Source organism: Panthera onca, chromosome B1, assembly GCF_046562875.1.
Source record: "Panthera onca isolate mPanOnc1 chromosome B1, mPanOnc1 haplotype 2, whole genome shotgun sequence".
Classification (NCBI taxonomy): domain Eukaryota; kingdom Metazoa; phylum Chordata; class Mammalia; order Carnivora; family Felidae; genus Panthera; species Panthera onca.
In genome coordinates, this window is record NC_138342.1 from 43,588,882 (window position 1) to 43,733,060 (window position 144,179).

The following is a 144,179-nucleotide window of genomic DNA, read 5'->3' on the forward strand; positions in this document are numbered from 1 at the left end:
CTTTTAGCAGATCCTGAGTAAGTGCCTTCCTCTCCTCCTTGATAAAACAGAGCTCGGACTAACACCGAGCAGAGACTCCATAAATGTTCCTTTTCCTTCCGGCAGGCCACAATTGCTTCTCTTCCCAGCTTCACCCCAAACCTAAGAAAGTCAATACTCAATTAACTCTTAGCCATGATGAAACGCTCTGATCTTAAAGAGGGATAAGGATGTCATACCTGCCCTGTTTTTCCTTTCAAGTTGCTTTTGGCTTCTCAAAGAGCTTGACCCTGATCCCAGAGAGAGGGGGGGCGGAACATGGTGGAAAGCAGCAAACCAAGCGCCCCCAGATCAGAGGTGACCACCTGGCTCCCCAGGGGAATGCAGTAGGGCTCCACTAGAAAAGTCATGATCGGAATGTGCCCTCCTCAGTCCCATGTCCTCACCTCCACCCTGGGTAGGGCCTGGTGTAGGAGCACCTAACTGACCTGCTGGACTGAGAGCTAACGATGTCCACTACTGTGCCCTGCACGGCCTGAGGACACAGGTGGTGTCACTCCCTCCCCATTCTCAGCACACGCTGGACAGGCATTATGGGGTGAGGGTTGGGAGAGGGGGGTGGGACACTTGGTGGCCACCACGGGTTGGATTCGTGGGAAGACAGACTTTGAGATTTGAGTGCAGGAAGTCCATTGGGCAGGGGTCTTAGGATCAACACCTGTGGGGGTGTGATGGGGGCAGGAAGCAGGACTAGGAGGAGGTGGACTGTGATTGCAGATGCAGCAAAGGCCTCAGCCTACCCACTGGGGGACTCACGGTTGACTCAAGGTAGGAACTTTCATACCTTTTTTTTTTTTTTAAGTTTATTTATTTTTGACAGACAGAGAGAGAGAGAATGAGTGTGAGCCTGGGAGGGGCAGAGAGAGAGGGAGACACAGAATCCGAAGCAGGCTCCAGGCTCCAAGCTGTGAGCACGGAGCCCGACGCGGGGCTCGAACTCACGAACCGCGAGATCGTGACCTGAGCCGAAGTCGGACACTCAACCGACTGAGCCACCCCAGGGGCCCCCGAAGCTTTCATTACTTTACATCCTTGTAAATGGGTTGTCTGGGAAGGGGCACGACATTGGCCTAGGTGGCTCTCTCTCCGGCCAAGGAAGAGATATTGGTAGTCACCAACCGGTCCAGCAGCTGGGAGGACAGATCCAAATCCTGCAGTGGGGACCCAGGGAGTGTATCACGGCATCCGCTACAGCAGCTAACCCTCTTGTCTTAATGAGTGAAGACCAGAGAGGAAACAGATGATGAGTCCTCGTGGGGCGTGTAGCTCGCAGGCTAAGAGACTGACAGCTGGTGCTCCCAAGAAAGTCAGCCTGACTTCCAATCTGACTTCTTCGTGTCCGGTGATTTGGAGACGTCACTTAACCTTGCTGTGTCTCAGCTCCCTCATGTCTCAGTTGAGGGTCATGCTATCGATCCCTGAGAATTGTCGCAAGGATTGAACGGAGAGTAAATGCAGAATTCTTAGCACATCTGATGGGTCCCCTACCTGTTAGATGTTGTGGTGAATACTATTCTCACGATCTCATCCCTACATCATCCCTTTGACACAAACCCAAAGGTGTAAGGCGTGAGCTGGAAAAGAGAGGGAAGGATCCTATAATAATTCTCATCACGACTTAACATACATGTCAGGAAAGCCAGCATGGGGCAGGGATTGAGGGGGTAGAGGGTAGGAGGAGGGGCGTTAAAGGCAGACACCTGCAGGCTTGCTGCTTAAGCGAGCAGCACTAAACCAGCTGTTTGACGTTGCAGGGCCATTGTGAGAACTAAAAGACGGAGTGTCAGGAAGCTGCTGGCCACCATAGGCATGTTATGCTTTTGCGATTCTCATCCTTAAACTGTCATGTCCACAGAGGCAACACTGAGGGAAGAAGCCGTTGATTCAGACCTTACAGGTTTCCCAGGATGTGTAAAACACCGGGGAACGTACAAGTTGAATTCCTAAAGTTGGCTACACGCTGTTTCAACTGTTAGGAGGTTAGCCTATACTAGCCTGGATTCCCAGGATTAAGCGTTGCATCATTTACAGTTGTAACAGGATGGTCAGAGGGGCTGGTGGTGTTTTCTTTGGTCTGACGTGGGATTGGCTGGAGAAGAGAGCTTTGGGACCAAGGACTCCGGAGATCGGCTAAAGGAAGTGGTGTTCTTTGAGAATCGTGGGCCTCCCTGCAAGGTAACACAAGGTATGGTAAGGTAGGCTGCACTCTTTATGCATTTACAACCTTTTCTTCATTCTTTCTTTCACCGGAGAAGTTAAAAACTTGAGGAATTTCAAACATCTCAACCCTAATAAATCTGCCATATTCTCTTGCATCAGATACTCCCCAATTTTCCTTTTTTAAAAATTTCTTTAAGTTTATTTATTTTTGAGAGAGAGAGAGAGAGAGAGAGAGAGAGAAAGCATGAGCATGAGCATGAGTGGGGGAGGGGGAGGGGCCAAGAGAACGGGAGATACAGCATCCCAAACAGGCTCCCCACTGTCAGCACAGAGCCCAGTGCGGGGCTCGAACTCATGAACTGTGACATTATGACCTGAGCCAAGATCAAGAGTTGGACGCTTCACAGACTGAGCCACCCAAGCATCCCAGACACTCCCCCGTTTTCCTTCTCCCCAGCTGACACTTGTGCTGGGAGGGGTTGCAGACGACGGGAATGGTCAGGATGAAGTGGGGTTTGGAGGCAGAGAGAGTGGGTTTAGGAGAACATTCCCCACGCCGAGGGCCTGGGCTCCAGGCTCCAAGCCATCCTCCCCTTCCTCGTATCAAGTTGGAAAAAAAAAACCACCAGATATTTACTTTGATTTATCTTTCAATTGTGATTGATTTTCAAGCCCACCTTGCTGGGAATACCGGGCCAGGCTGGCTTGACTGAGTTCTTACCACATGGAGTAAAAAAATAAGCCATGGGAATCCCAAGTCCCAGAGTGAGCCAGTCTGATGGACTTACTTAAACTTTCTCCAAGGCGAATTCCCCATTCCTTTTGTTTGGTTAAGAGTCACAGTGAAGTTTCTTCTGCAATTATGGTGTCAGATATTTTTTAAACAAGTAAGCAATAAAACAAACATAAAATATCTTGAGAAGAGAGATAATCAGGCTGTTTGTATCTTTCAGAATCCCAAGAACTCCTAATGACCCAAGTTTTTGGCTTCAAGGGAGATATTTAGACAGGATCATGCCCTTGATTTTTATCTTTGTGGACTTAAAGGCGGGGCAACTCAGTTCACAGAGATGTCATTGCTAGGCCAGAATGGACCATCCATTTCCTGCACCAGCTTTTCATATCAGAAAGCATAGTTGACTTTAAGCTTTTTTTATTTCTCAGAAGAAAATAAGAATAGGCCAACAGAGAGAGTCTTGGGACTTAAGGGGAACCCCCTTAAACCAAATGTATCTGAAATCTGTGTCCTTCTGTGTCCAATGACACTATCTTAGGGCACTCAACCATGATCTCTAACAGAGACTACTACTTATAATGGCCTCCTAATTGATCTCCCTGTGTCAGTGTTTGCCCAACTTCTGTGAGTTTTTTGCACACACAATAGCCATGGTGATTTTCAAAAAGTGTAAATCAGATCATGTCACTCCCCCAGCCAAAACTGTAGAGTAATTTCCCTTGCACTTAGAGCAAACTCGAAGTTCTTATTGAAGATACATGGCCCTGCTTTTTCCTCCAGGTTCAACCCCCTATCTGCTAGCCTCACTAGACTTCAGTTCTTTGAGTAAGCTCTTTCAGGCCGCAGGACCTTTGCACATGCCGTTTTCGCTATTTAGAAATCTTCACCCTACCCTCTCCTTTCAAGTGACTTTCTCTTCTCATTCTTCAGACCTCACCTTAAATGTTACTTCCTCAGGCAGAACTTCCCTGACTGTCTTCTCTAAACAAGGCTTCTCACTCTGGTCATTGGTCTCTATTTTATCATAGCATTTATCACGATTTGTCATTATTTTTACTTATTGTTACTAATTATTTTTCTTTTTTCCGATTTATTTTCTGCTTCTGACACTTGTCCACAGATGGCTAAAGTCATGTTTCTCTCGTTCACCATTGCACCCTTTCTGTCCAGCAAGGCACTTGGCACAAAGTAGGGACCCCACGGATACCTGTTGAATGAAGAGATACTTTATACTGATAGGGGGTTTTAAACGTGGCTGCATTTTCCATGAAGTAGTTTGCTTTTAGAGTTTTAATCTTATTGAACTCTATATGACATGCTAAAGTCTCTGATAAAAATCACCTAATTCTAAATCCCATTGCGACTGTCTCCATCATTCCATTTCTCATGTTTCGTTGTCTTGTCCTTTATGAGTTCCATGAAGATGAATGTATGCTAGAATGTAAGCTTCCTTTTGTCTGTTTTGTTCACTGCTTGTATGGTTAACAGTGTTTGGCACGTAGTAGGCATTATATACGTACAGCTGTTACTTAAGAGCCATCCAGGCTGCAATCTATAAGCTGATTTAGCATTAAGACCATAAATCCACAGAGCAATGGTTCTTGTAATAGAGAATTTGCAAAGTGGCAATATATTAGCTAGAGGTGTCTTAGAGAAGCATATTCTTTGACTCGGATAGTATTTTAAATCCTTTTAAGCCAGTTGCCTATGTTTTGAAACTGAGATTTCATATCAATATCCCAACGTCAACTTTTCTGGAAAAACCAGATGATCTAGCCACACAGGGGCTTTTTTGCCACATGGCATAGTGGGCAGAAGCTGCATAGCAGCTGCCTCTTATGGAGGTACACATCCCCTCTGTCTGCTTTTTCTACCAGTTTGTGTTGATGCAAGGATCCTGCCCCATTACCATTACCCTGAAAATAATAGTGGGGGGTTTTCAAAGTAGGTAAATACAGGGTTTCATCAGAAAGCCCACCGGAAACAAAGCACCAACTTAAGGAATATTTGTGCAAGATCACGATGGAGTTAGGCCTGATTAGTCCTTCAGAGATTTGTTCAAAGCTCTCTGTAAGTAGTGTAGTAGGTAGTGGCTGGCATAGAAATGATTTGCCCTTGAGATCTTCTGTGTTGTTAAATTCTGGGCATGGAGTAAGAAGCTAAACTGGTTTCTTTATCTTAGGACCCAGCTAACTCAGTTCATAGAAATTATTCAAGGACGTCATGCCTCCAACCTGCATAGAAAGGAGGAAATGACTATAGGCATTATTTAAATCTGTTACTGGGCCACAGGCGTTGAAAACTGGCCAGCAGCTGGTGCCTGGAGAAGATAAGTCAAAGTGCATATTTTATCAATTGATGATGAGTTAGCAGCAGCAGAGTACTGACATCATCAGATCCTCACCAATGAAATCTGAGCGTTTATCTGGGCATTTGGAAACAAGCAAAGCCCCCATACAATACGAGCAACTGTTTGAACTCGCTATAAAGAGGCTCAAGTTACATTTCATCAGGAAACACTCGGGCTGTGCTGGCAATAAGGGTCAAAACAGCAAATGATTTTTTTGAGACCTAGAAAGGAGCAATTGGCCGAAGTCAATCTGGGCTGATTTTCCAAGTGATAATTAAGTTAATTATAAGCATTTTGTCTTTGGAATTTAATTTTTTGCCTCTATTCCCTTATCATTTTGGTCACTCTGGGGAAAAAAAAAAAAATAGGCCTGGTGAGGGCAAAAACATTCAAGTACCATGGAGTTTGATTTAGTCTAGCAATTAGATAGATTTTTACAAGTGCTACTAATTGTCCCTTAAAATAAACTGGAATGCTATGAAAATGGATGTTGCAGTCTAAAATTACTCATCTATTTTGAAATCTAATTCACAGCTTCCACTCAAATGTTTACAGATTATGGTTTTAAAAAAAAGAACTATTAAAATTATAAAATGTGTACGTATAATTTATGAGGAATCTATCATTTATGATTTAATTAAGTAGTTCATCACAGCTGTTCAGGTTCACGCTGGATTAAAAATATCTTGCACCCAGAAGTACTATTGAAAACCGAAAGTTTTACCACAACCCAACTAGCTTTTCTTTTTCTTCCTAAAAGTATAAGACACAAGAATCTAGGAAATTGGAAAAGAACGCTTTTTAAAATATGCAAGAGGGGTGCCTGGGTGGCTCAGTTGGTTAAGCATTTGACTTCGGCTCAGGTCATGATCTCACAGATCGTGAGTTCACGCCCCGCGTCGGGCTCTGTGCTGACAGCTTGGAGCCTGGGGGCTGCTTCGGATTCTGTGTCTCCCTCGCTCTCTGCCCCTCCCCCACTCATGCTCTGTCTCTGTCTTTCTCAAAAATAAATAAACGTTAAAACATGGAAGAAACGAGTGTGTAGTCATTCATTGAAAGAGTCACGCTGCTCCAGGCTCAAGGGCTACAGGCTTGGAATGGGATTAATCTGGAATTCCTGGTCTGGTTCACAGTTGACTCCCCTCCTAGTGTGGCCAAGCTTTAGACTCCTTGAAAATCACCAATGGACCTTAGTAAAGATATGCACGTCCCCAGAGCTTCTGATCACTCAGTTCTAGGAACCTGCAAATCTATCATTCTGAAGATTCCCTGGGTCTATCTGATGGTCGGCCACATTAGGGAAGGGCTGGTCTAGTTCCAGAGGATTTGAGAGACAATAGAGGGGCCTGAAATGGATCAGTCATCCTGTTGTCTTTCAAACTGAGTGAATTCTGAACCATGTTCTGAACCAGGCAAGAACCCTCCAGGCTGATTTGATCCTTACACTGCAATTGTCTCAGATTGAAGTGACTGATCAGAGGTGAATGATGTAGGGGGATTGACAATCAGGGGGCTGGGATTCTAGTCATCCTTTCGCTCCCAACCAGCCGCGTGAAATTTCTCTCTCTTGTAGCATTACCGTCCGTAAAATGAGGGAGGTGGGCTCAATGGTCTCTAAGACGAGGATTGCCATCCGGGGGCCACAGGCCACATCTAGCCTGCAGACTGATTTTACTCTGACCTACGTGATGTTTGAAAATAAGTTTCAGTTAGTTTCCCAATAGGGAGATTTCCCGCCAAATCTAGATTTTCAGCTTCTCTTGGAAAATTGGAAAATCTGGGCATCAAGGGGTCCCTTCATTCTTACCCAGCAGCTGTCACTGGGAAAAGTAGGGTTTGTTCCTTAATTTTTTTTTTTTTCCATTTATTTTTCAGAGACAGAGAGAGCACAAGTGGGGAGGGGCAGAGAGAAAAGAAGACAGAATCCCAAGCAGGCTCCAGGCTCTGAGCAGTCAGCACAGAGCCCAACGCGGGGCGTGAACTCACAAACTGTGAGATCGTGACCTGAGCCGAAGTCGGACGCTTAAGCTTAACCGACAGAGCCACCCAGACGCCCCACGGTTTGTTCCTTTTAAAAGGGCCACCAGGGGCGCCTGGGTGGCTTGGTCGGTTAAGCGTCCAACTTCGGCTCAGGTCATGATCTCACGGTCTGTGAGTTCGAGCCCCGCGTCGGGCTCTGTGCTGACCGCTCAGAGCCCGGAGCCTGTTTCAGATTCTGTGTCTCCCTCTCTCTCTGCCCCTCCCCTGTTCATGCTCTGTCTCAAAAATAAATAAATGTTTAAAAAAATAAATAAATAAAAAAAATAAAAGGGCCACCAGCTCTTGTATTCCTACAGTAGTCATGTTTCCTACTGACCAGCCTGCTCCTAGATCGATGTTTCTGCCTGACACCCAGTGATGGTCTCACAGGTGGCTCTTGCAAAGGTCATTTGCCACACTACCACCCTTTGATTCTCTAGGTTACGTCGTAGGGGTGGATCCTTTATCCAGGCCTGTGCCTGCCTGACACCTCAGCAGCCGCTCACTCCCCCCTAATTTTTGAGTCAGGAAAGCAATTTCTGCTATTCCAGTTTTGGGGCCCAGGGAGTCTTTAAGGAAGGAGCAAGGGAGTAGGAGCCTTGAAGGAATGTGGTGACTGCTTCTCCAGAAAGGAGCCGAAGAACTAAAATTTCTGTGTTTACAAATTCCTAAGTACAATATACCCAAGTGGGCCTTAATTTAGGCCAAATGTTTGTATCACTGGTTATGGGCAGTTCCAGCAAGAGTAAAGACATTGCTAAATTGCCAGGTTTTTGCAAATTGTAATGAAAATTGTATGGCACTGAGTCCAAAATCCTTGTATCAATATAATAATTACTGGAAGACTGGAATTACTGAAAGGAAGTGGCTTTTCTGGGAAAACACAAGTGGGAAAAATTCTTTTAGGTTTCACAGAAGCATCTTCAGCCTAAAGGTGGGCAGCTGGGATTGCGGGTCTCAGCAGAGGCCTTTGAACGGAAATAAACGTGATTATGGATTACTCAGATCTCACGGTTATCGGAGGGTCTGCCCTATTTGCTATGTGGTTTTCCCACCGCTTCTACCTGAATCCTTTCAAAATACACCAAATGTGAACAATGGCCAGTGTAGGGGCTCCTGGGTGGCTCAGGTAAGCATCTGGCTCTTGGTTTCAGTTCAGGTCAACATCTCATGGTTGGTGAGTTCAAGCCCCTGTGCTGACACAGCCTGCTTGGGATCCTTCCTGTTTCTCCCTCTCTGCCCTTCCCTCACTCGTTTCTCTCTCTCTCTCTCTCTCTCTCTCTCTCAATAAATAAGTACCCTTTTTTTTTTTAATTTTTTTTTTAACGTTTATTTATTTTTGAGACAGAGAGAGACACAGCATGAACGGGGGAGGGGCAGAGAGAGAGGGAGACACAGAATCGGAAGCAAGCTCCAGGCTCTGAGCCATCAGCCCAGAGCCCGACGCGGGGCTCGAACTCGCGGACCGCGAGATCGTGACCTGAGCTGAAGTTGGACGCTTAACCGACTGAGCCACCAGACACCCCAAATAAGTACCCTTTTAAGAAAAAGAAAAAAAAAAAAAAAGAGTGGCCGGTGTAGATCTCATTCTCAGCTTGCCAAGGCAAATTAGTGCCAAAAGCATACTGTCTATGGTCACTTGACTCAATTCACATTATGCACATGATTCTAGGTTACAAGGGATGAATCCCACTTAAACCGGGAAGCCGTTGTATGTTACAGGTAGCTGTGCAAGTGAGAAAAATTCCTATTGGCTGTTTTAGAGGACTCTATTGCTGGGAAAAGAGCAACAGGGAGGAGGGCAGCATTTAGGTTCCGCCTCAGAGGATGGGTTGAGTTGGGTGGTGAAGGGACAAGGAGCATTTAGGCAAAGGGCCTGTCAATAGGAACACGTGTCTGGGGAACCCCGGGGGGTCTGCTACCACCGGAGGGGAAACTTCCTGAATGATGAGATAAAAAGACGTGAGAACTGGCCGGAAATAAGGCTAGAAAGCTATAAGGCAGTCAGATCGAGAAGGGCATGCTGAAGCCTTGCATCATGATTTTTAGGTAATGGTGAAATGGTGAAAGCTTTCTGAGATGGGCATGGGAGGGATCACATGATCCCTTTTATTTTAGAAAAAAATAACTCTCTGCAGTGTGCAGCATGAATTGGAGGGGTTGGGGTTTGGGCCAGGGAGAGTCACAGTTATTTCGAGGGTGCTGAGTTGGGCTTGTTTCTATCTTCTGCCTTCAATCTAAACGAGAAAACGTATTAATTTACACATGTTCAGTGCTGTGGCTTAATGTCAATTGAACGTTGTGTTTGCGTGAAAGCCCTAGCGAACTGAATTATTTTGTTCAAGGATACACGCATTATTTTGTTCCACTACACTCTTTCATGAAAAAGTAGTGTACGTGGAAAACAGAACTACAGTTCAGTTATTGAAAGTTATCCCTTCTTCTTTATGACTTTTCTAGGGTCTTTACCGCTGCCTCCTCTTTCCCCCTTCGCTGTGTTCTACTCAGTTTTGTGGTTTCTCTGGGGTAGAACAGCAAAGCCTGGGCACTGAAGCAGGGAGGGTCATGTTTCACATACAGTTTGGGTGTCTGAATGGCCCTCAGTGTCCCTGTTCTCGTTCGCTACAGAGAGGGGAGAGCATCAGAAGGTGTATGGGATGGAAACTATCAAATCAAACGAGGTAGTGAGCCAATAAACAAGAAGTCAGATTATGACAAGAAGGAGGAATGAAAAAGAAGCATAGCCTGCTGAGAAGGGGAAAAACATAACACACATACTAATATTTCTAATACGTTTTATATTGGTCTATTATGTATGGAACCTGTTTCGGCCTCATGGAAAATGGATGATTTTCGGTGGAGTCCACCAAGGACAGGCCTTTGGGGGTTTTGAAGAGAAAAGGGAGCCCTCCCGTATAAAATACAATTACAACCGTGTGAAATACCTTATTGCTGGGTCTGGTATTATTACCCTGCACTAGTAGAGACATACTTTAATGTTCAATTCTCGTAAAATATGGAAAATGACAGCTGATAAGGACTATAAGGCCGTTTCATGAATTTCACATAACTTGGGACACATTCTGCCCACTGATATGCATGGCTGAAGAAAAATCCCATGGAATGAGGAAAGGCTGAATTTAATATTTCCGGGTTTTTTTTTTAAGTTTATTTATTTATTTTGAGAGAGAGAGAGAGCACATGGGAGGGGCAGAGAGAGAGAGAGAGAGAGAGGGAGAGAGAGAATCCCAAGCAGGCTCTGCACTGTCAGCACAGAGCCCTACATGGGGGCTCAAACCCACAAACTGTGAGATCACGACCTGAGCTGAAATCAAGCATCAGATGCTCAACCGACTGAGCCCCCCCCCGCCCCCCCGCACCCTTGAATTTAATATTTCATTACTTTGCCAGCCTTTCTATTATTTTAGAGAACTATTCGCTTTCTTAATGTTTTTATTAACTAGCGTTATTACTAACGATAACTCATTATCTTAATAAAAAATAATACAATGTCAGAATGTTTCAGTCGAAAGATGGTAAAGAGAGTAAGTACACTCACAGAGTTCACATTTTGGGCCAAGAGAAGAGTTGGAGCTTCGGTGTTCCTAAGGAGCGTCAGTGATGGATCTGTTATGCAATCGTAAAATCCACAGGGAATCCGACATTTTCTGCTTCTTTCCCACCAATATACAGTGTCAAGGTGAGGTCCTCCAGAGTCGGACAGGCCTGGGCTGAACAGTCGCCCTGCTGCTTACAGAGCTGCGTGGCTAGAAAGAGCTACCTAGCCTGCCCGTGCCTCAGTTTCCCCATCTGTAAAATGGAGACTGTACTGTCCTAGGGCCGTTTTTGAATGTTACATGAGATAACTCATCTAAAGCAGTTTATGAACAGTTTATTAACCTTAGCCCTGTTGACATTTTGAGCTGGATAACTCTTTGTCATGGGAAGGTAGTCCTGTGCAGCGCGAGATGTTTAGCAGCATTCCTGACCTCCATCCACCAACTGCCCATATCACTTCTCTTGCCCCACCCCCCCCTCGGTTGTGACAGTGAATATCTCCAGGCATTGCCAAATGTTCCCTGTTGGGCAGAACCACCCTCACCCCTCAACCAGTGATCTTGGTAAAGTACTTGACGCATAGCAAGGGCTCAAAAGACATTCTCTATTATTATTATTATCATTTTGTATTGCTTTTAAGGAGCAGCAACTTCGGCTTACAACATCTCTTTGTTTCTTTGGGCTCCGTGACAATGTGCAGAAAAACGGCCAAATGCAAGGAGTCGGAAAGGATGGGCTACAAACTAATCAGCTCCTGACAGTTTTGTTAAATGCAGTGATTTCTTTTTTTTCTTTCTCTTTTTCTTTTTTTTTTTTTCTGCTACTAAGGAGAAGAAGGTGACGGAACCCTCGGATCCTCCCTGATATTTTCCAGATTTTATCAGATGCTTGAGTAAAGAGAACGCCGTCACTTTACCGAGGCCTGCCGTATGAGAAAAGGGAAAAAGATAATATGGTTAAGTCACTAGCATGCTATTATATGAGTTGAGCTCTGGTGCTGTCCCCGAAAGTAATTTCCATATATTTCTTCACCTCTCGCCTTCCAGCGTCGCTATTACTTAACCCACTGACCCAGATAGCTGCTTATTAACATTTAATACATGTTGAAGTGTTAGTGGGCTTTGAACAAAACATGAAGAAGTTTCTGACTTGCTTTTAGCTCTTTGCCCTTGAACCATTACATGAGTAATTCTTTAAAGCTCTGCTCTGCCATTGCTATAACGGTGGCATGGATTTTCTCTGAGATACAAATGAACAATTTATGAAAGTTTATCCCCCGGATGCATGCAAGCTTTCGTCCGTTCAACGAATGTTGATGAGCCCCCCATGTGCCGACCACCGTGCGCGAGGGAGGGAGGGCTCACAAACAGATGTGGTGGTTGTGTTCTTGTTCTTTATGGTGGTGAAGGCAGGGAGCAGAATGCTGGGAGACACAGGCAGGTATTCACAGAGAGTGAGAAGTGTGGGGACACAGACGTGTCACCAATGAAAGCACGTGGTGGGGCCCCGAACTTAGTCTTTAGGGGTTAGAAATGTGGCCTCCATTTAAAAACATATGAAAAGGGGCGCCTGGGTGCCTCAGTTGGTTAAGTGTCCGACTTTGGCTCGGGTCATGATCTCGTGGTTCACGGGTTCGAGCCCTGCGTCGGGCTCTGTGCTGACAGCTCAGAGCCTGGAGCCTGCTTCCGAGGCTGTCTCTCCCTCTCTCTCTGACCCTCCCCCCATTCATGCTCTGTCTCTCTCTGTCTCAAATATAAAATGAACGTTAAAAACATATGAAAAGAAAATTATCCCCACTATCCTTTCCTCCTAAATGAAGTCACACCAGTGAGAAAAAGACAAAATTCAGTCAAGGCGGGAAAACTGGAAGTTTGTGACATCTGAAGGGTGCAGCCCTGATCTATGCAAAATGCAAAAATATTTGAGAATAGGAATGTTTACCCTGACATAATAAATATTTATTAGTTCGTAAATTCATTCCAGAAGTTACTTGACGTAGCTAAATGTGGCCAAAAAACCCCCACCTTCTTTCATTTTTATTTTTTTTTAATTTCATTTTTTTGTGTTTATTTTTGAGAGAGAGAGAGAGAGAGAGCATGGGCAGGGAAGGGGCAGAGCAAGAGGGGGACAGAGGATCTGAAGCGGGCTCTGTGCGGACAGCCGCAAGCCGGTGGTGGGTCTGGAACTCACCAACCGTGAGCTCATGACCTGAGCCAAAGTCACATGCTTAACGGACTGAGCCCCTTGTTTCATGTTTAACTTATAAAAGTAATACATGAGCGTACTTGGAGAAAAGTTCCAGCGGCACGGAAAGAAAAGGGACGAGGGAGTGAACTCACCCACTTACCCTCTCTCTTTCCCAAATCCACCCCCCTTGCCAAAGACACTTGATGGTTTGGTGTGCATCCTTGAAGAGATAACAGTTACACGTATTATAAACCACGTGAAACCGCTGGTTTTACGGGTCACAATGGTCAAATGTGCACCACCTTTGTATATTTCCACCTAATATTTGATGTGCTTTGCGGATCCCACACACATCATTCCGAGACTCCCTCTTTAACCCCAGATCTTTCCTCTCCACGTGCGCACGTGGAGATCACTTTTCCTTTTTTGGCACGTAACCTTTCTAAAAGCGTTAAGAAAATAATCTCGAGAAGATAAATTAAGGCCCCAGAAAAGTGGAGAGGCTGACGATGGGAGAGCTGCTGGAAAAATTACTCATCCTATGCTGTCGGGAAAAGAAACTGGTCACTTCAGGTCAGCCTGCCCAGAAGGCTCGATTCTTTCCAAGGGGGGCTGTGTACGTGGTGGCAAACAGAAGCTCCCTCGCGACCGCCCCCCCCCCCACCCCCCCAGGGTCCATTGCACTGTGCTGCCTGACTCCTGCTGCTTCAATTTACCTCTCAGCCACCCAGCCTCTCCGACAGCCCTGTGCTGGGCTCCAGGCTGTCTGGGAGAAGCCGCTGGCTGGCTCCAAGACCCAGAGGCCACGGGCTGCAACTCACGCTAAGTTTCTGTGTTAACAATAAATGTTAACTTAGTTTCTGATGACTGCTGGAGTCTTCGGGTAGTACCTGATCCGCCCAGATTGTTGTTTAGTATAATTTTTCATAATTGCTATTTTTCATAATAATGGCCTCGGAGGGCAATTTGAAAAGCGGGGAGCGGGGTTGGATTTACGGTCAGAAAACTTGCCTTTGTAAATGTCTGCTCCGTTGTTTATGAAAACCGAGGCACTGACTAAATCACTTCTCCTCACTGGACCACAATTCGTTTTAATAGCTATAAAATTAAGATTATAAAGAATATCTTACCGTTTGTTGGGTGTTCACTGTGTCCTGGGCACTGCTTCTAGCACTTTCCATATATTAACTCATGCAATTGTCATCGCAGCCCTGGGGGGTGACCCCATTCTTACTCCATTTTATAGGCGAGGAAACTGAGGTGCAGACGTTAAATGACTTCCCCAAAGTCACCCAGCCAGGGAGGAAGATGAATGGAAGCAAGAGGCACCGTGCTTGAAGGTTAAAGAGGAATGAATGGTTTGGGCATCTCTGTGTGGCCACCAGGGCAAGAAGTTGGTGACTTTTTTTCCTTCCACTATTGCCTCCAAATCAGAGAATCTGTAAACATTTTGGAGCTGGAGCGGGACCTCAGAAATTGTCGAGGGCATGGGGTGCCTGGGTGGCTCAGTCAGTTAAGCGTCCGACTCTTGATTTTGGCTCAGGTCACGATCTCACAGTTCATGAGTTCGAGCCCCCGTGTCAGGCTCTGCATTGACAGCACGGAGCCTGCTTGGGATTCTCTCTCCCCCTCTCTCTGTCCCTACCCTGCTCACGCTTTCTCTCTCTCTCGGTCTCAAAATAAAGAAATAAAAACTTAAAAAAAAATTTTTTTTTAATTGTCAAGGGCAAACTTTTCCTTTCAAGAGAGGAAGACATAGGCCCAGAGCATTTAAGGGAGTTGGGCAAAGTTTGAGCTAATGAGCACGAGGGGGCATAGATTTTGCCTACTACCCTCAGTCATTCCCATGGTTTTCCCATTGGATTAAATATTGCAAGCAAGTTTTAAAAACCGTTTGTTGTGGATAAGGTTATACGTCAACAATAATGGAGGGGAACTCCTTGTCCCACATTCCAGCTTCAACAACAATCAACCACTCGGCCGATCTAGCTTTTTCTATGTTCCTGCCCACTCCTTGCTTTCCAACCCCCTCTGGATAATTTTGAAGGGACTTAGAGGTATCATACTCAGTATAAATCTAAACTGTAAGGGCTCTCTTTTTAATATCAGCACAATACTATCGTCACATCTCAAAAATAACAATATTGCTTAATATCATCAAATAGCTTGGCAGTGTTTAAATTGCTCCCTTTACCACACACTTTGTTTTTATAGTTGGTTTGCAGCAAGCAAGCTTTGAACTTTTTTTCTTTTAAGGTTTATTTACTTTGAGAGAGAGAGAGCAGGGTAGGGGCAGAGAGAGAGGGAGAGAGAGGAATTCCAGGCAGGCTCTGTGCTGTCCAAGTAGGGCTTGAACTCACAAACCAGGAGACCATGACCTGAGCCAAAATGGAGAGGCAGATGCTCAACCTGACTGAGCCACCGAGGCACCCCAAGCTTTGAACTTGTTAGCAAGTGTGAGACACTGTGGGGGACACAGGGATGGTTTAAAAAATGCCCACCCTTGGGTTCTGAATAGTCAGGAATGAATCTGAAAACCTATTAAGGGGGAACCAATGTGCACTGGGGTGCCAGAGAAAGCAGTACAGGATCGGCTGCCTGGGCCTAAGCCCACCTTCACCACCTCTTCACCAGGTAAGGCACATGGCCTATCGATGCCCACCTCTCCTTACCTGTTAGATGGGGCTGATAATAGACCGACCTCAAAGCGCTGTTTGGAGAAGAAACGCAACTGTACAGGCAAATACTTACGTCAGCACATGAGACATCATAATTATGCACTAAACACTAGATATTATTATGATATCCCACCATGGTTACGACGCACTAGGTCTTAAAGGCACTTTGTAGTAGCAGGGTGGATAGTTTGGCTATTATGCCATGAATAATAATACATAATAATAATTATTGTGGATGATGATGGTGATGGTGATGATGATGATTTTGGCCAGGATTTATTTTTTTAATGTGCAAGTCAATTAAAATTAATTGACTTTAACTGTCAATTACAAGTAATGTTCGAGTGTTTTTGCACTCATACTCCCTCTCCTCTCTCTCTCTCTCTCTCTCTCTCTCTCTCTCTCTTCGATCTCTCTCTGTTCACACCTTCCTCCAAGTTGAGGTCATAAGGTCCATCCCCGAAGCCACATCTCCAAGGCGTTTCTTCCCTAAAGGGCCTAAGGTATACAAAAGATCTGATTCCTAACTGGGATGGGGTAGCAGCAAAGAGGGTGCCATAATCCCCGTCGTCAGGATAACCATTCATCCTGGATTGCTTGGTTTGTGCCTGTTGTCCCCTTGCACTCCCCAAACCGGCTCAGTTCGGATGATAAATTATACGATCACCCCACCTATACCTAAAGCAGAACATCAGGCGTGTTTTACAGAACATATGGTTTGAAGTCAACCTGCTCCTATTCACATCCTTGCTCTCCGCCCCCGCCCCTGCCCAGTGCACCTGCCATCCCCACCCTGCCCTGCGTGCGTGCCCTGGTCTCTGCTGTCACCTTAACCCCTGGAGGCCTGTGGACAAGCTATGACCAGAGCAACTTTGTCCTATCACTGGGAATGGTTTGTGCTACAGTTTGGGGCCATGCTTCTGTTGCTATCCTTTCAATTATGGAAATAGTTTCTATCAACCAAGAATGAGGGGTGGGTCCCTATGAGGTCATTTAGTTGCAAATTTTAGGAGTCCCAAGCAGATTGAGAAAATTCTGTTTCCCCCTCCCTTACCAATCAAGAGAATTGATTCATATGTACTGTGTGTCAAGCACTTTTTTTACTCCTTGTATTTACTAAACCATTTAATGCTTTTAATCTTCATTTACTTTTATTTTTTATTTTCTTATTTATTTATTTTTTTTTTTTTTGAGGAAGGGAGAGAGAGTGCGAGCACGGGAGGGGCAGAGAGGGAGGGAGAGAAAGAATCCCAAGCAGGTGCTGTCAGCACAGAGCCCAAGCCGGGGCTCAAATTCAGAAACGTGTGAGATCATGACCTGAGCTGAAATCAAGAGTCTGATGCTTAACTGACTGAGCAATGCAGGCGCCCCTAATACTTTTAATCTTTCTCTTTAAAACGAATTTTTTTAATGTTTATTTATCCTAATACTTTTAATCTTAAAGCAAGTTTTTCTTACTCTGCAACTGGACTTCTTTATCAGATCCTTTGGAAAATGTAGAAAAGGTGAAAAGGTCATGGTACTCAGTATGAGGGTAAGGCAGATTTGGATTTCCACATTTATGACAACCATAATAAGGTGTTTTTTAAAGTTGAATTTCTTGGAACCAGAACAAATCCCGATAAAATAAAAACCATAGGAAAAAGCACCCAGGTGCATAATTTGTCAGTAATTCCACTTTGGAGACACGCAGTGTCTGCTGTGTGCACCGTGGCTTTGCGTGGGGCAAGCCCTTCGGCGAGCTCCACAGTGGAATTGTCGCACGGTTCCTTAAAGAATGTGTTATTGAGTGGAGAGGCTGTGGCAAGGTTACAAATGATCCTGTTACAAAGCGATGAAAGATATATGACTTAAGAGTTGTCTGAACCGTGGGCTGGGGGGATTTATGGAATACAGACAGGACTCTGAAGTTTAGAAATACTCCTAATTCTGGGAAGTAGCATGGATTTAGATAAGAGGTCCTACCGTGTTGTTTTTCTGTTTCTTTATTTTTGTACAGTGGCCCAGGCCTAGGAAGTTCTCAGCAGTGGTTGTTGATAATTACAGTAAAGTAATCTTGTGGTGTCGTATTTTAAGTACTATATGTAGAGTCATATAAGTTATACACATACGTGTAATACATGTACATATAATATATATGTATATATATATATACATGTATATATATACAAATATAATATATATTATACATTCTGTATATGAATATATATATATACTTGTATATATAGTACGTATAAGGTACTAGGTGCTATATAAATATATATACAGAAAACCTTGGATCGTGACTAACTTGTTCTGTGAGCGTTCTGCAAGACCGGCAAACATTTCTAGTATTAATTTTAACTTGATAAACGAGTGATGTCTTGAAATACCAGTAGTACGAGATCCTGAACGTCGCATGATCATAACTGAGCCTATGGTTCTTCTTCCTCTCCCTCTCCCTCCCTCCCTCTCTCTCTCTGTGGGATTGTGGGTGATCATCTCCTATGCACAGATGCTCGGTAGAAATCAGTGATGTTTCAGAACATTGGAAGGTGACTGCGACTGGCACTAGAGTATTTTTTGTCACTTCAGAGCACCTGTGGACAGTCCTTTACTTTTCCATACAAGAGTAAGCTTAGGAATGTTCTACTTCCTTCTGGGTCATTGGATAGGTTCCTTGTTAAAGTTGCGCGAAAAGAAAAAGATTCCATTGAGCCAACAGATAGGAGTGATTCCGTTAGTGATAGTGGAAGTCGTCCTACCCAATAACCCTCCTCTCTCTTGTCTCCCTCACATCAGCCACCAAAGGTTTCAAAGGTAAGTGCAGGTTAATTTATTTTTCTTTATATTTAGTATTTTCTTGATTATTTTGTATTATATTATAGTATTGTAATCATTTTTATATGAATATGTTTGGGTTGGGGAACGAATCATCTGAGTTACCATGATTTCTTATGGGGAAATTTGCTTTGATATACAAGTGCTTTGGATTACAAGCATGTTTCCGGAACGAATTATGCTTGCAAACCAAGGTTTCACTGTGTGTGTGTGTGTGTGTGTGTGTGTGTGTGTGTGTGTATACACGCATATATATATAAATATATATGTGTGTATACATATATATACATATGTGTGTGTGTTTGTGTACACACATATGTATAAATATATATATATATATACATATAATATATATATATGTGTATATATATATATATGTATATATATATATATACATACACACACCTCCTTGGCTTTAAATTGTTTCCACTTCCCCTTTCTAATCATCCTCCCCTGCCAGCTGAATCTTCAATATCTTTCCCTTCTGGTGCTTTCATCTCAGCCTAGGAACAGCTCCAGGCCCCCAGTCTCCCCTCAGTCTCTCACCCCATCCCCTCCTTTCTTATAACATTTCATTTCTATTTTTTTAGGTTAACTTATTTTGAGAGAGAGCGCGCAGGCTTGCACTCACTCGTGGGGGTAAGAGAGGGAGAGAATCCCAAGCAGACTCCCTGCTGTCAGTGCAAAGCCGGATGGGGGCTCAAACTCAGGAACCTTGAGATCATGACCTGAGCCAAAACCAGGAGTCCGATGCTTAACCAACTGAGATACCCAAGCACCCCACCATTACATCCGCCTCTTTATTTATATTTATTTATTTATTTATTTATTTATTTATTTATTTATTTTAATGTTTATTTATTTTTGAGAGGGAAAGACAGAGACTGTGAGCAGGGGAGGGGCAGAGAAAGAGGGAGACACAGGATCCCAGGCAGGCTCCAGGCCCTGAGCTGTCAGCACAGAGCCTGACACGGGGCTTGAACTCACGATCCTCAGGGTTGATGTGGGGCCGAGCTCACAAACCTGGAGATCGTGACCTGACCCAAAGTCGGATGCTCACCACTGAGCCACCCAGGCGCCCCTGCACCTCTTTACTTTAAATGAATTGTTACATTCACTGCAGCCTGGATTCTGGCCCCACAAACTCCGTGTGTCTGTGAGTGTATGTGTGAGTGAGTGTGAGAGTATGTATTTAGTCACCAAAGACCTCTAGGTTAACCAGAAAAGTGAGTTATCACAGTGATTAAGCACAGGGACTATGGACTCAGCCGACCACGGATTCAAATCCTGGTGCAAGTTATCTAACTTCCTTGTGCCTTGGTTTCCTCAACTGTATAGTGGGAAGGTCTTGTCTGGAAGAGTTACCGGGAAGATTAAGTGATTTAGTGTATACAAAGAATTCAGAATTGGCTAGGCATTGTCAGTTCCTATTATGGTTACAAATGCCACTGGAGACTTTTCTGTCCTTATCTTATTTGACCTCCCAAAGGGACAGATTACCCCCGAATGCTCCTACTTTCTTGAAAATCTCCTTTTGCCACTGCCCTCTCTGTTCTGGCCTTTCCGACCCCTGCTTATCAAGTTCCTTTGTGGAATCCTCTTTTTCTGCCTGTCTCTTAAATGTGGGTGGTTCCCCAGGGGCTGACCTCAGCCCTCCGCTTTCCTGGTGGGGTGCACCGTCTAGGGGGGCCTCATCTAGTCCTTGGCTGCAGCCACCTCCCTACAGCCTGGTCCCGTCTGAGCTCCAGGCCTGCCTCTCTAGGTTTCAGGAAGTCCGCAAGCACCTTGAACCCGACAGGCTCAACCACCAGACCTTCACCTGCCATTCAAACCTGCTTCCAGGAAGCACACTATAGTTGACAAGGGAAACTGTGCTCACTTTCCTCAGCACTCTGATGGGGTCTCTTACTTTCCTTCACCCTTGTCCGTGTCCCCTCTCACATTCTCCCTTCCACAAATTTGATTCAGCTCACTTTATCGCGACTCTTCAGAGTTCAGAGGATGAAGTTCACGTTTCTCGTTTCCCGGCATGGATGGGTCTTTATCTCTTAAACAAGCTGTGCTGGGCCACGTGACTTGGGGTTCTTCAGATTCCGGGTGCTCTTTCACGCCTCCGGCCCCTTTCACACTTGTGCTTTCTACTGTTGGAAACTTCTCCCCTCTCTGCTTTGTCTTCCTCTCCTTCTGATGCCTCAGAATCCAAGTGCTACCTGGGCGCCTGGGTGGCTCAGTTGGTTCAGCCACGGACTCTTGATTTCAGGTCATGATCTCACGGCTGATGGCTTCAAGCCCCACATCAGGCTCTGCATTGACGTGCGGAGCCTGCTTGGGATTCTCTGTCTTCCTCTGTCTCTGCCCCTCCCCCACTCATGTGCGCGTGCCCTCTCTCCGTCTCAAAAATGAACAAACATTTAAACATTAAAAAAAAAGGGATCTAAGAGCTACCTCTTTGGGGGAGCCTCACTCTACGACATGAGGTAGATGCTCATCTGTGTTCAAACATCACTCTGTGCATACCTCCCTTAGAGTACGAATAACGGTTAATCTTTGACCCCTTTACAGTGCGTGTCCCTCCTTTCTCTCCAAGTCCCATGAGGGCCACATCTGTGTCTTCTCTAACTTTGCATTCCTAGTGCCTCTGTAGCACATCTTGCACCCTGAGGGTGTTCAATAAGTACTCAATGAAAGCTGAGCCAACAACATATATTATTTTCTTTAGGTTTCATAAACTACGGGGTGGTTACTGTTAGAATAGAGTTGACCAATGAGGATCATATGTTCATTTCTTCCATTTTATGGACAAAAGACTTTTAAATAGTTACTGGAAAAGCAAGGACTATTAAGTAGCAACCTCAAAAAGGATTATACCCCATGGGTAGCAATTCCACATCTAGGAGTCCCTCCGAAATAGTCAGAGGCAGAAAAGCTTTATTTACCAAGATGCTCATTGCCAAGTAATCTATTTGTGATAGAAACAAAAATGGAAAAAAGAGACATAATGAAACACCCAGAATTGTGGTAGATAATACAATTAAAATTATACTGCCATTATACACTGTTTCCAAAGAATTTTTAATCATCTGGGACAATGCTTATGGTATGATTAGTAAAAAAGATGGATAGAAAACTAACAAACATTGTAAAATCTTAAATTGCATAAAGGAAAAACATTTTATAAAGAACAGAGAAAAAAGACTTAAAGGAAACATACCAAAATGAACTCTTCAGTAATTATATATCGGGTGATTTTTGTTTTTTATGGTCTTTTGTATTTCCTAAATTTTCTTTTAAAAAAAATTTTTTTTAACTAATTTTTTTTAATGTTTATTTATTTTTGAGACAGAGAGAGACAGAGCATGAATGGTGGAGGGTCAGAGAGAGAGGGAGACACAGAATCTGAAGCAGGCTCCAGGCTGTGAGCTGTCAGCACAGAGCCTGACATGGGGCTCGAACTCACGGACCGTGAGATCATGACCTGAGCCGAAGTCTGACGCTTAACTGACTGAGCCACCCAGGCGCCCCTTAAAAAAAAATTTTTAATGTTTACTTATTTTTGAGAGACAGAGACAGAGCATGAGAAGGGGAGGGGCAGAGAGAGAGAGAAGGAGACACAGAATCCGCAGCAGGCTCCAGGCTCTGAGCCGTCAGCTCAGAGCCCGACGCAGGGCTCGAACCCACAAACCATGAGATCATGACCTGAGCCGGATGCTCAACCGACTGAGCCACTCAGGCACCACCGGTATTTCCTAAATTTTCTAGGATAGACATCTTTACTTTTACAATCAGAAATATAAAAATTTTCAAGTTAGAGATTTTGACTGTGTGACTATAATAAACATCTTTTGTTCTATTTGTGCAGTGTTAGTACTTTTTCCCATGAGAATAGCTCAGTTTTTCTTTGGGGATACATCCTTCTTCATTCTTAGACCTCATAATGTGGATGAAATCCACTTCCAACCCCTGGCTCCAGGGATGGGCATGCGATCCAGACCTGGCCCATCATCATATTCTATTGGTCAGGCCTCAGCAACTGGTTCCAGATCGGCATGTGACTTAAATCGGGGCAGACCTTTCATAGGAGGGTTTCATGGGGGCAGAGAAGCTCTGCTCACACTGGAAATAATAAGCTGTAGGTCTGAGTGCACGGAAAGTACTGCTGAAGGATGGATATGGAGGAAAATGCATGTGTATGCACACACACGCACATACTCCACACCACCTTCAAGTTGATGACTCTGAATTCTTGACTCTAGCAAAGTCTAAGATGCTATTGTCACTGGACTTTGCAGTTATAAGAACCATTAAGGTTTAGGTTTCTTTGTTTTTTGCTTAGGTCAGTTCGAGTTGGGTTTCTACAGGTTGCAATCCAGAGTCCTCACTAATACAGTTATGAAAACAATAAAATATGTAAAGTATAATTTATAAGAGGCTCCAGGGCTGTCACAAAAAAAGAGTACAGAATCGGTCCTATGTATCCTACCTGACAATGTAAAACGTTTCCATTGCTGTGTTTCTACTGGACATGATCTAAGAAATACAGTTTATTCCCATAGCACATCACTTAGAGCACCTTCTACGTGCCTCCTTTTAGTACATAGCTGCCATGAGGTATTACTAAAAATAGCTAGTAACCCTGGAGGCACAGGGATGGAGGCTCTTTACTATGCCCGACATTAAGCCTTTAGTTGCTGGATCTGAGGAGATTTGGGGGTATCTCAAGAAAGGAACTGGAATGAAGGGGCACTTAGGTGTTTAGGGGAGTGGCTTTTTTTCCAATCAGTACAGAAGGATTTCAATATTCTCTCAACCAGCATGGCCAACTTGACGTGTATTGGTTGAACACAAATCCTGTTAGTAAATATTAGAATATCTTTTTGGGTATCTGCTTACCCTCTCAGACTGTGAATCCGCCTAGGCAAGGACTTCGTCTTTATGATTTTTGTAGGTCTTGTGCCTACCAAGGTGCTCAGCAGATATTTATTTGTTGGATGGTAAACATGACTGACAGTCCAGCATTATGGAATTCTCTATTCTGCCTTTTTTTTTTTTTTTAAGAAGTTTCCTGCCTAGAATTAAATTGCAATATGGTCTCTTTTCACCCACTCTCCTGAAGACTTGTTATCCTCTCCAATATCAGTTGATTGAAGAAGAAAATTGTAAATTTTCTCCCAGGCATAATGTTGATATTTTAACTCACAGTGACTTTTTTTTCTTACTACAAAATGGATTTTAGAAATAAATCAAGATCCCAGAAACTTATGATTGCTCTGAGTGGTAGCTTTTATCTCTGTCATCCTAAGAAAAAGACATGGTCAGTCTGATGGCCCAGAGCACAGAGACCTTTGAATTTCAGTTTTCCCACAGCTATATGACTTGACACATTTCCTAGGACATTTGGGTGGGGGTTCCCACTTGACCATAAGGATTGTGGCAGTGCCCATATCTGTCTATTAGCAATGGTACTCCCAGTCCCTAGAGTAGATACTTAAATGCTTGTTGAATGAATACATAAATTTAAGGAGAGGCAATCATACGTATTGATCTAAGTGACTGGCTTTAAAAATAATTTAAAAAACTAACTCAGGTCCTAATAGGTCAATGTTAAACAGGGGAGCTTTCAATATTAAATAAAGCGGAGTGTCGGAGCTGATTAATTATAAATTTTGAATGCAATTTTAGAGAAGAGTCGAGGTGTATCTATATTATTCCACTGCTTTTTCTGATGGGCTCCTCCTATTTATTTTCCACTCTTAAGCTCTCTGGTAAAGTGTTTTAGTGGTTTATTAGAATGCATAGGGAAAGGTCATCATACCTGGAGTCAGTCTTAAAATGACTGGCTCTCCCCTCTATTTGCTGTGCTATCTTGGGCCACTTTTAAAACTCAAATAATACACATTAGGCTCTACCTACCGCACAAAGCTGCTGTTGTGAGCATGAAATAATATTCAGAGTAAGGAATAACTATAAAACCCTATACAGATACTGTTGTTACCTTGGATAAAGCACTTCCCAGGGAGTGGAACCTGTTTTAAGAGAATAATTTTCCTATAATTTTGCTCCTGGTACAGGCTAGGGCAGCTAAGAGGACGGCCGAGACCCTACCGCCTCCCCCCCCCCCCCCCCCCCCCCCCCCCGTAACTGTTCCCTGATACAGGGGAAGAGAAACCTTACAGGGGGTGGGGGTGGGTACGTTCCCAGAGGGCTTAGCACAAGGATTCTGGCGCAAATGGGTTTTTAAAAAACTCGAGCTCCCAGAGCAAACTTCACTAGGCTCTCTTCCCCACTCGAATGCCAAGCCCGGTTCTCCAGGAAAGTCTCAGCAGGAGCTTCCTTGGCGGAGACCACGCCGACCAATAGAAACCAATTGTGTTATTACGGTTAAGAGCAGGTGGAGAAACTGAGCATAAAGAATTACCTACAGTCCGGCTCAGCATTTTACCATGGTGCCAGGCGCCTCTCTTGGGCCACTCGATTAACAGAAATGGAGAATGTGGGGGCCTAATTCGTAATCCCCGCGCCCCAATTCCGGTGGGTTTCCGCACCACCTCCGCCACCAGCGGCGTCCCTTCTCTTCCCTCGGGAGCGTGCTCGAGGGCCTTGCGTTGGACCTTTATTGTCTGGGGAGCACCTGCCAGGTGGCGGGCTCGTGCCCTAATGTGCACTGGGTGCCGGGCTTCACAAAGCGCTCGGGCAGCACCTCCCTCGTCCGGGAACCGCCTCTGATCGCCAGACCACATCACAGGGGAGCAGGAGAGGTGGAGAGATGAAGGGGCTCCGGGGTCAGGAACTGGCGGCGAGGGCCAGCGTGCCCTCCTCCTCCCCGCCGGCTCAGCCCCCGGGGATTAGCACGTCGAAAGAGCAGAAGCCAGACGCCGCCAGGAGGGAGCGAGACCCAGGAGGGAGGGAAGGAGGGGAGGCAAGGAGGGGCGCGGAGAAGGGGCGTGGCCGGCGCGCAGGGGGAGGGCGCTGGGAGGAGGGGCCGCTGCTCCGCGCTCGCGGCTCTGGGGGCTCGGCTTTGCCGCGCTCCGTGCACTTGGGCGAGAGCAGGAACGTGGAACGGACCTCCGATCCCAGCGCAGCCACCGCGATGAGAGGCGCTCGCGGCGCCTGGGATTTTCTCTGCGTCCTGCTCCTCCTGCTCCGCGTCCAGACAGGTGGGAGAGCGCCGCGGACAGTGGGGCCGCGCCCCCCCCACCCCCCGCCCCGGAGCAGCCTGTGCCCCCCAGGGCTCGAACCCGCAGGGGTTCGTCAGCAGAGGTGGCTGACGGCCCTCCGGTGCCCTTGTTTTTCAGCCTCCGGGAAGATTCGAGGCGTCCCCGGGACTCTCCTGCGCCCTGCCTCGCTCACCTGTGCAAGGAGCCCCTGCCGCTGGTGGCGGGGGCGCTGAGCTGGGGGGTCTTCCGGGAAGGAGGGCAGCTAGGGGGCTCAAGAGTGGGTGAGGTGCGGCCGCAGGCTGCGTTCGAGTTCGGGGTTGCTTTTGTGCCGGGGGTGCGCGGGGGCACAGGCGGGCGGGTCCCGGGTCCGCACCCAGCGCGTTATCTCCGCGGTGCGAGGCGCGGCCACTGCTTCCTTTTGTTAAAAGTTGCGCGTGTGTGACCGGTGCACTGGAGGAGCAGCCCGCAGGTTCTCTGCCGCGCCGAGGGCAAAGTTGGAGAGCCTTTTCTTTGCTCTGTGGCTGCCGCTTTCCAAACCGCGGGCGCTCTTTGTGCCCCAGAGCTGGGGACCGACCCGCTGCCGCCTCTGCTCGCTGTGTCCTCGGGCCCTCCCGTTAGGCATTTTGCCTGGGAAGCGCACTGTGTGCGGCTCTGGAGCCGGACCCCGCGAACCTAGAGGTGGCGGCTACGGGGACAACTTGGGCTGGGCGTGTGGAAAGCAGCCGCTAGGTTGCAGACTTTTTGCTTTTGTAAATCCCATGCCAAAGGCTCGCCCCTTTCCGCCGCGGTGCCGTTTCTTTCCTGCCACGCGCCTCCGAGCGGCTGGTGACCGCGTTTGCCGCCTGCACCGAGAGGAGGCAGGGACCTTGCGCTGGAACGCTCAGGTCTTCGACCTGATCTCCTCCCGGGTCTGGCCAGAATGCCCAGACAGGCTGGCCGGCCTCTGCAAGCCTCTGGAATAGGTGTCTGCGACCCGTAATTGCGGGTCCCCGTTTTCTTTGGGAATTTTGAGATCTGCAACACCCCTTCCCACGTGATAGCTACACTACTTAAGGGCCGCCTGGGGCGGGGGTGGGAGATGGAGTGGAACTTTCTGCAAAATCTTACTTGGATCCTAAAGCTGTAGTGAAAATCCGGTTTTATCTGCGCGGGAACTTAGGTCTGAAGGTGGAGGAGGAGGATTTGCAGGCTCCTGAAAGCCCTCCGATTCCTGCCCCTTCTTCCCTTTTTTTTTTTTCTGGGTGTCGCTAGTGCGCGAGCGAGTGCAGATCGCCCAGGTAACCCCTGAAACCCTGCTCTCTCCCAGGTCATTTTTTAAAGACCTTCAAGGCTTACCTCGCTGATGCAGTGGGCAGAAAGTGAGTCTGAACTGGGATTCACGGGCTACAAAAGGAAGCATCGCTTTGTACTATTGTGGTACTATATTAACTACCGGTCAGTTTCCCATGAAGTCTCAAGGTGTAGCCTCTTCATTCACGGGCTTGAACGGCATTGTGAGGGCTTTCCGGTGGAGGAAGAGAAGCCTTGCATCTGGACCCGGGAGGGGGGGGGGCGGGAGAGAGATTATAAGTGAGTGCCCAGATTCCGTGGCGGATTTGACCGCTCTAAGCTCAAATGACACATTTGGTCCTGACGTCTTTGTGCCTTGGCATTTTTAATTTCAGTTATGCGTGCGGACCCGAATAGGGCACTAGAAAGACAAGGGCAGAATAGTTTCCCCGTTTTTAAAATTAAAAGAATCAGTTGCTTCCTTCCTCCTCCTAATTATCCGGCTTCCTCGAACAGATTTTTGGCAAAGGGAATTTAAAGGTCTGGCTCCTGGGGGGCAGTATGGTATAGTGACAAAGCCTAGTGCTGCCCTTCTGGTTCTCCTTTTCCAGCCATTTATTAGCTGTGTGCCCTTGGCAGGTCGTTTCAATTCTGGAGATCCCAATTTCCTCAAGAGGACAGTGAAGCATCTGCATCAGGAACGACCCTTTGGGTCCCACATTCTCCTCTTCCAGTGTTCTGAGTGTAGACTCCAATTTTTCTGAATTCCTTCCCCGATTCCTTTCTGTCTCCCTGAAATTCCTCTGCCTTTTCTGGTCACAGGGACCACGGGGGTAGTAGCCTACTGGTCCCCTGCCCCCGCTGAAGCGGGGAGGTGTGGTTTATCCTGAGTCTTCTTCAATCCACATGTGTGCCTGGTTTCCCTTTGAATTCAATCAAGGAGGTGCGGGCTCTGTAGGACCCCCCATCACTGCTCCCCTCAGTGTTTACAACACCTGTGCCCAGCAAGATAAGCCTGTAAGGAATAGTGAATCATACTTTCCCCTTGTTCCTGCAGGTGTGAGGCCAGAGTCAGAGCCAGAAGCTGGACACAGGACATTTTGGATGTGATCCTGTTGGGAATAACATGATGGTCTTGGAAAGGGATCCCAGAAAAGTCACATCCCCATTCTCGTCTTTCCCACTCATCCACACATTTTTTTCTTATGACTTGATAAATTATGTATGCTGTGTTATTACAACACATTTTTCTGACATGCCTTAACTTTCCCTTTATGTGTCTGTTGTACATAGTTGTTCTTTATTCAAAACTGGGCCAGGCCCATGCTGGGGCCTTTGCATGGTGTTTCTAGTCCTCTCAACAAGCCCTAGAGGTAGTGCTGTTACAATTCCTACCATTTCATAGCCGGAGAAACTGGCTGAGGATGAGTCAGTTACCCAAATAGTCAGTGGTAAAGCCTGAGATTAGCCCCATATGCCCAACTGTATACCATTCACATGCCTTAACAGAATCAGTTGTGAGATTCATTGGAAACTATTTGATGAGCACATATTATATGCCAGGTATCATTGGAGATTCTGGGAATACAGGATGGTCAAGGTCATTACCTTCCAAATGTTGGTAGAAAAAGACCTAGAATTGCCTTTCTTAGGATGTGTGGGTGAAAGTGTTCTCAATTTGAGGGAAGTATTCACCAGGAAGGGGAGTCATTAAATGTAGCTTGTGTGGGGGGTATGCAGGCACTCAACCCTGGGCATGAGGGCTGTATGTGTTAGATGTGCCATTCCAGAAGCCCTCAGAAATGAAGATAAACTGTCTCTAAAACGATGGTGGAAAAGTCAGTTGAGATATTTTGCCATCCACCTTTCCAAAAAATAAAAATGGCCTTCGCATCATATACTTGGGGCATGCTCTGTGAAAGCGAAAACTCCCAGGAATGAGTTAACGCCACTGGTCATTCACCCCGGATGGGCACCATGAGATAGAAGGGCAGTTTACCCCTTAGAGATTTACCACCCAGACAGATCGTCAGAAATGGGCCAAGTGTTTTTGTGGGCTCCCTTGTAGAGCATTTGCGTACAGGTGTTGTTTTGATGATGGGTTTTGCTGCTGTTGTTGACAGCTGCTAGAAGCTGCTCTTAGGATTTTGACTCATTTCCTCAAGTCTCCCCCAGCTGATTAAAGAAGGACACCAGGAAATGAGCTGCGGTGCCCTGAGCGGAATTCTTGGAGCTGGCCTTGCAGGATGGGAACCCCTGAAAGGCTGTGGTCAAGGCTACAGCAGCATGATCCAGAATGAATTTAGTTTAACAGTTGACAGACTGCGATGTGGGAAGTGCTTTATTTTGCCGCATTCCTGTGTGTTAGCTTTCAAAACAAGGGATTGAAAGACATTTGAAGGGACCTTAAAGACGCAAAATTTCATATGCAGTTTCTGTAACCTGAATAGAGAGCTTCTGGGGCTGCAAATCCAGAGTGAGGAGGGCCTACTGGGGAGTTAGCAGAGGTACAAGTGTGAATCCAGGGCAAAGCCAGTGTAAATCTTTGTTGAAAGTGAAGGGACCGAGTAAGCCTGGCCTGTAGTACCTCTGGTTTTGGACATTTTGGACATGAAACAGCCCATCTTTTGACCTCAGATTCTGAATACGTAAGAGCTTACAAGCTGATAATCCATGAACCTGTTTGGTACCCCCCCACCCCCAAGTGATGCTTTATTAAGGAAACATCAAGGCAATACTTAAGAATCTGGAGAATTTATGTCAAGAACTCGATTTCTCTGTTCTCTTGAACTGAGGGACTGGTCCTCTTTAGGAGGCGCTAGGCAATACCACTCTCTACTGCCCTTAGACATTTAGGCATTTAGCCTTAGGCCCTGGTGAGTGCAGATGGGACCATGCTGGTACCTAGCCGACAGAGCACAGGCCTGGGGAATGAAGACAGCCTTGTGTTAGTCTGCTGGCCCCATGGCTGACACATTTGGGACCTTGGAGCCAGTCAGCTGCCCTGCTGAACTTACTTTTTCATCCTCATTTCAGCTGTGTGACTTTGGCAAATTACTTAACTTCTCTGTGCTGGTATACGTGCTTCTACATAATACATTTTTAGGATCGTGCTGCCTGGCACACTTTTAGTACAAACATAATACATGTCAGTCATAATTATTATCTATAAAATAGGAATTATTGTTATTCCAGAAATGGAAATAATGCCTACTCTAATATGATTGTCCTAAAGATTAGGAAGAGATTCTTGTACAGATGCTTGGCACAGGGTCTGGGATGGGACGGCACCTAATAAACGAGTAACCTCTGTGACTATGTAGAATTTGCCGGTTTCTCTCTGTAATCTTTGCAAGTAGGTACCAGTAAGTACTAACGTGACAGCTTTTAATGTGAAGTAAACTTTAATTTTTGAGTTTTATATGGCTTTTGACCTAACAATCGGAATCACTACTCAGGGACTGAACAGATCTTGGCCTTTTTTTTTTTTTTCTCCTTTCTCCCAGAAAGACAAACAACCCAGAGGATTTCTCCAATGAAAGCATTCACATCTGCTGATTTTTCCATTCACCTTATGCTTTAGCCTTAACATTTTGCTTACGACACACTGTTAGGTATCTCCAGTGCATATCTTTCTGACAGCTAGGTTTTTGACACTTGCAAACTTGAAGCTAAATTGTTAGCCAGCACAGGTGGCATCAGAGTTAAGAGCTCGGGGTTCGAAAGGGACAACCTGGGTTTTTACGCATTTGGCCCCTTGCTGGCCGTGTGATCTGGGAAGAGACTCTTCACTTCTCCATAAGCTTCAGTTCTTTTTATGTGACTCAGAGATGATGGCATGGGCTCCCGAAGAGAGTGAGTGAGGTCACCCACATAACATGCCTAGTATGGTGTCCTTGATGGGGACAGCACAGGGACTTCACTATTAGGCTGATTTTATTGTTCCTCTTGCAGGTTTGTCTCTCAGGAAAAAAAAAAATTGGATATAGTTTAAAACCAGATTATGTAGAGGAGTTTTTATGGTATAAAGATGAAATGTATACATTTAATGTCTAGTTTTTGTTTGTTTTTTTAAGTCCACCATTAGTAAGCAATGCCTACTTGCCTCCCTGGTTCTTTGTTTTGCCTTGTTCTTAGCCTGTTTCGGTGGATACAGATTAGATTTCTGGACGCAAGCTTAGGAGGGGAAAGCTCTGTAAAATGGCCATTTTCTCAAGGTGAGTAAGTAAGGGTAGCTCACATAGGGTCCATGAACCCTGTGTGATGCAGCATTGAAAGCACCTGAAGAGTGAGCGGCTTTTCTGTGACTGCCTTCCCTAAGAGTGAGGGACCCTGCTGAACTTGGCTGTTGCCCCAGGCCGGACACACAGTGGTGCTCCTGGGTTTAATATCTCCCTTTCTCTAGCACTTATAGGGTGCGTTGAACATAAGAAATGCTCAATAAACATGTCAGACTCCGTTTAACAAAGATCTATGATTCCCTAGGCCTTGGTCCTTGCAGGGACTGTAGGTGTGGGCTAGAGGTGGGGGAGGGATGGAGTAAGAGCACAGCGTCGGACCAGAATCGCATTTGGTGTCCAAAGAAGTGCAAAGTGCTCAGGCAGGATTTCAAAAGAGAGACGTTTATGTCTTGGTGGGCAGATGATAGCGATCAGCGATCTTTCAAAGTGTCCATGTGGGAGATAATATTTGAGATTCATTTCTGCGCGTTAGAGGGTAGAGTGTCTGTAGGTGAGGCTTCGATTGGGAAAATGGGGGATGTGGAAATAGGGGATAAGACATTAAGATCTCATTTGAGGATTGTCAGTCCTTGCACTTGGTGTGATGGTTGCCGGGGGGAGGGGATAGGGAGGGGAAGAGGCTGGAAAGGTGGCCTCTTTGATTCGCCACAAGGAGCACTGTAGGGAGGGGATATTTAATGCTGCGTTTGGTCCGGATTCTGAAAAGAGCTTAGAGGTCAGGGCCAAGGTGGATCTGAGCCAGTAGTGGCTCTCTGGGCTTTGCTTACTAGGCCAGGACCGCTTGCTCCACCTTGCCGTCCAGTCCCCAACCTGCTCTGAAAACTTGGGCCACCTTGCCTGTAGGTAATGAAGACTGAAGGAGGTGTGTGTGTGTGTTTACCCTTTCGTAAAAGACACACATTAATATTTACTATCTGGATCATTTTTAGGTGTCCAGTTCAGCCGCGTTAAGTACATTCACATTGTTGTGGAACCCCATCCCCAGACCACTTTCCATCCTGCAAAACTGAAACTCTGCGCCCATGAAACACCAGCTCCCTGTTATCCCCTCCCCCAGCCCCTGGCAGCCATCATTCTATCTTCTGTATCTGTGAATTTGACTACGCTAGGGAATCATTCGGTATTTGTCTTTGTGACTGGCTGATTTCACTTAACATAATGTCGTCAAGGTTCATCCATGTTGTAACATATGTCAGAATTTCCTTCCTTCTTAAGGAGGGAAATGTATGTATATGTGTATGTATGTATGCATATGCATATGCACATGTATAAGTTTCTGCCATATTTTGTTTCTCCATTCATCCACCAATGGACACTGGGTTGCTTCTGCCTTCTGGCTGTTCTGAATAATGCTGATATGAACACGGGTGTACAAATACCTCAAGGAGAGTTTCTCAGGGGCCTCTTCCAGGATGGTTTGTGTCATGGCTAGGCTTTGTGCTGATGGGGAGGGGAGCTGGATAGAGGGACAGTCAGACTCTTTAGATGGCCTCTGGGTGTTAGGGTGCGTGCTCTGGAAAGAAGGGAAAATACTTAACGAGACACGAAGAAGATAAAGGTAGCCGACTGAATTCACTTGGCAAATTTATAGGCATCTTGGGTGTGTCAGACGTTGATGAGGTTGAGGCGAAGGGGAGCGGGAGTTATTATAGGCGTGGGTGACTGGGAGAACTGGTGGGACCATGGAATTGATGGAAATAAAGTCAGAGGAGGAGCATCCCGTTTGCGGGGAGGAATATGTTGGACACTGTTGTGTTTGTCTATTGACTATTTACAGGCTGCATGAACTTGAAACTCCATTTCCCAGACATGATGGTAGATACAAATGAGATTCTTCTTGGGCGGTCAGGTCCATGTGAGAGCAAAACTAAACCCCAAAAATCAACAGAACTTAGCTGTGTAATATCAATGGTGGGATATGGGGATTATGAAGAATTGTGCGTTGTGTATCAGCCATATGATAAAAGTAAATTTTCGTGAAAAGAAATACATAGCAGGAGGATAAGTCTGTCTTCATTCTTTGGGTTACACCTTTATCAAAAAGTTTATTTTTGAGAGAGAAACAATTGCACAAGCGACAGATAGGGGGAGAGAGAGAGAATCCCAAGCAGGCTTTCCACCTTCAGCATGGAGCCAGATACGGGGCTAGAACCCACGAACCATGAGGTCATGACGTAAGCTGAAATCAAGTGTAAGATGCTTAACCGACTGAGCCACCCAGGTGCCCCGGCATTAAGCCATTTTTAAAGGATGTTTATTGGTTTTCTCAGAGAACAGAATGGACATTTTGGGCTTAGAAGAGGACACAGAGTTGATTAAAGCTTTGGGAAATTGGCCCTTTGAAGGCAACTTAAAGAAATTGGATTTATTAGGCCAGAGAAGATAAGGTGAAGAAGTTTTAGTGAATGACAGTCTTCAAATATTTGTAATATGTGAGTGAAGAATGGCACAATGAAAATAGTTTAAATTGCCCCAGAAGGAAATTGGGGTTTTTTTTTTTGTTTTTTTTTTTTAGGGAAAATTCTTTGATTGAGGTTTGGAAAATACTTTATTGCATTACCAGAGCTAGTCATAGGGTCTTGGCTGCAAATATGAGGAAAGCCAAATAATTGTCATTTTGAAATGGTCAGGCCCTGCTTACCTCAGCTGGTTTGAGGACCCCTTTCCGGGCCTGCCTGGAATCTTTTCTGAATAAAATAGCCGTTTTTCCTGCTTCACTGCTTTGGCTTTGCGTTGAGTCTTCCCTAAATTCTGGTTCGACTCGAACATGATCCACCACTCTTCACCAGTTTTGGCTATGCCGAAAATAGCCAATAAAGAGCTCGCAGCTTCAAAGCGGGTTGTTGATCTGTTGGGGGTTGGGGGTATCTAGCCACAGATGGATCGTGCGGCGAGGTAACTTTAGCCGAGCGCCAAAGTAAGAGGAACGAAAGGAAGTTCGAGGTCTAGAGAAACTGGAATCGATCATAATTAACCCTCACCTAAGAAAATTGCTATTTGATCTCCCAACTGACGGATACTTTTGAGAGAAAGCCAGTGGTGCTGCGTGTAGGCGGAGAGATCTGTAAGGACGAGGGGAGTCCTTCTCCCTTGATTACTTGGGGGTGGATTGTTGGCTCTGTGGTTTACCCACCAGCCGGACTTCCCTTCCCACCTGTCCTTTCCCTTTGGTCATTTCATGGTCATGGCTCGATGTACGTATCAGGTCAGCCCGCCGTCCGGTAGGGGAAGGCGGTAGAAATGAAATTGCAGTTCAGCAGCTTCCCGTTGATCACACCATTTCACTTGTCATGCCGAAATATGTGATGATGTCTGAGATGTGATCCCTGTGTTTAAGGAGCCTAGGAGCTGTGGGAAGATAAGGGCTGGGGTGGGTGCTAATGTAATACGATTTGTAATAAGATTTAAAGAACAGCCCTGGTCCGGAAGCCAGGATGCATATTCATTACCACTGGATTAGAGGAAGAGGCATCACTTCTGGGGGAGAGTGGCTGATTCAGAGGAAGATCTGGGGCCTGAGTTAAATCTTGGTTAAGGAACTGGTTAAAGTATGAATCCAAAAGGAAAGGGTTATAGTTAGCCAGAAGACTCCCATGGAAAGAATCCGCTGGAAGGTGAGATAGGGTAATTTCTTAGGATTTTTATTCTTCAGCAATTGCCGTATTTCCTATAATGCCATATGCGATGAGATTTTTGTTAAGTGTAATCTGGTCAAGCAGTTACTTATTCAGAGACATTAACTTTCCAAAATGGAAAAGTACAGACCTCACTTCTGCATGTATTACACATACTATATGTACAATGCAAATCCAGAGGAGGTCCACGGATATGTACTTTGAGTTGCTTTCAAGTCCGGGGCTGATTACCCTCCCTCCCCTGCCTGCCTCATCACCGCCAGCGAGATTACAGATTTTGTAGGCTCAAATTCCTATAGTGGCCATAGATGATTTTTGGTTCCTTGCTTATTAGCAGATTTTAAACGTCGAGTAAGATGATAATCCAGGCTTGTAGCCGTCTGCATAAATTCATTTGTTTAAAAAAAAAAAATCCACAACAATAACAAGCAAAACCCCCAAGCCTTGATAAGGGTCCTGGATGGTTTAGGACATGTTGAGATTCTGCCCTGGGTTCTACAGCCCTGCTTTATAGGGTAATTAGAAGGTAATTAGGGACACTGGTTACTGCCCTTCCCAAAGCAATGAGCAGTTGGGGTGGGGGGAAGGTGGCTGTTTGTGGGAGGAAAAGTCAATCACTTAAGGAAAAGGTATATATGGGGCGCCTGGGTGGCTCAGTCGGTTGAGTGTCCGACTTGGGCTCAGGTCATGATCTCACGGTCTGTGAGTTCGAGCCCCGCATCGGGCTCTGTGCTGACAGCTCAGAGCCTGGAGCCTGCTTCGGATTCTGTGTCTCCCTCTCTCTCTCCCCCTCCCCTGCTCATGCTCCGTCTCTCTCTGTCTCAAAAATAAATAAAAACATTAAAAAAATTTTTTTAAATAATTTTTTTTTTTTTTTTTTTTTTATTTATTTTTGGGACAGAGAGAGACAGAGCATGAACGGGGGAGGGGCAGAGAGAGAGGGAGACACAGAATCGGAAACAGGCTCCAGGCTCCGAGCCATCAGCCCAGAGCCTGACGCGGGGCTTGAACTCACGGACTGCGAGATCGTGACCTGGCTGAAGTCGGACGCTTAACCGACTGTGCCACCCAGGCGCCCCAAAAAAATTTTTTTAAAAAGGAAAAGGTATATACAATGGCACCTGCCAGGGAATGTCTTGTTCCTAACCAAGTGGAAAAAAATAATGGGAAAAACTAAAAGAGAAACCCTTACTCCTTTTCTTGTTATCTTAAAGTTCTTGAGTGAGGCAAAACACCTAGCTTCCTTTGGGTTTACCCCAGGTGACTCAGGTTATTTCAAAGGGTGTTAAAAAATTCTTCAAAAACAATCCCAGGCTGTCAGTAATTTAAATAGAATGACCTATGCAGGTTGGTCAGTAAGCAGAATTGCTTAGCAAGACTCAGACAAAAGAGGGATTATCACAAAGAACTTTGGAAATTATTTGGTATTGTCTTTTTATTGGAAGGAAGTATTTATGGAAAGGAATCTAATATAGATTTGGCTTCTGGGGGAAACACTGGCGATTTTGGAAGTGCGAAGGGGAGTGGAGGGGAGGGGCATTGGCTCTCTGTTACTCTACTTGGCTAGTGCATGTTTAAAAGAAAACAAGACCGTGTTTAAAAAAATTGAGAATTATTCTACTTGGAAAGACTGTGGGTACTTTTAAAGTGACTCGGGATTTTAGTTTGTAAAATATTTTAAATGCATTTCCATTCTGACTTTCCCAGATTTCTTTTTTAATGGGTGATGTTGAGTCAGTGTACCTTGGGAAGATCTTCATTTTAAGAAAGGGCCTGGTAAGACCACACGGACTGGCCTTTAGGCTTCTTGTCATTGTTAAATTAAACCCGGATTCTTTTTTTTTTTTAATTTTTTTTTTTAACGTTTGTTTATTTTTGAGACAGAGAGAGACACAGCATGAACGGGGGAGGGGCAGAGAGAGAGGGAGACGCAGAATCTGAAGCAGGCTCCAGGCTCTGAGCCATCAGCCCAGAGCCCGACGTGGGGCTCGAACTCGCGGACCGCGAGATCGTGACCTGAGCTGAAGTCGGACGCTTAACTGACTGAGCCACCCAGGCGCCCCTAAACCCGGATTCTTAATCCAAAAATATGTCGCTGGAACAGCCACTTGAAAATGGTTGATTGGGAGGTCGAGATGTTTTTTCTACTTAATGATAATATTGTCAGGATATTTACTGCAGGGAAATAGTAGACACATTCCCAGTTCAACCAAAATGCATCACTTTCATTAAAAAAAAAAAAAAAGAACCCCCCCTTCTGCTTTTTGAAATAAACTAGCATATGTAGAAGGGTTTATGAATTTTTTAGTAGATCTGAATGTGTAGCCTAATTTACATTTCTGCATTTTCAAGGGATATTATTTAAAATGATCACCTTAGTTTCAGAATGACTGCCTCCTGAAGAGAGGAGGGTATAACCGTGAACACACAGAGCAAAAATCCTTGTCGTGTTGGGGCTCCTGTTCCAGAGAATTCTTTTTGGTCTCCTGAGCCCAGGCCCACAAAGAACCCAGAAAGAAAAGTCTAGGGGTCTCTCATAGAAAGCTTAATTTAGATTTATTTAGATTTATTTAGATTTATTAATTTAGATTTCTTTCGGTTCCGCATTTTGGTCAATGAAGGAAGGAAGCAGAGACAGGTAAGGTTTCTCAGAGGGTCTGGGGGACTAAGTTCATGGGGAAGGAGGGACTGACTCAGGGAGAGCTTTTTATGGTATTAGTCCCTTGAGTCCCATCTGCCACAGGTCCTGCCTTCCGAAGGGCTGAGCTCTCACTTCTGTCCTAGCTTTTCTTAGCTGGAACAGAACAGTCTCCATAACTTCAGAGCCACTTGAGCAGTTCCTGGAAGGACTCACCGAAGGGGGCTGAACAAAGCATGTGAACACAGACAGGTGTCTTCACTTTCAGGACATCGTGGAGCCTTTCCTGTGCCAAAGTGCGTTGTCAGTCTGCAGGCTTGGAACCGTTTTTCTCAGAATGTACCAGAATGCTTTTTCACAGCTGAGAGAGATGCTTCAGGGGTCCAGGCTGAGTGCTCCTCAGTGTGTCTCCGGGGATTAGAGGCTCTTCACCTCCTTTTAAAAAAAATTTTTTTTAACGTTTATTTATTTTTGAGACAGAGAGAGACAGAGCATGAACGGGGGAGGGTCAGAGAGAGGGAGACACAGAATCTGAAACAGGCTCCGGGCTCTGAGCTGTCAGCACAGAGCCCGAAGCGGGGCTCGAACTCACGGACCGCAAGATCATGACCTGAGCCGAAGTCGGCCGCTTAACCGACTGAGCCGCCCAGGCGCCCCTCACCTCCTTTTTAAATTCTTTCATCGTTTTCTTGTTCAAATCTGGCTGCCTTTGGGTTTAATAATAAGTACGATCCACGGATGGCACTTTGGGTCTGACTCAGTGCCTTTCAGCCACTGACAGGTGTTCTGTGAGTCATGTCCCACTCTCCTGTTCCTGTAGGTGGCCTGGGTGAGGGGACAGCACGCTGGCTTCATCTGATTTTTTTGCATCTTAGCCTGAGAGTGGCCTTTCAGAGATCCATGGTATGATAAGCTCTCCGGTTTCAAATCAAGCACTGTCCCGGTGAGGTTTGACCCTGGTGAATTACTGAGGACCGTAAAGTTCTTCTGTCCATTCTTGGGCATCTGGTAGGACTCTTGTTGCCTTTGGCATTGTTAGTGTTGATCCTCAGGAAGGACTCCAGGATACAGTCTGCCTAGCGATGGAAAGTGGTACTCCCTTGAGTTATAAGGGCAAGAAGGCATCCCTACTGACTACAGCTTCGGTAGAAGCCCATAAGGATTCCTCAGGTGCTTGGTAGGATGTCACCTAACAATTTTGATGAAACACCCCTGCTTCAGGAATACAAGCGTGGGTACTTAAGTAATTAGGAGATCAGTTGCTGTAATATGCTTGCTCTAGGGTGACAAGACTAGTGTTTGCGAGCCAGAGAATTCTTCTTACCCAGTGTAGTTATCATTGGTTAGTACTGACTGTTCTGGGTGAGAATTTCAGGGCCTAGTTTATTTATTTATTATTTTTTTAATGTTTATTTATTTTTGAGACAGATATTATTATTTTTTAGCGTTTATTTATTTTTGAGACAGAGAGAGAGCATGAACAGGGGAGGGGGCAGAGAGAGAGGGAGACACAGAATCTGAAACAGGCTCCAGGCTCTGAGCTGTCAGCGCAGAGCCCGATGTGGGGCTCGAACTCACAGACCATGAGATCATGGCCTGAGCCGAAGTCGGACACTTAACCAACCAAGCCACCCAGGCACTCCTTCAGGGCCTAGTTTATTTATTTATTTTTTTTTTTTAATTTTTTTTAACGTTTATTTATTTTTGAGACAGAGAGAGACAGAGCATGAACGGGGGAGGGTCAGAGAGAGAGGGAGACACAGAATCTGAAACAGGCTCCAGGCTCTGAGCACTCAGCACAGAGCCTGACGCGGGGCTCGAACTCACGGACTGCGAGATCGTGACCTGAGCCGAAGTCGGACGCTCAACCGACTGAGCCACCCAGGCGCCCCGGGCCTAGTTTAAATAGACCCTGTTTAAGTTTGCGATCAGTTAACTAGAGAAGGGTTTAAAAAAAAAAAAAAAAAGCAGGGGGCCTATGACTTAGATGAATTCCTTGGATTGTTTGAAAACCCAGTGGTAGCCATTTTAAGATGGAACAATCCAACCTCACATTAACTTTAAAATAAGTATATATATGGGGCACCTGGGTGGCTCAGTCAGTTGGGCAGCCACCTTGGGCTCAGGTCATGATCTTGTGGTTAGTGAGTTCGAGCCCCACATCAGGCTCTGTGCTGACAGCTCAGAGCCTGGAGCCTGCTTCGGATTCTGTGTCTCGCTCTCTCTCTCTCTGCTCCTCCCCTGCTTGCACTCTGTCTCTCTCTCTCTCTCTAAAAAATAAATACACATTAAAAAAAATAAAAAATATATATATAAACAAATTATGGGGACATATGAGACATAGCTAATAGTGTAATGAACTTTCATATGCCTATCATCCAGCTTCAACAGCTGGATCAACAACTAGTCTTTTTGCTTTATCTCTGTCCATCTCATCCTGCCGTTATTTTGAAGCATATCTCAGGCCTTACGGAATTTCGCCTACAAATGTTTTCAGCATGTAGTTCTAAGGTACAAAGATTCCCTTGCCCTAAACGTAATGGTAATGCCAGTGTCACAGCCTTCCAAGTCAGTATAATTCCACGATGTTGTTGATGATCCAGCATTCACATTTCCCCTACTGAAATATAATACATATAAAGATCTATGCAAATAACGTCAACATTTGATAGAATCCAAACAAGATTCACATATTGCAGTTGGTTGATGTGGCCTTTCAGTGATTTCTTATTTATTATAGATCCTAGTCCCCCATTTTTGTTGAAGAAACGGAGTGCTTGCCCTATGCGATTTTTCACAGTCTCTCATGTGGTCAACATGCTGTCTGTTCCCTGTATTTCCTGTAAATTTATGATTTAGAGGTTTGATCATATTCATATCGAACCCACAAATCGTGAGATCATGACCTGAGCCGAAGTTGGATGCTTAACCAACTGAACCACCCAGGCACCCCTGTACTGATACCTTTCATATAATACCCTTGTTTTGCTCTTTCGGGTATGGGGTGGGGTGGAGGTTATTCTCTCTTGGTTTCCTGCTGTGAGTAACATTTAAATTATCTAGAAGCCTGTTCTTTCCTCTCCCTTTTCTCCCCCTAGCTTGGCATCTGAAGTAATATTCTTTCACCCCGGTTACTATCTGTACAATCAGCAAGCATATGCTACTTTTCAGATAGTCCTCCCTCCCCTAATTTTGCTGACAGCTGTACTGCAATTGCTTTATCATAATACATGGCAATCCTACCTTCTATTTCCTTTGTTACCACTCTTTGTTCTACTGGTAAATGTATGTTTGATCCTGGCCACTGGTCCTTATGTCCTGTCTTCCCTGGCACTTTGGTTTTCTGAAGCTCATCTTTCACTAGATGCCTCAGGAAGCACTCCTGGGAAGTATTTCCTGAATTCTATGTTCATAACAGCTTGTCTGTCGCTTTTATACTTCAGAGTCAGGTTGGCTGATATAAAATCCTTGGCTCATCTTTCTTTGCTCAAGTATCTTTAATATTTTACGGTAGCGTCTTTTGCCATAAAGTGTTGTCAAAGTCTGCTGACAATCTGATTTTCTTTCGCTCGTGTTTCACTTGGTATGTTTGCCGAGATATCCAAAGGAGTGTATTTTACTTTTGTTCTTTGAAGCCCAGAAGTATTTTACAGTGTTGGGTGCTTTGCATTGATTTTTCTAGGGACACGGTGCACCACTTAAATACGTACTTACCCAAGGAAGTTTTCTTGGGGCAAAGCTTTTGCTATTTATTCTACACTTTTCCGTTGGCTTTAGGAACCCCCATTATGTGTATGTTAGATCTTCTTTGCCTGTCTTCTATGTTAATCACTTTCTCCTAAATCCTTTTAGTGTCTTCATGATTCATGTAAATGTAAGAATTTCGTTCCTCTCCATATTCTGGTTAAGGCAGTATTCATTTTATTTGTTCTTGTGCTTTTTTTTTCTTTTAAATTTACCCTTCATTTCTGATTTTCTTTTCTTTTACTTCTAATTCTTTTCTTAGTTCTTTACCTCCAGTTTCAAATCTTCCATTTTCTCCAATCAAGTAACTTTGGGGTTTTAAAAATCCTGGTTTGTATGGTTCTTTATAGCTTCTTTGATTTCATGTATGTCAGCTTAGTTTGAAACTACTGGGTTATAGTTTTCATCTGTTCTCTTTCCTTCTGGCATGATTTTTATTGCCTATACTAGGGATGTCATTCTGTGCCTTGTTGTGTCTTTAACTATTTGGAATTCCACTGTGGTTCTTTTCTGTTGTTCACCATGAGTTTTCCTGTATTTCCTGTAGCATTTCTGGCTTCACAATTCTAGAGTACCACTTACGCTGTTTTCAAAGAGTGGTCTACTTTTCTAAAGTCTAAGGTCTTACAATTTTGGTCCCCATTCCCACCTGCCCACCCCAACCTTTGCCCCTGTTTTGCTCATCTTAGATTCATCCCCAGCAGTTTCTCCTCTCTATGAAGCTTTCTCCTTTCTTGTTAATTCATAAGAATCAGATGTCCCCCACCCCAGAACATTCCAGGACATCAGACACTACGTGGGTCACAATTCCCTCTGCACTTACTGGTGAAATTGGAACTCGCAAAGCCCTTTGCCAGTTTGTGTGGGTGTTCTCAGAATGGCTCTCTGAACATTCTAGTGAGCATCTAATGGCAATTTTTGAAGCTGTTGGTTGGTTGTCCTCACCTTCACATACACAGGGAATACCTTGTCTCCTGGTTTTGTTGTTGACGCTGTCCCTAGGTTTCTGGTTCTGCTCTGTTTGTCTGTTTTTATGGTTAGTATGGGTGTGGGTGGGGGAGATTCAGTAATTATGCCGCTGTCACTGCAGCACCTTTGCCAGAATCTCCGTAGACTTTTTTTTTTAAGTTTATTTATTTTTAGAGAGAGAGGGATAGTACAAGCAGGGGAGGAGCAGAAAGAGAGAGGGTGAGAGAGAGAATTCCAAGCAGGCTCTGTGCTGTCAGCAAGGAGCCTGATGCAGGGCTCGAACTCACAGACCGTGAAATTGTGACCTGAGCTGAAACCCAGAGTCAGATGCTTAACTGATTGAGCCCCCCAGGCGCCCCTCTCCGTAGACTTTTTTTTTTTTAACATTTATTTATTTTTGAGACAGAGAGAGACAGAGTATGAACGGGGGAGGGTCAGAGAGAGAGGGAGACACAGAATCTGAAACAGGCTCCAGGCTCTGAGCGGTCAGCACAGAGTCCGATGCGGGGCTCGAACTCACGGACCGTGAGATCATGACCTGAGCCAAAGTTGGACGCTTAACCGACTGAGCCACCCAGGCGCCCCTTCCGTAGACTTTTTAACATGAGATTTGGTAACCTTTCCGTCTACCAAACTGGGACCAAAGTAGCAAAGCCTTGAAACATTACATCATCGGTAGTTGACTTTATAAATCATTTTCTTCCAAAATAAGTTACCAAAAATGTGTTGCAGAGAGAAAAGTTAGTGGTTGTAACTATCCGAAAGACTGGAACTGAACGTTTTATGGTCTACCTAGCATTTGCTTTCTAAGCTTATTGTTTATGACAAAATGTAATGGTTGAAGTTATCAGACTACCAGGAAGCTCGTATCTGAGCTATTGTTTCTGAGGAAAATGTATAAAAAGTGACAGACTCTGCCATTGTTTGCTGTAATATCCCTTGAGTTCTAAAGGAGATCATGCTATTTTATGGTTTTAAGAGCATTAGACCACATTTAAACTTTTAATATCGGCTAATAAAGATAAAATCATTAGTTAATTAGGTGCATTTTTCACTGTCGGCTTTTTTCCCCCCATGAAAAATTTGCATATCTCTAATTATAGTCATTTGGAAAAAATGCTACCAGGACTTGACATAATATTAATTCAGATTTCCAGAAATACTAAATATCCTTCCTCCAATGTGAGTTTCCTTCAATTGGCTATTGATTTAAATGATATGCTAAAAGGTGATGATTTCAGAATTGGCCTCTCCCTCCACCCACCTTTTTAAAGGAGTCATTATTCTAAAGTCATATAAGGAAGAAGTAAAACTTTCTCAGTGGGCGTATTGGAAACTTAAAAAAAAAAATTCTGGAAAACAGGGGTGCCTGGGTTGGCTCAGTTGGTTAAGCGTCCAGCTCTTGGTTTCAGCTCAGGTCATGATCTCATGGTTTTTGAGTTTGAGCCCCACATCAGGCTCCATGCTGACAGTGTGGAGCTTGCTTGGGATTCCCTCTCCCTCTCTCTCTGCCCTTCCCCTGCTCACTCTGTCTGTCTCTCTCAAGATAAATAAACCTAAAACATTTTTTTTTAATTCTGGAAAACAAAGTAAAGTCGTTTTCAGACATTTCCTCTAATTTTCTACAAAAAAGATTGAGAGGAAATCATTTTGAAAACAGAGCTGGTCAGTACGAATTTTTTGCAAAAGGATCGCAGGCCTAATGTATTGTTCTAAGTGAATGTCACCCAAGAAAAATTAAGGGAAAAGTGAACATTCATTAAGCAAATTGACCAGCAAGTGTTCTGATGAATGTCGCAACAAATTTGAATACACTAATTTTGTCCATTACTGTGCTTTTAGACCAATGTGATTGTTTTGGTCTAATTATTTTTTATTTTGTTTATTCAAATGTAGAATGGCTGCAGAATTTTGCAGCGGTTTTCCGATTAGCAGTTTAGCAAATTGGTGGATGGTGTGTGAGCTCCTCACCAAGCGATGTCTGTTCGGCGATAGGGCTGAGTGCAAGAACACTGATCGTCTTGGGGGAAGCCTGCACTGCTGTTTGCTCTGCTTTCCACCCCCCTGCAAATGGGAGCTCAGAGGCCTGCACTGGATTAGCCTGGGCTGTGGGCTTGGGCTCTGGGCCCTCAGATGGAGTGCACCAGATTGAGGTCTGATGTGCTGCAGAAGTTGTATTTGCCACCCAGTGTCACTATTCTGGAGTCCCGTAGCTGTGACTGGTGAATTCTGCAACATTTCCCACTTCTAAAGCTTGGGGATTCGAGAAATCTGTGCCCGAGCGGCTGCCAAAGCTTGTCAGGGGGACCCAGCGCGAGGCCGATTTCTAGGTGTAAAAGCCAGGCAGATTTGCTCACTCAAGAAAATCTGTTTTTGTAGGTTTGCTTTGACTTCCAAGATACAAATACTGGTAAAATTTCTTTTCTTTTCTTTCTTTGTTTTTTTTTTTTTTTTTCTTTTCTTTCTTTCTTTCTTTTTTTTTTTTCCCTCTGCTGCATGAGTGCTATGAGTTTCTTCTGGTAGCTGACCATCTTGTGGGGTTGGGGAGTAACTGCTTCTGTAAGTGTGGTCCCGGACCACAGCAGGGGCATCACATGGGACTTCTCAGAAAGGCAGACTCCCCGCCCTGCCCCAGACCTGCTGAAAGGGGAAACTCAGAGCAGGGCCCCGCGGCCCATTTTCACAGCTTTCTAGGTGACGCTGGTAGAAGCTGAGGTTTGCACACCAGTGGTCTAGTTCTCGGGCTTTGTCACAGCGTCAGGCAGTGATAATTGAAAAGTTAAAGCTCGTGTGGCCCCTTGAATGTCAGACCAGGGTGCAATTCTCCCTTCTCTTTCTGTGGCGCTTAAAAAGACAGATATGAATTTCGGTTAGTCCAGACAGGAAAACAGACAATTGCAGTGCCGTGGGCTGGGGCCTCAGTAGAGACTGCAAGGGGCCTCAGTAGAGACTGCAAGGGGCCTTTAGAGCATGTGCATGTGCTGGGGGAAGGAACGGGAAGGCCCCTTTAGAGGTGGTATTTAACATTTTTTTTTTTAAGTTTATTTATTTTAGATAGAGCATGAGTGAGCGAACACACGGGGCAGGGGCAGAGAGAGAAGGGGACAGAGGATCTGAAGCGGCCTCTGAGTTGTCAGCACAGAGCCCGAAGCAGGGCTCGAACTCACGAACCGAATGGGGAGATCATGACCTGAGCCCCTCAGACACTAACTGACTGAGACACCCAGGCGCCCCTAGAGGTAGTGTTTGAAAAGTACTTACTCTTCTCTGATTAACTCAGGTAGATCCCACTCAGGGCATCCAGTGTCTCCTTTGGATCTCTGTTTTGCACACAGTGCCTCATGCTTCACCGTAGTGCTTTCTTCACTCCTTACAGGTGTCCTGCTCCTTCGAGCTGTGGCTTCTGCAGGAGCCGCCCCTCTGCCCACTGCCAGGGGACCATGTTGCTCCCTGGTCTAGTGCACTTCAGGTCGCAACCGGCTTGTTTCCTTTGCAATCCTTTTCAACCCCCCAGGGTGGGTCAGGTCAGCCCCCACAGTACAGTGCGCTTCGTCATATTCATCACATTGTAATTATACAATTGTATAATTATTGGTTCATTGCTCATCGGTGGAGCTAAATATAAATGCCATGAGGGGGAAAGACCTTGCTTATTCCCTGCTGCCCAAGGTCCCAGAAGTAGCAAGCATTTAGTAAATATTTTTAGGCGAATGAATGAATGAATGAATGCATGCATGCATGCATGAATAGTGGTGGTGGGGGGGGGCGTCCCCTTTTTATCCCTGGGTCATGGGGCTGGTTAATGTATGCAGTTGGAGAGAGGTGTCACCAGAAAGTTTTATTCACGGGAGCAGTTGCCATCACCATCAAATCCTAGTGCCAGAAGGGCCAGTCCCTTGCACGGTGGCAGCAGAATCTCATAAGCTGATTCTCATTTGGGGGGTCTAGTTTTGGGGACACCCAAGAGAAGAGGTTCTTGAGAGTTATTATCCAGGCATATGGAAAAGGAGAGAAGTCCTCTGCTCTTGGACACATTCATAATACATGTGCCAGAAACCAGCAGCTGGAGTGGTCAAGGTGGCATCTGAGACGTTTTCAGGGAAATGGCTGTTGTCCCCACTCCCCTCAGAGTGTCCAAGAGGGGCTGCCTGCTTTGCTTACAGGATCTGATGCTGGGGCACTGTGTGTCTCCCACCCACTTCCAAATCCATGTAATAGAACAACAGAGGTGCCCTCCTTTGCCTTATTATTTTTTTTTTAATTTTTAATGTTTATTTTTGAGAGAGAGACAGGGTGCAAGAGAGAGAGAGAGACAGAGGGAGACACAGAATCTGAAGCAGGCTCCAGCACAGAGCCTGACGCAGGGTTCAAACCCATGAACCACGAGATCATGACCTGAGCTGAAGTCGGACGCTCAACCGACAGAGCCACCCAGTCATCCTTTGCCTTATTTTAGCCTGTTTGTCTTGACCTGGATAAAGTAGAGTTTTTCATTTCTGTTCCAGAAGGAGAAAGCATGGCATTTACTTCCCAGAGGCAACAGCTTCAAGGTGGGGACATGTGTCTCAAATAAGACACTAAGTGAGCTGTCCTGATGCTGTATAGGATTGCCAATAGCATGCACGTGTTTATAAAACTACAGATATTGAGAATGAGGGCTCAGGGTTTTGTGAAGACACAGTTTTCAAGACGTAGCGGGTAAAGGTGCTGACATGCTTATGGGAATCTTTTAATAGAACTGATCTGTTGCCTATTTATAAATTAGTTGATTGCTGTGGTTTTTTTTTTTCTTTCTTTCCTTTTTTTACATTTGAGACACAACATACCCTCTCATACTTATTGTAAACCCCTTTTAGATTAAGTGAGTGTAATAAACGCAATGTATTTTGGAACAAAAGTCATAAACACAAATGCCCGCTCAAATAGCTACAATCAGAAGAGCTATGATCTGTGGAGCTGGCCAGGACCACGGATGGCGCACATGGCTGTAATTTTATGTTTTGGTGCCTGTGTCCTTTGTTTATCAGATGCCATTTTCCCTCATAACTGCAGTCCATCCATATCCCCCCCCCCCCCCCCCCCACCGCCCCACGCGCTTTCCTGCCCATCCTGGAGGGATGGATCCCAGCGTGGCTCTAATGCTTTCTTGGGTACTCCCTTATCCTCCTTCGCTGCTATCATGCACAGTAATTGTAGCGGTAGTAGCAGCAAGACCATTCACTGCAGCAAGGTACATGCAGGATTTGGAGGTGAAAGAAGAATCCTGAAATATTGTACCCCCTGCTAGAGATGTGAAAACCGAGGCTTGGAAAGGTCAAGTAACCTCCCCCAAGTCTCACATAGCTTGGATTGCGATCCGTGGTTCTCTGCCTCCGAAACGAACACCTTTTTTCATTCCTGTTGCTTGACTTGCTCACCCAGGCTCAGAGAAGCACCACCATTTCCAGGCTCTGAGCTTGCTTCTAGACTTTAAAATATTGCTAAATAAAGTTACAGAAGTTGCAAGACTGGTACAAAGAGCCCCTGGATACCCTTTACCTAGACTCTTTGATTTGTTAACATTTCGACACTTTTATGTTGTGTATATACATACTATTGTTTCAGAACCGTTTGAGAGTAAGTTGCTACTATGCACCCCTTCCCCTCCCCTTCTTCCCCCCTCCCTCCCCCGCCAAACTCATCTGAAGGAGACCCTGCCTCCTGTATTTTATGAGAGCACAGAGGCCACCTAGAATGAATTCCTTCTTCTGCCCTCCACCCAAGTGTGATCTTTTCCCCTTTCCTCTAGGGTGGGACGCTGGGCCAGAGAGGGACACTCTGGGCTTTTGCCCTCAACCTTAGTCTGAGCTCTTCAAATTCAACTCAGACCCTACAACTCCTCTGCCTTCCCGGAAATTGATTCTCTCTAGCACCTTAAAAAAAAAAAAAAAAAAAAAAAAGGAATCTCTTCTTGGCAAGGTAACACAAAGGCAAATAAAAGGGAGCTTTCTGAATGTTTCTACCTATTCTGTAAAAGGAGGAGAGAGGGGATTCCCCCTCTGCTTGTTATCCAAAGCTGCAGCTAATTCAAGTCTGTTTGCAAGACAGTTATCAATGCTGGTAACCTTTTTTTTCTGGTAACTGCCTCAGATAAAATTCCCTTTTTTAAAAAATTAATACTTTTGTTTTTACTTCCTTTGGTATAAACCAGCTCTGTGGCTATAAAGTGACATTTTGAAAGTGGAAACAGAAGGAGAAAAGGTTCTGTCTGCTCTGTGTATGGGATGGATGGGAAGGTACAATTTCCCTTATCTGATAGATCCATTAAAAGCAGGATTTACAGGGACACCTGGGTGGCTCAGTCGGTTAAGCATCTGACTTCGGCTCAGGTCATGATCTCACGGCTTGTGAGTTCGAGCCCCACGTCCAGCTCTGTGTTGACAGCTCAGAGCCTGGAGCCTACTTCAGATTCTGTGTCTCCCTCTCCCTCTCCCTCTGCCCCTCCCTCACTCACACTCTGTCTCTGTCTCTCTCTCTCAAGAATAAATAAACATAATTTTTTTTAAAAAAAACAGGATTTAAAATTTATTCACTAGTCAAATGTATTGATTTACCCATTATGGTGAAAATTAGCCTAAATGTCTACTTAAGCCAAGCATAATGCCTAGCATTTTTTAGAACTAGAAAATCCGAGCGGTCTTTCAAAAAAGACCTTTGAAGACAAGGTTTCAAAGATGCCTTAGGAAAACAACCCACATGTCAGGATGAATGGATATATACAGACGGCCTGTGTGCATACAATGGAATATTACTCAGTTTTCAAAAGGAGATTTTGACACAGGCTACAACACGGAAGGAAGAGCCTTGGAGACATTCTGCTGATATAAACATAAAAGGACCGATATTTTATGGTTCCACATATATGAGGTTTCTAGAATAGCCCATTCATGAAGACAGAGAGTAGAATGGTGGTCGCCAGGGGCTATGGGGCAAGTGGCGGTGGAAGGGGCAGTATCCGTTCAGTGAGTACAAAGTTTCAATGATAAAAAAAAGTTCTGGAGGTGCCTCGTGGTGGCGTTTGCACAACATTGTAATGCCAATCAAGTGTAAAATGAAAAATGGTTAAAATGGTAGATTTTATGTCCTGGATGTTTTGTCTCCATGAAAACCAAGTTGAAATGCCCCAGTTGGTGTAGATTTGTGTGTATATATAAATACGGACAAGCTGGCCCCTCACTTACTGGCATTTTATTTGAGGTCATTAGAATTAGATGCTGTGGAAGTAGGACTAGCGCTTATGGTTGGCATGTATTATTATTAAAGTTTTCATGTGCTGCGAGCCCAACCTCATTTCCCCTCCTAAACCTGGGAGTTGGCATTTTGAGGAATTCTTAGTTCCCAGGAGGAGGAAATGGGATGGTGGTTAGTTAGCATGGGTGCATCCTCGGTCCTTACCGGCAGGCACTGCCACAGCCGCGCAGGGCAAACACTAATGTGAGGGTAGCTGATGCCCGACAGGTCCTTCTGCAAAGTCTTGCAAGGATCCCGCCTCTGTCTCTGGAGCATGCGCCTGAAGGTGAGCCACACATGGCACTCTGCCTTGGTGCTTGGCAGGACTTGGGGTAACACCGGCCTCTGGCTAGTATGGCTGACCTTCCCCAAGCTCTTTTTGCTCTTTTCACTTTGTTCCCAATCCTTCTTTAAGTTAAGGAAGTTAAAGTTGAAAGAAGTCAAGAGCTCCTCCTCCCCCACCCCAAACTTCACAGACGGTGAGGGTCTCCTGGTGGTTATTGTATTCAAATCCTTAATGCTTCTTATCAGGTTCAGATGTCAGCAAGTGCTTTCCAGAACTCAGAAACACGGAAATCTATGTATTTACAACAGGAGCTGTACTGGGCTGCTGGGGAAAACCCCCTGGAAATGAGAAAGTTCCTCTTTTCTGTTGCAGGGATGGATCCTAATATATTGTGCTTGTCAAATCCAGACCTTATCTGATTCCCCAAAGACCGACCTCATAATGGCGGAGAAGGGTTTCCTCTCCCTGTGTGTCTTTGTCTGAGATCAAAAGAGGAAGTCCTGCTTCCTCAAACATTGGGTTGTATTTTTCTTCGGGACGAGTGAGTAGGAAATCTATTAAGTAGTCCCATGACAGTTTCTGCTGCTGGTGAGGCATGCAAATCTAGAAGGAATCTTGCAAAATAATCAGCTGAGAAGGGTCCTTTCAGTGTTGAGTGATACTCACCTCTCCACACCTCTGTTCACATTATAAGAAGTTAAGAGCCAGGGATCAGATTCCACATTTAGGCCCTTATTCTGTGTTCACACATGAGTTTTATTTATTTATTTATTTATTTATTTTATATTAAATATAATTTATTGTCAGAGTGGTTTCCATACAACACCCAGTGCTCATCCCAACACGTGCCCTCCTCAATGCCCATCACCCACTTTCCCCTCTCCCCCACCACCCCCCCCATCAACCCCCAGTTCACACAGGAGTTCTAAAACAAAGTGATTAGATATTATTTGTATCCTAAGAGAATCATTGCTATTCATTCTTGCCACAATTAGCGAGTACCTTTTATGTCCAGCCACTGGATCTTGACCCTTTTATGGCCTAAGTACTTGATTACGGATCCTAAACTTCGAGAGCTTTTGATGGCCTCTTTATAATTTTTCAGAAGAGGAAACTGAGGCCTCGAGAACCTAAGTGACTTGCTCAAGGTTTCTTTTTTTTTTTTTTTAATGTTTATTTATTTTTGAGACTGAGAGAGACAGAGCGTGAATGGGGGAGGGGCAGAGAGAGAGGGAGACACAGAATCCGAAGCAGGCTCCAGGCTCTGAGCCATCAGCCCAGAGCCCAACGCGGGGCTCGAATTCACGGACCGCGAGATCGTGACCTGAGCTGAAGTCGGACGCTCAACCGACTGAGCCACCCAGGCGCCCCAAGATTTCAAATCCAGAACTTCTGGATTCCCTACCATTACGTTTTTTTCTTCACACCCTTCACTAACTGCTGAAGAGGAAAAAAAAAAAAAAAAAAGGCAGTTATACATTTTATCTAAAGTATATAAATATTACTTATCTTAGCAGAAACCAAACAATTAATAATCTTGCTTATTCCCCCCAACCTGAGAAAAGCTTTGACAGATGTCCTGTCTTTAAAAGGCATTTATTGGAAGCTTGAATCTTTGCTGCTCGGTCCTCTTTGTAAGTTTCCTGAGAAGAAAGCAGAATATTTAACACCTCCTTGATCTTGGGTCTGCTTTGCTCGAGGTCGGGGGTGGGGGTGGGGGCGGGGTGGCGGGCGGGGGGAGGTCTTCTCCTGCCACCAGATGGCATGCTTGTGAATCAAGAAGCAGTAGAATGAAGGAATTGAAGGTACAGCCGCAGAGAAGCTCCCAGTTGTACCAGGTTGAGGAATCTGGGGAAGTGCTTTACAACAGAGGACGAGATGTGCATTCTTTCACCAGGGATCCCAATAACAGCCATGAGAGCAGGAAATGCAAGGACTGCAGATAAGGTGTGATCAACACAGGTGATTCAGTAGTTCTGGGTTTGTCCAAGCACGCACCTTACTGGTTCTGTGGTTAAGGCAGAAAATGGAGGAGCTGACTTGGCCCCCAGGAGGAAACCACTCTCCGTGGCAGAGGCAGGAAGGGCCCAAACCACAGGTGAATCCACCTAGGCTGAAAGCCCACAGAAAGGTGGTGGGTGAGAAGGTAGAATGGGGCGGGGGTGGAATGCAGCCTGGCCCTGCCTTCCGAGAGATGAGCACCCCTGTTTATGGTGGGACATCCGTTTCTAGCACTGGGGAGCCTGATGAACCTCTCTTCCCTGGACGTCCATGAGAAGGCAGGACCCACATGTGGTACCACTGGCCCCTTTGTACCCCTTTCCTGGAAAGAGCAGGTCCAAAGAAGAAAGACCTGGAGGGGCGCCTGGGTGGCTCAGTTAAGTGTCCGACTCTTGATTTTGGCTCAGGTCATGATCTCATGGTTCGTGGGATTGAGCCCTGCATGGGGCTCTGTGCTGACAGCATGGAGCCTGCTTGAGATTCATATTCTCTCTCTCTCTCTCTCTCTCTCTCTCCCCCCCCCTCCCCCTTCCCCTCTCGTGCTGTCTCCACCCCCCACCCCCAATAAACATTAAAAAAAAAAAGAAAACGACCTGGACAATAAGCGTTTTCACCTTGGCTTTGGTGCCATTGACCCCCACATGGGCTCCTGCACCTTATGGCCACATTCATCAGCCCCTGAGGTCAGGCAGCAACAGCCCAGGAGCCTGCAGCAGGTCTGTACTGACCTTCTCTGCCAATCACTCCTCTCTCTGTCCCTGTTTCCTTTTCCTTCCTTCTTTGTTCTCCAGCCTCTGTGGCTCCCCTTCCCCGCATTCTAACTCAGCCCTCTAGGAGCCTCTGCCTCCCATGCTGTCGAGCTCCAAGAGTCCTCCTGCCCACCCCCCCGCCCGTGGCCCCGAGGTTGCCGGCTTTCAACAGCACGTGCAGTCAAGGTTCCTCTTCTCCCACACCCACGACCATTGGAGATTCTGGTGCAAATTGGCGTAGGGTGGGACTGGGACGTTGGCGATTCTGGCGTGTGGCCAGCGTTTCAATGAGTGATATAGGCTAGGATGTGTCTGTTAGTGACCAGTCTTGTGTGCTGATAATTGAGGGGCTCGTTCTCTGTCCACTTCTGGTGTCCCACCGGCTGCATGCCCTCAGAGATTCTGGCATCCATCTAGAAGGTCCTCTGCACCACCTTATCTGCAATTTCTTGGTTCTCCTTTACCCACCTAGCCATGCTGTCTCTACCCTACTCTAGCCACCTTGTGTCTGTCATCTCCTTTTTGGCCCCTCTGTATTCTTCCTCCCTGGATGATTCTAGGGACCCGGCTGGTTAGCCCCCCTCCCCCAGTCACTTGCTGTGTGCTGGTGAGTGTGTTTGTGGTCCTGACACAGCCCCCCCGCCCCCCCAGCAAAGTTCCCGGACATTCCAATGCCACCCACTGGTCCAAATACTTCTAAATCTTCTTCCTTCTCCAGGCTGTCAGCACCGCATCTCCCCATCACCTAAGCCAAACACAGGTGTCCTGTCTTCTTCCTCTCGCTTTTTCGCTGCTCAGATGCAGCCCACCCCAGGACCTTTACTCACCCATCAATACTATCCTTCACTGCTCCCTCTGAGGTCTGACCAGCACACATCAGTCGCTCCCCGTCAGGCTGGGCTCACCCCCTTCCTGTGACGAAGGGGACCTGTGATGATCCTGCCCCTCAGGACCTATGGCGTCACACCCTGATGTTGCACACACCTTCCTAGGTCTGCCATATTTGCTCTTGTGTTCCCCGCTCCTAATAGACCTTTCCCCTCCTCTACCCGGGGGCTTGGCCAGGTCACACAGCCAGGTCACATTCTTTATTCTGAGCTTTGGGAATCCTCTTCTTGCCCCGCCCCATTTCCCTTCTTGCTCTGCTGGCTTCATTCTAAGGCTCTGTATTCTCCTGGGCCCCAGCCCCACCCAGGACAAATAGTAGGAGCTCTAGTACCATTTCATCAATGAAGACCCTTTCAGAAGTGCCTGCTTTGTTCCCGTCCCTCACTGCCACTGATGACTAAGGCTCCGGCTTTTGTTTTTCTGCCCATTAGTTCCCTTCTGTCAATTAGTTCATAATCTTTAGACCAACGTTGCAATATACTTAAGGAGCTGCTGTTTTCAAAAACTATGTTGCAGTGAAGTCTGCTTTTTACGATTTTAAACTGACTTTCAAACGGCTGATCGTTTTACAATGGTGTATTGCTATGGCTGGAAACCGTAAACTGTCTCAAATACGGAAACAAATTTTGTATAATCACTGCAAATCCTGTGCCTGATGTAGTACCAAGGCTGGGCGTGCAGATAGAGAATTTCTGTCATTTTTAAGAACTAAGTACAAATGTGCACTGTGCCAAGGGATTGGTTTTGAGGCCACGGCCACAGGAATATCGCCGTGGAAGACCTAAGACAGTGAGATTGTGTCAATTACTTGTTATTTATCTTGTGTCTAACCTGAGTAGATTTTAATAATGAGCTCTATCCCGGTAAGTGCTTTAATCTCGGAATTACAAGGTGAAAGATACAGCTGAACTCTCTCTTACCCAGAAAGTGCTTTGGAAATAGCAGAGTTGTGAATCTGGCATCATGTGATCCATTAGGACCGTTCTCCAACTTGTCCATGGAGGTGCCGTTGAAGGTTGGGGGCAGTAGGGATTTGGATGGTATGTTTGGGAGTATGTCGTTGTAAGGTGGTTTGGTTTCTTTGAAGGCTCGTGATTTTCCACCTGAAAAGTGAATTTATTTTACTTTCTATTTCATGATCTGTCATATAAAAGAATGTATAAAATTATCCGTCACTGAAAGAAATTGACCTGCAGGAAGACTGGTTAAAAAGCACTCTAGATCAGAGACACGCTGCTGTGTAGGATGATGTCCCCAATTACCTTCCCTGTCCGACACCTCCACATTTAATACATGTAGTGATCCCTTCACCGTGCATTTTTTGTCACCTTCTGTATTCCTGGTGCTCTGTGAGGCTTTGAGCACAGAGAGAGATACAGACTTTGCTTTGGGTTCTGAGAGCTTATGTGGGAGTAAGGTAGCGGCAAGGTCCTTGTAGGATGAGCTTTTCCTGACTACCACACACACCTTCATACTCTGAGAACTTTGCCTTGCCTTTCCTTGAACACACATATAAACAGCGACATGTGCCAATGGACAAGGTCTTACTGGCTCAGCCCTTACGGCCCCTTCCTCTGGAACTTTTTTCATGGTGCTTTTGGGGAGAACAGTAGCTGCTCCCTTGGAGTCCTGGGACATGTTTACCACCTTTCAGTATTTTTATTTCATTTGTGTTGGGTTTGTCCCTGAGGTCTCCATCAGCATCTACTTCGCTACCATTGTAATAGTTATGCAGTGTTGAAGCAAAAGACTTGGGTACATATGGTAGCTTGAACCCAACAGTAAAGTGGGGGCCTTGCTGGGATCCCCCGTGGCATGGCTTCCTTCACTCTGGGTGATCCAGGATGGATTTATAGTCTCCCTGCCACTGGGCCAGAGCATTTTTATAAGGTTTGTTTGGTTTTCACTGAGCTCATGCTCCCCCTCCCTCCTGCTTTATTCTATTTCCAGTATCATCTACTTGTTTTTAAAGCCTCATGGGTGTTGCGGGCAATTACTAGGATCCTTCCAACTTGGTTTTCATCCAGTTTATTCCTGTGGGGATATAAAAGTATGTCAGAAAGAGTAGGATATACAAATCATTAGCCCCCCCCCTTTTTTTTTTATTACAAACTGTGGTTAAATAGTACTTGAACTAATGAGTAGTTAGACTACAATGGGGCTTTGAGCTTTGCCTTAGTAGCGACTCCTCCTGCCCTACTTCCTCAAAACTAGAATAGGCCTCTCTACGTGGGTTTTCCTCCCTGCCGTTATTTTACCTGGTTCCTTATATTTGTGTCCAAAGAAAAGGTTTTGAAATGACTTCCTTACTTTTAACCCCAGCTGTAAATCCAGGCTTTGCAGCTTAGACATCTGTGAAGGGTGCAAAGCCCTCAGGAGGATCTCTGAGAATAGGATTGTAGCAATGGTGGGAGGGGTCCAGCCACTGCTGGCGGGCCCGGGGAGAACCTTGTGCTCAAGCAAGTGGCTCTCACACTGATCATCGAGAACCTTCTCTAGTAGAAGTGCAACCTGGACTCTCAATTAGTATTTTGTTTTAGTTTATTATTATTTTTTTGAGAGAGGGGGGCGCAAGTGAGCGAGGGGCAGAGAGAGAAGAGAAGAGAGAAGAGAAGCGAAGCGAAGCGAAGCGAAGCTCACCCAGGGCTCATGTTTTACCCAAAGCGGGGCTCGTGTTGTACCCAAAGCGGGGCTCAAGCTCACCGATGTGGGATTCGAACTCACAAACTGTGAGATCATGACCTGAGCCACCCAGGCACCCTCAATTAGTCTTTTAATTCAGGTATACCTTGAATATTTTCTTTTCACTTAAGAAAGAAAGATGGGCGGATGGGCGACCACATTCTTTTTGGTGGAGAAGCAGAACCTTGTCTTTGAGTTTTGGTTGACTTTGAGTTCGGGATGACTGGCGGGAGTTCTCCGCATACACCACACCCAAGATGCAAGCAAGGTCTGCGGTTTCTAACTTCAGTTTCCTTAAGTGTAATGCTCGTGAAACTGTTAGGATGCAGATTGCCCCCCCCCCCCCCCCCCCCCCCCCCCCCCCCCGCCAACCCTGTTTGTGACTTGGAGGCCCTCCTCCAATCGTCTCCTATTTTAGCCACATTGAATTTGACACTCCCTTTAGTTGAGCCGCCTTTAGAGTGTTTCTTAGTTATCAGAGAATCAACAGCCCTTCCCCCCTGCACCCGCCTCCACATACATTTCAATTTTCATAACATGCACTTAATTTATATATATAATACACCACAAGTCTAACTTCCGTAAACAGGTTTGAGAAGTAGACCAAGTGACTCTGATAGTGTGAGTAGGAGAGCAGAGGTGCAGAAAAGAACCTAATGGTCTTGAGTGCTCAGAGTCTCCTGGGTAGGAGTCCACATGGTTTTTTTATTTTTTATTTTTTTTAATGTTTATTTTTGAGAAAGAGACAGAGTGTGAGTAGGGGAGGAGCAGAGAGAGGAAGACACAGAATCCAAAGCAGGCTCCAGACTGAGCTGTCAGCACAGAGCCCCACGCGGGGCTCGAACTCACAAGCTATGAGATCATGACCTGAGCCGAGATCAGGAGTCGGATGCTTAACCGACTGCACCACCCAGGCGCCCCAGGAGTCCGCATCATTTAAAACATACAGCCTATTCAACCCAGAAGGTTAAAAGACCTTTTATGAATGCCTGCTTTGTGTAAGGTCGTAGAGAGATCGTAGTCAAGATGCTATTCGGACCCTCAGGCACAACTGTGTGGAACAAGTAAAAATAATGACGACAATTAATTATTTTTTTTAATAATATGATTTAAAACAAAGTCAGGGGGCTCACAGAGGCTGATACCAGTGGTCAGCTAAGAAAGATCCAGGGTAGCTGAGAAGGTTTGAGGCTTCACCAGCCAGGGCCTTTAAAGAATTGTTTTTTTTTTTTTTTTTTTTTAATTTTAGACATTTTTCTTATTGTGGTAAAATACACATGATATAAAATGTCCCATTTTTTTTTAAGCGTCCAATTCAGTGCTGTTCACATTCACAATGTTGTGCAACCATCACCACTATCCGTTTCCAGAACTTTTTTTTTCTTTTTTTATCATTCCAAATGGAAATTCTGTACCCATTAAACCCATTAACGCTCCATTCCCCATCCCCCGGCCCTTGGTAGTCTCTATTCTCCTTTCTGTCTCTGAATTTGTCTACTGTAGGTACGTCATGTAATGGAATCATACAACATTTATCCTTTTGTTTCTGGCTTGTCTCACATAGCATGATGTTTGTGAAGTTCATCGATGTGGTAACAGGTGTCAGAATTTCCTTTTCATGGCTGAATAATAGTCCCTTGTATGCACATACTATATTTTGTCTATCTGTTGATGGACACTTGGGTTGTTTCTACGTCTTGGCTGTCGTAAGTAATGCTGCTGTGAACATGTGTTTGCAAGTATCTGTTTGTACCCCTGCTTTCAATTCTTTTGGGTATGGTTGAATTTTACACTAGTGAAAGAGGTTATTGAAGGTATGTTGCCATTTATCTTTTTTTTTTTTTTTTTTGGCATTTATCTTGATATTGTTAAAGTCTTGCAACATTATTGACTATGATGGCCCAGAGCCATCAGTCCCTTTAGTAGTTGGTCCCCATAATGGTAGGATTTGGCATTTCTTTTTTTTGGCTCATTAATTAACATGTGTTCAGGGAATAGAAAACAACTCATAAACTAGCCTTAGCCAAACACAATTAAGGAAGCACATTTTCTAATGCAAAGAGTCCTGATGTAGATAAAACCCAATTCAACAAACATTTGTTGAGAATTTGCTATGTGCCAAACACTTTCAATAATGTGTGATTTCAGAACAATTTCAAAGCTCAGTTGGAATACCTTATTGGTCTTGAATTTAAAATATAATAAAGGCAGGTAGATGTGTGTGTATACACTTTTTTTTGAAGTTTATTATTTTTTTAGTAATCTCTACACCCAACATGGGGCTCGAACTCATAGCCCTGGGATCAATAGACGCATGTTCTTCCAACTTGTCAGGTGCCCCTTGCATACCTTTAACATGTATCTCTGTTTTTTTTTTTCTATTGTGAGAACATTATAATAACATTCAAGATAGTTTGGAAAAAAGAGAATAAGTAATACACAGAGTCCCACTGTAATATAAGCTCTATTTTCCTTTTACAGGGTGAGTTAGAGGGTTGAACTTACAAATAATGTATTTTGAAAATAAAATCCTTAATGCTTCTGGTGGCAATTATTTTAAAATTTGTTTTTTAAATCTCTAGAAGGAAAGCCTACACCCGTGATCTCAAATTTGGAGGCTTCTTTCTTGGAGGTATCTGTAGCAGTTTAATGGATGAGTGGAGCCACTCCCTTATGGGGAGCCGCAGAAATGACACCTGTCCTCTTTTGGGGATAGATCGGTGGGCTGTTGACACCTGTTACAGGGGCTGGGTGTTTAGGATCCTGTCCTTCCTCCGATCTTTCACATGTTCAGGGATCGAAGGGAATGTTTTCATGACTGTGCCAGGGGAAAAACACAATTTAGGATTAGGAGGAGGTAAGACGTAGACGTGGACCACGTGTAAGCATCAGTACAAACCAAATGGGTGATGGGGCTGGACATGTTGGACAGATTTAGTGAGGACAGGTGATCATGGTGAGGGACTAACACCCATGAAAACCGCGCTTTCCACGTGGCATGAAGGTGAATTGTGGAGTTGGTGTGTTCTGGGGACATGGGCGGAAAGATGGGCTGAGCAAGGAATAGAGCGGTTTACGGGCTCCTTAGCCAGCCAGCCTAAGGATCTGTCTTATTGGAGAGGCAAGTAAAGGTCCAGAGGAAGCAGCTATAAATTAGTCCCATGAAAAGTGCTTGGCAAACCATACATGATGTCAGAGTTAGCTGCTGCAGCCTCTGTTAGGGTTTTTGAGGCTGGGAGTGGGGTTGTTGAGAGGTGGTGCTTTAGGGTGATAGATCTCAGGGTTATGAGGTTTGAGGAGCTGTGAGTGGGGTGGCCGGAGCCATGGAGATCTTTTAGGAGAGGAGGCCGTCTCTCTGTGAGATAATAAGTGGCCAGTCTGGGCGCGAGACAGCAGGCATGGAAAGACAGACAAGGAGGAGTGGCAGAAAGATTGCTAGGATTTGCTGCCAAGGAGGCAGAAGTCAGGCAGGAACCTGTTTGGGAAATGACGGAACCGTTTAACATTCATAGAAAGTGAATAAGTCAGGACCGATTGGAGGAGTGATAAGAGGTTCTGTTTTTAGAATAATCGTGTCCAATATTTAGTCGTATTGTCTAGGTGCCCCCAGATGGTTCTGAGGGCTTTATATAACGGCCTTATGAAATAGGTTCTGTTACTGTCCCTCCTTTGCAAATGAGCAAACTGAGACCCAGTTGATGAGGAACCGGCCTAAGGATCACACACTGACTAATGGCAGAGCCAGGATGGACATTTAGACTGTTTTCAGTCCAAGGTCTTACCAAGTATACTTTACGGCTTTGCTGTAATAGCCAATGTTTATTAAAGGTGCCCAGTCCTGTGTTAAGCTCCTTACATGTATTTGCCGCATTTGATTCCCATAAGAATTCTGAGATGAGGGTATTTTTTTTTTTTTATCGTTTTCCAGATGTGGAAACTTGGGCACAGAGAAGTTGAGTGGCCTGCCTTAGGTCACACAGTGAGGCTTAGCATACATTGGCATGGTAGGTCTCTGGAAGTCAGCAATATTTATTCAACTGGATTGTAATATCTACATATACCCTTAAGATCCACTCCCGAGAAAACTGAATCGATCGAAATATAGGGCAATACAAATTCTTTAAGAATTTTTGGATTGAATTTACTGTCCACGTCACTGCTATTTACTTGGAACTACTCCCTTTTCGCCAGGGGATAAATAATTGAAGTGATAGTGTCTTCATTTATTGTCGTGCCCATTTTCATTATTGAGCGTGCTGTATAACTTTAAAAATAATCCCAAGCACTTTGTTTTTATATCCCGTCTCCTCCATCTAGATGCTGAAGCCAGCAGGTATAGGTCTTGGCCTATAGCACTCCCTTCTGTAACTTTTAGCCTCGTTTGACTACAGATCTGTTTCTCTGCCTTCTCTTGCTGTAGCTCCTCAGCAAGAGGTCTACACTTAGACTTTCACCTTGGAGCACACAGACACTCCCACTCACCCGAAATTGTACTCTCAGATTTCCTGTGATCTCTTTCCCACCAAAGGCAGGGACTTTTGTTCATGCCCTTGACCTTGCTCAGCACCTGCCTTAGGACCCACCACCTTTTCTTTGAAACCGTCTGATGCGTTGCCTTCCCTCCCCTCTTTAGCAACTCCCCTTCCTTTCTGGTTGTGCCTTTTTGTTGTTTTTGTTGTTTGTTTGAGTTTTAAATCTTAGCTGGGAGGGCTCTCCAAGATTCGTACTGTGTGTTCCTCTTTTTTCCACAATCTCTTACCCTTGACTGTCTGATCCTGTCTTTTAACCCCACATGTTATTGCAGGGCTCTCGCCCCTCCTGTCCCCATCCCTTTATGATTCTGTCCCCATCTCCCCACCCCCGATCATGCCAAATGTGTAGAGAGTTTCCTGGTGTGGGATAGGCATCCCATTTCGCCCATGACCTTGCAGAAGTGATTGGAAGCACCCCAGGGAGTTCTGTTCCCCTGATGCTCTAGCCCACCTCGTCCAGGGACTCTTTCTTCCATCTCCCTCACCCAGGCTGTAGGTGAGTTCATCTTTGCAGCTTTCCTGGCACTATAACCATTGATGTGTTTTTCCTCTGGCGGTTACGTGGCATCCTTAGTCTCAAATCCTTACTGTAAGTCTTATCGCTTCTGCCTACCTGAGAACCATAGCTTTTCACTGATTTCCTTGACTCCAATTGATCTCTAGTATCTTACTATGCATGTCACCTTTCTACTGAAAACCGTATGGTGCCTCTGCGCGTGGTCTCTGTGGTATATGTCCATGGCACGTGTCTCGTCTTTGGCCTTTTCTGGCCCAGCCCACCTCCTACTTCTTCAGCTTAAAGCTAAAACTCGGAGCTATGTTTCACTTATTCTGACATGGAAGCAGTGTGTTCTGTAAACTCTGGAGTGTGTGTAAGAACCACGTGTTGCACTTCACGTGGACTTCTGCAGATCACAATTAATGCATTTATGCCCAAAGCTTTTGCAGATCGTAATTCATGCATTTATGCGACAGATGGATGAATGAGTTGACTGCTGCGAATTTTCTAAGGTTCAAGTTTCATATTCAGAGTCTAAAGTTTGCATCTTTAAACTAGGACGCCTGTCTAGGCATTAGTTTGATTAGGCTGCAACCCGACAAATGTCGTGAAACCTCTCATGGTCTGATCTTTCAAATGCGATTTTCGTTTTCTGCCCTATGGCTTGGAACTCATAAATAGTTCTCCTTTTGATGAACATCACCATGTAAGGAGCACTGCATACAAATAACAGTTCACAGCCAAGCTGTGTCATGATCATGTACGTTTTGCCACAAGAGTAACAGGTCAGGAGTTTTTGTGTGTGTGTTTTTATAGTGCGAGGTTTTGTTTTTGTTGTTTCTAGGCTGGGTGTCAGTAAGTCAGTACCACGGCGATGGCCCCTATTCAGAGTGGAAACTTGACCCAGCTGGGGTGTTTAGCCCAGAGAAGGCCATGGCATCCAGTGAGTTGGTTGCATACCAAGTGCGACCCTCAGGATTAGTTGAGACTTGCAGAAAATAATTCAGTAGATGAACTTAAACTTTAAACAGAACTCTTTCTAACTATAAATAGCCGGGCAGCTCTGTCCTATTTTTATTGTAGAGCACACAGAAGATGGAAATCAATATTGGAAGAAATGCTTTATTTCGCCAAGGAAAAAGATCATACTCAACACGATTCTGACTTTTCTTGGCAGGCTCTTCTCAACCATCTGTGAGTCCAGGGGAACGGTCTCTACCATCCATCCATCCAGCAACATCAGAGTTAATAGTCAGTGTTGGCGACGAGATTAGGCTGTTGTGCACCGATCCAGGATTTGTCAAATGGACTTTTGAGACCCTGGGCCAGTCGAGTGAGATCACACACAATGAATGGATCACGGAGAAAGCAGAGGCCACCAACACAGGCAATTACACGTGCACCAACGGAGGCGGCTTAAGCAGTTCCATTTACGTGTTTGTTAGAGGTAAACGTGTGGCTTTCTTTCATGCAATGCTTTGGAGAACTTAAGATCTTGTTCTTAATTATGGATGACATATACATGGCCAGCCATAGATAAAATGTTACTGGCTGGGTCTAGAAAACCTAAAACAAATTATTCTTAGTTAGTTTCCCCCACCCCCCCACCCCATCTTTTGACACATGGTGGCTGTGGTTATGACTCCAGCTGAAGGTCTGCAAGGCTGTGATGCTCTTCCTAATGAGGTTACAATATGGTGAGCCCATTTGTTCTGGAAGCTCTGAGTAAACCCTGAGAATAAATTGGGCCCTTTGGGAAAGCTGCATTTTAATGCCTTGAGATCCTAGATACTCCCACTTAGTAAAAACACTTCAGGGAACTAAAGGCCTCTAAAGGCCTAAACAGGCCAACACTTCAAAAGAATTGATCCACTTTTAGGGAGCAAATTCCGGAAAAATCACCCAGTCAGCTAATCAACCCCTGTCCCTCTTAGGTTCTTAATAGTTGTCAGTGGATTCATGTAAAAAAAAACAAACCCAAAACCCAAAGAACAGATAAAACAAACAAACTGTGACCTCTTAGAAGAAAAATATGATGGTTGGATTTCTGTACATTTCCCATGACAACCTCCATGATTCATCTGTATTTGTGCTTTTCACCTCCTTCTCCAGAGGAGGTTTGCTGAAGGGGGGTAGGCAGGAGAATCTTCTTGTTGATGTAAAAACAAGTACGTAAAGCTTAAGAGATATACCCAGGTTCTAGCAGGACAAAGAGAGTCCCAGTTCTGGTCCTGCGTCTGTACCTAGATTGGGGCTACCATTGAAAGAGGCTGCGTAGGAGGCCTCACCCGTGGTTATTGTGGAGGAATCATGAGTAAATTTGTCCTAGATCGTAGATCTGGGCAACCTCAAGAGCTTCAGGTTTTCATTGCAACCTTCAGATAAGATCACCTGCTCTGTCGTCCTGATGTAATTGTCTTTGAGGAGACCGCATTGTGCAAATTCTAGCTCTATCAAGGGTTAATACAGTTGACTCACCTAGTGCTCACTGTAGAGAAGGTTGCCATGAAATTCACTCTGCCTCTCCTTAGTTTATCTGTTATTCTTTCCTAGGTGGGTAGCTGAAAAATACACACTGATAAGGCGCAGCTTAGCCTCTGGGTATGATTCCCTAATTGTTGAGCTAACCTGTGTGCTGTTCTTTGACATTCAGGAAGGTACTCTTTAATTTTCAGGTGCTAATGAAGTATCATTCTGCGCATTACGCAATGGGTAAACCACTGAATAAATGGGGACGACTGAATTCGCCAGGTCGGTCTGGCAGACTTCATGGTTTTCTTTAAAGGGAAAGTCTTCCCTAGTAACTTAGCCCTATGCTGAATTATTACTGATTTAAGATGTTTGGATACTTAAGTGATTCATGTTACAGCAATGAAAGAAATTGGGGCGTTGTAGGAGCTAGACTAAGCCACCGAGCAAGAGTAGATGTAGAAAAAATAAACCAAACAAAACAGCTATGGCCTCAGACCATAGTTCAGCCATCATGAAGTACTTTATTCATAGAACTAATTAGTAAGGCTGGGAGGTGCATAATTCGTTCTGGGAAATTATCTTTCAAAATTGGTCAGTATATATTTCAATGATGTCAAGTTGATTTTTGTGGAACACCTGAATTCCAGGTAGAAAGGACAAGTAAGAAACATTTTAAACGTAATCTGTTGGCCCAACCGTGTATCTGTATTCTCTTTACACAGGAGAGGTGGCAGCATATTGTGTATACAGAATGAGGTTTGTCTTTGCTTATATGAGGTCCCAGTCTGCCTGAGGCTTTTCCAGTCCACACCTGGTGTCCTGGCGTAATTGTTAATAGCACTCCCCTTCACTCACAAGCGTCCTGGTTTGGATGATAAAGTGTTTGCCACCGCATTCCTGAAACTCATGAGCTCCCCTTGGGAATAAGGCTTCAGTTGATTTCCACAAGTTTGTATTAATATGTGTCTTTGAAGAGAGTATGGATAGAGCGGGACCCACGTGACATTCGTATGGGGTGGCCTCCTAATGGTTTTTGCAGATTCTATGCAGAAGCCAAAAGATTCTGGAGATTGGGGACTCTGGAAGGGGGTCCCCACAGAACAGTTAAGAGGAAGAATACCTCTCCTCTCTGATCCTGATAGGTATTATCAGACCGGCTTAGTCTTGGCTCATGCTCCTTAGAGTATCCTCTGTTGTGGAAAAAGAGTAAGTTTTGTAATAAAATATCCCCAGATTTTTAAGAGCCCAAGTGTGGTATCACTGCAGTTCGAGTTCTGCCCAGCCGTTTCTGGACCATGTCACTTTAGGAGAGTCCCTTTAAAAAAAAATAATTTTATTTTTTTAATGTTTATCTACTTGAGAGAGAGAGAGACAGACAGGCAGACAGAGTGCAAGGGGGGTGGGGGAGTAAAGAGAGAGGGAGACACAGAATCTAAAGCAGGCTCTAGGCTCCGAGCTGTCAGCACAGAGCCCGACGTGAGGCTTGCACCCATGGACCACAAGATCATGACTTGAGCCAGTCGGACGCCTAATCGACTGAGCCTCCCAGGCACCCCTAGGAGAGTCACTTTTTTGAGACTTCAGTTTCTTCATGTATAAAAGGGTGATGAAGAGAGCGCCCTTCACTGAGGGCTGTTTTGAGGGTTAAATGAGAAAAAGCGTAATGGTCCAAGCTTGGTGTCTGACACATGGAAAGGGACAAATGTTAACTGTTACTTAATTAGCAGTGTTTGGGTAAATTCTACTTTTGCTCGCAAAGAGAAACGTCGGAGTCATTTGAGATTTTTCAAAAATGTTTTCAACCATTCAAACTACTGATTTTTGACACGCTATAGATCCCGCAAAGCTTTTCCTCGTTGACCTTCCCTTGTATGGGAAAGAAGACCATGATACGCTGGTCCGCTGTCCTCTGACAGACCCAGAGGTGACCAATTACTCCCTCCGGGGGTGCGAGGGGAAGCCTCTTCCCAAGGACTTGACTTTCGTCACCGATCCCAAGGCTGGCATCACAATCAGGAACGTGAAGCGCGAGTACCATCGGCTGTGCCTGCATTGCTCTGCGGACCGGAAGGGCAAGTCCGTGCTGTCGAAGAAATTCACCCTGAAAGTGAGGGCAGGTAAGGGGAGGCCCTTCTCGCTTTCTTCTGGGAGGCGGAGCAGCTGTTGATGTTGATTGGTACACGACTTCTCTCTTCTCGCTGGTCCATCTTTCGATCGGCCGTCAGGCAGCTGGCTCTTCCTCACTCCCCCCGGCTTCAGACTACTGTCAGCTGCTTGTGAACTCTTTGTTGCATAGTCCCCACCCCACACAACTGCCCACGACTGCCTCCAGCGGGGCGCATTGACCAGCGACTGGCATTTAGACCGTATAGGGGTCAGTAGGAGGAGGGGACCGCCGTGAAACCTACCGACATCGGGGCACCCCAAGTTTTGTAACCGCACGAGGTGTTCCTTCCGAGAGAAACTCACTGGGAAGCTTCAGTTACACTATTTGAAAAGATTAGCATACACATTATTCACTCCTTGATTTAGTATTGACAGAGGGATTGACTTTCTCCTCGGCTGTTTAATTTTCATGCATTCCCAAACTCTTCACAATCTGAGGAGGCAAGTACCAACTGAGTACAGACTTTGTTGTTATCCTGGCGTTATGTAGATTATTTTGGTAGCTGGAAGATGTCTAGATTTTGTATCTCAGATCATCAAATTCGACACCAGTTGACATTCAGCAACCGGGGGGGTTTTTTTAAGGCTTTTGAAAAAGTGTGCTCCTTGGCGTTAAGTTTGGTTATTTAAAATGGGGGTTTTCAGAGACGGACAACGTATTATTTTTACGGCCTATGGGAAAGATGCCTGTTCAGTTAAAAGAATTTAACTAGGTGCGGGTTACATCCTCATGAAACCATCAAGGTTGTGTGAGGTAAAGATTAATGCCAGGCCTGCCCGTTTCAAAATAGCATTGTCAAGGAGCGTTATAATCTCAAAGCAGACGGTCCTATCTTTTTCACCCGGTATTAATGAATTTGCTTGAAGGATACAAGATTTAATTGCTGATGCCTACAGATGTGCATGTACTACAGAGCAGTCAGTAGCATACCTGATATTTTATTTAACAGACCACCGAGTAAGTTGTGCGCATTTGAGGAAAAGTGGCAAGTGAAAATGGCATATAATAGAACAGATTATTTGAGGGTCCCGTTTCTTTTTATTCTAGCCATCAGAGCTGTCCCAGTTGTGTCTGTGTCCAAAGCAAGCCATCTTCTTAGGGAAGGGGAAGAATTCTCCGTGATGTGCTTGATAAAAGATGTGTCTAGTTCCGTGGACTCGATGTGGATCAAGGAAAACAGCCCGGTAAGTGGCTTGTTCCCCCTTTTTTTTTTCCCCCCAATCGATGGTTTTCTCTTTGTGGGAGATTTTAAGGGTTTGTTTTTTTTTTTCCTTAAAAGGGTCTATTAATTGTCCTGGGGAGGCTCAGCTGGTATGTCTGTCTGAGGTGGGACTGTCTGGGCGTGAGTCGAGATGCAGATTTCCCCCTTTCGTGACACCATATGTGGGTGTGTATCTTCATTATTAGTGACACATGCATGTCATTTGGTAAATTTACGTTGAGAAAATCAAAGAGAGGACTCGAGACTCCTTTTGTTACTGTACCCGGTTTCTTTGACTTTCCTGGGGAAATTTTAAGAAAACTAATGATTGCGTATGCACCTTGATTTTTTTCAGACTATTATCAAAGCTACCCAGGGCAGATTATTTAAAATATTGGGAAAAGTTGTCAATGGTTTTTTTTTCCTTTCACGTTGAAAAAGAGTAAATGGCCTCAGATACTAACCAGAGAGCTCTTTGCTTTCCCACAAAGTGGCCTATCCATTTGAGAGCTGGGTTTCTTTTTTGTATTGATCTGACTCTCCCCTCTGAGGCTGGTTACCTGAGATCAAGTTGCTAATGGCTTTCTGTTTGTTTTAGTCACTATTAATAAAATGGTTATCTTTAATCTGAAACATTTGGACATGTTTAAGTTCTCATTCGTTTAACAAATGTGTATTGAATGTCTACTATATGTCAGGTACTGTGTTAGGCATATCTTAAGTAAATTTTAGCCAGTTTTGGAAGTTTTTTGTTTTTTGTTTTTTTCCTCTCTAAATACTCCTTAATAGCAAGGTCTTTAAAATGTCTAAATTCCCAAATATTTTGTTTTCAAACTCCCATCGACTGAAGTTTCAGTAATTTTTATTTGCATAATGTTGGCCATCTAGTTAACTAGCTTTTACGGTGGTTTTTCTTCGTATACATATGTGCATGACATTGGAGGAAAGATATGATATAGTTTCCTTCTCCTCCTCTTCCTGTCCTCCCTCCCCTTGCTCTGTATTCAACATTGGTGATTTCATGCCTGTTTAAAGAATGCTTTGCTAGATAAGTAACCATGGTGATTAGTCTAATGCAAAGTAGTATGATGGTATTCACATAGACTTGTGATGGATGATCCCTTGCTGGTGAAGCCTATCACCACTGACTAGGAGAATGGATTGTACTAGACTTGTTCTTTCAAACCAATGGCTCAGAGAAACAAGTTTTCTCTTCCGTATCATAGAATTTAATAAAAACAATAGTTTATGTATGAATTTTTGACTGACCTTATAGAACGCAATCCTATATAAATTGGCTTTCTATAATCCTTGATTTCAGATGAGAGAACAATTTATACCATGTATATATTTGAGCCTCCGTATAACTTGAAAATTAGCTTTTTTTTCCTATGAGGAATTATATTGCCCCAAGCAGTTTTGTTCTGAACCGTTTTTCCCTGGAGTCCTACATGCCATTCCCAATTAATCCACTGGCATTGGAAGATAAGCCTTTGGTATTGGGAGCTCTTTGGGGAAATCCCAGTGTGTATCTCAAGGGTTAAGGAAAACCAAATCACATGCAAACAATATGTAATATGTGACTTGCAGATGGGGCTCATGGCTCTCCGCCAAGGTTCATCCATGAATCTTTTGTTGATATCCTTTGGCTTAATTTGAAATACTTAGCACTCTTAGCACTATCAAATTATTTTAAAAATCCATGGTATTTGACTCTGACCCTTTGGAATAACTAACTCACAATGAAATCTAGGATAAAATGACTGTCCTAGAGTTTTTGCTGTTGTGTATTTTAAAACGTAAGAGAGTCTTGGCGTTTATTCAATACTTGTGAATCTTGTTAGCTTTTCTAATGCTTTTAAACCCTTGTATTTTTTACTTTTAATTAGGATATTTGACAGTGTCCTAAAAATGGTCTTCAGGTTTGGGTGTTGGGTCTGCATCACTACTGAGGTCCAAGCTTTTCCTTCCCGCATTGACATGTTCATTGTTCAGGTTTAACTCCCTGTTAGAAGACCTTTGGGCTCTTGGGAGAACTAGAAGGAAGAGATACCATAAATCTAGAATGTGTGATGTTACCTGTCCATCGTCACTCTGCCTTTGAAGAGAAGTCTATGACATGATGGACCGGGAGAGGACAGAACAATGTCACCTCACCTTGCTATTACACTTCTTGATTGATCTTCTGCAGCAAAATGGCAGATTCCTGCCAATTACTAGAAGAATCTCTGGGAAGGGAGTATCTTCTAATCTGCCTAGTGCTTCAAATTGGAAAGGCGGTTTAAGACCTTTCTTTAAAGACCTTCTCTCCTTCCCTTTCAGAAACAAAAGCTGGGTGGGGCACCTGGGTGGCTCAGTTGGTTAAGCGTCCCACTTCTGCTCAGGTCATGATCTCACGGCCGTGAGTTCGAGCCCCGCGTCGGGCTCTGTGCTGACAGCTCGGAGCCTGGAGCCTGCTTCCGATTCTGTGTCTCCCTCTCTGACCCTCCCCCCGTTCATGCTCTGTCTCTCTCTGTCTTAAAAAAAAAAAAAAAAGAAACAAAAGCTATGACTGCTCGTATCCTTGACTTGCTCAAGATCTCACAGTTAGTTAACAAAGCAGGTTTCTCTTCTTTTTATTTCAAAACATTCAGCTTTGGCAGTCTGCTCTTATGTATGCTCATTTTAATGTAAAATTTTTTTTTCCAAAAATATAATAACATGAGGAAAAAAAGAGAAACAGATATAATTCTACCACTGCATGTAGCAGTGCTATGCAGTGGAAATATAATGTGAACCTCCTATGTAATTTAAAATTGTCTAGTAGGCACATGACAGAGAGTAAAACAAGTAAAATTGATTGTAATATATTTTATTTAACCTTGTATAGCTAAAATATTACCATGTAATTAACAAAAAGTATCAATGGGTTATTTTACATTACTTTTTTGATATTAAGTCTTCCAAATCGGGGACATATTTTATATTTACAACACAACTCAGTTTGGACCTCAAGCATCTCAAGAGCTCCAGTAGTGTTTATGTTGGCTGGTTTTTTTGTTTGAAATTTATTTCTATTTATTTATTTTATTTATTTATTATTTTTTTATTTATTATTTTTTTTAACCTTTATTTATTTTTGAGACAGGGAGAGACAGAGCATGAACGGGGGAGGGGCAGAGAGAGAGGGAGACGTAGAATCGGAAGCAGGCTCCAGGCTCTGAGCCGTCAGCCCAGAGCCCGACGCGGGGCTCGAACTCACGGACCGCGAGATCATGACCGGAGCCGAAGTCAGACGCTTAACCGACTGAGCCACCCAGGCGCCCCTTTGTTTATTTATTTTAATCGAGAGAGAGAGCATGTGGGCAGTGGAGGGGGTGGGGTTGGGGAGAGAGGGAGAGAGGGAGGGAGGAAGAGAGGAATCTTAAGCAGTCTCTACACTCCCTGCGGAGCCCAACGTGGAGCTCAATCCCATGATCCAGGGATCATGACCTGAGTTGAAATCAGAAGTTGGATGCTGAACCGACTGTGTGACTGGTCTTTATAAACACTATATAGCCCACTTTTTTTTTTTCTTTTCATATTTCTTTTCTCTCTGCCCCCATGCATATGTATTATCACATGGTTGCCGTTCTAAGGTACACTCGATTTAGGTGTTTTAAGTAATATAAACATTTTTCTTATTTTCACATTCATGATTTTGATTCTTGGTAGACATTTAGGTCATCTCTGAGATGTCACTGCAGTAAATATTTTTGAGCTTTTTTTTTTTTTTTTTTTTAATTGAGTTATTTCCTTGAGATAAATTTGCTGAAATTGATCAGGGGATATGAACATACTGCCAAGCTGCTTTCCACAAGGATTGTTCTGATTTACAATGCCGTCAGAATGGTCTAATGCTAATAGGCTCACCATGGCCTGGCCAGCAAAAACCCTTGATCTCGCTCCATGTCAATATCAGCTCCTTTACTTTCTTTTTTCAGTTGTTATTTTTTCAATTGGAATGTGTTCATATTACAGAAAATTTGGAAGATGAAGAAAGCTCTTTGGTACTCCTTTTAATCTTTTCAGAGAGGAGCTATAGTTTGTATTTTACTTTATTCCCATGATATTTTCCATAGCAGAAATCTCTCCATGTGTGAATGGTGATATCACAAGAGTAAATTTGTAACTTTTTCTCTTCAGCTCATGCTTAAGTAATTTGGGTTTGGTCTTACATGTTTTACATACTTTGGGACCCTTTTTAATAGTTGCCAAAATTCTGCTGGGTAAGAACTGTAGGATGAATTTCCAAGCTAGCTTTAGACACTGGGATTCTACTTTTATTCATGAAAATAGTATAAATATTAATAGAACATGATTATTAGAGATGTGTTTTCTTTCAATCGCTAGGGTATAAAATTTAAAGAAATACATGTAACAGGAAATACTGATATGATCTAACTATGCTGACTCATTGTAAAATATCAGTAAAATATCAGCATTGTAAAATGTGGTATTTCTTATGTAGTAACTTCTAAAATTTGGCACTGTTAAACAAATATTTAGTGCTGCAGAGAATTTGGAATCAGGTATGCCATGGTTATTAAAAAAATGAATTTTCATGTTTTTTCTAATAGTGACTATCTTTCAATATAATCCACGAATATGAAGTGTTCCAATGACAGACTTGTCATGACGCTTTATTATTCTTACTTAAGTAGTGTATAATGAATGTTAATATGGAGAAGTTAATTGCTGCTATTTTTAATTTATCTAGCTAGGAAAGATCCTGAATATAAATTTTATGGTAATCTTTGATTTTTTTTTTTTTTCCTCTCCTTCTGTAACCAGCAAACTAACGCACAGCCACAGAGTAATAGCTGGCACCAAGGTGACTTCAATTTTGTACGTCAGGAAAGGTTGACGATCAGCTCAGCAAGAGTTAACGATTCTGGAGTGTTCATGTGTTATGCCAATAATACTTTTGGATCGGCAAATGTCACAACAACCTTGGAAGTCGTAGGTAAATATCTCTATGGGAACGTATAAATTACTGGCAGTAGTGAAAGAAGACATTGCTAGAGAGTTTCCTTTTTATGTTAATAGAATGTTGAAGCGATTCTTAGAAATTTTATGATCACGGAATGAATGAATGAATGAAAATGATCACGGTAGCCTTTTTCCAACTAGAGCCCAAGAGCAAATCCTATCAGTTTAATAGAGGGGAAGAGGAAAGATGTAACTGAAGCTGTTTCAATGGGCCATTTTCTGCCATCCGCCCTCCCCTCCCCACCACACATAGTGTGACCTGGAGCTTTTTCAAAACTTCTAGTCCTTGCTGAATGACTTGAGTTTGGAAGTGGGTGTAGACTTTATGGAGGAGAGCAAGTGCTGAGAGCCTACAGTATTTCTCTGCGTCTTTTAGGGAGGCGCCTCACTCTTTGGTTTATCTTTTTTACCGCCCAGGGGTCTGGTTTATTTGTTGCAGGAAGGGCTGAATTGGGCCTTTTCTTCCTAGTATGCCCCTCACTTCACCCTGTCTTGTAGCCTTATAGGCCGTAGCATAAACCTTCAGGAAGGAACCCCACTGGGGTTAGTTAGGTCCTTGGTTCTACCTAGCATAAACTGGATCATGGTACCTATGGTCCTAAGCGCATCTAGCTAGTACATACTATGTAAAGGTTTAACCTTTTCTTCCCTCCTTTGGAAATCTCACCAAATCTTTATTTTCCAAGATCTACTTAATGAGAACAGAATGCAGTGAAGTACTGTTCTTGATTTCCTGGAAATAATAATAATTTTTAAATTACTTTGTTTACACTTTTTTTTTCTTTGGTCTTTTGAGTATTGTTCGAATTTAATCTATTTTCTTGTCTTTTTAGTGCAGTTATGTTCTTAGTGCTTGACTTTGATTAAGTACTTGCATGGTGGTGAAATTTCCTCATGAGCAGTAATAAAACGATGTGATATTTGTTTTCATTTCTCCTCTTTCCCCCATGTTTCTTCAATAATTTATGAAACAATGTTAGAGGTCTGTGATTTATTCTACAATAATCTCATATAATTTTGGTGTTTCTGCCCATGTTGTAATGGAAAGCATTACACACTAAATGTGGAAAAGACCCTTTACTTGCAATTATAGAGTCAGTGTGCAGAAAGAGTATTATTACTTTTTCCCTAAACGTGATTGTGAACCATTTATTAATTTGAATAGAAAGCTATGCTTTTAAAATATTAAACTCCATAAGTGCTAATTTGCTAAGTTGATTAGGGAGCATGTTGATATATCAGCTTCAGCTCCAGAAAGCAATTAGTAAGGATGTTTTGAGCATATTATTGTATGTAATCAGATTTTTAAAATCCATTCATCAATTTCCAAGAATATAACTGTATAACTGGAAGGGCTTGTGGCTGTGAAATCTGAATCTGGTTTTGTATTGTTTCGGGATGGGTTGGGACAGGACAAGAAAGAGGGAGACAAAGAGAAAAGCCATTTCTTTTGGGGCTGGAGGTCGGATTTGAATATGATGTGGATCCCTTCTTGGCCTTTCAGCTAAGATCAAGTGTGCATATGACGTGCAGTGGCTTTGGGATAGTCCCCACCTGGTTTTGAATTGGAGCTGTGCCACCTGACTTTTGAATGCACCCTACTTTACCTCTGCCTGCATTTCCTCTTCTGAGAAGCACAGCCTCCAACTCCAAAGGCTGCAGAGAGGAGAAAAGGCAATAGATTTTATAGAAGTGCCTGGCATAGAGCTTGCACTTGATGAAACGTTAACGCGTCACCAACTTCTTAATGCAGAAGTACCTGAAAAAAATCGTACTTTCTGTTAAAACAACGCTGATGGAGTTCTTTGATTCTAATAACTCTTATACTTCATGAATTTGAAGCTCTATTCCACTATAGGACATAAAACTATATTGAGCCTGTAAAGAACTCTAGAAAACTCAGGAAAACTTCGGTAGTATACCTATGTGGTGATAATGAGAGAACTCACTTCAGTGCAATTATTGTCTGGAATATTTGAGTGTTTTGCTTTGGGTGTGTTTGAATTGATGACCTTAAGAACTGGAAACTGTAACATAGCATTTAGATGAAACATTTGTTCCCTCAAAATTAACCTAAATTTGCTTTAAAAATGACAGGAGGTTTTAATTTATGATTTGGGTATTAGAACAAGATGGTGGTTTCCATCTCCAACTTTGACTTGGATGAGTTTTTATTCTCACCTATGACAGATCCTTTTCCATTACTGCAAAGGAGAGTTGGACTCCACTTTTTCTTCTGAATCTATAGGAAAACCAAGAGGCAGCCAATGCTGTAATGACAACTCCTGGGAGACCTTAATATATGTAGCCAAATAGTGCCAAAAATAATGAAAAGTGTATTTAAAAGTTTATAATTACTAAATTTGGAAAAAGAATTAGAAGAATAAAATGAAAACTCTCCCATAATCCCACTAAATGTGACATAACCATTTTTAAGATTTGGTATATTGCTTGTATTTTTGTATGCAGCAGGGTTTCGGTGATGCCTACAAGCTTATTCTCTCTCTCTAACTGGAAGTATTATATGGAGAATCTAGGGATATGTTACAGTGAGAAAAGCCAAGCCTGGCGTCTCACAAACCTGTATTCAAATCTGGGCTCTGCCCTTGGGCAGCTAGCTCTTAAGCTTTCCAGGACTGGATATCTTTCATCTATATATTAGGAGTTATAAGCTTTCTCCCCTAGTATTGTTATGGAATTAAATATTTGTCATAATTGTTAATTAAAATGTAATGCCAAGCTACTTAAGGCAGTTCTTGGCACATAGCAAGCATTCCATAAATGGTGGCTATAAAAATAATATTGGCAATTATTTTATTACGTGTTTTTCAAGCTCTTTCTTATATTATTGTCATAGAACCATTTCTCACCAGTGCCCTGATTTTTAAAATTATTATATCCAAGGTAGAGAGCCGTTCTTTTTGCATGTAGCTACCCACAAAGAAGAATGCTCCAACGGAAATTACAGGGTTAAATTAGAGAATAGATAATTATAGAAAATCTATATTGCTAAATGCTTTCTGAAAGAGTTGTGCCAATTTACAGTGTGTAATTCAGCACGCTACTTTTACCACACTTGCAGAATTATTGAGTTTCTTTCAAATTAGTTTTGCTATTTTTCCATAGGATGGATAGACTTTATTTTTTAACAGCTTTATTGAAGTTTTGCTATTTTTAAGAAGTGAAAAGTGATGCCTTATTTTTAATTACCAGTTTAGGGGTGCCTGGGTGGCTTAGTCGGTTGAGTGTCCAACTCTTCTTGATTTTGGTTCAGGTTGTGAGATCGAGCCCCATGTTGGGCTCCATGCTGAGTGTAGAGACTGCTTGGGATTCTCTCTCTCTCTCTCTCTCTCTCTCTCTCTCTCTCTTTCTCTCTCTCTCTCCCTCCCTCCCTCCCTCCCTCTCCCTCCCCCTTTCCCTTCTCCCCCTTGCCCCTCTCTCCCTATTGGGCTCTTTCTCAAATTAAAAAAAAACTGATTTACTAGTTTAAATATTTTCCATCTATTGATTTTCATGTTCTTTTTCCTATTACCTTAATTTTACAGTATAGACATTTAAAAATGCTATGTATTCAGATTCTTAGGACTTTCATAATTTGATTTTGTTTCTTCTGTTGTTTCTTTTTTTTTTTCTTTTCTTTTTTTTTTTTTAATGTTATTTCTGAGAGGGAGAGAGACAGAGTGTGAGCAGGGGAGAGGCAGAGAGAGAGCGAGACAAAGAATCCAAAGCAGGCTCCAGGCTCTGAGCTGTTAGCACAGAGCCCGATGGAGCTCGAACTCAGGAACCACGAGATCATGACCTGAGCTGAAGTTGGATGTTTAACCAACTGAGCCACCCAGGCTCCCCTCTTCTGTTGTTTCTAAAACGTCTAGAAAACTGCCCCCTCTGTAGAAGTTTGATAGGAGTTAATTCTGTTGTCAGTTAAAGATACAGTTCGATTATTAAAATGCTGTACTTGGGGCACCTGGGTGGCTCAGTCGGTTAAGCGTCCGACTTCGGCTCAGGTCATGATCTCACGGTCCGTGAGTTCGAGCCCCGCGTCGGGCTCTGTGCTGACAGCTCAGAGCCTGGAGCCTGCTTCACATTCTGTGTCTCCCTCTCTCTCTGCCCCTCCCCCGTTCATGCTCTGTCTCTCTCTGTCTCAAAAATAAATAAACATTAAAAAAAAATTTTTTTTTTAAATAAAATGCTGTACTTGATTTCATCTGTGATATATTACATGATGAGGAGGTAACAGGTTTATTTTTCTTCAAATACTAAATGGCGTTCTTTCAACACCTTTATTGACAATTTGAGCTCTCTTCCCCCCTCTTGACTTTTGACACCTTCTTATCACATATACAATTGTACTGGGTCTGGGTGTGGGCTAACCATTTAGTCCCAACACTTTCTAACCTAAGAAGTAGTTCTAGAAGACTTACAGGGTGGTGCTAGCTCTTGAAGAGAGTTCCTTAAGAGACAGAGAAGGGAGAATAAACATTTCAAGTGCGTCCTTTCTGAAACCAGCCAGTTACTTTTGTAAGCCAAAGGTGAAGTTGGGTTTTCCGTTGGATGGCTGTGAATAATAGTTTCTTCCTGTTCTATTTTGTTATAATCAGCTAAAGGATTCATTCACATCTTCCCGATGATGAATACCACAATATTCGTGAATGACGGAGAGAATGTGGATCTGATTGTCGAATATGAGGCATATCCCAAGCCTGAGCACCAACGGTGGGTCTATATGAACAGAACCCTCACTGATAAATGGGAAGATTATCCCAAGTCTGACAACGAAAGTAATATCAGGTAAGAAAATAGCCTTACACTGAGGATCAGATGTTTTCCCCCTCTCTCCTTGGCTTACCAGGGCCTGTGTCTGTGACCCATAGATGTATGAGAAGACACCTGGTGTGGAAAGAAGTTTGGGCCTGCTTCCTGAGTCTTTACACCAGTATTTCCTTTCGCTTTGTGATTAGAGCACGCACGGAAGTCCGTGCCTCAGTTTTCTCATTTGTGAAATGGAAGATCGTTTGCTCCCAGAGTTCTGAGGCTAGTTCCGAGCAGTGACTGGCATGTGCTAGAGACACATTGAAATCTTTTTTTTTTTTTTTTTTCCACAGAAAGAGGAGAGTTAGTGCCTTGAATCCTTTTTTTTTTAAAATGTAAGGTAACTAAAGCCTCATTCGGTAGCTCTGGGCCAGGCAGTGAACCCAAGTTCTGTCATAACACACACCCCTCTCATTTGATCCTCAACAGATTTATGATGAAAATAGAAGCAATCATAAAATAGTAACAAGTAAAAGAAAACTAGTAAAGAAAAATAAATACAATAAAAATGATTTTAAAAATTAAAAGAGTAAACTAGGCAAAGTAGCTTCCTTCTTGTAAGCTGCAGGTGTTTTTGACTGTGTTGCACTGTTCTAAGTACCTGACGTATAGTGAGTCAATAATTTTAGTCCTCCACAAGCCCCATGATCAGGCACTCTTATTTTCATCATTTCTGTAGAAGAGGAAACAGACACAAATGAGTTAAGTAACTTGACCAAGATCAAAATGGCTACCAGAGGTAGATGCCCACTTAGACTTTGTATTTTTTTCCAGTCAGAAACTATGGGCTGTTACAGCAATGTGGGTGAGAGATGATGTTGTCCTGGGCCAAGATGGAAGGGTGGGAAGGAAGGGAATGGATTTGGGAGGCATCCAGGCCGCCTCCACAGGAATACTCAGTGGTTGAGGGGGTGGGAGAGAGAAGTAGCTGCTGAAGATGTCCCTTCGGATCCTGTGTCCGTCAGCCACGTTGGATGGCGAGGGGTGATGCCATTCAAGGAGGAGGAAAGGTTGGCAGGGGCAAATACTGTGAGTTCGGCTTGGTGTTTGTTGAAATTGAGGTTGACCATGGGCTCTCTAGTAGAGATGTTCAGGTAGGAAGTATCCTAGGTCAGGTTCCCTCGAAGCAGAGCCTGAGACAGGGATTCTGGGTCAAGGGCTTCATTAAGGGGAAGAGAGACCTTCCAGGGAGTAGGAGAGCAGGGTGGGGAGGATAAAGGAGGAAAAAAAGGATATGGGTGAGCAGTAGGCTGATCTCAGGGGTCCTCTGGAGCTGGCTTTTTGTCCCTCTCCATGGGCGGTCACTCATTGCTGTAGACCTGGATGGCAGTCAACTTTCAAGTGGGCCTAAGTGCCCAAGGGCAAGACTTGGGAGGACGTCACAGGTGTGAGTCATCATTAGCTGTACCCACAGGGCAGGGGTTGGGGGCTTGAAAATAGCTCTGTAGAGGAGGCGTAGGACTGAGAAGTCTGAACTGGAGGTAAAGATTTGAAAGTTGTGAGCAAACAGCGAGTAGTTCGGTGCGAGAGTAGATTGCTCAGGGTCACGTTGGGACGGTTGTGTCCAGGGCTTCTGGCAGAACTCCACACTCTGTCTACATAGCCATATCTGCCGGCCCTGCCATAAAAGAGAAGCTTCAATGTCAGGTACTACGAAGGACTCTAGGAAGAGGTGCTGGGCATGGGAGGAAAACCAGGAGATTATGGAGTTGCAAGAAGGAAGGTGAGGGCCCACAGTGTCGACTTTGCTCTCTGCATGGAGACAACTCCGTGTAGATGCCTGCCAGGCTTGGGTCCTTCCAGGTGAGTGTTGTGAAAGCACAGCGGGGCAGGTGAGCTCAGGACACCGGTGGGGAGGAGACTGAGTGAAGGACCGTGGGCAGAGAGGGACCACGGACAAGAGGCCAGCCAGGGACCGGGAGGAGGCTGCATTGCCTCTCCCCACTCAGCACCCTCACTGGGCAGCCATTTTGTCCCAAGGTAAATATAGGTGTATATGTTTATATTTGCTAATGTGGATCTTGTTAATACTGAGTTAAGTGAGTCTTATTTTTCCTCAAACAGGTGTGTATTTCCAGACAGAAATGGTGGATAAAACACTCACTTGAGGCAGGCCCTTCACAAGTGATTGATTTATTGCCTTTTTTTTTTTTTTTCCCTGTGTGTGTGTGTGTGTGTAGATATGTGAGTGAACTTCACCTAACCAGATTAAAAGGGAACGAAGGAGGCACTTACACGTTTCAAGTGTCCAATTCCGATGTCAATTCTTCCGTGACATTGAATGTTTACGTGAACAGTGAGTAAAACAAATGGGTTCTTATCTTTTTATTTTTTATTATTTTAAGTTGTGGCTCGTGTTTGTAACAGCTGCAGAACTGAGCTCATTGTGTGCTGTGTAAATAATGTTTCATGATAATTTTGACCTTAACAAAGACCCCGTGGTTTGGTGGTTGGAAGAATGTGTACGAAGGCCAATTCCTTGTCCTACATCTCACTGACCGCACGACCTTGTGGAGGGCGCTCGGATTCTGGGTTCTGCCTTTGAGGCAAACAGAGGAGCCCTAGAAGTTAAAAATAACTGTCGTTTGAGGGAAAACGTATTATTATTGATTGTTGAAATGGGGAGGCAGAGGTTGAATGAGACCTGGATTATGGTGTTAGTTGGGTAAGAGATGCTATCAAGCTCTGACATGATTTCTTTGTGACAGTGCTTTCTTTTTCGGGGTTGTGAGATTATTTGTGTTTTGATTGTTCTACTAAGGCGGAGGCAATATCGATCCAGCTCCATAGGACTCTCCTGCGTAGCACATGGGTACTAAGGAGAGGAAGCAGGTGGTTTAGGATGGGAGGCTGGCTTTGGACATGGGAACCGGAACACCTGAGTCCTGCCCCGCTGTGGCCCCCACAACATCTTGGAGAAATGTCTTTGCCCAGAGGTTGAGGCCAAGGGAGCATGCTCACCAGCTGGGGCTTCTGCTGTGTGCTGGGCTTTTCCCCTGGCTCTACTCTGGGGGCCTATCTGCATTTCCAAGGAAGGATAGCAGGTGCCTGCCATACCGCACCAGCCAGGGCACCAGGGCACAGGAGGGCTCCAAAGACACAGAATTCCAAGGAGTGGCCAACAAAATGACCCATCGGAATTAGCCGTCCTGGGTGCGTGTTGGTGGGGTGGGGGGTGCGGGGGGGATAAGGAGACAACCCAGAACATTCCCTAGGAGACAAGTTAGTCACTGTGCTGGGCACTTCCTGTATGCTGGTGAGAACAAAGAATGGGCGCCGGTTTCTTGTCCTGAAGGAGCTTGCCTGCTCAGAAGTGAGTTTACAAGTTCACTGATGCCGAAGCTCCGCGGTATGCGGCAGGTAGCATGATCCATTTCAAGGGTAGACAGGAAACAGCTAGTAAGTGCCATTTAGGGCAGGTTTTTGATTGCTCTTCTGGAGTCTTTTAACTAGACCTTCATTTCCAAGCACAAGATGTTCTTAACGTGTTTACATCAAGAGCGTCACGTCTGTGGAGCTAAACAAGTTTCTGAACTACAGGCCTTCTCAGGATCCTTACTGTGCTGGTGTGTGTTATGCCTCCCCAGGAGGGCGGGTAGATGCTGTGTGCAGCCCAAGCTTGGTTGACCACAGAACTTGCCTCTTTTTTGGAGGAAATCGTGTTAACATCGCAGTTCCTCTGAACAGCTTTGATTATATGGTATCTCATTGGCCTGCATTCCAGGCATCTCCAGATTAATTCAGGTGTTAATCAGAGGACTTTAGCATATTACACATGGGCAAAATGATCTGCTTCTGCAAAATCTCAATATTCGAGTAATTTAAGAGACGGTTGCAGGTAAATCAGTATCCTTACAGGCTAATATGCACATTGTCCACACAAAACTAAATTTTTGGGTGTTCTGGTGCAGTGTTTCCCAAATATCTGTGGTAAAGGACCTTTCCTTTTTTTTTTCCAGTTTATTCTGGATCAGTACTTTCTGTAAAATGCAGCAAGAGCCAGGATGCCTGGGCGGCTCAGTCGGTTCAGCATCCGACTTCGGCTCAGGTCATGATCTCATGGTTCATGGATTTGAGCCCCGTGTAGGGCTCTCTGCTGCCAGTGCAGAGCCCATTTCGGATCCTCTGTCCCTCCTCTCTCTCTCTCTCTGCTCCTCCCCTGCTGGTTCGTTCTCTCTCTCTCTCTCTCTCTCTCTCTCTCTCAAAAAAAGAAACTTGAAAAAAATATGGTAAGAGCCAGTCACTAGGAGAGTGAAATGAAAAAGAACAGACATATGCAAAACCCACGTTTGATTTTTTTAAATTGTGAGATTCAATAGATAGAAAATGACTGTCAGATTGCTCCTTGTAAATGCTTATTATCAGGTTGTGTACTTAACTCTCGTTGACCAGGAACAGCGGATCATGGCCATGGCCTGCCCCACAGACCTCACTTTGAGAAGCTCAGTAGTTGGGAATTTTATAAAATGAAGTGCGTTTTGTGTCTCTTCTTTCCCTGGCTTCAAGGTCAAGGAGACATTGAGATCTGTCTCTTTCCCCTTTTTCATGCTTCCATTTGCTAGTCTGGTCTGCCAGTTAGCCGTGAGTCATTGACCTTAGAAAGATGTCTCTGAAGTCACCCTTACTTTTCTCTGGTGACAAAATTGCTGCCATTTTACTTACCAGGCTAATTTGCCATCCAGCAGGATCAGTGTTAGTCACCTCTGCTGGTGAACTCATGCTTGTTTTGAAACTGGATAAGAAACGGCATTAAGCTTCGCAAATGAATTTTTTCTCGGATTCCCCGTTGGTGCAGAAGGCCTTTTGTTTCTGCTGGGGCCTGGGTCACAGACATGCACCTAACATTTCCTGAGCTTCTGCTTCATGACACTGGGCACACAGACAAGAGTGTTGTCTGACCCCGTGGATTAAGGTTCTTCAAGAAATCTTTCATTGATGTCAGTTCATTACAAACAACTAACAGTAGCCATTTCTTTTCACTGACCTTCCACATTGGATTTCCTTATCTCCCAATGCTTTGACAGAGGTAGTATTTATTTTTAAGTTTATTTATTTTGAGAGAGAGAGTGTGTATGTGAGCAGGAGAGGGGCCAAGAGAGAGGGAGAGAGAGAGAATCCCAAGCAAGTCCCACACTGTCAGCAGGGCTCGATCCCACAAACTACCAGATTATGACCTGAGCCAAAATCAAGAGTCGGGCGCTCAACCAACCGAGCCACTCAGCTGCCCCTGACAGAGGTAGTATTTTTGTGTGAAACTCAAAAACATCAGGCCTCTTGTGAAGTATGTTCGGTTGCTGCTCACAGATCAAGTTAGCTAATTTCTTTGTTGATTTTTTTCTTCTTTGAAAAAGATTTTTTAATGTGAAATTTTAAAGGCAAACGCTAAAAATAGTTTTGAAAGTTTAAATTGGAGAGTTGTGTCCATTTTGACATAACACTTTAGCTGAGCCAAATCCATATGAAGATCTACTGTGTGATTTATTCTGTAAATAAGCTTAGCCCCAAGGATGAAAGGAATTGTGCTCTGCAAAAATTAGAATTGATAGAAATCAGGATAATAAATGCATGATATTAGTGCAGAAATTCAGTGACTTTTACTCAGTGGCATTAATGCATAATTGCATAATAGATTCAGCTGAAATGCTTATGAAAATCCATGATTTTGAATGGTTCAATGTTTGATGGTTGAAAAATTCACTTGTTTTAAAAACTCCACATGTAGATTTGAGTACCCTGAGTGTGTGCATGTGTGTATGTTTTAATTGCTTATGTGGGAGGCTTTAAAAAATACCATGTTCTGTCAGTTTGTGTTAGAGAAAAATATGTAGCATATTAAATTTGAAAATGTTTTAAGTCTGTTTTTAACTTCTCTAACCAAGCCATGATTTACATGGGTCTGTTCTGTTGACTGTTGGCTCTGTGGTATTAAAAGTGATTTATAAAGGCAGGCAAGAGCTATAACATGTTTGCCATTTTTGAGCAGAACTTCCAGTGGAAACTGATGGGAGTTTTCTCTAAGACACAACAGAAGAGGGGCGCCTGGGTGGCTCAGTCGGTTAAGTGTCTGACTTCAGTTCAGGTCATGATCTCGCCTTTTGTGAGCTCAGGCCCCACATCAGGCTCTGCAGTACAGGGTCTGCTTGGGATTCTGTCTTTCCCTCTCTCTGCCCCTTCCCCACTTGTGCGCTCTCTCTCTGTCTCTCAAAATAAATAAATAAACTTAAAACACACACACACACACACACACACACACACACACACACACACACGAAAAGCCAGTGACTCTTTGCATTGAATTTGCATTACTATAATCACCCTTTAACTGCTTATTGAAGATGCATACAGAAATCAGATTCTTAGTTCTCTAAAGAAGTTTGATATCTTGGGTGAGTTAAATGTCCGTTTGTTTTCTTTGTCAATTAAAATTGGGAGGAAAGTAGCATTCTAAAATGTACAGAACTATCCAAACGTGTTTTCTTATATATATACGTATATATACATACATATACGTGTACGTATATGTATGTATATATACGTGTATGTATGTATGTGTGTGTATATATATATATATATATATATATGAAGAGAAAGCACATATATATATATATATATATATATACATATAAAAAAGAGAAAGCACTTTATTATGTCATTGGATACAATGACATAATAAAGTGCTTTCTCTTTTTTTTAAGTTTATTTATTTTGAGAGAGAGAGGAGAGAGCGGGGTCGGGGGGTGGGGGGGGAGAGAGAGAGAGAGAGAGAGAGAGAGAGAGAGAGAGAATGAATCCCAAGCAGGCTCCGTGCTGTCAGTGCAGAGCCCAACATGGGACTTGATCTCACGAACCACGAGATCATGACCTGAGCCAAAACCAAGAGTTGGACGCTTAACTGACTGAACCACCCAGGTGCCCCAAAAGTGATTTATTATTTTTTTTAAATTTTTTCAACATTTATTTATTTTTGAGAGAGAGAGAGTGTGTGTGTGAGCAGGGAGGGGTAGAGAGAGAGGAAGACACAGAATCTGAAGCGGTCTCCAGGCTCTGCGCTGTCAGCACAGAGCTGGACGTGGGACTCGAACTCACGGACTGAGCTGAGGTCGGATGCTTAACCAACTGAGCCACCCAGGTGCCCCCCAAAAGTGCTTTTTTAATAGGTACTACTCTTTCCAAAATTTCTGGAGGTATAAGAAAGATGACACCACTGAGATTCTATACATGGCCTGTGATACTCCATTGGAAACTTCTGGTCTCCTTGCCTACAATAAATGTCACACGGTAAGGTTTTTCCCAGATCCAGCACAAATAAAAGGCCAAATGTACATTTAACTCTAAATTATCCACTTCTCTTTTCCGTCACCACCCAATATTCTTGAATATTTCGAACCTTATAGCAGACCTAAGTGTTAATTAGTAATGTACATATTTTTAACGTTTATTTTGGCATACGCTTTCAAATATCCCAGGTGAGTCCTGAAGTAACCTACACAACTGTGGAAAGAAAGTATGATTGATATGATCATCAGTTATGATATGTATCAGTTATGATCATATCAGTTATGATATGATCATATGATCAGCAGTTGGTTTTCAAACCTCTGGAATGATTTTAAGAAGGTCCAGTAACTTTTTTTCCAGCTTTATTGAGGCATCATTGACAAAATTGTAAGATATTCAAAGTGTATATATGATGATTTTGATGAATGTAAACATTTTGAGAAGATTCCCCTATCCACTTAATTAACATATTCATCCCCTTACATATTTACCCTTTTTATTTTTGGTTTTCTGGATTTTGGGGGTGGGGGGAGGGTAATTTGTTTTGTTTTTTGGTGAGAACATTGAAGTTCTACTTTCTTGACAAATTTTGATTATATAATACGGTGTTGTCAACTATGATCACCATATAACTTGTTAGATTCTCAGACCTTATTCATCTTATACCTGACCTTTTGTACTCCTTTAATACTTCTTCCTAATTCCTTCATCCCTTAGGCCCTGACAACCCTTTTGCTACTCTTTTTTGATGAACTTCATTTTTTTTTTAAATGTTTTTATTTATTTTTGAGACAGAGAGAGAGCATGAGCAGGGGAGGGGCAGAGAGAGGGGGAGACAGAGAATCTGAAGCAGACTCCATGCTCTGAGCGGTCAGCACAGAGCCCGACGCGGGGCTCGAACTCACAGAGCGTGAGATCATGACCTGAAGTCGGACGCTTAACCGACTGAGCCACCCAGGTGCCCCGAACTTCATTTTTTTTAAAAGACTCCATTTAAGTGATCCCGTGCAATATTTGTCTTTCCATGTCTGACTTATTTCGTATAATATAATGCCCTCTGGGTTTATCCATGTTGTCACAGATGGCAGGATTTCCTTCTTTTTTAAGGCTGAGTAATATTCCTGTGTGTGGGGTACACATTTTATTTATCCATGTATCCACTGGCGTGGATCCACTGAGCACTGGAGTGCAGATGTCTCTTGAAGGTAATGGTTTTGTTTCTTTGGGATATATACCAAGAAGTGGGATTGCTGGATCTTATCTATTTTTTTTTTAATTTTGTTTTTATATGTATTTATTTTTGAGAGACAGAGACAGAGCTCAAGTGGGGGAGGGGCAGAGAGAGAGGGAGACACAGAATCGGAAGCAGGCTCCAGGCTCTGAGCCATCCGCACAGAGCCTGATACGGGGCTCCAACCCACGAACAGTGAGATCATGACCTCAGCCGAAGTCGGACACCCAAGCGACTGCGCCACCCAGGCACCCCTGGTAGTTGTATTTTTAATGTCTTAGGGAACCTCCATGCTGTTTTCCAGAGTGGCTGCACCAGTTTGCATTCCCACCAACAGTGTGTGAGGCTTCCCTTGTCTCCATGCCCTTGTCAACATTTGTTATCTCTTCTCTTTTTGACAATAGATGTGCTAACCGTTTGAGTGAGACTTTCATTTTGGTTTTGATATGCCAGTAACCTTCAAATGCCTCTTTAACACATTATCTGATAACATTTCCAGACGAGCATTATGATTCTAAAATGTGTGGTAAATGATATCTAGGGGCCATAAATAGATCTCTCTCCAGTCTTAAAGGTCTCCCCTTTCAGGACAAACCTAGCCAGTGGAGTCAGAGTACTGTGGTACTCAGGTGGAAGTAAAGTAAGGCAGACAGGACAAGTGAGATATGGAGAACTCTGGGGCTTGCCCTTCACCAGTGGGCATACGTGGAACACATGGAAAGTTAAGCTAGATTGGCTATCCAAATGACCTTCAAACTGTACCAAGTTAGCTCTCAAAGTTTCCAACTCTACATTATTTACAGCAGAGTGTTAACAGGGGCTTGAAACAATTTAAGGAAATGCTAAATAATGCATTATTTTCACATCACCGTATCATGTAATTAACGTCCTGTCTGGCATGAGCAATTATTTATAGATCATACAGTGTACCTGTATCAGTCAAACTAGTAAATCATCTGGAATAAGGCCTCTTGAAGAGAAAGTTTCTCTTTGACCACATTTGCAAAATCTGGGCTGCCTTTTATGTGTTTTTGGTTATAGTTTTTAAAATTTTTTTTAATGTTTATTTATTTTTGAGACGTAGAGTGTGAGTGGGGGGGGGGCAGAGAGAGAGGGAGACACAGAATCCGAAGCAGGCTCCAGGCTCTGAGCTGTCAGCACAGAGCCCGATGCGGGGCTCGAACTCCTGAACCGCGAGATCGTGACTGGAGCCTAAGTTGGACGCTCAACCAACTGAACCACCCAGGCACCCCTGGTTATGGTTAAGTCTACTTTTGAATGGCTAAACTATCCTTCTTCTAGGGGAAGCCACTCTAGGGGTAACTCCCTGCAAACAAGGTACATGCCAGCACATTCGCCAAAGGCGAGGGCAGACCTGTCAAGTTGGCCATGTAGATAGAAGGCTTAGACTGCCTGCCAGCAAGACCTCTGGGTCACCCACCCAGTGGGAGGTCTCAAGAACCTTCCCCCAGGATAAAATGGTAATATGGGGTGGCCTTCAAGGATTGCTCATTTGGGGGACTTTGGGTCTGTGCCTTTCAAGATCCCCAGGAGACAAGAGCAGTTACTAGAACTTTGCCTCTTTGGAAGGTGGAAATGTTTTTCTGCCTTCTAAACTGTCAGCCATTTTTTAAGGATTGAGATGACCTTCCAAACATTTGGGTGTCCAGGCCATACTTATGTTAGAGGCTAACCATTTTAAGGCAAAGCCTTGAGCGGCTTTGGTCTTTAGTGTTTTGTTTTGTTTTTCCTATTAGATAGATTCTATTAGGTCTTCTAGATTAAATTATTAGAATTCTTCTTTTAAATTTTTTCTTTTAACATTTATTTATTTTTGAGACAGAGAGAGACAGAGCATGAACGGGGGAGGGTCAGAGAGAGAGGGAGACACAGAATCGGAAGCAGGCTCCAGGCTCTGAGCAGTCAGCCCAGAGCCCGACATGGGGCTCGAACTCACGGACTGAGAGATCGTGACCTGAGCCGAAGTTGGACGCTTAACTGACTGAGCCACCCAGGCGCCCCTAAATTATTAGAATTCTTAAACATTAAATAAAGCCAGTGCTGAATAGAAGTCTTTCTTGATTTATTTATTTGCTTTTGAGGATTTGCCATAAGGCTATCCCAGTAACCAGAAATGTAGCATGGCTCGTGCAGACATTTGTGTACGTGTGTTTTGAAATTAAAACAATTTTTTTAATTATAAAATATTGTGTGAAGCATAGTTCTAGAAAAACTAGAAAATGTGAATAAGCAAAAATAAGCACGTTTTAATTATACCTTTTAAAGTTCATTTACTTACCATTGCTAATATATCCCTTACTGTGTATATGTTCTTCGTGACCATTTTTTTAGACTTTTTTTTTTTTTTTAAATAAAACTGAGGTCCTACTGCTTCGTAAGCTTGTGTTTTGGTGCTGAATAGTGAATGCATTGTACACATCTTTCCACGTCATGAAATACTCTTCCGCAACCTTATTTTGGTATCTCATTGCATGGATAGTGCGTAATTTTTTTTTAACTCATGTCTATGTCTGGTGCGATTTTGAGACTTTGTGTAGAATGGGGGATGGGACACGGATGATGTGACTGGGATTTTAAAGAAACCCATCAAATGCTTATTTAAGGTTTATAATTATCTTGTTTAATCTCAAATGAGCGACCTTGCCTAAGTGCCTGGGAGTAAATAAGGTTATCATCTGTCATTATCTTTCATGCTCCCATGTCTTAAACATATGTCACAGAAGATGCACTGTGCTGGCTTTTGGGACAGTTCTAAATTAAGGAATAATTTTCAGATCTTCTTAGCGTGGTTGCTAATCCGTGTAAAAACAGTCGCTTGTCTTTTTACATTAATCTTTTTATAGGTAGTGTGTATTCATTTGCAATATCTGACGGTGTCTGAGCCCTGTTTTTATTTTCTCTTCCCGAATTTGAAATGAGTTTTTGTTGTTAAATCGCTTGGGAGTTACGAGTGTTGTTTTTGATGTGACACTTTAATATCTCCTTTTCCTAATTAAGAGGGTCTCTGTGGCCGCAAGAATTGCTGGAGACACTTAAGTGGAAAGAAAAAAGGAATATCATGGCAACTTCCTTTTAAAGTAGAATTGGATTCTCTTATATTCTAAAAAAATTTAGGATATGTGTTGGTATCATTTTTCCTTCATGTCGTATAGGAAAGTTGGTCTGGTGGGGTGTGTTGCTAATTTGGGGGATCTAGTTAAACACAGCCTGCTTGAGAGCAGGCAACCTTCGGGGCGCCTGGGTGGCTCAGTCAGTTAAGCGTCCGACTTCAGCTCAGGTCACGATCTCACGGTCCGTGAGTTCGAGCCCCGCGTCGGGCTCTGGGCTGATGGCTCAGAGCCTGGAGCCTGCTTCCGATTCTGTGTCTCCCTCTCTCTCTGCCCCTCCCCCGTTCATGCTCTGTCTCTCTCTGTCTGAAAAATAAATAAATGTTAAAAAAAAAAAAAAAAAAAAGAACAGGCAACCTTCTAGACTGTTAAGGCCCTTTGTTCATATGATCTGGCCATTCTTTCATGTTTATGGTAGAAAAGCAGGAGAAACAGGTTTAAGTTATGTAACCATGTAAACTGCCAGAATTGACCCTGAACTGGGGGCACACTCTTCTAAAAACAGCATGAATTCCTCTTCGTATTAGTGGAACTTCTCTTCTATGGAAACTTCCTTTCCAGTTGAGCCAGGGATGTTTTTACATCAAATTAGCCACCTTCAGTTATACATGTATTTACAGGTTCACCTATAGCTTAGTGTAAATTTAAGCAAACCCACGAAGAGGTGCATATTTTTCCCATGAGTTAGATGTCAGTAACCATTCTCCTCCACTTCTGAATTATGTGGCAAAATGAATTCAATGCTTGTACTAACAATTTTATCACATTATCACATGCCTGCACTCCACGCGTGTGTCCACATCTGCCTGCCCCATGTCTGGGTCACATGGCAGTGGTACCCCTGTAAATTGAGCCTGGGGGTTCTGGTTGAGGAAGGCTTTCTGCAGGCAGTTTTATTACTTTTTAATTATTTTAACTTAATCTTTGTTAATCCCAATCTCAGGACTGGGAGATCTTTAATGGCTGTTTAGAACACAGATTGGCAGACTATAAGACCTGGGGCCAGATTCAGTCTGCAGCCTATTTTTTGAAGGGCCCATACACTAAGACTTTTTTTTTTTTTTTTTTTTTGAATGGTAGAAAAAAAATCAGAGCCTAAAATATTTATTGCCTCACCCTTTCATTGAAAGTTAGCTTACCCCTAGTTTAGAACATCACTTTGTTAGGAGAGTGTTTTTGCTTGTTTGTTTTGATTTCTGTTTTTAATTTTATTTATTTTGAGAGAGAGAGAAAGAGAGAGTGTTAAGGAGGGGCAGAGAGAGAGAGGGAGAGAGAATCCCAAGCAGTCTCTTCATTGTCAGTGCAGAGCCCGACACGGGGCTTGAATTTATGAACTGTGAGAGCATGACCTGAGCCAAGACCAAGAGCTGGAAGCTTAACCGACTGAGCCACCCAGGTGCCACTGTGTGTGTGTGTGTGTGTGTGTGTGTGTGTGTGTGTTAATGGTAGATACTCTGTTAAAGATACCTGGATACAGGCACCTATAATTGAAGTTTTATTTCATTTGTTAAACAAACTTCTATCAAAGTGCCCATCTGCCAGTTTCCGGCGATCTTTAAGAATGTGTAAAACAAAATATATTTTCAATATATCTATTCTGGGGATATTTTTAAGCAGAAGTAAAAGTTAACCTGAATTGTTTTCTACTCCTATTTTAGCTGACTTAAGTTCCTTTATCGTAACAGTGTGACGGCAGGAATATAGATTTGACCCAGGCACAAATAGTGACAGATTGCTACAAAGCATTGCTGTGTTGCCATTAAATACCAGCAGACCTACAGTCATAAAAACAAAATGCATCCTTATGAGCCCTCTTCATTTAGTTTCTTTATTGTTTGGGGACCTAAGTTCGTGTTCTTTGCTGATTATAGAGCGTGGGTAAATGTGCATGCATAGCAGGAGCCGGTCGAGGTGGTCGGGGGCGAGAGGAGTTCAACTCCAAAATGCTTCTGCACCGGTTACTTGTGTGTCTCACCCCCACCCCAGCTCCTATTATCTGTGCTGTGTTCTTAAAAATTTGTTTTGTTCTTGCTTTCCGTATGGGCCTGATGGTGGTAACAAGGAATATTTTTCAAGATCACATATTTCTGGGGTAAATCAGCAAATGGTTAGGATTTTTAATTGCATGAGCCATAAATTCTCAGTAGAGTCATTAAGCACTCTGAAATCAGCCTACAAGCTGATCAGTGTTGTTGGAGACACTGGAATGACTCAGGTCCATGAAGCTTTGAAAGGAGAAAAGGCTATTTTCTTAATCTCCGCAGGAAATACATAACTCATACACCTCTTAGGCTTATCTAAACCTCCAACTTGGGAGGAATTAGGGAATGTGTCATTTGGTATACTGCTGATTGCCGAATATCTCAGAAACCACAGCTCAGATTTAACCTGGAGAATTGCAGAGTTATGTATCTTTAAAAGCAAAATGCATATTTAATGCCTTACACAGTGCATCGAGGCACTTACAAAATGCAGATGAGCCCAGATTTTCATTTTTAGGAATCAGATTTATACCTAGCTCATTCTTTATGCATTAAACATTTTCATAGTGCAACTTGCCATGTAGAGCTGAAACTGTACTCATGTAATTTAGCCTTTTCAAAATGAGGTCTGTCATCACCAATGTTAGGACAGGGCTGGGATTAGGGTGAGGTGCCTTGGGTGCAAAATTTAAGGAGGTGCTCGCTGACTGTGCCAGCCCTATATTTACAAACCTTGAGGAGGGTGAGTGCCTTCTTAAAATCCACACCCTATGTGTTTTTCTGGCCTCACCCTAGTCCCGGCCCTGATCAGGGTCTTTCGTAGGTACTTTAAGAAGGCACATTGCTGGGTCAGATCCTCAACTTACTGAATCTCTGGGATTGGGTTGGGGGGTGGGGGTGGGGAGCAGGAATCTACATTTAACTTCTTAGTGCTTCAAGTGCACATTGAAGTTTGGAGGCCTTCTGAGCTTGGTTGGCCAGGCTAAGGACCAGCTGGATGAAAGCTCCCTGTTAGCCTTAGGTTACAACTGGCCTGAGACAGTAACTTAGAAATCTGCCCAATTAACCAGCACACAAGAACAAGTAGGCCAGCCGGACCGTGCCACTTGCCAGGCCTGGCCGTTGTGTAACTGCTACCAGGTGTCACGCTGGAAGGCTTGGATCTTGATTGTAGCCAGAGCTAAATGTAACTGATTATGTAATTTTGAGCTGTTCCAATTTTTTTAATTAAAAAATGGTTTATTGGTTCATTATTAGCTCCGTGTTCATTGTAAAAAAAAAAAAAATGAGAAGGTAAGTCCAAAGAATGAAATTGACACTCTCCGTAACCCAGGGATAACCATTGTTAACATCTGAAGTATCCTTTCAGGGTTTTCCCCCCCCCCCCTACTGGATTTATATTTAATTCTACTGAAAGAATCTATCGTGTGGCATTTGGAAGGATGGGTGACAAAAAGAATGTTGGTATAAGGGCATCTGTCTTAGAATCTCGATTCCCGTCTAAGTCCTATCCAGTTATCTTTCCCATCTCTGTGTAGACCCTCCCCCCTCACCTTGAATCTCTGCGCTAAACAAAAATTCACATGAACAGGTAGATGTGTGGCTATCTTACGGCCCGCTATTGCAAAATAGTGGAAATGGTGCCCCCCACACAGGGAAGTCACCATTAGTCTCTTCTTCTAGGTCCCTTCTTGTGATTCTAATCGAATTCCTTTGACTCTGGGGACCTTGTTCTTTTGGAGGGGAATTAATTGTCCACGCAGTTCTGCCCCTGCTCCACATCCGAGGTAAAGTCAGTAAGACGTGGTTCTGCCCTTGAGTACGTAGAGTCTGATGGAAGAGGCAGACCAGGATGTCGTATAAGAGGGTCAGGTACCCTAACATGCTGCAGGAACAGGGAGGAGAGACCAACCAACTTGGCTTTGGAGAGTTGAGCATGGCTTGAAAAAGGAGATGACACTTGAATGGAGTCCAGAGAGACCTGCCGTATGGCTCCTCCCGTCTCCAGCAAATAGCATTCTCCTAAAGTTCCACTGTTTTTTTGTGTTCTGTCCTACTTTTCAGCCCAATCACACAGTTGCCCATGATAATTAAATGAGACTTGCCAGATGGATGCTTTTGCAAGACGATGGCTCGTCTTCTTGCTCTATTTGTGAAAGCTGGCATTGGATCCAAACTCTCAAGGAGGCCCCTACCTTGAGATCGCTTTGGAGTGCCGCTCTTTCGTGCATATTAGCCAAATGGCCTGCCCATCCGCGGGGCCAGGCTGAGTGGCAGGTGGGTGTGCCATGCATGCAGACGCTCTGATCCCTGCCAAGCTGTTTTGCCTGCAAGGAGGTGAGGTGCCGAGAGGTGGTTCTATAACATTCCCTTCCTTTGAGGGAGTTAGCTCCTAAGCTTCCGATCTGTCCGTCTTAACCTTCTCACCACGTGTATTTTCCCAGTCAGTTGCAACATACTCGATGTCAGATTCCCAGTGCATTGAGTTATAACACATACACGTTATCACGTTATCTCAAGCAATTTGTACGTCACTGAAGAGAGTATTTAGAGTGGCAAATACAGTTAAATTAGGCGGTGGCAAACTTGATTCACCAAGGACGGTTGGTTCTCTGAATCGAAAACGATAACTGAATCATTAACAAACTAATAACAAATAAATCTATTTCATTTCTGTGCATATCATTCTTCCTTCTTGGTGTGCCCTATCTCATTTAATTGTCATAGCATCGCTGTGAAATGGGTACTGTCATTATTCCCACGTTACGCACCAGGAGGCCTGATGGAGGGCGGGTTCCTGGTAAGTGTGGGCGCCCTTCTGCAGGCCCGGCCGCCACGTGTGCCGCCTCCCATAGTTCTGTGCCTGATGCTGTGCTAAGGATTCAGGGGGAGCATCCCCTCGTCCCTGCTGTCGGATGCTCACAGTCTGGCCTACTCGTTCTCAAAGGGTTAGCAGTCTTCCAATGTATCTCCAGGAGAACAACTGAACGTAATAAGTTCATTTTCCTTTCACTTTAGAAATAATCTCAAGAATTTGCAGTGCTTTAGGGCACTCTTGATTGAATACCTGTTGATTATTGTAGTTACCCAGAAATGTCAAATTAGAGCATGCCTGCTGATACAATTTACTTTTTCAGTGATTGTACACAGGCTTAGGTGTATGTATGAATAAAACTCTCGGGCTGGCTTCCTGTTACAATTTTCTGTCCATATTTTGCATTTGAAATAAAACTTCGGAGTTCAAAGCCCGAATTGTATTCTACTCTTCTGTTTGGGTTTCTCTGTAAATAGTATGATTCCGTTCTTTCATTCGCACCCATTCCCTTCTGTCCCAACCCCCCCCCCCCCACCCTCACCCCCAAAAGAGGACCTTCCTGAGATGGGCAGAGCGGACTTCTTCTTTTCCTGGAACTCCTCTTAATTTCATCCATTCCAGTCCGTGCCATAACTGGAAATTCCTATGGCAGGTTCAGTGATGTGAAATTCTGGTGGCAGGAATCTTAAACGCGATTTCCACCTTCCCAACAGTCTGGCATCCTAAAGTTCGGATTAGAAGCCGTCTTTCCGATTGCCCCTCACAGGAAACAGAAACCCTGCCAGGTGGTCCTGCAAACCCCACTTCAGTCATCCCCGAACGGGGAGCTCTCGGGCACCCCCACGTCTGCAGTGTGGACAGTCCACGCTGGGGTTGGGCAGCTCTTTGTAAGCCCCTCCTGGTCTGATCCTCACTTCTGCCTCCCTCCCTGCTTCAGATTCTCCCCTTTGAATGTGTTCCCTCCGGGTCCTCTTCAAACCTCAAGAAAGTTCTAAGGACTTGAAAGCAAGGGAGGGAGGAAGTCTTGGTGAGGTTTTCCAGCAGTCTGACGTATGACCGTCTCTCTTTTCCTGCAGCAAAACCAGAAATCCTGACTCATGAAAGTCTCGTGAGTGGCATACTACAGTGTTTGGTAGCTGGATTCCCGGAGCCCACAGTAGATTGGTATTTTTGTCCAGGAACTGAGCAGAGGTGAGGTGATGATTTTGGGTACCACTTGACATGCGTAAGGGAAGGACTGTAATTTAGTTGAATTTCAGATATGTTTTCAGATTTTTTTTTTTTGGAAGCTTTGTTTATTTTGTTCTTCTCTCCACGTGGCTTTGTAGGGGGCACAATCGCTATATTTTTCGTGGGAGACATTAATTTTGTTTGCTGAAAAATGATTACTGAGCGACTTCTCTATTTTGGTGGTTATCTTTTGGATTTATCACGCAATTTCTAGCCTGCAGGTAGATAAAGCAATTTTCCAGGACAGAGTAATTAGATTTCCATTCTCTACACAGGAGGTAATGTGTGTGGGAAACGTGGCTGCAGTTACCATGAAAAAAATTACCTCAGAAGTTAATTGCCAAGTTACCAAAAAGTAATGATCGTGCAGTTACAACATACATATGGCATTTGTAAGCTGCGTGTTTTTAAAAGGTTTTCTCCTTGATTAGGTGCCCAGCCCCTGAGCAGAGCACATCTGGCATTGTGTTTTCCTCTCCCTCGCAATCTGCACTTAAGCCTTAAATTGTCCTTTCACATTACCTGAAGATGGAAATGGGGTCAACATTGCTGTTTTTATCCATCAAACGCTGTTTTGTGCTCAGGCTTTAAAAGCCCAGTGTAACATCACCATTGAATAGTCAGGATAATAATAGGAATTTTATTTTTCACAGAATAGACCTCTTTATCACAACGAGTTAGAAGAGGTTACGTAGGATTGTTGTTTTCAGCAGAGTTTTAGCGGAATGTTTTCTTTGGGGAACAATAAGGAGGGCTCGAGACCCCTGGAAATGCCCCGGCAGTGGCAGTAACCCCAGCAGTTACTGTTATATGTGCGGCAAATGTTTCTGGAGGGCAGCTGTATGCTAGACACCGGTCTGGTGAGCAAAACACACCTGAGTCCCAGCTTTGTGAGTTTATGTCTAATGGGTAGGGGTCCGCGAAAGATGAAATGAACAGCTACCGTGATCGGGTGTTAAGTGCTAAGGGGAGAAATAAAATGAGGTGAGGGAATAGAAAGGTATTGGGTGTATGGAGGACATAATTTAAAATAGGGTCGTCTGGGTCTAGCCCCTGATGGGCTTTGCTGCCTGGAGTACGAGCCGATGGTACAGCTTCTGTCTCCCTACATGAAACCTGGAGCTTCAGGGTCTCAGCCGCTGGGGATTTGGGGGCCGCCCTGTCTTCATCCTTGTAGACGTTAACTCTTTCCTCCTCTAGGCTCTTCTTTCTCAACACTCATGTACCGTTGAAACCGGTCATGAAACCGCTCAACGGAATAGGTGTTTGAATCGGGATTCGAACTCCTGTCTCACTCCCTGGATCTTCTTGTCCACCATGCTGTTCTTTCTCACTGTGCCAGGGAACCTAGTGCCCATCTGTCCTTCCACTGTTGGTTGTAAAAGGAAATTCCTGATTATGACCTGCTAACTTAGTTTGAAAAGTATGCCAAACCCATTGTATTTCATGATGGTTGATCTTTCTGGAGTAAATCGGGTTGTTATTTTTCTTCCCTCTAGATGTCCTGTTCCTGTTGGGCCACTGGATGTGCAGATGCAAAACTCATCTGTATCGCCGTCTGGAAAACTAGTGGTTCAAAGTTCCATCGATTACAGTGCTTTCAAACACAATGGCACAGTCGAGTGTAGGGCTTCCAACAATGTGGGCAAGACTTCTGCCTTTTTTAACTTTGCATTTAAAGGTAACAGCAAAGGTATATTTCTTTTTAATCCAATTTAAGGGGATGTTTAGGCTCTGCCTGCCATATCAATCATGATTTTCAGTCCATTCCACCAATGGCCATGTCATTTCTGGTAATTTCTACATTGTACCATGCCGTCATCAAACTCACTAAGTTTCATTCTGCACTGTTTGTTAATAACACGTATGTAGTGATTTTAACTGCACACTTTATATTTACATGTGTCTGTGCACATATGTATGCATGCATGCATGTGTGTGTGTGTGTGCGTGTGTGTATAAAATGAATCGCATATTTCCAATCATTTCCATTTAAAGGGGGTAGAGAAAAAAATAGGGGAGTGTATTTACCGTATAGCCAAACATAACCAGAATTAGGGCAATTTAGAAATTTAAATTTAATTTAAAATTTTAGTTATTTAAAATCACATTTTAATACATCGCCAGGCACTATATCAGAAAGCTAACACTGCCTTTTATGAAGTCACGTCAGTAAACTATTTCTTTTTTTTTTTTTAATGTTTATTTATTTTTGAGACAGAGACAGAGTGCAAGTGGGGGAGGGGCAGAGAGAGAGGGAGACACAGAATCTGAAACAGGCTCCAGGCTCTGAGCGGTCAGCACAGAGCCCGACGCGAGGCTCGAACCCACGGACTGTGAGATCATGACCTGAGCCGAAGTTGGACGCTCGACCGACTGAGCCACCCAGGCGCCCCATGAACTATTTCTTTAATGTCTGCAAAATTTGAATCATGAGTGACTGACTACCTCTGCTAACATAAGTTAAATGATCCTTGTGGACAAATTGATGAATTGGTATGAAGTTAGAAGACAAAGAAACCGGGCGCCTACATTCTTAGGGCTTAGTTTTTGTTTTCTTGAGTTGGCAAAGATGTGTGCCAAAAAGTTGTGTGTTTTCAGTTTTGAGTAATGAGGGAAGAATCTTCCATTGTTCTTCATCATAGATTTTTTTTTTTTTTTACTCAGGCAATGAAAGAACATTTTAAAAATGTTTTCTTACAATGTTTTCTTGGTTGTAAAAGAAATTCTTGCTCCATGTAGAAAATTTGGAAAATGCAGGGAAGCATAAAGAAGAAAGTTTAGACCCTCCAGAAAGGAAACTTCTTAAAGCTGTCCAAAGCAGGAATTTGGTTGAAGTACAAAACTCACTCGTATGTTGTTTTTTGTTGACAAGCGGCATAAAATTATTCTTATGCTACAGAAATCTCAACCTCCACAGGAGCCTGGTTTAAGTTGTTATTTGAAAAGATTCCTTTGAATAACAAGAGTAAGATAATAAACGAGGCAAGGAGCGGAGAATGCCCATGGCTTTGAACCCTGCCATGGGCTGTAAAATGGGAGATGGGCGAGTTTGGGGTCAGGTGGATAAAGATCCGTCCCTGCTAATAGATTGTGATTCCACATTCCCCTTTCATTTTAGAACAAATGCATCCTCACACCCTGTTCACACCTTTGCTGATTGGTTTTGTGATCGCAGCTGGTATGATGTGTATTATCGTGATGATACTTACCTACAAATATTTACAGGTAATCCTTCCTTTGCTCTCTCCCCTAATAAGCGCTGTAATGATTGAAATGTTCATCATTAAAAGACGATATACCTTTCCCTTTCTCCCCCGACCAGAAACCCATGTATGAAGTGCAGTGGAAGGTTGTCGAGGAGATAAATGGAAACAATTATGTTTACATAGACCCAACACAGCTTCCTTACGATCACAAATGGGAGTTTCCCAGAAACAGGCTGAGTTTTGGTCAGTATGAAGCCGGGGCTTTCCGTGTAACCTCTTTGGGTGCGCATAACAAAGACTTTAGGGAACCCCAATAACTTCCTTTGTTCTGTTGCACCTGAAACCGGGTTTTCTGTGAAATGTCACCACCTTTGATAGAGTTGGCCTACTGCACATTATAGGGAGATGTCATGGACAGATTTGTCCTTAATTCTGTAACAGTTCCTTAATTGTTGAGTTTGAGATTACGCAGGTGGTCCGTTGGTCCCAACACCACCACGTGCTCTCTTCCCTTCCTTTCTGCAGGGAAAACCTTGGGTGCCGGTGCCTTCGGGAAGGTGGTTGAGGCCACTGCATATGGCCTGATTAAGTCGGATGCGGCCATGACCGTTGCCGTTAAGATGCTCAAACGTAAGCTTTTCTCCTGTAGGCTGCTGCATGCCCTCAACATTGGCTTGCCAGATGTACTTTTTGCTAAAATGAGATCTCTCTAATTTTAGCAAGTGCCCATTTAACCGAACGAGAAGCCCTCATGTCCGAGCTCAAAGTCTTGAGTTACCTCGGCAATCACATGAATATTGTGAATCTTCTCGGAGCATGCACCGTTGGAGGTAAAGCCATGACCAAATTACCTTTTATTATCTTTCAAATGATCAAAAGGAAATTTTCATACAATTTCGACAATGCTCGATTACAAGCTTCTTGCAAGATTTTTGCCCAGGTTGTTACCTCTTGCTTGATTTCACACCTTTGCTCCCAAAAGTGTTGTTCTTCAGAGTGTGTATTTGAGTTTTATCGTCATGGGTGGGACAGCCCAGGACATACCCTAGTTACTGTCACATATGTTGCCTCGACATTGACCTCCTGAGGATCTTGAGAATGTCTCCTCTCATCCAGCAGGTCTCCCGATCTTGCAGGCTTTATACTTTGCTGGATCATTTGTAGTCACTAAAGGGTTAACATTCATTTGCACGTCATAATTAAAGATAGACTTCGAAGCCTGCCAGTTCTCAAATAATGCACCAAATGAGGCAGACACTTCACTTCTGCAAGAAAATAAATTTCCGGTCTGAAGCCGTTCTGAGGTAGAGCCTTCCATCAAGGATCTCTGTGATGTTTCCAGAAAACATGTTGGTCCAAAGGACCAGATGAGCCATCTTCCTCAAGATGTACAGAGATTCGCGGTCAAGTTGACGGCCTCCATAATTTCTTAAAACAGCCCCCGTGAAGGTGGCATCCACGTCATGCATGGTTCACCAACATGTCTGCCCAAGTGAAATAGTTGCCTGTTAACTTCAGGGCTGCAGTTGTAGGCACGGTCACATATCAGCCGGCTGTTCCGTGTGGTTGCTTTTTCTTATTATGCAGTTTGTTCTCTGCATCATTTCCACAATAACGGTGGGAGAGGGTGTGGAGCCCCTGCAAACAGAAGTGAATCAAAGGATTCATGGAGGAAATTTGATAGTCGTACAACATTGAAAGCGGTAACTCTTTGTAAAGCCAGCAGTCATGCCTGGCTCCAAGCACTGACATCACTTAGAAAGGCAGGTAAAGGGGGCTTGCTTGTTCAGTTTGACCCCACAGAATGCTATTTTTTGCCAGCGGTGTCAATAGGTAGGATTGTATTGGTACTAAGTGGGCTTGTCAAACGAACCTGAATGTTAATGGTTATGATCACTCCTGAGTGTAATTGGGGGGGGGGGGGGGCGCAGCATTGTCTATATATCTCATCTCTCTTTATTTAACCTTCTCTTATATGCCTGTAGGGCCCACCCTGGTCATTACTGAGTATTGTTGCTATGGTGATCTTTTGAATTTTTTGAGAAGAAAACGCGATTCATTTATTTGCTCAAAGCAGGAAGATCATGCAGAAGTGGCACTTTATAAGAACCTTCTGCAGTCAAAGGAGTCTTCCTGGTAAGGCTGATTTACATAAATAGCTGTTAACAGGCAGTTCGAGGGGTCATAAGGGTTTGCAATCAAGGCCGATTGTTAAAAAAAAAAAAACGTGAACAGAGATACTTCGAGGCACAAAATCAGAATTATTAAATCATTTAGATGTCACCAACAATTTAGAAAGTTCGAATAGTGTTTGTAAAGATTTGAATAGTGTTAAACTTAGATTTCCGTTGATTTTTTTAAATGCATCTTTCGTTTGTTTCAAGGCATTAGTTCTGTTCAGTCGAATGAATTCTGTACCTGTTTCTCTTATGACTGTTCTTGTGTGTCATTTCATTCACCCTGTCGGGCTTGTTACTGTATTGTTGAGTTGCCTCAGTAAACTTCTTGAAAACCTTTAACAGAGTGGCAGAGAGCTCTGAACGTATCTCTGCATGTAGGTTTCTCACCGTCTACCTGTGAATTATTTCTGTATACCTTGCCCTTTTTTAAAAAACTCATCATGCTATAAAAAGGCACAAAGACTAGCACATTTTTAAAAGTTCTATACCTTATTTTCATCTGTTTTATACTTAATATAGTTCTGAATTTGAATGATGTGTAAGGAGCTTCAAATTCCTTTAAGGAGGACGAATGTGGCTTACCAACCAGAATAGGATTCTTCTCTGCCATACCTTGCCCGTTCTTTCCAAAGGTTGAGATCCACCATTTATGAAGGTTTCCTAGATTCACCCAGAGGCCAGCAGAAATCATACTCCTCCCTTACGCTTTATATTTCTGAAATTGTGTATTGGATTTCTCCTCTGCCTTTTATTCACTCTGTCCCCCTGCATTTTGAGATGGCAAGACGTTGTCTTTCGAACTTGACTCCAGGCCCTCAAGAAGAGCAAATATTATTGGTGGACGGTTACCTCTTAAAGCCCTTTTCTGTACCTGCCCTGGCTAAAGTTTTAAACCCCAGGCGAAGGCTTTTTGTTTTATTCTTTTTTTTAGCCCAGTAAATTTGGGTAGTGTCAGGTGGTAGTAAAATACAGTACAAACCAACCACCTTTGGTTAGTTTCTCCAGAACATATGCTCTTTGTATAAATAAATGAGCCACTTTGCCTTATTTCTAAAAACCTTGGCCCCATAGATATTTTTCAACTTTCTGAAATAATGGCCTAAATTGTTCAATCCGACGTGGTGTTCTTTGTGCACTGGGATCCCATATGGGACTGGAACCACCAGCATAATCTGAAGGAGATTGTTGTCACAGTGTTTCTATGCTAATCAGAAGCAGGAAGTACTAGAAATCTTGAAGACTTTCCAGCCAAATGTTGCAGATTCAAGAGGTCCAGATGGTTCAGAAAATCATCCAAATTATTGGTGTTTATCTGAACTAAACTTGGTTTTTTTAAAACCTTCTTCCATCAGTCGCTATATGTTAACGATCCCTGCCTTCCCCCCATAACACATCTCAGAAGTTCTTGCCCTTTGTGTCTTGTCTCTTTCATCTTGTCTCTTGGGGCTAATTTAGAGAGTTTAAGGGGATGGGGGTTAATTTTTTTTACTCTCTGTTTCCCCATTAAATCCCTGGTGTCAAGAGATGGGGAATTTCTAATCCCCCATCTACGATTGAACACAAAACATGCCGTCTCATTCCTGGGGATTGGACCCTAATGTTGAATATTAAAATCCCCTATCTTATGAACAAGATTTTCTTCACTCAGACCTGGCAGTACTTTCTTTGAACAAAATCAGCCTGTTCTGTAAAGAAGGGAATGAGGGTATAGAGCCTGCCCCGTGGGTACTCCCCTTTTTCCCATTTTGTTCAGTCATGATTTGATGGATGGATATTTCCTCTCTCCCAGCAACGATAGTACTAATGAGTACATGGACATGAAACCCGGCGTTTCTTATGTTGTGCCAACCAAGGCAGACAAAAGGAGATCTGCCAGAATAGGTGGGTACCTTTTTCATTTCGAGAGGATTTCTCATACTGCTCTGAAATATCATACCGTGCCCCATGGCGACTGGTTCCCCGTTACAGTAGCCCCCAATAACAGTGCCAATGTTGAATGGCAGTTAAGGGTTCCAAGTGGGCATTGGGGTCAGAGCGTTTGTAACTGTGTATGCGCATCTTACTGCATGTATGAAAATATATGTGTATCACATATGTATTTTGCAGATCACAATGTATCAGATGCATGTTTTACATATCAAAAACATGAGGTTTTTGTATTGATTCATGATCCTGCTCCCCTGAGGCCCCAGGTGATGAATATTAACTTTGTGCTTGAGCACTTCCGTTTCCTCAGCACCGGGGAGATGACCTGCCTGCACGTTCACATCAGTCCCTTCGTTACCAGCCCTTTGGTATCCCTGTTGTCACCATCTTCTGTTTTCCTTGCTTTGAGGTTTAATTGCTAACAAAGTCCTTCTCCTCCTAACAGGCTCATACATAGAAAGAGATGTGACTCCCGCCATCATGGAGGACGATGAGTTGGCTCTAGACCTGGAGGACTTGCTGAGCTTCTCGTACCAAGTGGCCAAGGGCATGGCATTCCTCGCCTCGAAGAATGTGAGTGGGTGTGGTTCCCGGGAAGGCACTCCCACACCAACCCCCCCAGCCCCAACCCCACCGAGCACTTTGGAGCCATAGTTCGAATGCACAGTGTCATTTTGAAGTGCAGTAACCAAAAACAGAGGAGATTTAGTTTCTTCATATTCCAACTGCTGTCTTTTTGGAATTCCTGTTCTCATTTATAAGCCTTAAAGTGCAAGCCTGTCTAAATGAGCTTTCTATGAATATTTTTTTTTTATGCATTGAATTCATTTAAAAACTTTGGCTTTTAGGATACGGGAGCTGCTCTTAGAAAATAGAGAGAATGATTTCATCAGCAAAAGGAAGGGGTACCTCATGCAGTTGCAATGCTTGGTGAAGCACATACTTGGGCTTTATTGAAGTTGGACCTCAAATATTGTATGGTTTATGAAGTGTGGGGGAATAAAGGAGTCAGAATGATAAGCATTTGGGGAAAAGATGGGGATGGGAAGGGAATGATAGAATCAAAACAAGGAACAGAGTCTCTGGAAGGGTGAGAGGGGTGCCCTAGCAAATGGGACTGGCAGACTAGGAGGAGGTAACAGATCCTCCCCGTAAGTGTCACTGGTGACATTTCCAAACAATTACCAAACTAAAAGAGGATGTAGGATGGCTGAAATAAAGAGCCTCTTCCCTGTGTCCTTGGGAGACATCAAATTGAAGTTGCAAACACATTTCAGAAACTCTATAAAAGGACATTCAAAAAGAAGCATGCAAAATGAGTTTTCAGTTTAAAAAGTATGATGTGACTATTTATAATGTATTTTCCTGTGAATGAAAGCAGTCCTAAGAGGAAGAAAATGTATTCGAGTTGGTTTTGAAAGCGATTGTAGTAATTAAGGTCCTAACGATGCGAAACACACATCATTCAGAGCGTAATTTAGATGTTTATTTTTGGTGCACCCAATAGCTTCAGTGCGAAGCCAAGTTACTGGACCTGTGTGACAGAAGCAGCATCCTAACATTGCACGTAGTTTTCATTCTTGAGGAGTTTAAAATAAATGTAAATGGTTTTCTTTTCTCTCCCACTCTCCTAATAGTGTATTCACAGAGACTTGGCTGCTAGAAATATCCTCCTTACTCATGGTCGAATCACAAAGATTTGTGATTTTGGTCTAGCCAGAGACATCAAGAATGATTCTAATTATGTGGTCAAAGGAAACGTAAGTACCCGCTCTCTGCTTGACAGTCCAATGAAGGATGTTAGTTTCAAGTTTTTCTAAGAATTGCTTTTTATGAGTTTCGTAATGCAAATCCTACCTTTGAGATAGCATGCATTTTAGCAGTCAAATTAAGTGTCCTTCAGCAAAATTTGCATGGTATGCTGAACATTACTACAACTAACATTCCGATAATAGAATTCCTAATTCTAATTGTGTAATTATGGGGCATGTGAAGGAAACAGAAATAGCCTTAATTTTCATTATAGCCTGAGAATAGCAATGAACTCTGTTTTGTTCAAGTGAAACAAATGTGGGCCTGAAGGTCACAGCGGGGGAATTTTATCTGGAGATTGACATGCTATGTGAAAAAGATTAAAATCTAAGGTTATGTTCAGAATTAGGTATGTAGAATGTCGGATCTTAAAACCAATAGAGAGCATATTAAATAGTTTTGTAAGTAATCATGGGCTTATAGAACATAGTGATTTTAGTTCAGAGTGCTTTATTTCGTTGCCAGTTTTCATTGTATCCTGAGAACAACCCCTGGGTGTTAGAATGCAATGTCTTCACTCTTTCAGAGTTGGAGAAACTAAAGCTCAGTATGTTTTATATGTTTTAGTAATAAACATCACTGATTCTCAGATGACACAGGTCGGTTAAAGGCTGAATCCAGAGCCCATGATCTACAAGCAGCATCCCGTTAGTGTGGGAAGCCATATAGTCCCGTGTATATATTCTTCTGCATCTCTTTCCTAGGCCTGTTTCCCCAGTCCAGATTTATTCCTGATGGTAGCTGTGTGTGTGCCTTAGGATAATGTAATATTTTGTCCTGCGTCACTGTGGCCATCTCTATGGGTAGGCTGTACTTGGCTTGGTTTTACAGAAGTGTTTCTGGCTTTCCTTCCTGATCAAGGCATGTATTTCTAATAAATCTCTTCTGACGCTGCACTTCATTATTACGAGGGTTAATGAAACCAAGTTCTCTCCATCCCGGTGCATGCACTACTGGAAGAAAGAATGAGAGGTAGTCCCCGATCCAGGCCTTGGAATAGTGACAGAAGGGCAAGAGGAGGAAGACGGCAGTTTCTGGACTGCCGTTGCCGAGCTCGGATCTGGTTCCATCATTTAATGGCTCTGTGATGTTTGGCAAGAATTACCCGGGGCCTCTCAACCTTGCTTCTTTTTCTCTTCTTGGGAAATGATACTGTCACCTGACTCATCAAGTTGTTAGGAGGGTTAAATGAGTGAATCTAGGTGAAGTGCTTAGAACTTTACAGAGTTCAGGTGCGTTGCAGCCAATATGCACGTGGCGCTCGTTCTTCTGACTGTTCTTTATAGATGTCTTATGTGGGATATAAATAATCATGACAGTGGTTATGCTGCAGCTTCTTAATAGCTTGTGATTGGTTCGCGACCTGTAATGAACAAGGATGGGTTAGGTCCCACCAGGCTTCTAGATTGTGGGCTCCAGCTCAAGTCTGTTGCACGAACCAATTACAGATCTCTCTTCACCAGGCTCCTGGGTAAGGAGGATTTATGGGACAAGTTAAAAGCAGGGAAACTCCCACAACATGTTACTGCCTCAGATTTGCTACATCATAGTCATGTGACATCTCCCCGTGACAGCTTCTCAGAAAGTTCTTCCATTCCTCGTAGGTTCTTCGTCATATTTCTGCGGGTGAAGCCAGCGGATACCTTGTCAGAACATTGTCTTAAATGCATAAAATAAAATCTATAGGATTACCAAGAAAAGCAGTTAAATTGGAATATAGTTATCAAAATATTAAAAAAGGATATTTTTGGACATCAGTACGCGTGTTTCTTTGTTACACAGAATAACCTGTTCTAGCCGTGGGTCTAAAAACTGATTTCAAAGTGGTGATGAACGTAAACACTAATCATGATGGAGGTGTCTGCAGTGACTGTTGGTGATGGAATCACAGGACCTGCTGACATTACTGGGCTTTATTGCTTTCATCCAGAACTTAAGGAAATGCTAAACTTCATTTAGAAGTTAGTGAAAATAAGAATGTATGGCATTTTTTTCCCCCTTCCAAGTCCACAGGCCCCTGAGTTCAGGACACCTTCAATCTCAGGTTAAAGCTCCCTGTAGGAACTTAGGTATAAAATCTGGGAGGGGATACTGGAATGTGTCCTTCCTTCCTCCCTTCCATCCTTCCTTCCCTTTCTTTCTTTTTCTCTGTCTCTTTTTCTCTCTCTTTTTTCTCTTTTTCTCTCTTTTTCTCTCTTCCTTTCTTCCTCTTCTTTCCTTCTTCCTTCCCTTCCTTTTTCTTTCTTTTCTTTCTCTTTCTTCCTTCCTTCCTTCTTTCTTCTCTTCTCTTCTCTTCTCTTCTCTTCTCTTCTCTTCTCCTTTCCTTTCCTTTCCTTTCCTTTCCTTCTTTTCTTTTCTTCTTCCTTAATTTCTTTTTCTTTCTTTCTTTCTTTCTTTTCTTTTTTCTTCTCTTCTCTTCCTTCTCTTCCCTTCCCTTCCCTTCCCTTCCTTTCTTTTCTTTTCTTTTCTTTTCTTTTTTCTTTTCTTTTCTTTTCTTTTCTTTTCTTTTCTTTTCTTTTCTTTTCTTTTCTTTTCTCATCCCTGCTGGCTAAAATAACTTTAACACTAGAAAAACAAAATTGTCTTCCCAGTTTCAATCCTGAATGGATTAAGAGAAGGACTGAGTTAGCTTTTTGTGGTAGATTAAGATCCAGGCATCCAGAATGTCTGTAAGAGCAATAGTCCCAGCAAGTCTGACTCGATTTTAGCAGAGAGACTTCAGGATGTGAAGTTCAGCTGTTGAATGTAAAGACCAGTCTGCTACTTGCCACCTTGGAATAGTCCTAGGCACCATGAGCCGCCCCTATTTATTGTGTGCTCGCTTGTGCAAGGCAATCGTTTAGAGATTGGTCTGTCGGCAGTACTGTGGTAAGCACTTTTACCTACGTGATCTCATTTAACCCACCAAACAACTCATGAGATATGAAGTATTATTTTTGCTTTCTAGCAGACCATATTGAGATTGTCTTTTTAAATTTTTTTTTTTAACGTTTATTTATTTTTGAGATAGAGAGAGACAGAGCATGAACAGGGGAGGGGCAGAGAGAGAGGGAGACACAGAATCCGAAGCGGGCTCCAGGCTCTGAGCTGTCAGCACAGAGCCCGACGCGGGGCTCGAACTCACGGACCGTGAGATCATGACCTGAACCGAAGTCGGATGCCTAACCGACTGAGCCACTCAGGCGCCCCGAGATTGTCTTTTAATTACAGATACTTGTGACCTTCCCAGTGTATTCATGAAGGATTGGTTTGGGTTTCAAAGGACAGAAAACCCAAAAGAAAAGTAAAAGAAGTGTAGTAGCCGCAGGCCACGGCTGGTGTAGAGGTTCTGTGAAGCACTCAGGACCAAATCCTTTTACCCTTCCATTTTCTTACATCTCTGGTATAGCCCTCCTGTTCTTGGCCCAAGGTGGCCACTGGATAGCCAGCCACCACAGTCGGAAGGCAGGGTGGAGGAGGGATGAGAAGGGAAAGAGCAAAGGGCACATGCCAGCCATCTTTTAAGAAGGTCTTCCTATAGTTGCCGTATCATACCTACAACCTGGTGTCCAGACTTGAGTCGCATGGCTACACCAAGCTGCAAAGGAGCTGGGAAATGTCGTTTTTATTGTGGGAGGCCATGTTTCTATCAAGGAAAAGGGAAAACACATTCAGTGGTAACTCACAAACCTCTGTTACTCAAGGCCAGTGGCGGAGCCAGGATTTGAACCCATGTGTCTGCCTCTGACGGCTGTGCTCTTAACCGCCATGCTGTATTGACTCAATGTCCCGCTTTTGAAAATGGGGATAGGATCGTGTGAGCCCCCAGTTTCAGAGGTAGTAGGAGTCATCTGAGGTCCTAGGGGAAAAGGCTTTTGTGAGATGGTGGGCAGTCAACTTCTCACCCTCACCCCCTCAGCAGGAGCAATGTCTACAGGAATTTTTTTTTTTTTTTAACTTCTTAATTAACCTGGCCGAATCTGTTGTGCTTCCATTACAGGCTCGGCTACCTGTGAAGTGGATGGCACCTGAAAGCATTTTCAACTGTGTGTACACATTTGAAAGTGATGTCTGGTCCTATGGGATTTTTCTGTGGGAGCTGTTCTCTTTAGGTAAAATGCCTTGCCAAAGGCACCTTGGTTAGACTCAGCATCTTCTTTAAGGTTCGTCAGTGTCCTGCTTGCTTATTAGTAACACTGATTTGCAAACCGTTTGTGCCTCAGGAAGCAGCCCCTACCCTGGAATGCCAGTCGACTCTAAGTTCTACAAGATGATCAAGGAAGGGTTCCGAATGCTCAGCCCTGAGCACGCACCTGCTGAAATGTAAGGGCCGACACGTTTTCCTTCAGATAGTGCTTCCCCTTTTATTTTCCTTTACGAAGATAGAAACCCAGATGTTAAGGGTTTTCACTGGTACGGTTTGAAATGTCAATGTCACCTGATTCCTTTTTATGACATCTTGATCAAATGTCATTTTTGTAGTTTATTTTCATAATCTCTTGTCACCAAATATGTGGAAAGTTTCAGCCACCTTTCACATATACGGTGTTTTATTTCATCACGCACGTGCCATTCAGTATGTCCGTTTGCACGGCCCTGGAATTTGAGATTGTCACATGGCATACGCCGTGAGAAGCCAGGTTAACGGCATTGGGGGGTGATAGGAAATGGCTTTCTGCTTTGCAGGTATGACATAATGAAGACTTGCTGGGATGCTGATCCCCTGAAAAGGCCAACATTCAAGCAGATCGTGCAGCTAATCGAGAAGCAGATTTCAGATAGCACCAATCATGTGAGTTCCCTCTGGCCAGGCGTAGAACCTCCTTCCTTTCTCTTGGTTCCAGATGCACCCTTCTGAGGCTCTGGGGGTGAAGACCTTTACTCATCCCTTCTCTCCTTGGCTTAGGTGGCAAACTGGGCTTTGGGCAGCCACGTAAAGCAGTGGAAACAGTTCTTTCTGCCTGGCTCCCCTTTCTGAGCCTAAACACATGAGATGAGAAGGAAAAAGAGTGGAGGGCTTTGCATGCAGAAATGTGGAAGCGGAATGTTTCATAAGGATGCACCGTGTTTCCTCCCCCACCCCAAGTGCCGGTCATGGGGTCGGCGTGTTCTCTGTGTCACGTGTCATGGCCCTTCAGCCTTTGGACAGTGGGGTAATGTGAACTAGAATGAAGGCATAGAAAAGACAGCTTGTTACTGCAGTGAAATAGACCTTCTGCTCAAACAAGCATAGCCAGAAAATGGTAGCTAGCTGTCATGCCCACAAGCCATATAGAATGAAGAGCTGTTTGAAGTTGGGAGATCCCTCCCAGTGATTTGGGGAGGGGGGGGCGTTCAAAACTCAAATCCATTATTTCTTCTCCTGCTCTTAAGGAAGAATTCGTGATCCTTACTATAACTTGGATTTATTTAAGCTGCTTTTTTTTAATGGATCGTGGCTCGGAGCTACCTTTTCTATGAGCACACCACTGATATTTTTGGGTTAAAGCTTGCTTTTCCGGGTGTCCGAGCAGATTTCAAATACAACAGCATTTCCCACCCCTGGAAGGGCCACCGATTTCCCAGCAAATGACATCAGCCATTGGGTTCATCATTGGCCTCAGAGGTTTATAAAGCTTTTTAATAGGTTAGATAATACTTGCTCCCAGATGCATCCCAGCACATTTTTTTTGCCATCACTTTTTATGTATCAGACCTGGGGGGAAATGAGGGCTAAAACAAAGCTTGTGTTTCCTTTTGTCAATAGGATTGGGGTTTTGGCTGTGAAAGTCTTGTAAATCTCCTCCCTTTAAAAGGCCTTGTAAGTTATTTGCGATCCCGAAGCCCAAATGGGCCCCTTTGTCGTTGTGTTCGTGGTGTAGGGACTGGCATGTTAACTGTGGGCTTGTTTTCCTCAGATTTATTCCAACTTAGCAAACTGCAGCCCGAACCGGGAGCGCCCCACAGCGGTGGACCATTGTGTGCGGATCAATTCTGTGGGCAGCAGCACATCTTCTACCCAGCCTCTGCTGGTCCACGAGGATGCCTGAAGCAGGAGGAGCGCCGGGGTCTCCCCAGCGAGAACGATCCCTCTTCTTTTGGTTCCTATCCTGGTTATTTCATTCCCCCTTCAACTCGCATCCTGTTCCAGGGTAGAGGACACCCCGCTGTAATCCCGTCTTTACAAGCACACTTCAGTGGCCAATGATTTTTGTCATCAGCCACCACGCTATTGTAAGGGTTCGAACTGCACATATCCCCGATAACGAGGCAGCCCCCATTAACGAAAACAAAACAAAACAAAAACAAAATGCAGACTTGGAGCAAGGGAGGGTGGGATGGGCCACACACCCTGGGGCCTTTCCAAGGCTTCTCCACTTTCTGTTTGAAGAGCAGAGTTGATAGTTTATTTGAATAAATGGCAGTAGTCGCCTTTGGGCCTCATAACCATCCATAATGATACGATGACGCAGCAAGATTAGAAGCTGAAACCTGATCTCTTGATGTGGAAAATGGAATGTTATTAGAACAAAGGGCAGAAGTCTATGACTATCTGGGCTTAAGAAATCTAGGATTTCGTGCTGAGGAATGAGACATAGGCCATGGAAAAAATGCTCCCCGAGCAGGAGTATAAGACTCGCTGCTGGGCATGAGCCTTTTTACTACTGACCTGGTCTGTAAATAGAGTTCGCTATTAGGGCGCTGAATCAGAGAGAAGGCCTCCCCAGCCAGCATTTGTATATACTCATCTATAAATTGTACATGTTCATATATTGAGGAGAGAAAACCCACAAGATGTAGTTTCTGGATATGACCCTGGCTCAAGTCTGCTGTGTGTAGAAATAGATTAAGGGCCAGACAAATTTGAAGGAAACAGTGCTTTTTTTTTTTTTTTTTAAGAAAAAAAAACCCCATAATTGCCAAGCACAATCTTAACAAAGATCTCCTTTTGTAGCCTATGAACTTGCTCTGCAGATGCTCCAGAACAAGCCTACCAGCTTCAGAATGGCATTGTGCTCAATGGATTGGATGCCATTTGAGAAAGTGACTGACTGCATGACTCCCTTGGGAGTGACAAAACAGTGCTGTTTTAGTTTGGATCCTTCTGTAGCCAGACATTAAGTTTAGATTCAGCCTCCTCTGCAGGCATATCCTGGACGCCGGGCCAGTACCTATATAAGTGTGTATGTGTGTGCGTGTGTGTATGCTTGTAGACAAATATTTTGGGGGGTATTCTTGCCTTGAGCCCAAGAGGGTCCTTCAACACTCAAGAAGCAGCTTGGCCTTCATCATCAGTACTGCTCTTGCTTCTCTTCACCCAGCTGTCCAGAGGAGCTTCCCGAAAGCTTACATAGCAGCCATGTAGGAAGCAGAGTGCTTGAGTACTTATTTATTTGCAATCCACCAACACTTAAAGCACTCTGATGTTTATATACTCAACATACTGTATCCGTTCCTTAGACGTAAGGCTACTCTCCCGCTGAAACATATTTAAATTGTACCCTTTGGGCTGTAGCCTGGATATTATTCTTAGAGTTGACTTTTTTTTTTTTTTTTTTTTAATAACTCCCTGCCCAACCGTCAGAGGTCCCTGTGTATGCGGCCATGTTTGTTGTCTCGCGAGATTCAGGTATGCCGCCTTCACGGTTCCCCCTCCTGGGTCCCTTAGACTACATTTAGAGAACTGTGGTCGTTTAGCTGGAAGTAACCATTTGCACTGGAGTTCTATACTCTCGCACCTTTCCAAAGGTAACAGGTTTTGGGGTTTTGTTATCACGTAAGAGATTGTCGCTATTTGCCATACTTTGTCAGAGAATTTCCTTTGTGTTTCTATTGACTTTGATCATAGTAAGATAAGTGGCTGTTGATTGTGGGTGTCTAGGTACTTCAGGGGCACTTCACTGAGAGTTTTGTCTTGGATATTCTTGAAAGTTTATATTTTTATAGTTGTGTTGTTTTTGTTTTTGTTTTTTTTTCCACATTGGATGTTTCTTTGCAGTGGCTTAATGTTTGAAATTATTTTATGGCTTTTTTTTTGTAAATATTGAAATGTAGCAATAATGTCTTTTGAATAATTCCCCCGCCCATGAGTCCTTGAAAATATTTTTTATATATACAGTAACTTTATGTGTAAATATGTGCGCGGTGCAAGTTTAAAGGATGTTGATGTTCCATGTGTTTTTTTCCTGGTGTATTGTTCAACTATTGACAGTTCTGAAGAATTCTAATAAAAATGTACATATATAAATCAAGTGGAACTTTTTTTATTATTTTTTCAAGCTTAGTGAAACTCAGCTTCAAAGTGTTAAAGGGCATTCAGCCTGACATTAGAAAATTTGTACCTAGGGGTGCCTGGGTGGCCCGGTCGGTTAAGCATCTGACTCTTGATTTCGGTTCAGGTCGCAATCTCACGGTTCATGGGATCAAGCTCTGTGTTGGGTTCTGTGATTCTCTCTCTCTCCCTCTCTCTCTCTGCCCCTCTCTCATGCTTGATCTCTCTCTCTCAAAATAAACAAACATTAAAAAAAAGTTTATACCTGGTGTGCGTAAGATACAACCAAGGCCATCAGATCACTGGGGTTTATATACTTGAAGATTCAGCAAACACTTATTAAGAATTTAGTATGTGCTATATATTCTCATTTTGTTTTTACAACCCAAGGTCTCCATTTTATTTTATTTTATTTTATTTTATTTTATTTTATTTTATTTTATTTTATTTATATTTTAATTTACATCCAAGTTAGCATATAGTGCAATAATGATCTCAGGAGTAGATTCCAGTGATTCATCCCCTATGTATAACACCCAGTGCTCCTCTCAACAAGTGTCTCCCTTAATGCCCCTTACCCATTTAGCCCATTCCCCCCACCCGTAACCCCTCCAGCAACCCTCAGTGTGTTCTCTGTATTTAAGAGTCTCTTATGTTTTGTCCCCCTACTTGTTTTTATATTATTTTTGCCTCCCTTCCCTTATGTTCATCTGTTTTGTATCTTAAGTGAAGTCCTATGATATTTGTCTTTTTCTGACTAATTCTGCTTAGCATTATGCCCTCCAGTTCCATCCACGTAGTTGCAAATGGCAAGATTTCCTTTTTGATTGCTGAGTAGTACTCCATTGTCTATATATACCACATCTTCTTTATTCATTCATCTGCCAATGGACATTTGGGCTCTTTCCATGTTTTGGTTGTTGTCAGCACTGCTACCTACATTTGCACTACTAGGTATATATCCAAGGGATACAGGTGTGCTGTTTCAAAGGGGCACATACACCCCACGGTCTCCATTTAAATTGAAAAATACGTATATGAAACATTTTGAGAATACTACACATTGCTACAATTATTATTAGGTCAACTTGTGTGAAATGACCAATTTTGTAGGCAAAACGATGGTGAAACAGCGACAGTGTTGTGTGGTCCAGTCTAATATAACTGGCCTGTTTCCTCCTAAAAGAGATTGTCGAAAAATTAACGTGAACTGTAAAGTAATTCACAGGGTTGACATGAGGCATCCCAAGAAAGTGGTTTGTGTTCTTGTTGGCTTGGATTTTGAAGAGAGGTTATTCCGTTGTGAGATGTTCATGCTCCACCCTTCGACCTTATTCTCACTTGCTTCTGGAACATTAAGTTCTGTCACTTGCTTGGAGGAAGCTGATTTGTGCCAGGTGGTTGGGTACTGTCTTGTGGCCAGAACATCCTTTGTGATCAGGAAGTTCCGTCCAGAACCTCCACAGGGCCCGAGAGTCCTCCCAGCCTGAAACAAAGAACAACCACTAACCACGCGATCTTACTAAAAATGGGTTAGGCACATAAAAGATCATCAGTTTTGATTTTCTTTATTGACACGGCATCTATACCTATAGTAGAACCTCCAGAAAGGAAAGGGGAGAGGGCTGAAAGGTGACTGTAAAGAAGAGGAATCCTCTTAAAATCAGGGGGGAATTGTGTGGCTAGGACACGTCAATAGTCTGAAATACCCACATTTCTGTCCAGCATTTTCCACTGTTACAGGAATGAAAGCTGGTTGACCACAGAACAAAGGAGTCCTTTCTTTCTGAATGTTTTCAGTGTCACTTAGACTTTTTCATGTGTGTGAAATCTTGAGTTAAAAGCAGTCAATGGCAAGGGAACCTAGATGGCTCAGTCGGTTAAGCATCCGACTTGGTTTTGGCTCAGGTCATGACCTCACAGTTTCATGAGTTCGAGCCCCACGACATGCTCTGCGTTGACAGCATGGAGCCTGCTTGGGATTCTCTCTCTCTCTCTCTCTCTCTCTCTCTGCCCCTCCCCGGCTCACGCTGTCTCTGTCTCTCTCAAAGTAAATAAGTAAACTTTTAAAAAAAGGAAAAAAAAAAGCTGTCAAAGGCTCCTGTATTACTAGCCTCTAGTTATCCCCTCACTGGCCCAGCTTTTAGTCACAAAGTAAGTATCAGGTGTTTGTCCTGGCTCAAACTAGGTTCAAATCCGAGTTCCAGCCTTGTCTCGACTACTTACTGATGTGTGATATCGGGCAGATTGGCTCTGGAAATCTGGTTCCATAATAGTGGGATCTGTCTCAATATACTAATATGAAGCTATCAAGGCTGCATTCATATGCCTAATACATAAATGGTCCTCACAAATGGTAACGTTTGTCATGGCTAATTTGGCTCACTAGGAACGAAGAAGATGCTCCTGTACCAGCATAACCCAGTTGGTGTCCCATGTAGATTTTTGCCAGGAATTCAGGTTCCCTGATCAAGCCTTCCTTTCCAGCTTCTCTCATATTACCATAGACCCATGAACACACTGCATTCTTTCTGCCTTCACCCATTCAGACTTCATATGGTCTCTTCCCTTCCAATCAGCTCCCACCTTTCAAGACCAAGGAAACGATCTCAATTGGAAGTTGCCTCTCAATTCCCATGGCATTCTGTACCTGTACTTCTTACTGCTCTTAAAATCTATTCTGCTTTGGGGCGCCTGGGTGGCTCAGTCGGTTGAGCGTCCGACTTCAGCTCAGGTCACGATCTCGCGGTCCGTGAGTTCGAGCCCCGCGTCGGGCTCTGGGCTGACGGCTCGGAGCCTGGAGCCTGCTTCGGATTCTGTGTCTCCCTCTCTCTCTGCCCCTCCCCCGTTCATGCTCTGTCTCTCTCTGTCTCAAAAATAAATAAAACGTTTAAAAAAATTTTTTTTAAAATCTATTCTGCTTTATGCTGTAATTATTTTGGTTCTTACATCTGCTCCTCACACCCACCTTCTCCTGTCTTAAAATCGATTAGCATAAAATACCTGTATGTGCTAGGATCGCTAGTTTTATTGGTTATCATCTACTTGTCAAAATGTTTACCCAAACATTCAGGGGTTAAATTTCTCAGAAGGTCGTGAGAGGTTGAGACTTGCCTAAGTTCACTTAGTACAACATGGAGCCAGAATTTGAATCCACATCGGAGTCTCTGTACTTCCGTGGTGGCAAATATCACGGGTCATCCCATGCTGGTGTCCCCCATTCCATGTCCACATGGACATCACTCATCTATCTATCATTCCTTCTCACAGAGCCACAATGCCTTAGAAGTCCTGATCTTCTCCGGGAAGCCCATACAAATCCACTGGAGTTAGCCTCAGGCGAGACTTACCCATCACCCTTAGATGATTACCACGGTTCACATCAACACACAAGTGGTCTCTGTCTCACACACTCCTGAAGCTTCTAGCACAGTGCCCATGAGTGATTAATTAATATCTTTTAATGAATACTTAAACATTCCATCAGCATGGACCAAGGAAGAGTCATCTGGGAAGAAATGGGTCCAGGAAAGACAGGAAATATAAGACAACACAACTTTTACCCAGAGTGGGGCCTGGGTAGGCAGCTTCATTTTACACTCACTGGGGGTGAGGCTTGGGGGAGAAGGGGAAAGGGGAACTAGGAAAGTTCTTTTGGGCAGCTTTGTTGAGGCATGCACACCTGCTTTGTGGGAAGGAGGACACGAGAAGTAGACAAAAGGGGTGACTCGGAAGGGTAGGGAGGAAGGGAAAGTGGCAGAAATTCTCTTCCTTAGTCGGAGTGGGGAGAGACACTAAAGTTGCCAGTAGGTCCCTGGGCTGGAAGTATAGAAATTGCAGACAGGAGACCTCTCCCAATCAAGGCTTGATCTTGGGAGCAGGTTGTTGGGGGCAGCATCTGCATGGAGAGTCACCCCCCCCCCCCTCCCAGGAGGGGACCTGGGGCTACCTGGGCTGTATCTGGAAGTACCAGCTGGTCAGCCTTCTAGGGAAGTTTTGTGAAGCAAAGTACTCGTCCACCGGGGCTGTTGGAACAAAGCACTGAGCACTGGGAGCGGGGATGGGCGTGAACAACAGAGATGTGTTGTCTCACTGTTCTGGAGGTCAGCTGTCTGAGAACAACTGTGTTGGTAGGGTTGGTTCCTTCAGAGGGCTGCCGAGAGAATTTGTTTCATGCCTCTCTCCCAGCTTTGGGTGGTTTGCTGGCAGTCTTTGGCATTCGTTGGCTTGTAGATCTCTGCCTTCTTCACATGGTGTTCTCCTTCTGTGTGTATGTCTGTGTCCAAATCCCCTCTTTTTATAAGGATACCGGTCATGTCAGATTAAGGGTCTACCCTACTCCAGTATGACCTCACCTTAACTAATTGCATCTACAATGACTTTATTTCCAAATAAGGTCACTTTCTGAGGTAGTGAGAGTTAGTTACCATTATGACTTCCATATGAATTTGGTGGGATGTAATTCAATCCATAACAGAAGGGATTGTATTGTAGCAGGTGGCCTGGTCATCACTAGAGTAGGAAAAATGGCTCTCTAAAAGCTTTAAGAATATAATCTCCAAAGTAAAAATTTAAAGCATCCTTTTCCATTTTTCTATTGCTTATAACAGTGTCTAGAACAGTACCTGGTCTGTAGCAGACACTCAATACTCATGGAATGAATGCAGCTTCATGCAATGGGAAACCTCCTCGTTGCAACTTGCCTTCTGGCCTGCCCTCCCTGGTCCACCTGTTTTCCTTCATCACCCTTTAAAGTCTGGAATGCTGGGTCTGGTCCTTTATTTGTCTGTTTTCATTTGACATGCTCTCCCCAAGCTCTGGTCTATCTCATCCAGTCCCTGGGACATGGATGTCACCTACCAGCTGACAATTTCCAACAATATCTCTGACATCTATCCCCTCAGATAGACTGTGGTGGCCAGGTAAAACAGACGACACCCAGTTACATGTTCTGTGTGCCATTTGGGACTCACAGATACTAAATATTATTTACCTTAAATGCAAATTAAACTGGGTATCCTGTATTCTGTTTGCTAAATCTAATCACCCTGGTCTAGATTTGGGGCATCTTGAAGCTAGGGACTGCACCTAATTGTTGACTATTCAAGGCCCAACCCATGGAAGAAATGTAGAATTTCAGTGATCTCTCTCTCTCTCTCTCTCTCTCTCTCTCACACACACACACACACACACCAACAACCCAAAAACCAAAAACCAAAAAAAAAAAAACAAAAAAAAAACCAAAAACAGGAAGAATTTGATTTTCAGGAAGGTCTGCAGGTGGCAAGCCTTAAGGGGATTATTTCACCTTTATTCTTGAACAGTGTTTTCACTGGTAATAAAATTCAAGGACAGCAATTCTATTTGGTTCATTCATTTCAGCACATTTATTCCCACTCTTTTCTGATTTCCATCATTGACGTTGAGAAGTCAGATCAGTCTGTTCTTTTGAAGATAGTTATTTGTCTTTCTTTGTTGATTCTAACATTGTCTCTTTGTCTTTGGTCTTTGTAGTTTCACTATGATATGTCTAAGCTCAAATTATTTTTATTTATCTTATTAGGGATTCTTTGACTTCTAGAATCTGTGGATTTGTGTCTTTCATCAATATTGGAACATTCTTAGCCCTTTTTAAATTGCCTCTGTCCATTGTGTTTCTCTTCTCCTTCTAGGATTCCGATTCAGTGCACCATAGAGACTCTCACTCTGCCCTTGTGTCTTTTAATCCAGCTTTCATATTTTCATCTTTTTGTCTTTCCATGCTACATGCAAGGTAGTTTCTGTTCTTCCTGTTTTCTGAATTCCCCTTCAGCTCCTGTCCATGGAGAATATTTTTCAGCAATTTTATTGAGGTATAATTAACATATCATAAAACCCATTCCCTGTACGTGTATAATTCAGTTATTTTATTAACTTTATAGAGTTGTGCATCCATCCCCTTGATATAGTTTTAGAACATTGCTATCATCCCCCAAATTTCTCTCATACCTGTTTATAGTTAATAGATATTCAGATAATTTTGATGAGTTCCTTTTCAATATTCTTCCCTTGTAAGATGACACCACATATCTGACTCTCTTAGAGTGTACACATGCTCACTGAGTCTGACTGTCTCTGGGATCTTTCTAGATGTTTTGGTCATATAACTAATAGGTTACCTTATTTGGATAATTATCAGTGATGATGATGGTGATAACGATGATGGTGATAACTATCATTTATTGAATGTCTACTATGTACCTGGATGTACATTGGCTATTTTACACTTATTTCCTTATTTGAGCCTCAAGATAACACCGGGAGGTAGATATTACTTATCTCCATTTGAAGATGAAAAAACTTTACCTCTCAGGCTCACTGTCTTGCCCTAAACCTCATGTTTAAGAGCAGTGGAGCTGAAACGCACGCACACACTAGTTTGTTTGACTCCTGAATCCTAGGATTTTAAATAGTAATGTCACTGTTCTAGTTGGTACATGGGCAAGCCCTTTATTGTCCTTTTCTGGGCTTTGGATGATATTTTAGCCATTTTATTCACCTTCAAAAATGGAAGAAAAGGTAAAGAAATCAAATCAACCACTTTGATACTTATTACCAACGCTACTAAATTTGGGTGAGGATGATGGTTGAAGTAAAAATTAATAATGAAGTTCCAGAATTATCTATCGCTCTCACAGCTTCGTGATCTGTCCGCCTCCTTATATGCCATGTGAACTTCCCCGCGTCCTCCAGGAACGTTTCCCCTTTTCCCTCTGTGTTTCAAAGAACAGTCTTGTTCATCTGAGCCTCGTGAGAAAAACAAAACAAAATGTTGGGTTTGCAGAGGGAGTGGGGTCTGAAGTGCAGAGAAGAGCATCAGAGGGAGGGCAAATCCAAGGATTTCGGTTCAGTGAGAGTGGGGGTGAACACAACACTTTGCCTTTGCTTCAACAGTTGTTATTGTTGGTTATAAATTAACAAGCTGTTACCCATATGTCTCCTTCACTGTTGATTCCACTTTTGTTGGTTAAATGCAGCTTTTATGATGTGGGTTCTTCTATGAGGGGTTTAACCTCACAAGGGCTGGGTCCTCAGGGTAAATGTTCCTAGTTGAAATAAACATTCTCGAGCGGCTTGCCTATGTGTCTCCGTCCATGGTTGGCTTTGAAGTGTGCGTGCTTTTTCAAGCACATCAGCAGGACTGTGGTGTAGTTTATGAGACTGACCTTTTTCTTTGTGGTCTGTGGCTTAGCAGCCGCTCTTATTCTATAGCAAATGAAGAACGAAGACAGGCAAAGAGGACGTTTTCATGGCTGCTTGCCTCAGGATGTGAATAAGCATTCTGGGGCAGCTGAAAACATTTGTGTCCACACAACAGGCTGCCCGGCCCGAGTGTCCAATCCCCCTCGTATGGCATCATTTGCCCCTAATCAGAACACATTTTACTTTGGGGGAGGGTCTGGTAGGGAAACCTGGTATGGGTGAACTGACTGTCTCTACTGCTTACCGCTAAATATTCCAGTCGACGTTATAAATACGACGCGAAGGTAGTTTTCGTTTGGCGAGCTGATCAATTCACAACTACGTGAAGTGGCTTTGTTCAGAAAAATACAGAGACCTCAAACAGATTCAGTGAAAAACAGTGCTGTCACTGACTTATGGCTGTAGGGACATGGGTATGAGAAATGGAGCATGTGTGCTAATTCTTCTAGATCACACTTACATAGCTCTTATGTTCTCAGTGCTCGCATACATTAATCTCATCCTCTCAACAACCATATGCAGTAGTTATTATTTTATGGATCAGGAAACTAAGGCACAGAGAGGTCAGGTAGCTCGACCAAGGTCAGGCAGCTGGTAAGTGGCAGAGGCAGGGTTTGAATCCAGGGAGTCTGGCTTCAGAGTTTGGGTTCTGAGCACTATGTCAAACTGCCTCGCTGTGTATTTATTATACTGTCTTCATCAAGACAGACTACCTGGGTCAGTAAAGGCCTTGTGTTTTGTCCTGGTCTAGGATGAAAGAAGGGGTCTTTCCCATAACGCTCACTAGACCTGAGTGAGCTTCATGTCCTGTTGGCCTTCTTTCCTCCGAGGCTGATGAGCAATTAGGTTGGAGCCTTGCAAAATGAGACAGCTTTTTCAAAAAGGGAAAGAGGAAGTCCCCAGGATGAATAGGTGCTCAGAGCACATGATGGTGACCATTTACCCCAGGTCTCTGAAATGCTTAATATCTAAAGGTGACAGGGAAAATTGAAGACAATGGTCTAGTGGAAGGCATTCCAAGCCCGCCATTGCCCTGTGCCTCTATTTACCATGTGGCTGACTCCCTTTTTTTTTTCCCCTTTAAGTGACCACGTATTCAATACTAAGTGCCTAACTGCATTATTTCATCTTATGCTCATAACAGTCCTAGAAGGTATAAATTTATCTGCGTTACACAAATGGGGAAGCTATGTAAGAGCGAGATTAAGTAAATTGTGTTTGACTCCAAAGTCCCTCTCAATGGAATTGGAAATTCTCGACTTCTTTTGTTGCTGTCACTGCTCCAGCCCAAGGTACACGAGAATCCCAATAAGCAAACCCATGGCAAGGGGGTCCCAGAAGTCCACCTGCCAGGCTCTCATCCCCCATCCCACGGCTACCCCCAGACTCTCTAGTCTTTCACAGACCACATTTGGAAGCACTGAAAGTCCCCTGCATTTCAGCAGCTTAAAATCCCATCCTGCCTGCTGTGGTTGGCTATGGCTCATGCCTTCTCTTGCTGGAAGACTTCCTGGCCTGAAGCACTTTGGGGGCAGTCCCCAGCCACTTAACCACAGACTCCCATTTTGACTTAACAGGGAAATAAGGAAGGAAGTACACCTTCCTTGTCTGCAGGTTTTCCAGTCTTCTCCAGCACCAATTTGTTTCCAATTTTCTTTTTAATTGGTAGGTAATATACTACCATTTTGAAAAGATTTGTTTAACTGTTACTCTTCCTTCGGTAGTCAATTAGTTTGGTATGGTTCCTCCCATGCCTTTCTACCTGTCTATCCACCTATTTCTGTTCTTTAAAGAAATGGGAATATTATTGGAACTGCAACTTACATTTTTAAATTCTCATGTATTGTGATGATCATTCCAGAGCATCACACATAAACTGAACTTAGGATTTCCTATAGTATGGAAATACCAAAAACCTGATGTTTTCAGATAAGAACTTATCACATTGGCTACTGGAAGTCTAAGACCTAACATTTCTGGTCCACTCATAACAAATGTAGAAGGTGGCATGCATTTGTTTGTTTGAGTTTGAAGCTAAATCAAGGGGAAGTATGTGATAATAGATCTTAGTCAGTGTATTAAATAAAGATGATCCATCGGAGAGGGTACAGAGCAGTGCTGGGCAGGTACATGTGTTCATTAAAGGTTAATGAAGTCTGAAAGTATAATATACTTCAGTAAGTTAAAAAAGGACTAAGAAAGTAGAAGGAATATTAATTGGTATGGATTGGTTTTTATTCAATGTATTTTAATTTTCTTTATGTTTATTTTTGAGAGAGAGACACACAGAGCATGAGCAGGGGAGGGGGACAGAGAGAGAGGGAGACACAGAATCCAGAGCAGGCTCCAGGCTCTGAGCCATCAGTGCAGAACCCAATTCGGGGCTCGAACCCAAGGACTGCAAGATCATGACCTGAGCCAAAGTCGGACGCTCAACCGACTGAGCCACCCAGGCATCTCAATATATTTTAGAAGATTATTAGCTTTTCTTAGATGTCTAAAGGAAATTGGAAGAAAGGAGTTATTTCTCAATCATACACATTTCTATAGCTCAGTTGCCTATGATTAAAATAAAGGCAAATCACGCCAGTGTTACATTAGATACGAACTGTTCAGACTATAAAATAGGCTGTCACTTTCTCTTCGGACTGCTGTCCAATGATTACAACTCCCCTACCCCCAAGAATGTCAATCCTTACCCCTCTTTGGGCTGATTAGTAAAGCTTTAGCCTGCTCTTACCCAATGATGAAAATAGCTGCACTCCGGGTACTTCTCAGGCAGTATAACCTCCAACTCCCTGACATTCAGAATCCATTGAAAACCTCGTTGATAGAAACCATGCTTATGCACAATTATCTAAAGAATAATTAGTTCATCTCGCCTCTTGTTTGAAACTCAAGTTCTATCCATGAACAGAAGAAAGCTGCGTGCACAGACTAGGTTGGTACTATATCATAACCCCCAGAAATGCTTTTGCTGAATTCTACTTTGGGGTATCCCATCAGTTTCCACTTTAGATTAGGGATATTGTAAAAAGAACATTATTGTGGCTAATGTTTCGAGTTAAGAAGACTCTAGTTTTAATCTCAGCCCTGCCATCATTTAACTATAAGATTTTAGTCCAGTCATGTAATTTCTCTGAGCCTCAGCTACCTCATCTATTAAGTAGAAATAAGAAGAGCTCCTAGCTCATAGGCTGTTCATAGAATTAAATGAGATAATCCGTTTTAAGTTTTGGCAGTACGGTACTCAGTTCTGGTGTTAACTTGACATGACTTTCACCAGAGTGCTCTAGACCCTCTGTGGATTGTAGAGACTGATGTCCAGACCCACTGGACACTCTGACTCAATAGGGCTATTCTCCAGTCTGTCTGCCCTCTTGTGCTCATGCCAGCCAAGTTGTCTTGTTGCAAACATATTTATGTCAGTTGAACTTATAATAGTAGTATATTTTGATATTTATATTCATTACCCCAAAAAAAGTATGACTGGAGTTATTTCAATAAAAATCAAGGGAAATATTTGGAAAAACTTCATAAAGGTGAGTGGCCAAGAAAAATTGGTCTCAAAGTAGATAAGGGTGTAATAACCACTACAAAAAAAAAAAAAATGGGAGAAAACCTATAAAAAACTTAGAAGAAATACATACTCACAATATTTCACAATTTGTTTAACTTCAAATCATAGATGATATATTGTGGATGTGATTTATAGAAGACAGAAATGGCAGCATAACTCAAATCAGGTTTTGGAATCAAAGAAAGAGCATCGCCCTACCAAAAGATTGGGGAATTAACTCATATTCATAGGATTAATTTAAATAAAAGGTGTAAGATGTGCCTGTATCATGATGTTTTTGTAAATAATTGCAACCACTTTAACCAGTGTTGGCTTTTTGTTTTGTTTTTAAATCAATTAGTGAGTTACTGTGCCCAGATCACCTCTACTGTATTATTATCATTCACAGCATTTTTAAGACCCATGAGGGAAATTTCTTTCTCATCCTGGAACACATGGTGCTTTTCCATGAAACGGAATGTTTTGGCTTAATGGATTTTGTAAGTCAAATTTTGTTTTTCCTCTTTGTAGTCACCCGTAGAAAGGTTAGAAACCAAATTAGTGATCTACCCTCTGCAAATGGAGACACTTTGATGATACACACTTTGTACCGATATCATGGCTTGTTTCCCTCTCATTTCATTTTCCAGGACGTTTTTGCAAGGTTTATGTGATTTTACGGAACTTTATGTATCATTCAAGGTACTGATACAAAACCTATAACTATTCTATTTCAAGCAGAGAGGGATTTAATATAGGGGATTCAGCGCTTATGCATGGAAGGTGGGCTCTAGACTCGTCCTACAAATATGCCTCCTGTAAAACACTACCGAACTGACCCACCAAAGGAGCTGCGGTCTCTGGAGCAGCCAGGAAATGAAACTCAGGAGGCTACCACTGGAATTGTTGACTTCAAAAGCTCATCTCAGAGCTGCAGTGCAGGGATGAGGAGATGGCTATGGCTGGATTGCTGCTACTGACTTTCATACCCATGCCGCTAGGGGCTAGACAAGGACACTACAGCAGAGAAACATGGCCCTGTACCCATGTTAGCCAACAGCAGCAGCCAAAGCAGGAGGGAAAAGGTGGCCCTGCTCACTTCCACCTTCTCAACCTCACATCAGTACTTCAAACAGGTGGAACCGAATTCCCAGCCAGAACCCTAGCTTCAAGAGAGCCTAGGAAATACTTTTAGCCAAGTACTCTGCAGGGCTGCAAATCACTGAAGAAGGTTGCAATGAATGCCCAGGGCCAATTCCCGACACTGCACTTTAAATATTTTTGTGAGTCACCATACATCCTTCCCGGTACAAGCTTGAGGGAATCTAATTAGAAAAATACTCCCACCCCTTTCCTTTCTTAAAAATAAGAGTAGCAGTTTCTCCCATGACATCGTATCCGATATGCCTTCTCTTTCTGAGACAATCTTGGAAGTGCTACTCAAAGGAAAAAAGAGAAGACTCCAAGCTCCCCCTCTTTTTATTTTTTTTTTAATTTTTTTTTTTAACGTTAATTTATTTTTGAGACAGAGAGAGACACAGCATGAACGGGGGAGGGGCAGAGAGAGAGGGAGACACAGAATCGGAAGCAGGCTCCAGGCTCTGAGCCATCAGCCCAGAGCCCGACGCGGGGCTCGAACCCGCGGACCGCGAGATCGTGACCTGAGCTGAAGTCGGACGCTTAACCGACTAAGCCACCCAGGCGCCCCTAAGCTCCCCCTCTTAATAACTGTGGGACACTAAACCACCCCGAGAGCCAGTTTTCTCCTTGAGAAAATGAGAATAGGAACAACATGAGCTCTAATTACCCTACGTGACAGTGCGGAGATCAAAGAAGATAATGCGTGAAGCATATTTGGCCTCCTCAAGTTTGTCTACGACAAGGATCTTTTTGTCTCTAAAACACAGGTCACAATGAACTTTTCTAAATCAAATTTTATCTGCTCCCCACCCCTATCCTACCAAGCTGGCAAGGGATTAATCTTAAGTGTTCTCACCAAAAAAAAAAAAAAAAAAAAAAAAAAAAAAGGAAAAGGGCCTATGTGAGGTGATCGATGTGTTAATTAGTTCAATAGTGAGAATCCTTTCACAATATATACCTATATCAAATCGTCGCCTTGTATACTTCAAATATAGTGCAATTTTATTTGTAAATTATACCTCGGGAAAGCTGGGGAAAGAAAGTCACGCACGGTCCCCTGGAAGCCAGGCATTCTTGCTGCTTTGGTGCCCACTAGGGGACTGACCTTCGCCTTGGGTCTGGCTCTCCTGTCCGTTGAGGACTTGCCTCCTCTCGGAAGTCTGTGGTGCTGTTGAGCACGAGTCCTAGCTATGTGCCGTCCCACAAAGCTGCTAGGCCCTGCGAGTCCCAGAGAGCCTCCCCAAATACCCCTAGCTCCCCTACACATCCCCAGCCCCTGCCTCACCCCTTCTGGGCAAACCTGCGTAAGGCCTTCCGCCTTCCGTGAACCCGGCCTTTAGAAAACAAGAGACAAAAGGGAGGGGGTGCTGATGCTGTCTTCTGGCAACATTTGCCTGTCACACAACTTACTCTTTCAACAAATTACGCCGCCACATCCGAAAAAGTTTTCTGTCAAGTGCTACACAAGTGCACGGAATAGACGTCAGGGCTTCCCCGTTTGTCTAGTCTGGCTGTAGGCTGGTTGTAACAGGCAGCAGCGTGCCAGGCTTCAGAGAGTGGCCTGAAAACGACATACTAGAAAATACAGAGCACCGTTTTCATCACTGTTGGTTTTTTTTTTTTTTCTTTTTTAATGTTTGTTTTTGAGAGACAGAGAGAAAGAGAAAGAGACAGCGTGAGCAGGGGAGGGGCAGAGAGAGAGGGAGACACAGAATCCGAAGCAGGCTCCAGGCTCTGATGAGCTCTCAGCGCAGAGCCCGACGCGGGGCTCAAACTCACTGACCGTGAGATCTTGACCTGAGCTAAAGTCGGATGCTTAACCGACTGAGCCAGCCGGGTGCCCCTTCATCACTATTTTTAGTGGATTTGTATTTATTAGAAAAGAAGCAGAGGGACAAAATGGGGGAAACTCTTCTTCAGATCTGGTGAATCCTACCTCGAAGGTACACAGCACCTAGGTCGCTTCCTATGGGTCACGTAAGCTCTGTGGGGGTGGAATTCACCAGCTTTCTTTGAAATGAGCGGGTCATGAGATCTCAGTGGTTTTCAGAATGCTCAGTGATGTGAAGATAGGAGTGGGTGGGATTCTGAGTCTTTACCCTTGCTTTAACCGGAGCTACCTGACGTTTATCTGGTGCGTATATCTGGTTAGAAGAGAGTCCCGCTACTCATAGCAAGAAAGAGGTGTTACAAACCACCGAACTGGCTGATCTCTGGGGTCTGTGATTCTGTGAATGCCGCCGGATCTGCTGAGAACAGAGGAACCTTTCTCTTGCATGTCGCCCCCACCAGGCCCTCTCTTAGACGTGAGCAAACGACAGCTGAAGCCCCCGCTAACGGCTCGCAACCCAGAGACGCATCGCATCGTCAGCACTGAACCCTCCCGGGAGGTGCTCAGCTCCTGCCGATGCGATGCCTCCTACCCCAGCTTTGGTGATTTTCTCCCTTGCTTCCCCCACCCCGCCCCAGTCTCGCCTTGGGCTGCGCAAGTTTGAGGTAAATGAATCAGGACACAGACGGGCAATTGCACACTGCCTTTCGGACTGCCTTTCGGACGTATGGCATTTTCCATACCAACCAAGGGAAGCCTGCAGCTCTAGGATCTGAGGCAGTACCTCCAAACTCACAGCAGATACCATCAATAAATCAATCACTCCTTATCATCCAACATTTTCTGAGGACCTGCTCTGTACGAGGCCCAGGACTGGGTGCCACGCACCACAATGAGGAAGAAGGTCTAACGAGTGCCCTCAAGCAATGTTAGGGCTCCTGAGGGAGGCAGGTCACACAGGTACAATTTATTACCGCGGGACCCGGGGAATACACAACACCTCGGGAGCACAGGGAAAGGGGTAATTAGCTGTGTCTGGGGAGGTGGAAGGGAGGTGAGGGTGCCTAGAATAGAGTAGCTCCTCACTATTGAATGAAGGGATGGTTGAGAAAGATAGACTCTGGAGCTAGACTGCTTGGAATTGAACCCCAGCTCCTCAGATCATCAGATGTGTGACTTCTGGCAAGCTACTCACCTCTCTGGGTCTCAGTTTTCCCATCTGAAATATGGGGCCTCTAGCACTGGCCTTCCATCATTGGGTGGTTGCAAGGATTAAGAGTTACTACAGGGAAGAGCACCCGCGTGGCTCAGTGGGTTAAGCGTATGACTTGATTTTGGCTCAGGTCACGATCTCACAGTTCATGGGTTTGAGCCCCACACTGGGGGCTCCACAGCACGGAGCCTGCTTGGGATTCCCTTTCTCTGCCCCTCCTGCTCTCTCTCTCTCTCTCTCAAAATAAATAAATAAACTTGAAAAAACAAGTTACTACTTGAACTTGGAGGTGGTCCTTCAAGCAGTGTTTGGTGTGCATAAATGCACTCTCTGGGCTGGCTCTTCACCGTGGGGGTTGGACAGGAGTCTGTAGGGGAGAGAAAGGAGGGAAACACAGTGCACAGGATCCAGAGTAACCACACAGGAGTTGCTTCCAGTAACTTGCTGAGGGAAATTGCTCTTACTGGAATTTAAAAAAAAAAGGCGACGTGAAACCCAGTTTTCTGTACCTGTCCCACCCTTTGGTCTGAAGCTCTCTTCCTCCTCCCACCGTCTCTTCCTTCCCTTTCTGCTCTTCTCCTTTCCCTCCCTCCATCCTCTGTCTCCTCTCTGTTGCATTTATTTATCCCTTCGCTCCAGTTCTGCCCTCTGCGATCTGCTCTTTCTCTCCTCTCTCACTCCCCTCTTGATTTCCCTGTGTCTGTGTTCCTCCTCCCCGTGCCCACCCCAAACAGGCCGGCCCTGTAAATATTCCTCCAAAAGCCTGAAAAACCAGATCCTCCTCTTCCCCCTTCTCCAGCAAGAAACATACTAATAGGATTAGGACAGACCAGAGCAAAGAAATAAATCTTTTTTGTTACTGTTGCTTCTCAATGGAAAGTACCAGTGGGTGCCCTTTGTTGCCAGCACAGCCAGGGCTCTCTTGGTGCCATTTGTAGCTTGGGGTGGCCGGGGGGGTCTTGGCTTTCTAACTTTTCCCTGTCAGACACGCCGGCAGTTTTCCGAGTTTAAATGGCAGTAATCGACATGGACAGAAGCACCCCTGCTGGCACCCCGAGGGGGGGATAAAGCCTAGATCCTCAGAAAGAAAAAATTCACGAGTTGCCTACACTCAGAAATTAATGCTCCAGCATGAAGAGTGAGCCCTGGAGCAGGGCAGAGGGCCTTTGAGGAGTCTGGCCCGGGCGCTTCCTATGGGGGGGCCTTCACTGTTTTCTATTCTGCAAATGATTCCTGCACACCGTGAGTCAGACACCATTCGAGGTTCTGGGGGTGCGGCATTGACAAGGCAGAAAAGGTCCCTGCTCTCCCGGGATCGCTTCTGATGGGAGAGGTAGACCATAACCGTGTAAAAATGTGAACAAGGCACTTTTCGATAGTGACAAGTGCTGTGAAGAAAATAAAATGACTAATGAAGGTCTCTCGGTGGAGAAGGGATTGCTTTAAGTCACACAGTAGGAAGAAAGTCCTTTCTGAAAGGAGCCCTTTGAGCTGAATCCTCAATGACAAGAAGAAGCCATCATGTAAAGACCCAAGAAAGGCCAGGTGCCGAAGACCCAGGTGACAAGAGTTTGGAGAAGAAAGGTCCAGAGAGGTGGCGAGTAGGGACCAGTGGGGGAAGGGTAAATGTGATGAAACTGGGCAAGGAGGTAGGGTTTATGAGGCTTATCAGCCACCTTTACAAGTCCCTTAGTACGTCACAGAGACTAATTGGATGATCATATCAGAAAAAGAATGTATTGAAAGGCGTTTAGGTACTTTTGCCAGGGACAGATGTGGAAGAATGACAAGAGAAAGGGGGTGGCATCCGGATGCGGTCGATGCTGCCTCTCCTGCCAGCACTGGTCACCGGACACTTCCCTGGATGTCGACGAAGCTGCTTCAACCCACCCCCGGGACAATTCTCCCAAGTCGCCAAACCCAGATTCAAGTGTTGGGGGTATTAGGGTCCTTCAGAGAAACCGAACCAGTAGGATGTTATGCTTTATTGTGAGTTAAGTTGTTTCCCTTCAAAAAGATATGTGGAATAGCTATTCTGGGCTACCTGTGAAGGTGACCTTACTTGGCAAATAGGATCTTTGTTGATGTAATCAAATCAAGATGAAGTCATGCTGAATTAAGGTGCCCTCTACCCCAGTGCCTAGGGTCTTTAGAAGAGAAAGGAGTGGGAGATTGAACACAGGGAGACAGAGACATGGAGACATGCAGAAAGGGGGGAAGACAATGCGCTTGATGTCAGAGGCAGAGCCTGGAGTGAGGGAACTGCAGGACAAGGAATGCCACGGGTTGCCTGCAACCACCAGAGGCCGGGAAGAGGCAAGGAGGAATTCTTCCCTAGAGCCTTCAGAGGAAGGCTGGCCAGCCTTGCCTACATCTCTACCTTTAACTTCTAGCTTCCAGAAGTTTCCAGCCACCCCGTTTGTGGTACTTCATTATGGCAGCCCTAGGAAACTAATGTAGCCCCGTTTTGTAATTGAGGATGCCAGAGCTCAAAGGTGTACAACTAGCTCAAGTTTACACAGCTAGTCATTAGCAGAACCGTAAGTCAAAGCAAAGCTGAGTGGCTCCAAGGCCCATCCTGCCAATTTCTCTCTCCAACCTTGCATTCTCTCCTACATCATACCTGCAATACCCGAATGTCTGCTTTGTAGTGTGACTGGATGACTAATCGGCACCTCTTTCCATGTCAAAATTAACATGTTAGAAATGAACTCCTGTTTCCCCTCTTTTTCCCCCCCGACTCCCCATCACGATAACTTAGGTCACCCTCCACCCAATTTCTTCATTGAAAAACTAGAGTCACCCCTGACCAGCCCCATTCCTTAATCCCTTACATCTAGTCTGTCACCAAGTCCCGCTCATTTCACCACCAAACCGAATCCCCGGTCTAACCGTGTCTTGTTACTGCGACCGAACTGGTCCAGGCCGACATTACTCCAGCAGCAGCCTCCCGCTTTCCCTCTTGCCCCTTACAATCTGTCTCTACCTAGCAGCCGGGGTGACCTTTGAAAAGTATAAATCAGATCACATCACTTCCTGGTTGAGGTCCTCCAGTGACTTCCCATGGTGCTCAAATAAAAAGCCAACTCTTGCCCTGGTAGAGGGGACATCTGTCATTTCTTTGGGGACTCAGAATCCTAACCCACTTCCTACATTTGGGAAATTCCCTGATTTCTGAGTTTTGATGGGTGGAAAAGTCTACTTCCCACTCAAGAATACTTCAGAGACTCGTATGCCCGGCTGCTTTGTCCCCAAGACGTGGGCAAGCGACCACTCGGCTAATGGGCTGCACTTGCCCACGATGATGATTAACTTTGTGTGTCAACTTGCCTGGGCCAGGGAGTGCCCAAATACGTGGTTAGATGTTCTTCTGGGTGTTTCTGGATAAGCACTTGAATCGGTAGACTCCGTAAAGCAGATGCTCTCCCCAGCGCAGTTGGGCCTCACTCAATCACTGAAGGCCTGAATAGGACACAAGGCTGAGGGAGGCTGAATTAGCTCTCTCTGCCTGAGTGTCTTTGAGCTGAGATGTTAAGCTTTTTCCCTGCCTTCAAACTGGGACTCAGGGACTGGTACTCACACCATTGGCTCTCCTGGGTCTCTAGAATGCCAACTGCAGATCTTGGCACTTCTCAATCTCCCTAATCATGGGAGCCAATTCCTTATAATAAATCTCTTTATCTATCTATACACGCATATGCACATACGTCCAACATCTTAAGTGTCTGGTACGCAATAATCTCTCCATAGATGAGGATTGTTTTAATTCCTTTTGTTCTCTTTGGTACGGACCCCATGGGCAGCTGTTGTGGTAGGCGACTCTGAATGTATTCGTAGAAGGCAACAACACACTTCCTTCCTTAGCTCAGTAATTCTGGATTCTTGAACATTAAGTAGACAGACTTTTTATAGCTCTATTGTTTTTGTATTTAGTTGTCTTTTGAAAACTTTTGCGTTGTATTGAAATCCAGTCAATAAGCATTTGCAAAATAAATATTGCTTGGATTATAGTGTTCTTCTCTTGCTACCTTCTTACGTTCCCTTTTGGAGTTCAGGTAGCATGTATGTTCTCTACCTTTTAGCCTTACCCTCAGTGCCCTAAAACAGAGCCTGGCACATAGTAGGTGCTCAATGATCGAATTGATAAATGACAAGAAAAGTTATGCAAGCATCGCAGACATTATACTTTCCCAGATTTAAGGGATATTAAAAATGACTCGTAAGTCATTGCTAATTCTACTGGGGCCACCCTGGTCATTAAACCAGGCTCGGTGGCTGGGATTGGAGTACTTCTCAGTAATCACATACAGCAGGCCGTACAAGCTATTCAACCATTTATTCAGTTGTTGGTAACACTTATAAACTCAGAAACCACGTCAACTAGTGTCGGTACAACGAAGGTAGCCAATAAGCCACTGGAATTTTGAAAGCTTTGTGTTTTGAAATAACTCTTAACTTGGAGAAAATATGCTGGCATAAGAATAGTACATAAAACACAGCGAATATCCTTACCCAGATTTACCAGTTAAGTGCATCTGTATGTGTGTATGTAAAATATTTTTTCTGAACTATCTGAGAATAATTTACATTCATCATGGCCCTTTATGCCTAAATATTATCGTGTAGATTTAACAAAAATACTGCTGTTTTCCAGTTAGAGCTTTTGATCTATTCTATTCCTTTTGCACAGAATGCACAAGTATGGCATTTTGCTGTTATGTCCCCTTAGTTTCCTTTGATCTGGGGTGTTTCCATAGCCCTTCTTTGTCTTTCACGATACTGACACTTTTAAAATGGATTGTTCCTGCTGGGGCGCCTGGGCAGCTCAGCGGGTTAAGCTTCAGACTCTTGATTTCGCCTCAGGTCAGGATCTCAAGGTTCCTGAGATCAAGCCCCACCCCTGATTGGCTCCTCACTGGGCCTGGAAACTGCTTGGAATTCTCTCTCTGCCTTGCCACTCCCCCCGCCCCTCCCCCTGCCCCCGCTCCCATGCACTAGCCGTCTCCCTCTCTTTGTCTCTCAAAATAAATAAATAAACATTAAACAAAAATAAATAAATAAATAAAATAGATTGTTCTTCATTTGGGGTTTGAGAGGTGCTGCCAGGGTTAGATTCAGATTTCGCTTTCCAACTTACACCAGCAATGTGCTCTTCTCGAGACTCATGTCTGAAAGCAAAGGAGGGCCGCCTGTCCCACGTTGGCAAAGTAATTGTTTAATAAACATTTTTATGGAAGTATAATATACATGCAGAAATGGGCACAAATAATAAATCGCCATTCTGTTAGTAATCTCAAAGTGATCACGGCCATATAATCTCCACCCAGATGGTAACAGATTAGTCGCAGCCCCCACAGCCCACACTGTGATACTCGCAGTTACTCCTTCCTCTCTCCCCTTCCTGAAGCTAATCTCTAATCTGGCCTCTAATATCATAGAGCAATTTTGCCTATTTTCGAATTTTTAGAAACAGAGTCCTACATATGTTTTGGTGCATTTTGCTTCTTTATCTCAATATTATGATTGTAAGATTCATCCATACTGTTGACGCAGTGGTAATTCATTCATTCTCTCTGCTCTGTATACTATTCCATTAAAAAAATACAGCACAATATGTCCATTTCACAATTGAGTGACATTTGAGTTGGTAATTCGGGGCCACTAAGAATAGTACTGCTATAAACAGATTTGTACATGTGCTTTGTTGAACACGTGTATGCAGTTCTATTGGATATATTCCTAGGGGGACAGTTTCTGGGTCAGAGGCTAGGTATATGTTCGATTTTAATAGGTATTGCCAAACAGTTTTGCAAAGTGGTTATGTTAATTTTTCCTCACGCGAGCAGGTGAATATGGGAGATGCTTTTGCTTCATGTGTCTCTAGCAGGTTGTAATTCACTGACTTTTTAAGATTTAGCCAATCTGGTGCACAATCTCCTTGTTGTTTCAATATGTATTTCCCCTACTGAAGATTTTTTACTAGGCATATTGGCCATGTGGTGATCCACTTTTGTAAAGTTTCTGTTCAAGTCTTATGTATTGTTCCGTTGGCTTTTCTGAGATTTTCTTACTGACTTGTATGCGGTCTTTGCATATTTAAGATTGGATCTTTTGTTGGTTTTCAACATTGCAGATATCTTCTCTTCTGTTGCTTGCCTCTTCACTTTCTGGATGGTATCTTTTGATGAATCAGATATTTAATATAATCCAACATATTGTTTTCTTCATGATTATTACTCTTTGTGTTCTTTTTTTTTAATTTTTTTAAATGTTTTATTTATTTTTAAGACAGAGAGACAGAGCATGAGTGGAGAGGGGCAGAGAGAGAGGGAGACACAGAATCCGAAGCAGGCTCCAGGCTCTGAGCTGTCAGCACAGAGACCGATGCAGGGCTCGAACTCATGAACTGTGAGATCATGACCTGAGCCGAAGTTGGACGCTTAACCAACTGAGCCACCCAGGCGCCCCCTCTTTGTGTTCTGTTTAAGAAGTATTTTCCTCTTTCAAGGCCATGAAGGCATTTCCATATTTTATATTCTAGAAGCTTTAGTGTTTTACCTGTCACATTAGAACTTGAATCCACCTGGAATTGATTTTTGTACGTGGGGTGAGGTTAAGAGTCAAGGAGCATGTTTTCCTATGTGGATGTTCCAACGGCATGGCTACATTTACTGAAAAGAGCATGCCTTCTTCTCTGGTTAATACCTTGCCACTTTTATTGTCAATAAAAGTGTCCATGTGTGTATAGATCGATTTCTGTGCTCTCTGTTATGTTCCTTTGGTGTATTTGTATATCCTTGTGCAAACATCACACTCTCTTTATTACCAGGGCTTTATAATCAAGACTGGATGTCTGGTCGTCTAAATTCTCTAAATCAGAGCTTCTTCACAGTTTAGGTGGTGGGTGGGGCTATTCTTAACCCTTTGTGCTTTCATATGAAATTTAGAATTCCCTTGTCAATTTTTAGCAAAATTACCTGTTGCGATTTTGATTAGAATTGCATTAAATCTGTAGATTAACTTGAGGAGATGGACCTCTTTATGCTATTGATCTCTGCGCCATGAAAATTGCCATATCCTTCAATCTATTTAGGATTTCCTTTTTCTTTTTCTCTTTCTGTTGTTGTCGTCACCATCATTGGCATCATCGTCTCCCCCCCCCTCCTTCTCCTCCTCCTCCTCCTCCTTTTTCTTCTTCTTCTTCTTCTTCTTCTTCTTCTTCTTCTTCTTCTTCTTCCTCTTCTTCTTCTTCTTCTCCTTCTTCTTCTTTTTTCTTCTTATCTAATTGGCTTTATTAAGGGACTTGTGAACTGGGCAGCATCCAGTTTAGGAAGCAAAGGGGAGTTCCCTATCTAGGATTTCTTTAATTTCTCCTGGTAACATTTTATAATTTTCAGTACATAGATCTTAACAGCTTTCATTGTATTTAATCCTAGATATTTTATTGTTTTAATGCTATTGTAAATGATATTAGAGAAATATGTTATTTATTAACTATGACTGGTATATAAAAATACAAATAATCTTTTATGTTGATGCTTAAGAAATCACTACACACATTAGAGGGTTAAAACAACAACAATTTGTTATTTTTTTGTGATTCTGTGGGCTAATGTGGCAGTTTTTCTGTTTCACATACAGTGTCGACTGTGACTATAGTCATGGTGGGAGTCAATGGACTGAAATCCCCAAGCTTGGTTTGCTCCCACTTCTGGGACCTTGGTGGGCATGGCAGGGAGACTGGGTTTCACTAGTTGCTGGAGTCACTGGGCTATTCTCTCACGCTCCATGTAATCCCAAGGACTTCTCCTTCTGCACACAGACTTTCCAACGGGGTAGCTGGACTTCTTACATCTGGCTCAAGTGCAAACGGCACTTTCTTTCCCATGGCCCACAGATGCCCTCTGACAGCTTTATTGGGTTCCGAGTCTTTTGGCCATCAACGAAGAAGGCAACAGGAGAGAAAAACGCGGTCAGTTTTTCTAACCTCTGGGGATTAATTTGGCAGTTTTTAGAAGATTACCAGGGATGTTCTTGGTCCCTCTCAGTTGAGACATATTCTACAAGTATTTCCACTTTCTAAAAGTGAGTGAGCAAAGGATGAGAAGGAAGGAAAAACAAGAATCTGTTCAAATGAATTCGTTTGCAACTCTAAGAAAAGTTTTGGTTACGTAGGCTATTAACGCAACGATGTTTTGGTATTTTGTCTGTATTTAGAAATACCCTTATATGCCTATTTAGGTGTTGTCTTTAAACTAGTAAAGACAGTTTATCTTTAGCCTTTGACATCCCCAAAGGATAAAGATGCTTTCGTTTTAATTTTATATATCTAGTAGAAGATGAAGGCAAGCTAAATCCTCAGTATCATTCAAGTAATAAAACAATCCATCTATATATCTAGTCATGAATTAATTTTCAAAATTCAGTAACAAAAATCTTAAAATTTTAGAAATGTATTGATTCTTTCAACATACACTGACATATATTTGTAGATTACCGCTACTCATCAATTGCCAATTTCAATGTATATTTCCTGATTACTCAGGTCCTGGATATCTAGTAGTAAGAGGCCATTCATGAAGCTTATATTCTAGGAGATGAGCAGAAATTAATCAAATAATCACACATATTCAAATCTGGTTATGACACGTAACACATAAAAGGAACCACGAATGCAAATTGCAGACATACATGATCTTCCTCAGAGGGTCAGAAAAGCTTTTCTGAGAAATGACTTTGTGCTAGATGTTAAGCAGATGGAAAACTGGAAGACTGTCCAGACAGAAGGTAGGTTGGGTATAAGGTCCCACTCTGCACCTTTAACAAGTGGAGTGAAACACAGCGTGGCTGGAGGTTCAATAGACAAGGGAGTCACGGATGCAGCTTAGGGGCAGAAGGAAGTCACCATGGGGGTCTATGAGGTCACACTCATGTGCCGTATGACCTTAGTCATATCTGACCCCTTAGTCTTTCTAAGTCTCCATTTTCCTGAAACGGGGATACTTTTCAGCATGCTAAAGCTCCAGCCCTGACCTCTCCTCTGAGCTCTGTCCTTCAGTGCCAATCTGACACATTCATTTCGATGCCCAACAAGCAGACCCAACTCATTTTCAACATAGATCTACTGATCCCTGTGATTCCATCTCCCACTACTTCTTCCTCATCTATCTTCCCCTATTTCCGTGACCACCTCCATCATTCACCCAATAGCTCAGGTCAACATCTCAGGAGTTAGCCTCCACTTAGCACTTTCCTTCATTCTCCATATGAAGTAGGTCTTGTGGGCTCTGATGGCAAAATTAGATTCCAAACCCGACCATTTCTCGCCATCTCCCGTGCTGTCACTGTAATCTAAGCCTATGTTTTGTTTTGTTTTTTTCCTCGTCTGGATTATTACAGTAGCCTCCCTCTCTACTCATGCTTTCCTGTGCTCCATTATCCACTCAGCAGACAGAATGTTCTTCTTTTAAATGTGTATTTTCAGGTCATCCCTCTACTCGAGCAGCCCTACGGTTTCCCGCCGCACTTAAAATGAAGCACAGAATCCTTACCGTGACAACTCCCCCAGATGCTCTGGTCCCCTGCCTGCCTCTCCGATGCTGATTTGTAACCACGTTGTTCATGTGCTCCAGCCGTGTTGGCCTTCTGTTTGTTTTCCACACATGGCAAGCTCACTGCTGAGGTTTATGTTCCTGGGTCCTTCTCATCAGTCTTCAGCTAAAGAATCACATTCTCAGAGAGACCCTCTATTCCATCTAAGTCAGCCCCTCTCCAGCCTCCTACTGGATAGTCACTATCCCCTCATCTCTTTGCAGTTTCTCAATAGCAACCCATTCTCTGAAATGTATCCATTTACTCATTTCTTGCCGACATCCAAATACAAGCTCAGTGGGGACAGGACCTTGTCAGTCTAATGTTCCCTGTGTAGCGAAGGGTCTGGCAGAGACTAGGAGTATAGTATGAGTATCTGTTGCCCAAATGAACACACGCGTGGATGAAACCACCTTATAAGCATCTCGTTCGGCCCAAGAGTCAGGATGCTCTGGTTTCGTGGCTGAGGCACGCCAAAGTTGCTAGTTCTTGAATTAAGACGGGCATTTTATTCTTGTAGACTCAATTTCAATTTTCCAGGCCCAAATCCAATGTCTTTAGTACAATTTAGGAATTGTTCCCAACATCGTACTCTGCATCTATAAACTCATCAGAATTCAGATATTGCATCTTGATGTGTGAGTTTCCGAACAGCCGGTAGCTTGTACCCATGATCACATTTTTATGTATATTTCAGTTTAAAAACAAACATGAAAGGCTTCAGGAAAACCATCTCCCACGGAAGTGCATAAACTTTCAAGTAATGGCTTAAAACAGCTATTGATTGCCCAGTGGATGATTTGTAATTACAGATTACACATTTGGTTAATAGGTCTTTGTGGGCCCTTTGAAATTTGTTTTATTGGGTTAACAGATAATTAGGGGCTTTTATGTAGACGCACTATAACCATTCCTTTGGAGCAATTAAAGTTTGCTGAATGGATCCCCAGCTCTGCTGTTTCTTTGATGCATCCCTCCAGCTCCTATTATAGCTCTTCAGAGGAACAGGGAGAGGCCCAACCTGGTGTTTAAGGAAGGAAGTGTTTTGTGTTCACGGTAGATCCCAACAGCTATAGCCTGGGTGGAGGGAGGGCGGGGAAGTTCGTCCTACACTCCTTGGAGCTCCCCCAGCTGGCCTTGGGCACAGTGAAAAAACTACCGCTGCTTTCCCACCAGGTGTGCCCCACCCACCACAGCTGGATCAGCTCAACACATTTCTTCTCCAGGCAGGACGCAGATTTCTGTTCCAATATCTGTTCCCAAGCTGGTGCCATGTCAACGCCACCCTCTCTTTTTTGCTTTATGACTCCTACTTTGAGAAGTACTTTTGAATGCTCACCCCAGAGTTCTACTCATTGTTCCAACTCAGGAGAAACATCCTGGATTAGGACCTGACAATTCTTGGGGCGCCTGGGTGGCTCAGTCGGTTAAGTGTCTGACTTCAGCTCAGGTCACGATCTCGCGGTCCGTGAGTTCGAGCCCCGCGTCGGGCTCTGGACTGATGGCTCAGAGCCTGGGGCCTGCTTCCGATTCTGTGCCTCCCTCTCTCTCTGCCCCTCCCCTGTTCATGCTCTGTCTGTCTCTGTCTCAAAAATAAGAAAATGTTAAAAAAAAAAAAAAAAAAAAGGACCTGACAATTCTGGATTTGAATCTGGGCAAACAACCAACATACTTACAACCATTCTCTACCTGTACAACCATTTTGGTTTTCAGTTTCAGTCCAGTATTCAATAAATCGCGCAAACTAGTCAACACTTTATTGTAAAATAGGCTTTGCGTTAGATGATTTTGCCCAGCTGTAGGCTACTGTGAGTGTTCTGAGCACGTTTCAAAGCAAGCCTGGCTAAGTTAACGATGCTCAGTAGGTAAAGCGTATTAAGTGCACTTTCACTTTCCACTTAGGATATTTCCAGCACACAATGGATTCATCAGGATGTAAGCCATCCTCAGTCGAGGAAGATCTGTAGTCTGCTCTGAGATACTCTGTTTACCTCAAGACGTTAGAGAGGATTAGAGAATTTCCAAGGCTGGTCCCATAGATGCTGGTACCCCTGTCACTAGTGTGCCCCCTGATGAGAAGAAAAAAGTCAAAGGAAAATGTGTATGTTAGACCTTGGTGTCCAAGGTGACCTCTTGCCCTAGCAGACGACCTCTATTCATCCTGACCTTTCCCCTACTAGAGTTGTGGACACTACTCTTTTTTGAGGTCCAGATCAGCAAGAAGGAAGAAGGCTTTCGTCAAAACGTCTTGGGGAAAGTCTTAGTCTGAATCGGACGCAGCCCTTCCTTCCAAACATCTATAAGCAGTTAAGAGAGTGATGTCTACTTTGAGTATAGATAAGAGCCCTGTGTTTTAGGTGCCTGCAGAACCTTTCCTTCATTCTGTCGCTTAAAATACTCACAAGTCACCCTGACCCTCCAAGGACATGTGCTCTGTTGATACACATGCCCTTGTGGGTTTCCCTTTGGCTTTGTGCTTTGGGGGAGAAGTCAGTTAGGAAAGAGGACAAAGGGCCAATAGGAGGTAGCTGAGTCTATGAAGCCTAAATAAGCAACGCGAGCATCTGGCTCAGTTGAGGGGCCAGTGCACGCCTCAGGGGACAAGTTGGGCCTGTTTCACCCCTTTCTGAGCCTCTGAGGGCCCTGGAGCCCAGTTCCAAGCCTTGTGAAAACTGCCCACGTGTTGTCCAAAATCAGTGCCTCTTGCAAGCTGAGTTCAGCACTTTGCAGTTAGCAAAGTGCTCTTTGCTTCGGAGGGGTGAAGCTGAATCTGAAATTTGCAATTTTACATACAAGGTTTAGTAACTTATGAAGCTTTTATGTACATATCATATACATTATCATATAGATTCCGTGACACAGTTATTGCAAGTTCCATTCGACGGATGAAAAGACAGAGACTTAAAGAAGTTGAATAGATTTCCAAAGCAATTAGCAATTAGGTGGTTGATAAGGATTCAAACTGAAAGCCACTCAGCTTATCAAATGTTTCACTGGTACCCAGCATGGCCGGGCAACGTCTCAGGCACTGGGAGTCCAACGGTGATGAAAGGGATAAGGAATTTTCTCTCGTGGTGCTCATTAGACGAGTACTCAAAAAATAGAAAATAAATATGGATAAGAGCTATGAAGGAAAGACACAGGCCGTTAGGAGAAAATGTAGCAAGGAGAGAATTTGTGCATGTGTGTGTGTGTGTGAGAGAGAGAGAGAGAGAGAGTGAGAGAGAGAGACTAAAGACTGAGTATAATATTTGAGACCTGAGACTAGGGGAAGGAACGGAGAAACTAGGGGTAAGAGGTTTCAGCAGAAGGTGACAGCATCTATAAACACCCTCGGGCAGAACGAACGTGGTGTGCTTGATGATCTGTAAAGGTCGAGTGAGTCAGCCTGGAAAGGACTGGGCCAGGAAGAGTGGCATAAGATGGGAGCAGGTTATTGGTAGACTTGGTTAGATCACGTAAAGCATTCAACTGTGGGTTTTATTGTAAATATGATGGCAAAGCAATGGGAGATTTTAAGCAGGGAATTAACTTGGTTTCATGATTATTCTAAATGCTCAATCAATATGAGATTGTAGGGAACAAGGGTAGGAGCAGGGGGACCAATTAAGAGGAGGATATCGCAACAATCCAGGGGAAAGATGATGGCCCTATAGCTTCCAATCCTGGAATTTTTGGCTACGCTACGTGCTGTAGTTGTAATTCTAGAGAACTGGCCGACAGCTGAGAAGGGTTCTCGTTTGCTATATTTTCAAAATCACCCTGGAGTTTTCTCTACTTACTAAGGTGTCAAGGGACAACAGAGCTACTCCTTAGCACACTGAAGAATTGGCAAAGATTTCAGCCACACAGTTCCAGGATTAAGAAGTCCCTCTCTTCATGATCTAAGAGGCTGCATAAAATGCCATGCGGATGACAGTTGGAGAAGTAACTGATCACCAGAAATTTAACTGACTGGTCCTCACTCAATAAGGGGCACAGTCACTTTTAGCAGATATGTGACAATGGACAAGTTACTTAACCTTCTGAACCTACTATACATCATCTGTGAAGAAAGAATAAAAGCAGTACTTTTCTCAAAGAATCATAGTAGGATGAGATTTAGATTAGATTCACGGGAAGGTTAAATAAGCTAATACATGCAAAGCACTTAATACAACTAACAGAATAAGCATTCTGCTTTCAATAAATAATAGCTTTCGTAATTATTAAGAGTGATGCTTTTATGGTGCAAGTGGAATAAAATTAGATATACCGACATCGCTGCCATAGCATAAGTAATTTGTGGCCCCAGGCAAAGTATCGGCATATGTAACATCACTTATGAAACGTTACATTTCCTATCACCCCAAACGATTTTAAAATGCTTTGAAATTCTTGGATAAAAGAAATGATAAAAACATAAAATATTGTTATTCCAAAGAGAAAGTTTATCCTACAGAGCTAGACTTCCCTAACGGCTCTGAGTCATCTTTAGAGTAGTTTATTTTATTGTCACACAGAACAGTTGGAAGTATGGAGCACAATTACAGATTCTGTTTTAAAAACCAAACATTAATTGGATTTCTGAATGCCATTCGAACTCCGGAGAGAGACAATTTTTCTCGTCCGCACAGCGCAGGAGTTTCACGTCTCCGGTAGTCTCCTCATGGCTTCAGGTAAGCCTGGAACTAAAGCATTCATTTCTCAGAAGAGGAAGGATATATCAAAGATCAGATGCCCAGGGATGCCACTTAATGTCTTTCCGATTCTGCGAAAATGAGTGCTCTTTGAAAAAATCTGCCTGATGAGAGAGTATCGTAGGGGAAATTCCCGTGATTATCACCCTTTGTCAACTTGAGCGGTCAGAGCTTAATCTAGAGACAACCCAGAAGTTCCTGTGCTTACCTAAACTCCAGTGTGGAACCTGTCTGCCCCCTTGACTCACACGGCGCAGTTTCTAGAGACACTTCTGTTCAAAGATGGAATCAAATCGCCAAAAGTAATCAAGAAGGAATCCAGGCTCTAAGTTGTATCTCTTATTTCAAAATGGCTATGAGCATCCAGCTTATAACCCAGAGACGCTTTTCTCGCCTTCTGCTGGTCTCCCCAGCTCTCCTGCAACCCCACGTTATTCCGTAGTACCCGTTCACTGACACTGGCCCCTTCCCCACAAAACTCTTCCCCATCTCATTCAGCTTTTGGTCTCACACTCAGTATTTATCACATTAGTTTGATCTGTCTCTCTGCCTTTTTTTCCATAACCTCCAAACTGTGATTTTTTTTTTTTTTTCCTTTGCCCGTTATCCAGTTCTGTGTTACGGATGTCAAGGGATTCAACTCGACAGGCTAAATCTCCACAGGGAACAAAAATGTCCCATTCTAATAAGGGCTTGATATTTGGTCCTTTGATCTGCTGGCTATCATGCTGGCCTTTAATGTGCTGTGGGTGTGGGGGGTCATTAGGTTCGTTGTTGATTGTATTTGGTCCCAGTTTGGACATAGTCCCCTTGCCCGCTGTGGGGAGGAATCGAAATGGGACAGGCAAGGAAGAGCAGAAGGGAAATGTGAGTGAGGCTGGCCGCGTGGAAGCTTGGAAATACAGAAAATAGTATCTGCCGTCAGCTGAGGTGCGGAGGAAGGAAAAACGGAGAGGAGAGAAAGAATGAGGAGAGAGAAGGGATGATAGAGAAAACTGTAGAGGGTCCCAGTGAGTGGGGCAAGAAAGGGAGAAGGAATAAAGTACAGAGAGAGGTGAGGGACCCTTCCAGAAGAATCTATAGTCAGCAACTTGACTGCTTCTGGCAGCGGTTTCTTGATTCATAGTCCAGGGAATGGGAACGATTGCAGCAGGATATGTGATGTGCCAGAAGCAGGTTTCTGATAGGAAACTTGGGACAGTGACCAAAAATGGCTCCTGGCTATGAATAGCTGGATGAGCCTCCCAGGAGTGTGGTCCCAGATAATGCACAGGTATGACATACTTCTCTGGTATCCACACCCACATTATTATACCTTAGAAACACGCCAAGGGCTCAGCCCCAGCTCCAGAGCCATCCAAGCCCAGAACATCTGCTTCTGTGACTGAGCTAATAGAGATCAAGCTGAGGTTTACTCAGAAGTTGCTTCTCGTTCCAAAGTAGGTCAAGACTCCATGACTGACATTTTTGAATAGATTGTCTGCCTTTTTTTTTTTTTTTTTTTAATTTGGAAGAAACCTTGGGGATTGTAACAGGAAAACTTCCTTCCTCTACAAATGAGAAAATAAGGGGCAGAGTGGTGACTTTCAAACAAAAAAATTCACTTCTGAGGTTTCCCACTTCTGGAAGAAGTAGAAATGAACTCTGGTGCCTCAAGATTAATTAACAGAACAGCACTAACAATGAACGACAGGGAGCACGGCCTTTCCATTTCCATGAAGCTTTTCAATCCTCAGAACAAGACAGTGATAAGTCGGCAGACCCATTTCACAGGTGAGGAAACTGAGGCCAGACCATTTAAAATGCACACGCAATAGGGAGGGAACCTTCTTGCTTCAGACACGATATTCTGGGTGAAATGCTTTGCCATGAAAACAGACTGCCTCCTTCTTACTTGCGTGAATGGAACTTAGCTCCAACCCCCATGGGGCTACTGAAGTTGAACAGTTCAACGTAGAGCCACTTTGACTCGCTGATGCTTGGTTTTAATATTGACAACGAAGACTCCTTCACAGCTCACCTTCCACAGACTCCTTCCACAGCTCCCCATCAGTGGAATCCCTCAAAAAAGGGGAATTGCACAGCACAGAGAGACCATTCAAGAGTCAGAGAGGGGGTGAGGGTAGAATTAGGACTAGGAAAAGAACCTTTCTTCCCACTGGGCTGCCCCCTGCCTCCGACTTTGCTGGCTTCTTCCCCTGTCCTTCCGTGCCCCCACTGTAGTGGGAGCATCGGGAGGAAGTTGCTGCAGGGTGGTGGTACCCACGCGTTGTCTCGCCACTGGCCAATGGGCCCCCAAATAGGGCGGGGCAAAGAGCTTCCTCCCCACCGCCTTACCTTCCACTGCAGATCCCTCTTTAGCACGCCCTGCCTAAATACCTCAAACACTCCCCAGCCCAGGAAGCCTCCAGAGGCGTCTGGTTTACATCTCCTGTGATAACGTTTTCTGCACATATGATAGAGCAAAAGTCTTGATAATACAGAAATATTCCCAGTATCTCTCTTAGCTCTACCCTCCACCGGTCAAGGGGCTGCTGCCTTTGGCAGCTTAGTGGTTTCCCCCTGATGCCCGCCTCAGGGGACGGGCTGGGGCTCCTGCTTTATCAGGGACTGCCCAACACGGCATTTAAATATTGTCCTTCCTCAGGGGCACCTGGGTGGCTCAGTCGTTAAGCGACCGACATCGGCTCAGGTCATGATCTTGCGGTCTGTGAGTTCGAGCCCCGCATCGGGCTGTGTGCTGACAGCTCAGAGCCTGGAGCCTGCTTCGGATTCTGTGTCTCCCTCTCTCTCTGCCCCTCCCTGCGTGTGCTCTGTCTCTCTCTCTCTCAAAAATAAATAAGGGTTAAAATAAATAAACAAACGAACACTCAACTCCCTCCATGACCTGCTTCTCCCAAACACCCTACTTTCTGCTCCAACTTATCCATTTTCTCCCCCATTAAAAAAAAATTTTGTTTAATGTTTATTTTTGAGACAGAGAGAGAGAGAGCACAAGCAGGGGAGGAGCAAAGAGAGAGGGAGACACGGAGTCCGAAGCAGGCTCCAGGCTCCGAACTGTCAGCACAGAGCTCGATGCGGGGCTTGAACCCAGAAACTGTGAGATCATGGCCTGAGCTGATGTCGGACGCTCAACCGACT

At 43.9% G+C, this 144,179-nt stretch overlaps 1 protein-coding gene across 2 annotated transcripts; it reads left to right on the forward strand.

The window, feature by feature from the left end:
* Positions 1 to 25,295: 25,295 nt before the first annotated feature.
* Positions 25,296 to 111,763, forward strand: KIT (KIT proto-oncogene, receptor tyrosine kinase). 2 transcript variants are annotated; one of them, XM_060654993.3, is made up of 21 exons: positions 25,296 to 25,701; positions 62,281 to 62,550; positions 65,411 to 65,692; positions 66,790 to 66,926; positions 71,756 to 71,927; positions 76,552 to 76,741; positions 78,943 to 79,058; positions 94,273 to 94,387; positions 95,926 to 96,119; positions 97,548 to 97,654; positions 97,752 to 97,878; positions 98,161 to 98,265; positions 98,355 to 98,465; positions 99,621 to 99,771; positions 101,605 to 101,696; positions 102,187 to 102,314; positions 103,379 to 103,501; positions 107,533 to 107,644; positions 107,756 to 107,855; positions 108,219 to 108,324; positions 109,430 to 111,763. In XM_060654993.3, exons 1-21 carry the CDS (start codon positions 25,311 to 25,313, stop codon positions 109,559 to 109,561), a joined length of 3,261 nt encoding a protein of 1,086 aa, XP_060510976.2. In that variant the 5' UTR covers positions 25,296 to 25,310; the 3' UTR covers positions 109,562 to 111,763. The 2 variants fall into 2 exon arrangements, with proteins under 2 accessions (XP_060510976.2, XP_060510977.2); XM_060654994.3 differs by having other exon boundaries at positions 95,926 to 96,107.
* The last annotated feature ends 32,416 nt before the right edge of the window (positions 111,764 to 144,179 follow it).

Bases quoted from the DNA above. Each gene is read 5' to 3' on its own strand.
- KIT (XM_060654993.3), top strand. From the start codon at position 25,311: ATGAAGGGGCTCCGGGGTCAGGAACTGGCGGCGAGGGCCAGCGTGCCC. The intron at 97,655-97,751 runs GTAATCCTTCCT...TCCCCCGACCAG, and splicing joins TTACCTACAAATATTTACAG to AAACCCATGTATGAAGTGCA. The intron at 107,856-108,218 runs GTAAGGGCCGAC...TCTGCTTTGCAG, and splicing joins GAGCACGCACCTGCTGAAAT to GTATGACATAATGAAGACTT.